This window comes from Bos indicus x Bos taurus, chromosome 15 (genome assembly GCF_003369695.1).
Source record: "Bos indicus x Bos taurus breed Angus x Brahman F1 hybrid chromosome 15, Bos_hybrid_MaternalHap_v2.0, whole genome shotgun sequence".
Classification (NCBI taxonomy): domain Eukaryota; kingdom Metazoa; phylum Chordata; class Mammalia; order Artiodactyla; family Bovidae; genus Bos; species Bos indicus x Bos taurus.
In genome coordinates, this window is record NC_040090.1 from 45224255 (window position 1) to 45368433 (window position 144179).

Sequence of the window (144179 nt, forward strand, 5' to 3'; positions counted from 1 at the left end):
TAATTTTGGCAATATCATACAGAGATAGAAAAATATTACATATACACATAGACATATAGAGACAGATATGAAAAGAGATGTTACAGTTTTCATTTTAAATCTTAGCCATGTGTTAGGTATAAATACAGAAAAGCAAAATTTACAAACTTAAACAAGAGTTACCTTTGTCTTATTTTTTCCTTTCAATTTGACCTTCCCATAGGTACCAAGGGACTTCCCTGGTGGCTCAGATGGTAAAGCGTCTGTCTACAATGCGTGAGACCTGGGTTCAATCCCTGGGTTGGGAAGATCCCCTGGAGAAGGAAATGGCAATCCACTCCAGTACTATTGCCTGGAAAATCCCATGGACAGAGGAGCCTGGTAGGCTATAGTCCATGGGTTCGCAAAGAGTCAGACACGACTGAGCGACTTCACTTTCACTTTCATAGGTAGCAAATGGCACCCCACTCCGGTAATCTTGCCTGGAAAATCCCATGGACAGAGGAGCCTTGTGGGCTGCAGTTCATGGGGTCACTAAGAGTCAGACACAACTGAGCGACTTGACTTTCACTTTTCACTTTCATGCATTGGAGAAGGAAATGGCAACCCACTCCAGTGTTCTTGCCTGGAGAATCCCAGGGACGGGGGAGCCTGATGGGCTGCCATCTATGGGGTCGAACAGAGTCGGACACGACTGAAGCAACTTAGCAGTAGCAGCTGTCTAAAAAAATTGAGATATAAAAGTCTAAATATTCAAGAATATACCTAAGGGTTTCCCAGGTGGCTCAGAGTTAAAAAATCTGCCTGCCAATGCAAGAGATGTGGGTTTGATCCCTGGGTCAGGAAGAGCCCCTGGAGGAGGAAATGGCATCTGCTCCTGTATGGACAGAGGAGTCTGGTGAGCTACAGTCCATGGAGTCGCAAAAGAGTCAGACACGACATACTATTTTAATTATGACTCAAAACCAACAAGCCTTTTTATGGCTTAAAATTCAATAAACCTTTTATGTCTTAACCACAGACATGACAGGTATCCCCAGAGAGTAGAAAAAATGCAGCCCTCCGAAGACCCACAAAGTTCACTCACAGATTTAGCCTAAGAATGCAAGAGCTTCACTGTTATAAGCAGTAAGAACAGGGTTTGTGAATTGTTGTCTCTTGCTTCCTACAGGGATTCGAAATGCTCCCAGCATTAACTAGATAATATGTGGCATCCAGTGGGCAATACTAAGATAAGGGCTTCTTAGCTCTAGGAATGGAGAAGGCGATGGCACCTCACTCCAGTACTCTTGCCTGGAAAACCCCATGGACAGAGGGGCCTGGTTGGCTGCAGTCCATGGGGACGAGAAGAGTCGGACACCACTGAGCGACTTCACTTTCCCTTTTCACTTTCATGCATTGGAGAAGGAAATGGCAACCCACTCCAGTGTTCTTGCCTGGAGAATCCCAGGGACGGGGGAGCCTGGTGGGCTGCGGTCTATGGGGTCGCACAGAGTCGGACACGACTGAAGCGACTTAGCAGCAGCAGCTCTAGGAAGACAATGAAGGTAAAACAAAGGCTCCCTAGGAGTTGGAATCTCTAATTAAGACAAAGCTGGCAAGGTTGGACAATAAGAGTGCTGCTTGTCGTTTTGTGTCTTGATTTCTAGCATGTTTGGCTGGTTACCTGACTCAACCCAACACTTGTACCGTCCAGTCCAGCTGGTGGAGACCAGATAGAATATTTTCACTGGTCACAAAGCCAAGCTCTGATGACAAGAAATAAGACGAATGGGGCATCTCATTTTATGATTTTTCTCCTTATGACAAATACTACTAAAGAAACAGAAAAAAAAAAACAAAGACAAGGAGCCTGTGGATTATTGCCAATAGGTACTGGGAACCAAATTTACAAGAGCCACAATTCAAAGAACTAATTTTCACATGTATTTTTCTCCTGACAATCTACATTTAGAAAGGGAAAAGATAAGGAGAGACTTATTTTTCTTGTTTTGGTTGGGGCATGCAGGCAGAGATTTAAAGGACCACTATGTAAGAATTGTTACCTTCTGCTAGTTTTTTGTCAGAGGTCCTAGGATATCTGAGTGTCCCAACTGTTAAGCTCCCAACCTTATCACCAAGAAATTGTAGGGGAGGCAAAATTTTGCCTCCTAAGGCTTTTTGGCTAGGTCTGAGAATTCAACTGTTGGAAGGGCAGGGCTGTGTTCCCTCCCTGTTGTTTGGCCTGAGGCCACACTGTTGACGCACTTCTGAACACTCACAGGCAAGTCTGACTCAAGTCTCTCACTGGCCTCCAAAGTCAAACTCCCTGGGGGTTCTCAGTCCCTTTGCCAGATCCCTAGGTTGGGAAATCAGTTGTGACTCCTAGAACTTCCTTAACAGGGTGAGAGTTTCTTTGGTATAAATTTTTCTGCAGTTTGTGGGTCATCTGCTTGGCAGCTGTATGGTGAGGGTAAGGGTGACCTCCTTCAAGAGAGCTTATGCCACACTCTGGGTGTCCCAGGTCTGCTGCAGCCAGAGCCTCTGTCCCAGGGGCAGGTCACTGCTGACCCACGCCTCCACAGGAGACAACACTCAAAGCCAAGTCTGGCTCAGTGTCTGTGGGGCCTCTAGGTCCTGGTGCATACAAGGTTTTGTTTGAGCCATCTGAGCATCACTAGTGGGTATGACGTTTGATTCTAAATGCGATTTCACCCCTCCTACCATCTTGTTGGGGCTTCTCCTTTGCCCCTGGACGTGGGGTATCTTTTTTTGATTGGATCCAACATTCTGCTGTCAATGGTTGTTCAGCAGTGAGTTGCACTTTTGGAGTTCTCACAGGAGAAGATGAGTACACATCCTTCTACTCTGTCATCTTGTTTCTTGGCTGTATATTGTTACCCTGCTTATTTAACTTATATGCAGAGTACATCATGTGAAATGCCAGGCTGGATGAAACACAAGCTGGAATTAAGATTGCCAAGAGAAATATCAATAACCTCAGGTATGCAGATGACACCACCCTTTCAGCAGAAAGCAAACAGGAACTCAAGAGCCTCTTAATGAAAGTGAAAAATGAGAGTGAAGTAGCTGGCTTAAAACTCAACATTCAAAAAACTAAGATCATGGCATCTGGTCCCATCACTTCATGGCAAATAGATAGGGAAACAATGGAAACAGTGACAGACTTTATTTTGGGGGCTCCAAAATCACTGCAGATGGTGACTGCAGCCATGAAATTAAAAGATGATTGCTCCTTGGAAGAAAAGCTATGACCAGCCTAGAGAGCACATTAAAAAGCAGAGACATTACTTTGCTGACAAGGTCCGTCTAGTCAAAGCTATGGTTTTTTCCAGTAGTCATGTATGGATGTGAGAGTTGGACTATAAAGAAAGCTGAGCACCAAAGAATTGATGCTTTTGAACTGTGGTGTTGGAGAAGACTCTTGAGAGTCCCTTAGACAACAAGGAGATCCAACCAGTCAATCCTAAAGGAAATCAGTCCTGAATATTCATTAGAAGGACTGATGCTGAAGCTGAAGCTCCAATACTTTGTCCACCTGACTCGAAGAACTGACTCACTGGAAAAGACTCTGATGCTGGGAAAGATTGAAGGCAGGAGAAGGGAACGACAGAGGATGAGATGTTTGGATGGCATCACCGACTCAATGGACGTGAGTTTGAGCAGGCTCCGGGAGTTGGTGATGGACAGGGGAGCCTGGCGTGCTGCAGTTCATGGGGTTGCAAAGAGTTGGACATGACTGAATAACTGAACTGAATGACTAACTGATGTTAGGTAAAGTTGTCTCCAGACCAGATAAAAAACAATCATTTATTCATGTGGTTGAAAGAGTGAGTTAAATGAATTATAATTTTTAAGTGTTTGAAAACAGTATGGGGAGAGAAAACTTATGCAGTGCTCAAACTGTACTTTTAAAAAATACTATTTCATTTATACTCATATATGAAAAAAAGGGCTATACTACTATGTTTACATACATACTAACAGTGGAAACAGAATTCAATAATGAATCACATCTAAATGTTATAAAAAACACACAAACATTAAAAAATACTGATTGGTTATAGAAAGCAGAGTGGAATAAAAAAACATTTGGTATCATTTTCATTTCCATTAAAGAGCAGCACTCTCTGGCAAGAATCAAATCAGTTAGTAAGACTCCTTACACCCCAAAAAAAGTATGTACAAAGGAAAGCCAGTGATATATTGGTTTTATTACTTTTGTTAAGCCATTAAAAAAAGACCACAAAATAGGTTGAGCACCAAAGAATTGATTATTTCAAATTGTGGTGCTGGAGAAGACTCTTGAGAGTCCTTTGGACTGCAAGGAGATAAAACTAATAAATCCTAAAGAAAATCAACCCTGAATATTCATTGGAAGGACTGATGCTAAAGCTGAAGCTCCAGTACTTTGGCCATCTGTTACGAAAAGCCAACACACTGGAAAAGACCTTAATGCTGGGAAAGATTGAAGGCAGGAGGAGAAGGGGATGACAGAGGATGAGATGGTTAGGTAGCATCACTGACTCAATACTCATGAACTTGAGCAAACCCTGGGAAATAGAGGGTTAAAGGAAAGCCTGGCATGCTACAGTCCATTGGGTCAGAAAGAGTTGGACACAACTTAGCGACTGAAAAATGCCCACAAGCCATTTTTTCTTCCTAATACTCAATGCAAAGAAAGTAATATAAAGAAAAATATGCCCTCATTATTCATAATAAAGAGTCTGCTTCATTCTGCGGGCATGGCATATTGTACAATATTGTACATACTGAACAGTTCATTGCTCAAGTGGATCAAAGTATCATTTTGATTCTGAGCCACTAAATAGGATCTCATACATATTTGGTGACTGGACTAACTGCATAGGAGCTGTGATAGATTGAACCTTCTGTGATCTCACTAAATAAGAAAAAGCCCTACACAAGAAAAGATAACAATCAATCTGTTCATAAATTCTATCTATAGGCTCTTTCACCAGTGTAAGGTGGAAAAGGGGCCCTTCCTTGTGGCCTAAAGACTGACGGATTCGTAGTGTGTTTGATACGATGAAGGTAAGAAACTGCCAGATTAAGAAATCCACAATTTGTCTCAATTCTTCAAATAATGGAGCAATTTCCTTTTCTAAGCTGACAATTAGTACTGTATTAGCATTGCTGCTGGCTATGAAACTCACCACCTAAGGTAAAGGACTGAATTCAACCACCTGGTAAGTATTATAGTAACAGATGATACACCTTTCTTTTTTGAAGGTCTGAGTTTTCCCCCTTGGTCTTTTTAAGGGCAAAGAAAGTGAAAAGTGAAGTAGCTCAGTCGTGTCCGACTCTTTGCAACCCTGTGGACTGTAGCCTACCAGGCTCCTCTGTCCATGGGATTCTCCAGGCAAGGATACTGGAGTGGATTGCCGTTTCCTTCTCCAAGGGATCTTCCCGATCCAGGGATCAAACCTGGGTCTCCCGCATTGCAGGCAGACGCTTTACCGTCTGAGCCACCAGGGAAGCCCCTGTAAGGGCAAAAGTAGACAAGAAACCAGGTCTCAAAGCATGCTTTGGAGTGTTATCACTGGTCACTTTAATGATAAGCTCTCTACCTCTGACACAACAGTAGCATGGAGCCTTTCAACACTTGGTAATTATACAGGAAGCGTTTCAGTTCATCCACCATAATGAACCCCTTTCTCCAACAGGATTAATCTCCATGCCTGGGTTTCTGGGCTGCCTGGTTCTCTGAGCTGTCTCTTCAGGATAGCTTCTGGGATAGGTTCCTCTAAATGCTGCCATCACATGATTTGTCTGTTTTTTTAATAACAAACTTTATGTTTAAAGCGGAACAATTCTGAATGTTATAATTGTATGCAGCCAAGGTTCAGTTCAGTCGCTCAGTCATGTCCAACTCTTTGTGACCCCATGAATCGCAGCACGCCAGGCCTCCCTGTCCATCACCATCTCCTGGAGTTCACTCAAACTCACGTCCATTGAGTCGGTGATGCCATCCAGCCATCTCATCCTCTGTTGTCCCCTTCTCCTCCTGCCCCCAATCCCTCCCAGCATCAGAGTCTTTTCCAATGAGTCAACTTTTCGCTTGAGGTGGCTAAAATATTGGAGTTTCAGCTTTAGCATCAGTCCCTCCAATGAACACCCAGCACTGATCTCCTTTAGAATGGACTGGTTGGATCTCCTTGCAGTCCAAGGGACTCTCAAGAGTCTTCTCCAACACCACAGTTCAAAAGCATCAATTCTTCGACACTCAGCTTTCTTCACAGTCCAACTCTCACATCCATACACGACCACTGGAAAAACTATAGCCTTGACTAGATGGACCTTTGTTGGCAAAGTAATATCTCTGCTTTTGAATATGCTGTCTAGGTTGGTCATAACTTTCCTTCCAAGGAGTAAGCGTCTTTTAATTTCTTGGCTGCATTCTCCACCTGCAGTGATTTTGGAGCCCAAGAAAATAAAGTCTGACACTGTTTCCACTGTTTCCCCATCTATTTCCCCTGTTTCTGCATCTATTTCCCATGAAGTGATGGGACCAGATGCCATGATCTTAGTTTTCTGAATGTTGAGCTTTAGGCCAACTTTTTCACCCTCCTCTTTCACTTTCATCAAGATGCCCTTTAGTTCTTCTTCACTTTCTGCCATAAGGGTGGTGTCATCTGCATATCTGAGGTTGATATTTCTCCTGGCAATCTTGATTCCAGCTTGTGCTTCTTCCAGCCCAGCATTTCTCATGATGTACTCCGCATATAAGTTAAATAAGCAGGCTGACAATATACAGCCTTGACGTACTCCTTTTCCTATTTGGAACCAGTCTGTTGTTCCATGTCCAGTTCTAACTGTTGCTTCCTGACCTGCATATAGGTTTCTCAAGAGGCAGGTCAGGTGGTCTGGTATTCCCATCTCTTTCAGAATTTTCCACAGTTTCTTGTGATCCACACTGTCAAAGGCTTTGGCATAGTCAATAAAGCAGAAATAGATGTTTTTCTGGAACTCTCTTGCCTTTTCGATGATCCAGCGGATGTTGGTAATTTGATCTCTGGTTCCTCTGCCCTTTCTAAAACCAGCTTGACCATCTGGAAGTTCACGGTTCACGTATTGCTGAAGCCTGGCTTGGAGAATTTTGAGCATTACTTTACTAGTGTGTGAGATGAGTGCAATTGTGCGGTAGTTTGAGCATTCTTTGGCTTTGCCTTTCTTTGCAGCCAAGGTAGAGAACACAAAAGAATTGCAGAGAATAACTGTGCTCACTAGAAATTTGACTCTCTTCACAAAAGCTGCCTAAAACTCTTTCTATGCTGTGCTCAGTCTATACTACGAAAGCGCATTTATGATGCATTCTAGATAGTTGTAATGGGTTGTTTACTGCAGCTACAAAATTGTGTTCCCTTTCCTTTGATCAAAAAAAGTTACTTTTAAGTAGTTCACACTTTGTTATGAAATCTATAAAAATAAAGCATGGTGATAATCACTTATTAACCCCATGAGTTCCATCAGAGACATAGGCAAGATTCTGTGCTACTCATTGTGGGGAGTACAAAGATGAATAAGAACAAAGCAAAATGACCTGATTTTGTTTTGGAGGAGGCAAATGTGGCACTGTAGAAAGATTATGGAATTTTGCATCAAATAGACCTAGATTTCAACCCCACTTCTGCCACCTAACAAATATATGATTTGGGGCAAATTACTTGTCTCATCGAGCCCCAATTTTCTCTTCTACAAAATTCAGATTAATAAATGAATAGTTGCATAGAGTTGTTGTAAAGATGGAGTGAAGAACCTCAAAAGAACTGTTTAATGAAACCCTGACAGAACACTATATGAGTTAGAAAATGTTATTAATACATATCATAAGAAAAGTATTTCCTCACAGCAGGAAGAGGTACTATTTGAATAAAAAAATTAAAGCTTGATCTTGTCTCCTGTTTTTAAAGAAGTTATGAAAGTCTGAGGGAATTTATAAACAGCTATAACAACTTCCTCAGTAGCATATGTGTTTTTGGTGTCTATTCCTATGTATATTCTCAGCAATATATAATAACCTTAGGCTGTAAACTATGATAATAAATTTTTGACTTGGTGCAATTTACTTTTATTTACAGAACTATAAAGTTTCCTGGGTTTATAACTTAGGGAGACCACAAAGTAGGCAGCTCAGTACACTTATGTAGTTTTCAATTAGGTGCAGCACCCTGGGTGCTTTTGTTCTGAATGTCAGGCACTGAAACAGGCTGTAAATCTTCTGAACCATCTTAGCCCACCCTTAAAGCACCAATGGCCATCTCATGCGAAGAGTTGACTCACTGGAAAAGCCCCTGAGGGACTGGGGGCAGGAGAAGGGGGCGACAGAGAATGAGATGGCTGGATGGCATCATCGACTCGATGTACATGAGTTTATGTGAACTCCGGGAGTTGGTGATGGACAGGGAGGCCTGGCGTGCTGCGATTCATGTGGTCGCAGAGAGTCGGATACGACTGAGCGACTGAACTGAACTGAAAGCACCAATCTGTGAGTTTTATTCAGCGTGCCAGGAACTTCACTCGTTTTAAATTCTCAGTCCTTTTTTTTTTCCTTCCTATAGTTTCTACTTTTTGAATTATAGTTAAATCCCAGTGGATTGTTTATACCGTGGGTGTCCCATGGAGCCTAAGGTTATAAAAATTGAGATATTTATACATAAAGTGCGTTGGGTGCCCAACATCTTAATTGTACGACTCGGAGAATTTTTACCGAGGCATACAACCACCTCAGTAACTACCACCCGGATCAAGAGGCAAACGCTCCCAGTTACCCTGCGGGTGCCCTGGGCCCCTTCCATTTCCCCCTCTTCCCTCCTTGAGGTAAACTTTACTCTAATTTTTCTCACCATGGATAAGTTTTATATGAAATTATTCTGGAAGAAGTGCTAAGTGGAAATATTTGGCCCACAGTCCCGCGGGGCTGGACAAGACGTATGCTCGGCTCCCTCTCTCTAGAGCACCTCGCGGAGGCTCCAGGGGACCACAGATCCGCAGCTCGGCTTTCACCGACCCGAACCAGCCTCGCCAAGGCGAGCGCTGGGCCTCACGTAGACAGTGCTGGAGCACGCCACAATGGCTACCCGCGGTCCCTCGGACCCGCTTCGCCGCATCTTCCCAGCCTTTCCACCCGGTGCCGCTTCCAGGCGACGGGCAGCCCGGGCGTGGCCGCGGGCGAGACCCGCCGGAACGCTAGCGGCCAGCGGGGGCGCTCCTGAGCCCGGGATGTGGGGGGCGCGCCCATTGGCTGAACTTGTCCCGCGGGCTGGTCGGCTGCAGAGCCCACCTCCCGACCCTCTCTCCGCCCTCCCATTGGCCCTTCGCGTCCCCCTCCCGCCCGGATGGAAACGGGGTTGAGCGGGTGGGAGGCCAGAACCCGGAGGAGGGTGAGCGGTCCTCTGGTACGGGGCGCGGGAGAGCCAATCAGGACAAGACTTGGAGAAAAGGCGCCGCGCCAGCCAGTCACATTCCGAGGTCCGGGTCGGGGCCGGCTGACGCGAATACGGGCCACAGCCAATGGGCTTGCCACTACCCGTCCGCTCTTCAGCAGCCTGTCGGGGGCGGTGGAAGAGCGAGTGAGGAGAGCGCGACGGCGACGGCGGCTGAGCCCTCGCTGGACGGCCGGGAGGAAAGCGAGGCCAGAGCCTCTGCGACTAGGTGAGAGGCGGGAACCCCAGCCAGGAGAAGCGGGCTGCGGGCCCCTCCTCGCCTGGCCCGGGCCGCGGCTCTGGGAGCTGTGGAGGCAGGCCCGGTTGAGGCGGGGGCAGTACCCGCCGCCCAGCCCCCGCCCCACCCCCAACCCCCACCTCCTGCTGCCCCGAGCCGGGGGTGCAAGCTTCTGCCGGATGGTCTCCGCGCGGCTTGGCGGGGCCACCGCCCTCTGGAGGGCCAGGACCCAGAGCGGAGCCGTAGGGAGGGGCCTGGTTTGCAGACGCGGAGCCTGGGGGCGCCGCCTGGGGCGGGGAAACTGCGTAGAGGTGGCGAAGGTGGGGCAAAATAGTTAACGGAGGAGCAGGTTTGTGTGCTCGAGTGTGGCAGTGAAAGGAGGCCTGTGATGGAAGGATTCTGGATCTGGGGACGAAGAAAGTAATGGGAATAGGGTGATGCTCAGAAAAAGGAGTCCTCGGAGAAGGTGCGGAGCCAGGGCGCGTGTTTGGCCTCTCGGAAGTCGGCATTGACAGAAACTGGGAGGAAATCAACGGGGAGTGAAGGGAGGAGAGGCTTGGGACACGTGGGTCTGGAGTACGAGGCACTTCCTAAAACCGGAAGATGACTGAGAGGCGAAGGTTTTAGGTGAGGTGTGGGTGCACGCTGTTTGACTAGAAGGCATCAGGAGGCCAGTTAGGAGAAAGTATACAGGCAGCAAAGGAGATAGGTTTATGTGTGGTAGCTGAAGGGTGTAGGTTTATGTGTGGTAGCTGAAGGGTGTAGGTTTATGTGTGGTAGCTGAAGGGTGTGGATCTTTTATGAGTAAGTCAGCAAGAGTAACTGTCCATTTCGTCAGGTAGGAGTCCAAAAGCCAGGGCAATAGGTTCATTCACTACTCAGTTCAGTTCAGTCTTTCGTCATTCAGTTATTGACGTGTCCGACTCTTTGCGACCCCATGGGCTGCAGCATGCCAGACTTTCCTGTCCATCACCAACTCCTGGAGCTTATTCAAACTCATGTCCATCGAGTCAGTGATACAATCCAGCCATCTCATCCTCTGTCGTCCCCTTCTCTTGCCCCCAATCTCTCCCAGCATCAGAGTCTTTTCCAGTGAGTCAACTCTTCACATGAGGTGGCCAGAGTATTGGAGTTTCAGCTTCAGCATCAGTCCTTCCAATGAACACCCAGCACTGATCTCCTTTAGAATGGGCTGGTTGGATCTCCTTGCAGTCCAAGGGACTCTCAAGAGTCTTCTCCAACACCGCAGTTCAAAAGCATCAACTCTTTGGCGCTCAGCCTTCTTTATAGTCCAACTCTCACGTCCATACATGACTACTGGAAAAACCATAGTTTTGACTAGACGGACCTTTGTTGGCAAAGTAATGTCTCTGCTTTTGAATATGCTGTCTAGGTTGGTCATAGCTTTTCTTCCAAGGAGCAAGTGTCTTTTAATTTCATGGCTGCAGTCACCATCTGCAGTGATTTTGGAGCCCAAGAAAATAAAGTCTCTCACTCTTTCCATTGTTTCCCCATCTGTTTGCCATCGATGGCCAAACGCTCAGTCTTGTTAACTCTCACCTCTGAGGGTGATTGTCCTCCTCCCCAACCCTCCTCCAACCCCTGTGACACTAATTGTTGTTGATGAACTCTCATTGTTTTGCCTCAGCAGGAACTCATCCTCCCAGAAGCAATGGCACAATTATTGGTTGCTTTTGATTGGATGACAGTGAGGACTCATTTAATCCAATGTGTTGGTTTAAAGAGAACATGAGAGGATACTTAAGAAATTGTGCCGTGTAAGGGAGTATCTCAACTGTCTGTGTAATATAAAAGTAATATAAGATTTCTTACAGTAACCCAATAAGAATGAACACAGGTCATCCTGTTGCTGTATAAGAGTCAAGCATTTTGATGTAGAATTTGATTGTGTATCATGCTTGTTGGGAAATTGTTTAGCCTTGGGAAGAGTTTTGTGGTTAGATAGGTTCAAAGTTCCTTTCACTTAGAGGGAAGATTAACTTGGTGTCATTGATACTGCCTTACTGTTTAAAGCTTTCGAATTTTTATTTGGGGGTGTGAGAAGAGAAAAGGCAGTAGAAAATGAAATGGTCCATTAATGCATTTCTATTGGATTTAAGCAGGAGAAGGTGATTACCACTAAGGTGTAATTTCTGCTTGAGCGTAGGGCAAAAGGATTATGAAGAATTAAGTACTTCTTTACCAACATAGGGTTTCCCTTGTCCTCAGCTGGTAAAGAATCCGCCTGCAATATGGGAGACCTGGGTTTGATCCCTGGGTTGAGAAGATCCCCTGGAGAAGGGAAAGGCTACCCACTCCAGTATTCTGGCCTGGAGAATTCCATGGACTGTATATGTATAATTCATGGGGTTGCAAAGAGTCAGACACAACTCAGCAACTTTCACTCACTCACTTACCAACATAAAATAATACAGTGTTAAGGACGAAAACCAAAGAGGGCATTTGTTGTATGTTTCTTTATTAACCACATCAACAAAGCATTGTAGGTAATGGACCATTCTTTAGGATGTAGAAATACTTTTGTGGAAGTACTTTCTTGGTAATGCTATTTAGTGATCACATTTTACTCTTAGTATAACAGAATACCTAAGTGCTGAGGTGGTGAGGCGACTGGGAGCAGAGGAGTAATCTGAGTGGTGTGGAATTAATCAGGGAAAGTTTCCTGAAAGAGGTGAGTGTTGAGCCATCTTTTGAACTAGGAGTTGGGGTGTTGGTTATTGCAAGACAGGATGATATGCCAGTAGTATGGACATGTTATAAGCACCTGTGGGCAAGAGTGACAAATTAAAAATTGTTTTGAGGAATTAGATTTGATTGAAGATTTAAGGGTGTGGAAATCAACTAAGTCTTGTTATAGCCTAATTGATAAATGATGGTTTTGTATGGTGGCTACAGAGAGAGAACTTAGAATACTTAATGATGGCTTGGAGATGGTAATAAAGAAATGAGTACAAGAATATTTTTTGATAGTTATGGTAAGAAGAATATAGTGAAAGTAAGTTGGATTGTTCACAGATTTAGTGTTCAAGCTTATATAATAATAAATATTTTTGATTCCTGTGCTAGATTATGTTGATATTAATAGCAAAATTTATTGGGTACTACTATGTGCCAGAAGCTATTTTGAATTTTCCAAGCCTCATCTTTCTTTGATTATCCCTACTTTATAGATGAGAGAACTGAGGTTCAGGGATATTTAATTTAACCAGAGTCATACAGCTAGTAAGTGGCAGGTCAGGGTTGGCAAAGGCAATAAGTGAATGTGAATTGAACACCTACTTTGTGCCGGGCATTGTGGTAAGTGCTGGAGATTCAAAGTTGGCAAGCAAATTCAAGGTCAGGCCTGGACCATTTTTAGAGATTGTCAGCAGTTAACAGAAGACAGCCAGTGAAGAAATAGAAAAAGATTAGTTGGAGAGACTTTTGTAGACACTGAGGAATATACTGTTTAGGGAAACTTAAGATAGAGTTACGCTAAAGAGGAAGTTATCAGTAGCAAAATATGTAGCTGAGAGACTCAGAAGAACAAAGATTGAGAAGAAACCATTGAGTTGAGTAAGGAAAAAACTAGTGTGAATTTAATCTCAAGAAAGCCAAAATAAAGACATTTAGATACAGGCTGGTAGTTAATTGTGTTTAGTGGCAAGTGCTCTGTACAAATTTAAAGTTTGGTATGATCACAATTATGGTCAAATTCATAGGAAAGATGTTGGTATGTCCCTTTGTAATAATTTAATTATTGGCTGGTAAGGTGATGGGTAATTTAAAAATGCTGGTGCTCTTTGTATTTTTCCAAGTTTATAAAAACAAGCATTGTTATTTTTGTAATTAGTGGGGGGAACTGTTCAACTAAAATGAACTAATAGCGAGGGAATATGTGGATGGCCTAGTCTATGTTTGGAGAAGACAATGGCACCCCACTCCGGTACTCTTGCCTGGAAAATCCATGGACAGAGGAGCCTGGTAGGCTGCAGTCCATGGGGTCACTAAGAGTCAGACACCACTGAGCAACTTCACTTTCACTTTTCTCTTTCATGCATTGGAGAAGGAAATGGCAACCCACTCCAGTATTCTTGCCTGGAGAATCCCAGGGACGGGGAGCCTGGTGGGCTGCCGTCTATGGGGTCGCACAGAGTCGTACACGACTGAAGCGACTTAGCAATCTATGTTTGGGATAGGAAGGAAGATAGTCTTGTCTCAGTGTCTACTGCATATGAGCCACTTTGGTGGGCACAGTTCCATCTTGAAAATGAATTATTATTGGAAACAACCTGAAACTGTACATTTGCCTAATCTGAAGGATCTGGTTACTAAAGCACTCCGAATCATAGATATATGATCTTGGCTTTTCTGAACATTGTCTAATGAATGAACTTAAAGTTAAAAAAACCAGACCTTACAGATCACACACTGAGTCATTTTATCTATCTTTTTGGCCTTCCCTAAACCTACATGTAGCCCTTCCTTGCTCCCACTTGTGGATTTATAGTTCCTCTCTTCAGTGGGTTTGTAATGGGTCAGTTCAGTATAGCTACATGAAAGTGCTGAGTTTACATATTTTACAAATTTAACCTAAACACTTAAAATTTGTCATGTTTTCTGTTCCCAATTTGAAGAAGAAATGAGATACATTTCAAGATTATCTTTGCTTATCAAATAATCATTCCAAAGCAAATTAGAAATGTTTGTCCTAGTATAGATTTATTCCAACCTTGTAAGTCAAGAATGGGATGTACTTTTTAGTTTCATTTCATTTGGTGCATAGGAATTGTGGGAGGAAACTATTTCATCTAGCCACTGTACTATGCTCCTTAAATAAATTATTAATATCACATTTCATTCTCATGCTGTTCTCTAAGGTGGATATCTCATTTTATGAAGAGAATGAGATTCGGAGAATTTAGTAATATTCCAAATTCCAGAGAGCTAAGTGGCAGGGCTGAGATTCAAATTTTGCTTTTCCTGGTCCCATAGCTCATGCATATGAGATGTATGGCTATAAGGACTTGTTTATTAGTACATATGACTGAAAAGAATGCCACGTAGTTTTAGGTATTTAGTAACTTTTCCTTACCTTTGAAGATGGGACTCTTGCTCTGTGTGTTTGTGCCTTGTGACACAGGGTTTTAAATAACAGTGATTTGTGTGTCTTAGAGGGTACATTATATTTTATTGCTTTAGAGGTATATGGTTTCACATTTTAGTATTTTTTGAAATGAATATTTTACAGTGTCTATATTTCTTAAAAAATGTTTGTGAAATGGATACTATGTCTTAAAGCCAAATATGTCTCAGAATTAAGGAAGTGTGGTATGTGCATGTAGTCTTTGTGTATAACTGTTTTAGCAGTTTCTTTGCATTTTCTTCCCAGTCTTCCACCTTTACCTAGTCTATTACTTTTTTTTTAGTATGGTATAATACGAAATTGAAGTGTATATTAATAATAAAATAGTCATTCTCTTCAGGTAGTGAATATTATAGTGTAGAAGAAAAAATTTTGATACAGAAAATTTACATTGCGCTGTGAATCAGCAGATCTGAATTTTAGTGTTCGTTTTGTTAGCAACTTGACGTGTAACTTGAGGCAAGTCACTTCCTCTCTCTGAGCTTTAGCTTCCTCATCTGTAGAACAGAATGAGGAGGGGAACTTAAAAGACCTGTCTAGCTTGAAGAAACTGTATGCCTTTTTTCTTATTAAAAAATATGAAAGCCTTAAAGCCCTTTCTTAAACAACTGTATTTGTTGCTTTTTACTTTTTTTTTCTCTTCATCCACTGTATTCCTTCCCTGCCCATTTTCCCCTGGATCCTTGAGGGTATTTTCAGATTCTTGGTTCATTAGAGAATATGAATTACTTTTTATATCTTCTTCAAGACAGACTATCTGAGAAAGTAGGTAAACAGTAAGTAGTTAATGAATATGTTTTATCTGGGTTAATAAAAGAATTGTTTAAATAAAATATCATCAACGAGTTGTTGAGGTTTCATTGAGAAGTAATACTGCTCTCTTTCACATAATGAAATATGTTTATAAAAGTAAGTATTTGCTCTTTACTGGGCAGATGTACAAAGAAGAAAGTTCCTAAATCTGTTTTTAAAAAGCTGTCTGTTCTAATAGGCAAGGCAGACTTCTTTAAACTTTATATTATGGAAAATTGCAAACATAAAAACACAAAGTTTAAAGAAGTCTGCCTTGTGTGATAGAACAGAGAGCTTCTTTTTTTTAAAATTATTTAATTGGAGGCTAATTACAATATTGTGGTGGTTTTTGCCATGCATTGACATGAATCAGCCACAGGTGTACAGGTTTCCCCCCATCCTGAACCACCTCCTACCTCTCCCCACCCCATCCCTCTGGGTTATCTCAGAGCACCAGCTTTGAGTGCCCTGTTTCATGCATCAAACTTGCACTGGTCATCTGTTTTACATATGATAATATACATGTTTTAGTGCTGTTCTCTCATTTTGTCCCATCCTTGCCTTCTCCCACATAGTCACAAAGTCTGTTCTTTACATCTGTGTCTCTTTTGCTGTCTTGCATATAATGTCATCATTACTGTCTTTCTAAATTCCATATATGTGTGTTAATACACTGCATTGGTGTTTCTCTTTTTGACTTCCTTCACTTGTGTAATAGGCTCCAGTTTCATTAGAACTGACTCAAACGCTTTCTTTTTTTTTTTATAGCTGAGGAATATTCCATTGTATATACATACCACAGCTTCCTTATTCATCCGTCTGCTGATGGACACCTAGGTTGCTTCCATGTCCTAGCTATTGTAATCAGTGCTGCAGTGAACATTGGGGTACATGTGTCTCTTTCAATTCTGGTTTCTTCCATGTGTATGCCCCGCAATGGGATTGCTGAGTCACATGGCAGTTCTGTTTCCAGTTTCTTAAGGAATCTCCACACTGTTCTCCATAGTGGCTGTATTAGTTTGCATTCCCACCAACAGTGTAAGAGGGTTCCCTTTTCTCCACACCCTCTCCAGCATTTATTGTTTGTAGACTTTTTGATGGCAGCCATTCTGACCAGCATGAGATGGTACCTTATTGCAGTTTTGATTTGCATTTCTCTGATAATGAGTGATGTTGAGCATCTTTTCATGTGTTTGTTAGCCATTTGTATGTCTTCTTTGGAGAAATGTCTGTTTATTTCTTTGGCCCATGTTTTGATTGGGTCGTTTATTTTTCTGGTATTGAGCTGCAGGAGTTGCTTGTATGTTTTTGAGATTAATTCTTTGTCAGTTGTTTTGTTTACTATTATTTTTTCCCATTCTGAAGGCTGCCTTTTCACCTTGCTTATAGTTTCCTTCCTTGTGCAAAAGCTTTGAAGTTTAATTAGGTCCTGTTTGTTTATTTTTGTTTTTATTTCCATTACTCTGGGAGGTGGGTCATAGAGGATCTTGCTGTGATTTGTGTCAGAGAGTGTTCTGCCTATGTTTTCCTCTAAGAGTTTTATAGTTTCTGGTCTTACATTTAGATCTTTAATCCAGTTTGAGTTGGTAAATCATATGCCTGCAATGCAGGAGACCTGGGTTCGATTCCTGTGTCGGGAAGATCCCCTGGAGAAGGAAATGGCAACCTACTCCAGTATTCTTGTCTGGAGAATCCCATGGAGAGAGGAGCCTGGCGGGCACAGTCCATGGGATTGCAAGAGTTGGACAAGACTTAGTGACTAAACCACCACTACCACCATGGTGTTAGAAAGTGTTCTAGTTTTCTTCTTTTACAGGTGGTTGACCAGTTTTCCCAGCACCACTTGTTAAAGAGATTTTCTTTTCTCCATTGTATTTTGTTGCCTCCTTTGTCAAAGATAAGGTGTCCATAGGTATGTGGATTTATCTCTGGGCTTTCTGCTTTTTTCCATTGATCTGTACTTCTGTCTTTGTGACAGTACCATACTGTCTTGATGACTGTAGCTTTGTAGTATAGTCTGAAGTCAGGCAGGTTGATTCCTCCAGTTCCATTCTTCTTTCTCAAGATTGCTTTGGCTATTCAAGGTTTTTTGTGTTTCCATTCAAATTGTGAAATTATTGGTTCTAGTAGAACAGAGAGCTTCTTAAAGACAGATTCAAGAGCTTTCTTCTTTGTATATATTTTTATACATACATATCACCAGCTTTAACAATTTTCAGCTTGTGGACAATCTTTTTTATCTGTATCCTCACTCACTCCCCCCCACCCCCCTGCCTTTTAAATTTTGAAGCAAGTCCTAGACATTTTTACCAGTTGTTACCCTACAGCTTGATAAGTGTAACAGTGGACATGCTAATCTAACCGAAGTGGAAATTTTTTCATGTAAATATATTTGAGACTTGTATGTTACAGTGTTTTGAGCAAGAGAAATTAGATATAATTTACTATATGACAGGGATAAGTAGTTGAAGAGACTTGACTATTCGTATGTAAAACAGAATATAGGAACATCAGATCATGTGCCTGGATTAGAGATTCTAAATGGGAAATGACATTGGTGAGGTGTGTGATATGTATGTATGTAAATTTTAACCATTTGACAGTTTTAAGATTACTTTGAAATATCTCCTCTAGGTCATTCTTGTCATTACGGAATTTTTGCCAAAAAATGTTGGCATGGCAGTCACTTGAAAACTCCTTCTTGAATGTAAGGAATTCATACCACTGTATCTTATTATTTTGGAGTATTGACTTAAAAACTTTGAACTATTAACTGAAAATTAACATTTTAAAATATCTCCCATAATGTAGAGTTTTAGTCAAAGGTCATAAACCCCTTTGAGCATCTCCTCATAGCTTTGTGCTATCTCTTTTCCTCAGAAAAAATACACATATGCACAGTTTTTCATATAATTTCAAGGGGCTGATGAGCCTTTTAAAACACATTCAGATATCTTTGAGTGTTTGTATAATAGAGATTCTGGTTTAATAATTCATTCTTTAATGTTTAGGCAGAAAGCATACTGGTAAAATTCAATTTAAATTTATTTCTATGTGCTCCTGACCTCTTACAAACAAGTGTTTTTCATTATTGAGTGAAATTATAAATTTCATTATGCAAATGCCTAATTTTTTAAAAGACCCATTCTTAATTGGATTCTTGGGGAAGAACAACCTGTAGCCAATTTAATGAGTATGTAGAAATGATTTTACCAAAGATTTTGGAATAAATGTATGGAACTTTATATAATGGCTGCTGTCCATCCTGAATTAACATGAGGTAGAATATGACTTAAGAATGAATAAATACATAAATACTGCTTTTTCAGAGGTAAAGGAAAAACTTCTTTGACTTTTGTTGCTCTTAAATAGTTCAGGTCTGTGGAGGAAATGATCTGTTAAAGTATTTTGAGGTTCACATTTGTGTTAAAAAAAACTCCTAGATGTGATACACAGGGGCTTAGAAAGATGTATTGATCTGACAAAGGATTAATTTTCAGTAGAGCCCTGAGATCATAAGTGTTTATCATGCATCTAGTTTGAAGGATGGTCCTAAATACATTTCTGAGAAGTACAGGGTTTTAAAAACTTGTGAATTGTAGCTCACAATATTGGGTTGGCCGAAAAGTTCATTCCAGTTTTTCTGTACTACCTTATGGGAAAATCTGAGTGAACTTTTTGGCTAACCCAATATAATCATGCTGCTAAGTTGCTTCAGTCGTGTCCGACTCTGTGCGACCCCATAGATGGCAGCCCACCAGGTTCCCCCGTTCCTGGGATTCTCCAGGCAAGAATACTGCAGTGGGTTGCCATTTTCTTGTCCCATGCGTGAAAGTGAAAAGTGAAAGTGAAGTCACTCAGTCGTGTCTGACTCTTAGCAACCTCATGGACTGCAGCCTACCAGGCTCTTCTGTCCGTGGGATTTTCCAGGCAAGAGTACTGGAGTGGGGTGCCATTGCCTTCTCCAAACATAATCATAATTGTGGGTATTAGCATGAGCAGAATCCTTAGGAGATAGGAACAGATCAGTTAGCTGCTAAATGGGACATTTGACTCTGCAGAGCAGAGCATAGATTGTTTGAAGATCAATGAATATTGGGTGTATGGCTTTAAAGTGATAACCCTTGTGACCCATTTGAGTTAATAATTTTCTGAGTATCTAATGTATTACTGGGAAATAGCATCTTCCAATACATGGTAATATCTAGACTTTGAGAACAAGAGGAGGATTTATCCATCAGTGGTTTAGCCTCCTCTTCAGTAAATTCTGTGGATTATCAGAGCAGTTAATTGACTTGCCCAAGGTCAGGTGCAGTGTTGCTCTTATTATCTTGACTCTCTTCATTCTGGATCTCAGTTTCTAGAGAAGGAAATATCTTAACACTAGAGTTTTTAGCATTGTGACTTTGATTAATTGATAAATTGACCAAGAATTCTCTGAATTTTTAAACTCTGATATTTTTACTTTGTTGTATGTGTTCTAATCCCATCTTTAGCACAATAATCTATGGTTACAAGGCTTAATAGGGTAGGCTTCTTCCCTCCTTTTTTCTGTATCTTTCTGTGCTTGACAGCGTTTTGTTGCAAGCTGTACATATGAACCTGGCAAAGTTTTTTTTTTTCCCCAAAATTGGAGGATAGTTGCTTTCCAATGTTGTTTTGGTTTCTGCCATGCAGCAACGTTAATCAGCCATAATGATACATATATCCCCTCCCTCTTGAACCCCAACCCCTCCCCTGCCCCCATCTTTCCTCACCCCCACCCCCCCAGTCATCAGAGAGCAGAACCTGGAAAGTTTTAAAGATAGACCAGAAAATATTTTTGAGAAGAGACTTCATTATGGGATTAAGTTGTTTTAAGACCTTCCTGGAAGCTTCCTACCCAATACTTGAGACTGGAGGGATCATTGACATTCAAGATGAGAGAAGTTATTATTACTTCCACGAAGGGCCCTAATTCGAAGTCCTTGTGCCGTATTTGGTTGGTGTGGACATGGTGACCAGGGAGAAGACCTGTCCGTACATTAGTGGCTCCATAGGTAAGGTGAGGACTTTTAGAACAGTGACTGTCCAGTTCTTTTAATCCAAGCCCTTTAGCTGGGTCATTCTGTAGCTCAGTAATTCCTTCTTTTTAGTGGAGTAATAGCAACTAAATTGTCAAGGTAGAAGCATTTTGGGGGAGAGGAACTTTCTTCAGCAGTTAGGAATATGGATGGTTCCTAATTGAATGACAAAAAAGTATACTTATCTTAAAGTTTAGACTAGTTAGAAAATGGTAGGTCTCAAATACTGGTGATGGAATTGTATAACACATTCCACAGGTTTATTGAGTGAGTGAAGTCACTCAGTCGTGTCTGACTCTTTGCGACCCTGTGGACTGTAGCCTGCCAGGCTCCTCTGTCCATGGGATTCTCCAGGCAAGAATACTAGAGTGGGTTGCCATTTCCTTCTCCAGGGGATCTACCCAACCCAGGGATCTAACCTGAGTCTCCCGCATTGCAGGCAGGTGCTTTATCCTCTGAGCCACCAGGGAAGCATGAAGTTCAACTAACGGTAATTTTTAATTAGGAATAAGAATAATTATAATTAAAAACCATAACCAGCTAAAGACAACACAGTTTCACTAATGATGATTGATTGTTCCTCTTGAAAATTACAGAATTCCATGTTTTGAGTGTGTGTATTTGGTAGAAGTTTTGCTGCATCTTGAGTTGCAGCATCCAGAGTTAGTAATTGTGTACAAACTGAAGTCTTTGGTACATTCTAATATATACTCATTTTTGCAACTCTTAATAACTGGCTTTATAGTTTATTCAGAAGTAGTCTTGAGGATCAATGGAAGGTCATGCTTTCTAAATCATTTGTAGTTCGTGGGAGGTTTGGCTCATGTTTGTACAGTCATTACCTCAGAAGGCTGATGTGGTAATCAGTGAGCTTCTCAGGCACTTTGCTTACTTAGCCGTGTTTGGAAATTTGTGAAAGGCCAGGCTTTCTCTTACCCTACTGCTCTCCACCCAGGTGCCTTTTCCCAATAAAATCTCTTGCTTTGTCAGCACCTATTTCCTCGGACAGTTCATTTCCGAGTGTTAGACAAGAGCCCAGTTTCGGGCCCTAGAAGGGGTTCCCTTTCCTGCAACAAATGGCGACTCTGGTGGAGACTCTTCTTAACTGAGACTGACATCCTGACTACTCAGGGTACTCAGGGGCCAGCTTGCCTGCCAATGGACCAGACCCAACGGCCGCAACTGAGACCCTTTTGTCCCTGGTCTCCTGACACGGACAACTGGCCAGAGTGCCCCGACTGGTATATTGACCTCTCTCTCCTTCCCTCTCTTTTTCCTCTCCTTAATCCTTCCTATCCTTCCCTGTTTTTCTAGTCCCCCGGTCCTGGACGCAGGAATCTGGTCGAAGGGCCTCAGCCTGAGCTGAGGATTGGAGACTGATCACCTCTTCTTGGCAGAGAACTCGAATTCTGGTTCTGATTTCTGGTAGGGCCGAGTTCCAGTCCTCCCTTCTCTGGAGGCCCAGGGTAAAGTCCCATAATGCCTGGGTATCTGCAGGTGGCAGGAGACGTCTGTAAGACCACCCTTTTGCCCCCCTCTCCCACCTCCTCCCCCTTCTTCTTTCAACCTGGCTTCCTTTCCTCCCTTTGAAAATCTTTGAAGACCTGAGATATTTTCCTACTTGGATCTGAAGTTCTGTGTCTCTGTAGGAGGTTTTCTGAGAGACTGTATTCTTGTATTTAAGGGAGAAGGAAATGGCAACCCACTCCAGTGTTCTTGCCGGGAGAATCCCAGGGATGGGGGAGCCTGGTGGGCTGCTGTCTGTGGGGTCGCACAGAGTTGGACACGACTGAAACGACTTAGCGACTTAGCGGTAGGCTTTCAAAGAGGTCTACTGAGTTTCTTTATCTCAGGACATTTTGTAGGTCTTTGATGTGCTAATGTATTTTGTAACTCTCCTGGTTAGGGCTAAAGTGTACAGTTTGCCAGTCCCATTTGCCACGATTTGGAAAATGCTGCTTTGGCTGGGTAGAGCCTGTTTTTAAGTTCAGCCTTGGGAACAGATTGAGAAGGATTCATAAGAAAGTGACAAAAGAGAAACAGGAAATACAGGATATAGCAGGAGCTTCAAAGCACTTTTATATCGTTAAAGACATTTGCTGTTGTAATCAGACTAAATAAAACTCTTTTAAACAAAATCTTACTACTTCTATAAAAACAGTGAAATATCTGATTCTGTCAACTTGTTCTTAAAATTACTAAGCTTCATGAATAGGCTTCGATAGCTTTAAATTAGACCACATAGGGCACATGATTAGTAATCTGCCTGAGTCAGTTCTTTGGATAAACTTGTGTGTAGTCTACATGTAATGATCAGGGTATACCTGGAACATTTTCCTGTTAAAGTTAATTTTACTGAATAATTTAAAGTATATATATATATTTTTATTTCACATAAACATTCTTAGTTTATTAATCATCTTATGAAAAATTTGCATAGTCACTGCAGAATCTTTACTCCTTCTGTTGTCCGGTCTCCAGCTCACTTTTTGCCAGCACCAAGGTTGGCCTTTGCAGTCCTCTTGACTTCCTGCATTCTGTTCTTCGTTCCTTTTGCTGTTTTCTTGAGGTTTTTTCTTATACAGGCCATATCTTGCATGTCAGTGTTTGAGTTCGTTTTTCTTTCTGTAATCTAAGGAATAGTAAAACCTGCCAAAGCTAGTTGTCTTGCCACTACCAAAATGGATTCTGAATCCAAATTCTAAGATGACATCTGGTGTGGTCTTGTACATTTTGGCTAGTTTTACCTAAATTTCTATCTTAGCTACTTTTGCCTTCCCAGGGTGAAGGATATTGATGACAATTTGTTTTTGGTTGGTCATGAACTTCCTGGTCTGGAGAATTACTGTTTCATTCATGATGGTTGCTGATCTTAAAGCAGCCAGAGAGGAAACGAGTGAAATATTTTTATATTAATTTTAGGTATATTGTGAAGTCAGATGGAAACTTTCATGAATTTTTAAGCAAAATAGGATATTTTGATTTCTCTGTTTTGTAGATGTTTAAGAAATCTTATCTTTGGTAATACACTTGAAATATTAGGATACCTTTGTATACGGTATTTCACTTTTCTGAGTTTGAAAGTATTAGGATAGAAATTACATGTCTTTATATGAAAATATTTTTATTAGGTAAGGAGAGCCTGTAGCACAATTATTTATCTAAAGAAAAATCATGTGTGACTTTGGAGATTATTTTTTAAGAATTGTTTTCTCCCAGAATGGAATTGAATGCATGTTTTTGCAAGGAGTGGAATTGCTTTTGACCAAACGTGTTAACAAGAGCACAGTCCTTCTTCTGTAGGCTTTATGGTAGAAACGTTACCCTACTGATACAGAAAGGAAGGGACAGAAAGGACAGAAAGGAAAATGGGCGTTGCTGAAAAATTTAAGTTTTCTTGTCAGCTGATAATTTTAATGCTGTAGAATTAACATTTCCTCTCTGATGAAGTAAAACTTGATATTTAAAGATGTTTTTGTGTTTGATTTTTATGTCACTTAAAGGAATTATGAGTCTGATTTTTCTTAATGTGTAATTTTCCAGGATAATGAGCCATTTTAACTTGCTAAAGTGCCCTGCTTACACAGCAATGTCAGTATTCAAAATAGTTGTGTAGTGCCCTAAGGACTGATGAACCTACTGAGATTCCTTACTGAGAAGTATCCTAGACATTGGGGAAAATTGGATATAGAGAGTTAAATATTGGCATCAGTATCTGTGTAGGCAAACAGAGTGGCCATTATATTTACTTCAATGGTGCTTACAACAGGGTTAGACACTAGCATCTTTTATTGAAAACCAAGATGCTAGAGCTATTCTTTTGTTTGTGGGAAAAATGCTTTGTAAGCCTTAATTTTTGAAAGGAAAAAGGAACCCACTATTCTTATCAACTTGTACATTTTGAGTTTGGATTTTAGCCCTTTTTTTGTTGTTTACAGCTCACTTGCAGAGGAGGTTTTCATTTATGTTGAGTCTTAAGCAAAAGACTTAAGACTCTCAAGTTATTTTTTTAAAGTTTTTTTGAGTTAATCTTTATATAAATAAAGATTCTAGAGTTATTAAAATATAGTAAAAAGATGTTGCTGCTGCTGCTAAGTCGCTTCAGTTGTGTCCGACTCTGTGCGACCCCATAGACGGCAGCCCACCAGGCTCCCCCATCCCTGGGATTCTCCCGGCAAGAACACTGGAGTGGGTTGCCATTTCCTTCTCCAGTGCATGAAAGTGAAAAGTGGAAGTGAAGTCGCTCAGTCGTGTCCGACTCTTCAAGACCCCATGGACTGCAGCCTACCAGGCTCCTCCGTCCATGGGATTTTCCAAGCAAGAGTACTGGAGTGGGTTGCTGCTGCCTCTAGATGAGAGTCTATCAAAAATTTTAAAAGAAAATATATGCTCACTTATAATATGAGGCCTCTTAATAGTCTAACTAGAATGAATTGGGTTGTTTTTGGCTACAAGTATGTCAACTCCAAGTAGAAATCTACTGGTTAGAAATTCGCAGTTAAGTGAATATGGAAAAATGAAAATTTTATTAAGTGAATGAGATTATTTGTTAGGCAAAATCAGTTGACCCTGGAGCAACAGTGGGGGTGCCAGTCCTCATGGATGTAAAAAAAAAATCTATGTGTTAATTTTACAGTTGGCCCTCTGTATCTATGGGCTTGCTTTCCTGGTGTCTCAGATGGTAAAGAATCTGCCTGCAGTGTGGGAGACTTGGGTTCGATCCCTGGGTTGAAAAGATTGCCTGGAAGAGGTCATGGCAATCCACTCCAGTATTCTTGCCTAGAGAATCCCTATGGACAGAGGAGCCTAGTGGGCTACAGTCTTTGTGGGGTTGCCAAGAGTCAGACACGATTGAGTGACTAAGAAACAGCACTCTATGGTTCTGCATCCTCGGATTCAACTGACTGTGTTACACAGTACTGTAGTATGCATTTATTGAAAAAAATCTGTGCATAATTGCACCCATGTAGTTTGACCTGTGTTGTTCAAGAATCATCTGTACTTTAAAATATGAGACCCATGGGCCATGTTTTTAAAAGGCATTTTAGGTGGCTTAAGTATTTCCTATGAAATAGGTCAGACATGGATTAAACGTACTGTTAAACCAGGTTCATTTGCCCTATGTGCAGTAGGCCAAAATGCTTGCAACAGACCCAAAGGTTTGCAGTAGAGAAGGAGTTTATTCAGGAAGCAGCCAAGTGAGGAGGTAGGAGAACAGGTCTCAGATTCGCTTCCCTGAAGGCAAGGGGTTTGCAGTCTTTATGGAATAAAGAAGCAGGGTGGTATTAGGCATGGGGAAAGGTGAATGCTGATAGGGAAAAGCTGAGGTAATCAGTATTCTTTGCAGGTGTATCTAAGTTACATGCTGCTTCTTGAGGTGCATGTTCAAAACTGGGCACACTTAGCATGATCTAAGGGTGGATTTTTGAGCCCTCTGACATTATTTGTTGGACACTTGCATAGGCCCAGTTTTAGTGTCAGTAGTTCCAACCAAAAATCTTAGCCAGCTTAAACTGGATAAGAGCTGACTCCAAGTTTCTGAAAAGCAGCATAAGCCCCTGGTACAGTAGGGACCCATTCAACAGAGGTATATCTGTAGGGGGTGTTTAAAGAGTCAGAAGAAATAATTAAGATGAGTTTGATCGATGGAAGCAGATTCCAAGCAGAAGGGTTTTTAATAAGGTGTTCCCTTAGTTGCTGTTCTGTAAGACAAGCTCAAGAATTTCTTTTAGTCATCAGTTTGTTAACCTGAGGGACAGTTTCAAATGGTTGACCATTTCAAGAGTCACTTTACCATATTTTCTGTGGCAGATTGTATTTTCTGAAGGTAGTTGTAACAATATCTTCCTTCTCATATGTTCTTTTAGTGTGCCCTTGATTATTCTTTCATCCTAAGGTGGCATTTTATGCCCCCTTCCCTTGAATTTGGGTGATCATGTGATTCACTTGTGCACAATAAGGTGTGGTCAGAAAAGGTGAGCTCCCTATCCAACTCAACAAAATACTGGTTTTGAAGTCTTCAGCAGCCTTTAAGCTGTATAGCCTGGGATTGCCATGCTATCCCAGACTGCCTCATGTGGACAGACTACATGACTCTAACAGCAGGAGCTGGAACTGTTCAGCTAAAACTGCTTATTAGAGCTCTTCCCAAATTCCTAACTTTGAGATACAGTGAGAGAAAATAAAAATGATTATTGTTGTTTTAAGACATTAAGTTTTAGTGTGATTTTGTTATATAGCAGTAGGTAATCAGAACACTGCTTTCCTTGAATCTGCTACTGTATACTGAAATTTATCAATATACACTATTTATCTGTATGCAGTATTTAGATGAACAGTCAGTGATATATCCCATTGATTTGTTCTGGGATCTGATCTTTAACTTTATTTTGGTCTTTTACCTCTGATACATAAAACTTTTTTCTTCTGTTCTTGCCTGTACCCATTTAGAAAAGCCATTCCATCTCTTAATTAACTATTTAATAGAGTGTGTTTTGGTAATTGACACTGTCATGTTTGTTGGAAAGTGCCCATGATGTGTTTATTAGGTCATAAGGACACATGATCATCTTTAGAAAGCCTTTTGTTCTGTACTTTAATTTTAGTTACTATGATATTTGACCTTCTGTTAGTTTCCCAGGGTTGCTGTAACAAAGTACTACAAATTGGGTGGCTTAAAATGACAGAAATTTATTGTCTAGCAGTTCTGGAGGTTATAAGTCCAAAATCCATGGTCTGTCTGAAACCTGTAAGGAGTCCTTCCTTGCCTCTTACTAATTTTTTCTTAGCAGTTTTGGTATTCCTTCGCTTGTAGCTCTAATGTGTAACTCCAATTTTGCTTTTGTTATCAGGTGGAGTTCTCCCTGTGTATCTCTGTCTTCAAATGCCTCTCCTCTTATAAGGACACCAGTGATGTTGAATTAGAGACCCATTTTGCTCCAGTGTTATATCAATTACCTTAACTAATTATACTTGAACGACCCTCTTTCCAAATAAGTCACATTCCGAAATCCTAGGGATTAGGATTTCAACATGTCTTTTTAGGAGGATCACAATTCGCTCCATAACAGGCTTCGAGAGAGATCGGTATAATTATGTTTTAAACCGTTTACACATTTTTACTCCAGCCTCCCTGGTAGCTCAGATGATAAAGAATCTGCCTGCAATACAGGAGACACAGGTTTGATCCCTGGGTCAGGAAGATCCCTGGCGAAGGGAATGGCAACCCACTCCAGTATCCTTGCTGGGAGAATTCCATGGACAGACCATGGAGTCACAAAGAGTTGGCCATGACTGAGTGACTAACACTTTCACTTTTCACTCCAGATTATATGTGAATGGGGTTTTTAATCAGTGACCTTGAGGAAGCTCTGTTCTCTGCATTTTAGGTCCTCCTCCCTCTGGCATACACACATAGTATACCTAAAATTTGATAGTATTTTTTTACTGTTAGACTTATTGACCCTTTTGAGAATCTGATAAAAGCAGTGGATTTTTTCCTCTAGAATAATGTAGAGATATAAGCATAGGATTGCACACTTTAACACACACACATATAAACAAACTCAGAAAAGTATTTTTCATGAAACTAAGTGTTCTTGGATACCCACCTCCATGCAATCCTGTTCATGAACTTCTGGATTAGAAAGATATTAATTCCTAGCAGTTATAGATACCTAATCTCAATTTCCCTTTTAGTGGAAAAGCAAATGAAATGGAAAAACAATAAGGAAGAAGCAGAAGTTATGTATATGGGATATCCTCATGGTCATCATTGTAACTCAGTGTAGCTTTTGGGGGAATTTTCATACTTAGGTAATATTTACTTTGTGCTTAGTCTCTTTTCTGCTTCCAATCCCATTCCTTTAGCCATGTAATACTTTTATGTAGAAAAGAATAGGTACTTTTAGACCTATTACTTAAAGCCCGTGTGCCACAACTGTTGAGCCTGTGCTGTACACAGAATATAAACAGACTTTGTATCTTCCGCAGTGTTGGGGTTAGCTCTTGACCTCTTTACCTTCTGTGTTATTTTTTGATTATTGTATCAAGATTTTGATTTTTGTATCAACATGGTAGTGGTCTAGGGTTTCTGAGTCTATGACTGGATTGTATACTCGGTGCTCTTCTTCATTTGTAGCCTTTTCTCCAAAACAGTCTTGCCCAGGCTTCAGCCCTGAACAACTTAATGGACTTACCTTTTAAAAATAAAGATATTTTTAGTCTATCTTAAAAAAGGCTATCGGTCATGTCTTTGTTTTGCATTTAGTTTGTGGCATATCTGTATAAATGAAGCCTGGCATTCATTTATTGATTTTTTTAAAAGATGTAACAGTCGAGTATTTACTGTCCATTTTAATGATATGCACATTAACTCTAGTAATAGTGGAATCATAGGCAATGAATATTTAGACTGTGCTGGTTTCCCATTGATAACCTTTCTTAGTTCATTTTTCTGAATGTGAAATATTCAGAATCTTTATTTAGAAATAACAGGAGTGGGCAGACTATAACCTACGAACTGTCTTCCTGTTTTTGTGAATAAAGTTTTATTGGAACACAACCATGTCTATTTGCTTACTGGTCATGGCTGATTTTGTGCCCCAAATGGCAGAATTGAGTAGTTGCTGCTAAGATTGTATGGCCCACACGCCGAAAATATTTATTACTTGACCCTTTACTGAAAACCTTTGCTGACTCTTGGTTCAAAATATTTTGGAATTCATTCCTCCCTTTTAAGAATATTTGAAGTTTTTTTTGTTGTGGTTTTGTTTTTCAGTCATAGAATCTAAGGGATATTATAAGGCCATTTAGTTCAGCATTCTCTCTACTGCTGCTTGAGTTTCCTTGAGTACTCCTGCCAAGTTGTCCTCCAGCTTAGAGGTGTAGGATGATGTGACAAAACAGCATTGGATGTGACTGTGCTAAGCACAGAATTGTCCCTAACTGGGAGTCAATCAGTGACTCCCCATGGAAGGATAGATGAAGTAGATTATTCTTTGTTTTCCCCACTGTCTCCATTGGTAGGTTAATGTTTTCCCCACTGTCTCCATTGGTAGACATGTTAGAGGCACAGAGGAGTCAGTTTTTAAGAGGAAGACAGCTAAACAGATCCTTCTTTAACTGAGGTGGAAATTTATAGGAAGCTGGAATGAATGTCTGGACATTGTCTAGAGACTTTCATATTCAGTGCTTAGTTTTTCTAAACAAATTTGTAGCAGCTAAAACTTAGAACTACAACTATCTTTTGTCAGCTTTTACTGTTTGTGTTCAGTAAATACTGGTACAGAAAAAAAACCTACAGGTAGAGCCAATCTCACTGCAGACCTTCACTGCAGTATTTGGTACTTTTGTGTACTTGATTCCTTGGTGAGCATGATGAATGTAGAGGTCCTCTCAAGAGATGGGAGAAAGGGGTATCTGATCCAAAGATCAACGTTATCCTGATGGGGGAAGAATTTCTCACATTCCATTTAGGAAATCCAGCCTGTTAAAATCTTGTTAAACAGCAGTTTCGCAGTTAAAGCACCTTCTTGTTTTTAATCTAGTAGGTTTTCCATCTAATAAAGAAATGGAGGGCTTCCCTGTTAGTTCAGTGGTAGAGTCTGCCCACCATTGCAGGAGACATAGGTTCAATCCTTGGTCTGGGAAGATCCCACATGCGGGGCAGCTAAGCCCTGTGCACCACAACTGTTGAGCCTGTGCTGAATAGTCCAGGAGCCCTAGAGCCTGTGCTTCGCAACAAGAGAAGCCATTGCAGTGAGAAGCCTACACACCACAACTCAAGAGCCGCCCCTGCTTGCTGCAACTAGAGAAAGACTCACGTAGCGGCAAAGACCAAAATAAATGAAAATGTGCATAGCCAAAAATAAATGAAAAGAAAAAGGAAAAGCTCAGGTAATAAAGATTACCAGAAGAAAGGTAAATACTGTGTATCTTTACACAATGATACTCTTCTATTTTCACTTTAAAAAGATTTTTCAAACTTTTTTTTCCCTCTTAGATAAAAGGGAGTTTGTAAATTGTTAGAGGACAAAAGGTAATGGAGACTGGCTAATTGATGGGAAAATACACTCTTTAAAATTTTTTTGGTACCTTCTCATTTTTCTGTTTTACAAAAATAGTGGTTTTTAAAAATATATAACACATGCACTGGATATATAATGAAAAACAAATGTCTATAATTTCTCTTCTTGAGTTATCCAGTTCTCCCTCCCAGAGGCAACCTTTATTACCAAGTTTTTGGCTTTTTTTGCTAGAAAAATCTTATTTATTTGTAAGCATATGCATTCAGTTTTTCATTCTTTTCCCATAAAAGGTGGTATATCATACAGTATATTACATCTTGGCCTTTAATATAAGTCATGAATCTGTGTTTCATGTCAATATAAGCTGAACCACCTCTTCCCTCTTTTGGTCCTCAGAGGTTTAGTTTAAACCTTCTAAAATCATTAATTTCCTTCTCAGAATTACAAAATGAGTTTATGTGCATGTGACTGTAATAGTATATAATCCAGAGATAAATTAGCTATGAATTGGGCTGCCCCGATAGCTCAGAGGGTGAAGCGTCTGCCTGCAATGCACGAGACCTGGGTTCGATCCCTGGGCTGGGAAGATCCCCTGGAGAAGGAAATGGCAACCCACTCCAGTATTCTTGCTTGGAGAATCCCACGGATGGAGGAGCATGGTAGGCTACAGTCCACCAGGTCGCAAAGAGTCGGACATGACTGAGCAACTTCACTTGGACTTTTACTTTGGTAATACAATTTTCTTCCTAGTCTAAAAATTATGCCCATAAGTAAATGATTATTTGCAGGAAAAAAAGATAAATTAATGATTTTTAGACTGAAATATTATATAATAGATCAGACTGATTGTTGAGGGACTATACTGAGAAATCATTGACAAAGAAGTAGAGGAAAGATGAATACAGAAGTGTAATTATGTGCCCAGCCTTAATCTTACACAAATGCTATGAAGTGAAGGGTGGGAGGTATATATGCTGTCTATATGTTTTTAGAGATGAGGAAACTGCAGAAACAAACAGATAAGTAAGCTCACCCCCAAGATAAATGAGTGCACCTGGATTCTAGCCCAACCCTGCCAGACTCAGGTCCCTGCTGCATTATGGCACTGGGTTGTCTGAAAGGATTGTTCGACAAAGTGAGCCTAATTTACTTATCAGGAAACAGTTTATAACAGGACCAGATTCAATAGAATACTGAAAATGGCCTCACTAGAGACTTGGTTTTTTAATAGCTTATGTAGGGGAGGAAAAACTTTTCTTCTATCCCTTTATGCTCTATGACTGAGGCTTGCAAATCAAAATGACAAAAGACAGATTAATAGAAAAGGCATACATATGTTTTTTAATTTGCATAAGAAAGGCGATGGCACCCCACTCCAGTACTCTTGCCTGGAAAATCCCATGGACAGAGGAGCCTGGTAGGCTGCAGTCCATGGGGTCGCTAAGAGTCGGGCACGACTGAGCGACTTCATTTGCACTTTTCACTTTCATGCATTGGAGAAGGAAATGGCAGCCCACTCCAGTGTTCTTGCCTGGAGAATCCCAGGGACCAGGGAGCCTGGTGGGCTGCTGTCTATGGGGTCGCACAGAGTCAAACACAACTGAAGCGACTTAGCAGCAAGGGCATCACAGAAAAGTGAAGACCCGAAAGGGTAGTTTTCACTTTGAGACTTGGGAGCTTATATACCATATTAAAAAGGGTTATAAATTATGGAGACGTGACTAGACACAAAGGAGTTTGGACTTTAGGGGCAATATATCGTGGGAAGGTAAATATGTGGGAAAACCAATAGAAGATATGGGTTATTTTAGTAAAGTTTTTGCATCTTGGTGCTAACTTTCCATCTTATTTATCACCATAGAACTCACTCAGAGAGTCCTCATTATGGCAGCCCTCATTTCTTGGAAGTTTCTGCTTTTTTTTTTTTCATGTAAAAATGTTCTTTTCTTTTTTTTTTTTTTTTAATTTTTATTTCCTTTATTATTTTTTTTTAATTAAAAAAAAATTATACATGTGTTCCCCATCCTGAACCCTCCTCCCTCCTCCCTCCCCATACCATCCCACTGGGTCGTCCCAGTGCACCAGCCCCAAGCATCCAGCATCGTGCATTGAACCTGGACTGGCATCTCGTTTCATACATGACATTTCACATGTTTCAATGCCATTCTCCCAAATCTTGCCACCCTCTCCCTCTCCCACAGAGTCCATAAGCCTGTTCTATACATCAGTGTCTCTTTTGCTGTCTCGTATACAGGGTTATCGTTACCATCTTTCTAAATTCCATATATATGCGTTAGTATGCTGTATTGGTGTTTGTCCTGGCTTACTTCACTCTGTATAATAGGCTCCAGTTTCATCCACCTCATTAGAACTGATTCAAATGTATTCTTTTTAATGGCTGAGTAATACTCCATTGTGTATATGTACCACAGCTTTCTTATCCATTCATCTGCTGATGGACATCTAGGTTGCTTCCATGTCCTGGCTATTATAAACAGTGCTGCGATGAACATTGGGGTACACGTGTCTCTTTCCCTTCTGGTTTCCTCAGTGTGTATGCCCAGCAGTGGGATTGCTGGATCATAAGGCAGTTCTATTTCCAGTTTTTTAAGGAATCTCCACACTGTTCTCCATAGTGGCTGTACTAGTTTGCATTCCCACCAACAGTGTAAGAGGGTTCCCTTTTCTCCACACCCTCTCCAGCATTTATTATTTGTAGACTTTTGGATCGCAGCCATTCTGACTGGTGTGAAATGGTATCTCATAGTGGTTTTGATTTGCATTTCTCTGATAATGAGTGATGTTGAGCATCTTTTCATGTGTTTGTTAGCCATCTGTATGTCTTCTTTGGAGAAATGTCTATTTAGATCTTTGGCCCATTTTTTGATTGGGTCATTTATTTTTCTGGAGTTTAGCTGGAGGAGTTGCTTGTATATTTTTGAGATTAGTTGTTTGTCAGTTGCTTCATTTGCTATTATTTTCTCCCATTCTGAAGGCTGTCTTTTCACCTTGCTAATAGTTTCCTTTGATGTGCAGAAGCTTTTAATGAGCTTCAAATGAGGGAAGGTCTGAGAAGAATTCTTTCTGCGTATGTTAGATCTCACTTCCTTCAGCTCAAAGTAATCCATGTGCCATTAGTGACAATTTGGGAGTACAAATTTCTGAGCCCATGCCCCATTACACAAAACTCACTGTTTTTCAAAGGTAGTTAAGTGTAGTATGTAGTATTTATATATATTTATATATAGGTATAGATATTTGTATATATTGTTACAGGTGTTTGTAGAAACATGTTTGAATTTTGTTATCAATCTTAAGCAAGACCTTATGCTCTCAGAGCTTCTTGTCTGCCTTATCTTATTACCTGTACTACCCTGAGTTTTTTTTTTTTAATTTATTCCAATAAATAATTATATTTAGGAAAAGTCTTTCAGTGGATCGGGTAGAGTAGACTTGGAAATAAATCCACTAACCTTTGATAAGTGTTTACTTCTTAACCCAAGAATGTTGTCTTTTTATTTAAACTGATAATGGTAATAATTAAGTCTACCTTGGTGGCCTTGTGAGTCAAATTCTGAGTTTGACAGTAGACCTTTTCCTTTCTCATTCTCTTTGTTGGGTACCTCTGGAAATGGCCTTCAGGGAAATACTGGTAAAGTCTACAGCCTTTGAGTTTTAACTGTTAAAGAGTCTACCTGCATTAAGGAAGAAAAATTATTAAGAAGACTTGTAGGAAATTGTATCTGAAAGCATGAGAGATACAGTTTTTAGTGCTTAAACTTCTCCTTTTCCTGCTTGCCTTAATTATTTATTTTTCTTATCACTGGTGAGTCTTCTATAAAGCTTTACTTCAAGCCCATGGATCCGCCTTGTTCCTTCCTCGCACCATATCCTAATCTCCAAGTACTGTTCACATTTGTCTTTCTGCTTAGCAAGTGTCTGAAACAACTACTTGAAATGTGTTAAAAGTTTAATTTGAGTTGTTCTTAGCTTTAATATAGGCAAGAAAATGAAGTCGCTTAGTAGCATCCAACTCTTTGCAACCCCATGGACTGCAGCCTCCCAGGCTCTTCCATCCATGGGATTTTCCAGGCAAGAGTAGTGAAGTGGGTTGCCATTTTCTTCTCCAGGGGATCTTCCCGACTCAGGGATTGAACCCGGGTCTCCCGCATTGCAGGCGGACGCTTTACCCTCTAAGCCACCAGGGAAGCCCAATATCGGCAAAGGAACTCCCATTTCTTGGCACTAAAGAGCTACTTTTTGGGGGCAGATTTTTACGGTTTTCTTGGTTTTGTAATACCCCAATCTCTCACTTTGATTGCTTTGTTTGTTTAAATAACTTTTTACAAGTTGAAAATGAGAGAAAACTTACCTAATTATTTTATCTTAACTAGGTTTCTAAAAGTAATGAGACAACATGATTGGCTTTTCATTAATATTGGGACTTTTATTAAGAGAATAGTTATTTTTCAAAGGTGCAGTTTATGTTGATTGGTGGGTGCTGTCTTAGAATTATCTGTGGTTTCTCTGTTTGTTTCCCTTTCAGTCTCTTTTTGCCCATGAGGCCTGCGTGTTCTCCTTTTATGAATAAGGGAACAGGTTTGGAGTAGTAGTTTTATCTTAGGATCTCATGGCTTCAAAGTGGCAGAGCCTGGACTTGAGCTTCTAGCAAGTGAATGTATCTTAGTTTCAGTAGCTTTGTAATATGTTCTCTTAATGTAAGTTTACATGCATAATATAAAACCCACAAGCAAAACCCACTTTAGCAAGAAAGCCTTGAAAGTAATTGTGATATTTGGTACCCATCATTTTGCTGGTCTTCCAAAAGATTTCTGCCTCTTTAACTTTTGAACCATAGGATAAGGTACTTTTTGAAGAAGATACCCAGCTGCCACTGCTCGGTGGTTTTCCTAAGACAGTTCAAGAACAGTGAAAATAAATATGAGTCATGTTTCACTGCTTCTCTGCCCTGGCACATGGAAATAATACTGCTGCTTTTCTCATTCTTGCAGTGCTTCAGATACTTTTCAGCGGATCATAGGAGCATTAGATATCTTTTCATTTCAGTAAAATCACATAGTAAGAATCTAAACTGCATGTTCTGGAAGGATTGGCAGCATTTCTCTCCTGGCTTTTGCTTTTCCAGTAGTTTTTGGCCATACTGACAGGACTCTGGAAAATGTGATCAGTCTAAGACTTTGCTTAAAAAAATTCTCATTTGTACTGGCTTTGCCAGTAAGTTTAAATAGGGTAAAGTGTATTGGTGGGTGGAGGATCAAGAATACCTGGAAACAGAGTGTAAAAATACTTGGTGCTTGTAAAGTTTGTGGTTGCATTGTGATAAAGTTGGGGAATTGTGGAAGTCTGTTCGTTCTTCCATGAAGAAAACCCTAAAGATAAAATCACGTGCAGATAGTTTTAAGCTAAATACCTGAAACTAATAAGCAGTTTCATTTTATAGCTCTTTTAGTCTTTATACTCTTAAGGAGAGAGTATTAAGATTGGTAAAAATTTTTGTTATTTGATGTTAACAAACTGGCTGTTTAGGCTTTATAGGGAGGGTGTTCTCCCTGATAGATAAGGAAGAAAGTACTTAGATGTGATTTTTTTAGGGTTGAGCCAAGCATGTATTCAGGCTATAAGTCCTCAGTGATTAAAGAGAAAATTTGCTTAGTATCTTTTTCTGTCTTAAATGCAAGTGTACACCTCTGGAAAACTTTCTGGTGCCTGGTATCTGGTAGGTGCTTAATAAATATTTGTTGAACAAATTTTTACAAAGGAAGGAAATGAAGCTCAGAGAATTAGATAACTTGCTCTAGGTCATGTGCTCAGGACACTGTGTTTAACATATATTTAGTATGTAGTTGTTATTAGTATTTACCAGATTTGTTAGGTGTATTGATGCAGAATTATTCTTCATTTCTCCCCTATGACAACTTTAATGCTCTATAGTTTTAATTAGATTTGGGGTTGGCAAAGTCTTGAAATAGTCTTTTTATTTATTTAATTTTGATCTTTTTTTATTTTTTAAATTATGAAAGTGTGATAACACATTTGCAGGAGACTTGGAAAATACAGAAAACAGTTACATATAGCTTCACTATATATTACAGTTATTTTTAAAGTAGATATTAAGAGTTTTAGTTGGAGTTTCAATATCAGACTCTCAAAAATTAATAGAACAAATAGACAGAAAAGTAGAAGGATATAGTAGACTTGAAAAGCACTGTGAACTAATTCAACATGATTAAGATTTATACAATTTTCACACAACAGGATACACATTCTGTTCAAGTTCCCATAGACTATAAACCAGGAAACACTGAAACTAAAACAAGGGATCTAAAACAAGGTGCAGAAATTTCACAGTCTACAGGTACTGAAATCATACAGAGTTTGTTCTCTTATCACTGTGGAATTATGTTAGAAATCAATATCAAAAGATAGTTGGAAATAACCTACATGTTTTCAAGTGCAGTTTGACATTTACCCAGAGGAATCTTTGATTTAACCATTGAAAACTTTGATAAAATTAAAAGACTGGAAAAAACAGAGGATGATTGCAGAGAAGAAGAAAGCATTTAAATGAGAAATTAATAACAAGGACATTAAAAAACCCCATTGTATTTGGAAATTTAATGTCTTCTTTTAAATGATGGATGTATCTAAGAAACCATTACAAGGAAAAGTAGAAAATATTTGTAATAGAGTAAAAATGAAAAGAGAATTTATCAGTATTTGTTGCATGCAGCTGAAGCTGTTCGTTGCAACTAAATACAATGTAGAATCTTGAAAGTATGAAGACAAATAGTGGACACTAGCATAAAATTTTGTGAAATTTGAACAAAATCTGTACCTTAGTTAATACTGTATCATGTTTCCTATTTTGTTTTTTACAACACAATATTTCTTTATGTTTTCAGAATTGGATTAGAGATTTCAAGCCTCATTCAAATTAAAAAAAAAATCTCTAAAATAATAACTGGACTAGAGACTTCTAGCAGTAATGCTGGATGCCAGAATGAATCCACCATATCAAAAGTTTTGAGTGAATATAAATTAGAAATCTGGCATTCTATTCCTACTTAGACAGGTGGAACCAAAATGTCATTAATTTTTTAGGTAAGCAAAAGTTTAAAGTTTTCTATAATATGTACATTTGTACATACACTCTCTTTTTATATGTATCAGAAGCTTTTCTACACTTGATAAAAACTTGAGAAAGAGCAACAAAAAAGAGATAGGGAAATTGGAAAACATAAACTAAATGAAATGGGAGTACTTAATACGAAATAGGAAAAGTGAAACCAACTAGATAAAAGTAAAAGATCATCATATAGTCCAGTTGTTTTTAAACATGGCAGCTCATTAGAATCACATCTGGAGCTTTGGAGAAAAAAAAATACCTGTGGCATTTGTATTAAAAAAAAAAAAAAATTCCAAGGTGATTCTAATGTGCATCTGGGTTTTAAAAAGTAATTACAGGTTTTTCTATTAAATGGTAGTTTTAGTGATATAGAATCCTATTATTTTCTGTTAACCAGTCAGGGATACAGTGTTAGTAAAATGAATAATAGTGACATAATCTCAGAAGTAAAAGATGTTTATCAGTTTTCACAATCAATAGCCAGACAAAAAAGATCATTACAATTGCAAGCCATAATGGAAACATGATTAACCTAACAATGTAAAATAATTACATACAGTTTGGGGAGTTAAATAGAGTGATGTGGTAAGTGGAAGTGAATGCATGCAAGTTTTTCATCCACCCAGTCTGTGTCTTTTGGTTGATGCATTTAATCCATTTGCATTTAAGGTAATTATCACTGTTTATGATCCTATTACCGTTTTCATTTGTTTGGGGTTTATTTTTTGTAGGTCTTTTCCTTCTCTTGTGTTTCCTGCCTTAAGAAGTTCCTTTAGTATTTGTTTTATAGGTGGTTTGGTGGTACTTTGGCTTGTCTGTAAAGCTTTTGATTTCTCCACCAAATCTGAACTAGAGTCTGGCTGAGTGTTCTTATTTGTAGGTTGTTCCCTTTCAACACTTAAAATATATTGTGCCATTCCTTTCTGGCTTGTAGAGTTCCTATTGAGAAATCAGCTGATAACCTTGTAGGCCTTTCCTTGTATGTTATTTGTTGTTTTCTCTTGTTGATTTTAATAGTTTATCTTTGTCTTTAATGTTTGTCAGTTTTGTTACTGTGTGTCTCAGTGTGTTCCTCCTTGGGTTTATCCTGCCTGGGGCTCTCTGTGCTTCCTGGACTTGTGCTTCCTGGACTTGTTGACTAATGTCTGAAGCAAGTGAAGATCTCCTTTATGCTTCATTATCTTTTCAGGCCTTTCCCATTTTTCTTTTCTTTTTACTGAATTTGTAGCTCTTCATATATTCTGGGTAGTAATTGCATTATGCATGCTACTACAAATATCTTTTACCTGGTTTGCCTTTTCTCTCTATTAATAGTGGTGTGAGATGAACTCAGTTTTAGTGGTTTCCAGTTTGTCAACATTTTTCCTTTTTGATTAGTACTAGTTGTGTCCACCAACCTAGATAGCATATTCAAAAGCAGAGACATTACTTTGCCAACAAAGGTTCATCTAGTCAAGGCTATGGTTTTTCCTGTGGTCATGTATGGATGTGAGAGTTGGACTGTGAAGAAGGCTGAGCGCCGAAGAATTGATGCTTTTGAACTGTGCTGTTGGAGAAGACTCTTGAGAGTCCCTTGGACTGCAAGGAGATCCAACCAGTCCATTCTGAAGGAGATCAGCCCTGGGATTTCTTTGGAAGGAATGATGCTAAAGCTGAAACGCCAGTACTTTGGCCACCTCATGTGAAGAGTTGACTCACTGGAAAAGACTCTGATGCTGGGAGGGATTGGGGGCAAGAGGAGAAGGGGATGACAGAGGATGAGATGGCTGGATGGCATCACTGACTCGATGGACGTGAGTGTCAGTGAACTCCAGGAGTTGGTGATAGACAGGGAGGCCTGGCGTGCTGCGATTCATGGGGTCGCAAAGAGTCGGACACGACTGAGTGACTGATCTGATCTGATCTGATGATATATTGTAGTCTTTTCTTCTTGTCTCAATACCATGTTTCTGTAGCTTAATAATACATCTTAATACATGATAATGTAAGTTCTTTAGCTTTGTTGTTCTCATTGCTTGTCTTGGCTACTCTTGGCCCTTTGCATTTCTGTATCATTTTAGAGGCTTAGTTTCTATACCTAAAGAAGAACAGCTTAAACTTTGGTTAATGTGTTGAATCTGAGGAATATAGTATACACATCTTTCTAGTTATTTAAGTATTGTTTAACTTCTCTCAATATTTTTTAGTTTTCAGTTAGTATCTTTTACATTTACTTCTAATTTTTGGTATTTTCAAAAATAATTCATTAAAGTATAATTCAAATAATATAAAATTGATCATTTTAAAATGAAAAATTCACTAACATTTATTCCATTCAATGTTGTGCAGCTACTGCCTTTGTCTAGTTCCTAAACATTTCTGTCTCTCCAGAGTAAAGCTCCTTAAGTAGTTTTCCTCCATTGCCCACTCTCTTCACCCTTTAGTTCAGTTCAGTCGCTTAGTCGTGTCCAACTCTTTGCGACCCCATGAATCGCAGCACGCCAGGCCTCCCTGTCCATCACCAACTCCTGGAGTTTACCCAAACTCATGTCCATCGAGTCGGTGATGCCATCCAGCCATCTCATCCTCTGTTGCCCCCTTCTCCTCCTGCCCCCAATCCCTCCCAGCATCAGGGTCTTTTCCAGTGAGTCAACTCTTCGCATGAGGTGGCCAAAGTATTGGAGTTTCAGCTTCAGCATCAGTCCTTCCAATGAACACCCAGGACTGATCTCTAGGATGGACTGGTTGGATCTCCTTGCAGTCCAAGGGACTCTCAAGAGTCTTCTCCAACACCATGGTTCAAAAGCATCAATTCTTCGGCACTCAGCTTTCTTCACAGTCCAACTCTCACATCCATACATGACCACTGGAAAAACTTGAGTAGACGGACCTTTGTTGGCAAAGTAACATCTCTGCTTTTCAATATGCTATCTAGGTTGATCATAACTTTCTTTCCAAGGAGTAAGCATCTTTTAATTTCATGGCTGCAGTCACCATCTGCAGTGATTTTGGAGCCCCCAAAAATAAAGGCTGCCACTGTTTCCACTGTTTCCCCATCTATCTGCCGTAAAGTGATGGGACCAGATGCCATGATCTTAAGTTTTCTGAGTGTTGAGCTTTAAGTCAACTTTTTCACTCTCCTCTTTTACTCTCATCAAGAGCCTTTTTAGTTCCTCTTCACTTTCTGCCATAAGGGTGGTGTCATCTGTATATCTGAGGTTATTGATATTTCTCCCGGCAGTCTTGATTCCAGTTTGTGCTTCTTCTAGCCCAGCGTTTCTCATGATGTACTCTGCATATAAGTTAAATAAGCAGGGTGACAATATACAGCCTTGACGTACTCCTTTTCCTATTTGGAACCAGTCTGTTGTTCCATGTCCAGTTCTAACTGTTGCTTCCTGACTTGCATATAGGTTTCTCACCCTTCAGCCCCTGCCAACTGCTAGTGTGCATTCTGTCTCTATGGATTATCTATTCTGGTTATTTCGTGTAAATGAAATCCTGTAGTATGTGATCTTCTATATCTGGCCTTTTAAAGTTAGCATGTTTTTGAGATTCATCCTCATTGTGTAGTACATGTCAGTATACTTCATTCCTTTTTGTGAATGAGTAGACTCTGTGTATATACCATGATCTGTTGATCCATTCATTTGTTGCTTTTTGGGCTGTTGTGAACACTGCTACTGTAAACAGATGTATACATGTACTTTTTTGAGTACCTATTTGCAGTTCTTTTGGGGTATATATCTAGGAGTGCCATCACTTCATGGCAAATAGATGAGGAACAATGGAAACAGTGACAGACTATTTTCTTGGGCTCCAAAACCACTGAACGGTGACTGCAGCTATGAAATTAAAAGACACTTGCTCCTTGGAAGAAAAACAACAACAAACCTAGACAGCATATTAAAAAGCAGAGATATTATTTTGCCTACAATGGTCCATGTAGTGAAAGCTCTGGTTTTTCCACTAGTCATGTACAGATGTGAGAGCTGGACAATAAAAATGGCTGAGAGCAGAATTGATGCCTTCAAACTGTGGTGCTGGAGAAGACTCTTGAGAGTCCCCTGGACAGCGAGTAGATCTAACCTGTCAATCCCAAAGGAAATCAGTCCTAAATATTCATTGGAAGGACTGATGTTGAAGCTGAAACTCCAATACTTTGGCCACCTGATGTGAAGAACATTTCATTGGAAAAGACCCTGGTGCTGGGAAAGATTGAAGGCAGGAGGAGAAGGGGACGACGGAGGATGAGATGGTTGGGTGGCATCACCGATGCGATGGACATGAGTTTGAGTAGGCTCCAGGAGTTGGTGATGGACAGGGATGCCTGGTGTGCTGCAGTCCATTAGGTCAAAAGAGTTGAACATGACTGAGGGACTAAACAACCACCTCCTAGGAGTGGAATTGCAGAGTCATGATAAGTATGTGTTTAACTTTTTGAGAAACTGCCAAACTTTTCCTATCATCAGCTGAATCATTTTTCATTCTCTTCATCAGTGTACAGGAGTTCTAGTTTCTCTATATCCTTATCAATTGCTAGTTGTTATTGTCCATAATTTTCAGGGCTTTTGTATGGTATTATAAGTGGTATAGTTTTTTTTTAACTTTGTTTCCTGTGTTTTGCTGGTGTATAGAGATGCACTTTTATATATATATATATATATAAACTTTATAACTGGTGACCTTTTTAAATTCACTTGGTAATTCTGATAGTTACTTACGTATTGATTGAATTTTCTACACACATTTGCATTTATGATTTCCAGTGCTTTCTTATTCTGTATTCCTTTTTCATAGTAGTTTATTATTTGATGGATGGGCAGTATTCTTGTTGAATGACTTAGAGGGTATTTATTAGAATTCAAATTTTCTTTTAATTTTTTACTTCTTTAGTGTTCTTTGTGATTGATTCTGTTGCTTTTCATGTTGGTCCTTCTTAATTTTCTTAAATATTTGATGATCCTTAGTTATCCATATTTATGAAGGACTAGAATGGTTGATTTTGGTAGCTGATACTGGCTTCCTCTCAGTTTTCTGAAGTCTGTTTTTCCAAGAGAGCTTTCTCTCCAAGTGGAATTACTGAGAGCTCTGTATGAATTTGTTTTAAGGGCCAGCAGCATTCAGATAGCCTGGGGACCTAAAATTTATTTCTGGGGATCCAGTGCTCTGAAGACTTCTTTTGTTTTGGTTGTTTTTGTTTCTCTCAATGCCCCGTCTTCCCTGCCTGCATTTGTGGATGTTAAGAGTGGCTTCAAGCTCAGCCTTCCTTCTCTTTCATCCCTGGTGCCCGTGCTGGGTGTTCTCAGCAGTTCTGGGTACTAAGTCAGGAGCCAAAGTTTATAGAGGAAGTAAGACTGTTGGGAGTGGCTCTGCTTTTCTCTGAGCAACCTTTAGTTACCTTGATTACTCTATGCTTTAATTTAGCTTCTTGATCCTGAACTTGGGTTTTTCTCTTTAGAGGATTGAGATAGTTCTTACCTCATTTTGGTCCTTTCCTATGTTTGTTTTGCTTAGGTTTTATTTCTTCTGCTGTGACTTTTCTATCATTTTAGTCTCATTTATTTATTTTTTCCTATCTTCCTTCTTTTCTTACTGCTTGTTAATCAGTTTTCAGAATGTAATTAATTTTTTTATAATTGTGAGAAATTTAGGGGTAAAATACATGTATCTACTTCTTAGCTTAAATAAAACACAAATACAGTTGAAGCTCCTCATTCTCTTGTCTGATTGTGTTACTCTCTCTAAGGCACCCATAAAGATTATCATGTGTGTGCATTTCTAAACAATAAATGGCATTCTTTTAAATATGTTTGAACCTTAAATAGTGACATACTGCATGAATCTTTCTGCATCTTGGTTTTTCCACTTAACTCTGGTTCTTTTATTTGTTTGTTCTCTTAGCATACTCACTCTGTTTTCTCCTGTTTCAGTGGAATTTGGGTAAGGAAGATAACTCAGCCTATATATTTCTTACTAGGACTTTTTTTAAAAGGAGACTTAAGTACCTTTTGGATATGTTATCACTACAGACATATAAAAGAAAGGACTTGGTGTTACCTCTTGTTTCAACTGGTGATGATAGGTGAATATGACACCTCACCATGTTATACAAGCTAAGGAATTGAGTCTTGCTGCTGACCTCTATTTGGTGTTATAAATACTTTTGGAGACAGAGAAATACCATTCATTTGTGTTTGGAGTTTAACTGAGGTTTAAGTGAAGATTTTGGTTCCTATTGCTGAAGGAATTCTTATAGGTCACTTGGTTCAAGCTGTGTTAAAGAAACCCAGGCCCAGAGAAGGTGAGTGACTTGACTGAGGTGATCCAGGGGAAGAAGGTTTAGAAGCTAGTGTTGCAGTTTGTTGTACTTTCTACCTTACTACAATGAACCAAAAGTTAATAGTGTTCTGTTTTGTTAACATTCATCTTGGATTTTTGCCTGTCCTTTAAAATACTTGAATACCAAGAGATTTTTAGTAGATAACAATTAGCATAAATCTTTGAACTGATACTTATTTGTCATGTTTTTTTTAGGATCAGAATGGTTTCCATCCCAGAATACTATGAAGGCAAGAATGTCCTCCTCACTGGAGCTACTGGTTTCCTAGGGAAGGTACTTCTGGAAAAGTTGCTGAGGTCTTGTCCTAAAGTGAATTCAGTGTATGTTTTGGTGAGGCAGAAAGCTGGACAGACACCCCAGGAGCGAGTAGAAGAAGTCATTAGTGGCAAGGTAAGTATGGAAAATAATCACTAAGAAGAGAGAAAAGAGTGTGTTTTTGTGTATATTATTGTAATCATCAACAGCCTAGTATCCTGAAAAAAATTAGCAGAAAGTCCTATAAGAATGGCAGTAAACTGAATATGAGTCCTGATCAGTAGGAGGGAGATAAAAGCTTTCCTCCATGATAAAACTGTATAACAAGTACCTTCTAAAGTACCTTTACGTTATATGTTTAATGTGTTTTTAGAATACTTGAGGCAAGTTATCTGTAATTACTAGATGCTTTAAATAGTTTTCAGAATAATAATACTTAAAAGTTACTTTCTAATTCTTACTGTGCTGTGAGACACAATACTTTGACAAGAGTTAAAATTTTGTAAGCACTAATTGCTCCCCACGAAAGCATTAGGAAGTGGCAAAATCACATACTCCTATTTGACTAATAACATGACAGAAGGGTCATATAGAATACAGACTATGTCATACATTTAAACCTTTAGAAAAACATTGCTGAGGAAAAAATGGAGATGAGCTGGAGTAAAATTATTTCATGGTCATAAGCTTTTGAATTTTCTCAAAATGAATGGATTTATCTGACATTTGTTGTTAATAACTTTGGTATAGTAGCTATGTACTTTTTTAGTTACTAGGTAAGTATTTGGTACCTTTTAACCTTCTAGGGCAGCTGTGACTTATATTAAAAAAAAAAAAAAAAAAAGACCAAAACCAGAAACATCTGAGTTACTCTGAAGCAGAATTGCTAAGAAGTATCAAAAGATATGATGATTAATTCTAGATTAACAGCTCTCTTAGAGTTGATACATAAATAATTTATTAGAAATAATTTATATTCCATTCTGGTTTGATCTTTCAGTAGAAATCCATAGTTAATAGTGGCTGACCTTTATTGAGTGCTTACCTTGTGCCAGGCACTATGTGCAAAACACTTTGTATATGTATTTAATTATTACAGCAACTCTTTAAGGTAAGTGTTGGTGTTACTCCCATTCTACAAGGTCATATAGTTAGTGTTAGAGCCAGTGTTTGTGAACTTTTAATGATTGGACCTTAGAGCTCATGCTCTGGTAGGGACAAATGTTGATATATCCCATTTTGCAGATATGGACAGTGAGTCTCAGAAGTTGTGTAGCTAATAGATACTGCATATAACATAGATGACTTGACAATAAATTCCTTTCTACTTCATAGTATTATTTCCTCAGTAGATAAGAAAGTAAGGCAAAGATGATGGAAGGCTTTGTGATTCAGTGGGAAAAGTAATCTTGAGAGTTGGATAGTTTACTGGTAAATGTAGCTGGTACACGCTGAGTGAAAATAGCTTAATTTCCCAAAGGCGATGGCAAAAAGCTTGGTACCTTTTTCACAAAAATTAAAAGAGAAGATGGCAAAAGCAAGAAAGAAGTCGATGAAGACCAGAGAAAAACAGAGTTAACAACAGCAGGAATGAGTCAGTTTATGGATTAGGGCAGTAATGGGAAGCTTATCTCCTAGGACAGATAAAGTATGATAAAGGGAAAGTCTCTCAGTCATGTCTGCTCAGTCATGTCCGACTCTTGGCAATCCCATGAACTATACAGCCCATGGAATTCTCCAGGCCAGAATACTGGAGTGAGTGGCCTTTTCCGTCTTCAGGGGATCTTTCCAACCCAGGGATCGAACCCAGGTTTCCCACATTGCAGGCAGATTCTTTACCAGCTGAGCCTCAAGGAAGTCCAAGAATACTAGAGTGGGTAGCCTAGCCCTTCTCCAAGGGATCTTTCTGATCCAGGAATTGAAGTGGGGTTGTTGCATTGCATGCGGATTCTTTACCAATTGAGCTATCAGGGAAGCCCAAAGTATGATAACAGAAGATCAATTAAAAGAAAAGATAACACCATACAGAGTAAGACCTGTACAGAAGTGTGGAAGTGTTTAAATACAACTTTTAATTTTCTTAAAATTATAGCATTATAATAAAATATAATCACCAATGTTCAGTACAATGATTTAGGATAAATTAAGAAAAGGTTAAATTATTGATATATTTAGAATTTTTTCTTTACCAAGGTGTTATATTGTTTGGAAATGATTTCCGTTCAAATATAATTTTGATTCAGAAGGATAAACTTTTTTCTTTTGTGAAGCATTCATGTTTTTCTTGTTTGTATTTTCCTCTTATTCATTAAGAGGTAGTTCTAGACCCACAGGGTTTTAATAGTAAGATGTAAATTAATACTAGTTTTTCCTTTTAAAAATAAATTATTTGAAACTATTAGTAAGACATTAAAGAATAAAAATAATACTTACTTTTATCCCAGTGTTTAAGTTTGTCTCCACATGAAAACTTTAAATAGTCCTTACTTCAACTAGAAAAAATTCTTTTCCCTGAATTAGTTTTAAAAAACAAATCTAGCTCTTTGAGGGCTACTCAGTGACTATATAGCTCACAAGGGTAGTTATACTCTACTAATATTCTCCCCGTTGCCACAGACTCCCAGGCACTTGTGTTCTTCCCCTTTGCCCTTCCTTTCATTAAGATATATGAGTCCTACTCTATATTAGAGGTGGTGTTCAGTCTCTGAGTTGTGTCCAACTCTTTGTGACCCCATGGACTGGAGCACACCAGGCTGCTCTGTTCTCCACTATCTCTTGGAGTTTGCTCAAATCCACGTCCATAGAGTTGGTGATGATATCTAACCATCTCATCCTTTGCTGCCCCCTTCCCCTTTTGCCTTTAGTCTTTCTCAGCATAGTGTTTTCCAAAGGTCAGCTTTTCACATCAAGCGGACAGATATTGGAACTTCAGCTTCAGCATCAGTGTCCTTCCAATGAATATTCAGGATTGATTTCCTTTAGGATTGACTGGTTTGATCTCCTTACAGTCCAAGGGACTCTCAAGAGTCTTCTCCATTACCACAATTTGAAAGCATTGGTTCTTTGGCACTCAGCCTTCTTTATGGTCCAACTCTCACATCCATACATAACTATTGAAAAAACCATAGCTTTGACTATATGGACATTTTTTGGGTGAAATGATGTCTCTATTTTTTAACACACTGTCTAGGTTTGTCATAGCTTTTCTTCCAGGGAGCAAGCGTCTTAATTTCATGGCTAGATTCTGTACAGACAATAAAAAAGATGTGAGTTAATACTTAAGTATTTACCACCACAAAACCTAGCTATATAATAGCTATGATTGAAGAATCTGCCTTCTTAAAGTGTGGTAGGTGCAAAGTTCATTTTCAGTTTTTTTGTGAGAGCTGAGATTGACTCAGCCGTATTCAATGTCATTTTAAAATTAAAACTATTTGGTAGCCTAGTATAAGGATGTTTTTAAAAAACATGGTATAATTTATAGCTTTTTTTCCAAGTGACTTTTAATTGTAACTCTTGAGCAAATTATTTGATAATGTACATTGACTGCAGTGTGTAGCAGATAGTATTATTACCTCATCGCTGTATTTTTTCATATCCTCCAAATAGGTTGAAAGATTCTTCAATGATTTAAAGCAATGATTCTTAAACTTTTGGTCTCTATACCCCTTTATACTCTTAAAAATTATTGAGAACTTCAAAAAGGTTTTGTTCTTGTGAGGTTTTGTTTCAAATATCTTACTGACATTTATCATAGTAGATTCTAAACCAGAGACATTTTTAAAGGAAGAAAATATATGTACAAGCACACATTCCATTAGCCATCAAGAGTGATGATATCATCACAAATGTAGCTTTGGAAAATTCTTCTATACTTGTGAGAGAACGAAAGTGAAAAATAAATAATGTTTTAGTTTTGTTATGAAAATAGTTTTGACTTTGTGAAATACCTAAAATAGTCTGAGAGACGCCTAGGAACTTAACACACTTTGAGAACTGCTGCAGATTAAGAGGGTGCAGTGTTGCTTAGACCATTTAGGGACAGCCTTCTGGCACATTCTTAGGGATATACCAATAGGGGCAAAAATCTTTATGCTTTAAGGAGAGAGCTGACTTTTGCAGGTATCCAAAATTAATTTGAACCCAAGATTGGCAGTAAAAATTCCCTTAAAACTTTCGAACAGGGAGGCATCAAGGGGGCTTTAAGACCACAAGGCCTATTTTATGTAATAATGCCTGCTTGTGTGTTTTGTTGCCGTCTCTGCCATTTGTTTACTCATGTTTTATTATGAACCACTTATAATTGGTAATAATTATAATTGGTATGATGGTTTAGTCGCTAAGTCATGTCTGACTCTTGTGACCCCATGGACTGTAGCCTGCCAGGCTCCTCTGTCCATGGGATTCTCCAGGCAGGAATACTGGAGTGGGTTGCTGTTTCCGTCTCCAGGGGATCCTCCCAACCCGGGGATTGAACCCAGGTCTCCTGTGCTGCAGGTAGACTCTTTACTGATTGAGCCACCAGGGAACCCCTATAATTGGTATAACCACTAATAATTGTTTCCCAACACACTTTTTTCCTCTATTGAGAGGTTATTTATTCTTACTCATTTTTTATTTTTCAGAAAACATTTTTTGTGCCTGCTGAGTGCTGGGCATTTGACTTGATATAAAGGGTTGAATTCAGGAATAAGTAAGAGTCGTTCCTTTAATGGAACCTACAGTCTACAGTGTTTTTAAGAAGTGGGTTGAGGAAGAGAGAGTGTAGAGGTGTTAGGAGAGATTGGATAGGAGCAATTATTGAAGCTGATGTCTTAGTTGGAATTGAGGGCCTAAGTAAAATGTGAAAGAGTTGGGCATCTTCTCTGGAGTCTCCAGGGTAATGCTTCTAAAATTTTTCCTCATCAGTAAGCCTTATTTGTAAAGGAAATGATTATTTTCTACTCAAAGCCTGAAATTTCATTTAACTTTTTTAGTTTAAACATATGGCCATTATTTTACTCTAATCTGCTAAAGAGGACTACAATACAACCAAAAAAAAAAAGTGATAAGGTTTGGATTTTAGAAATCTGATCATTTTAAACATATATATACTGCTTACGTCTGTGCTGAGGGATCATACAGTCCTCAAGTATTTGTTTAAATATTTGACTACAATACTGTATAAAATTATGTCATTTTATTTTATGCCTTAAAATATTATATCATGTTTTTTAATTCCCCCTGGCACATCCTACTGATTATTCCTAGGGTCATTCATTCTCACGTATATATAGCGTAGCTGCTAAATCAATAAAATGAGTTCTTTTTATATCAAGCAGCAATTAATATGTACACTTAAAGTTGTTAAACATTTAAATAGAGTCTACTATGATTTTGAAACAGGAATAAAAGAGCATAAGCGTAGGGCATTTACTGTAGTATGACATTGTCTTCTAGCAGAATTTCTCAACTTCAGCACTCTTCACATTTTAGGAGAGTTAATTCTTTATTGTGGGGAGCTGTCCTATGCATTGTAGGGTGGTCAGCATTCTTGGCCTGTGCCCACTAAATGCCAGCAGCTCCCTTTCCTCACCATCCCAGTTGTGACAAGGCAAAATTGTCTTTTAGACATCACCAAATGTTCCCCCGGGGCTAAAATTGCCCTGGCTTGAGAAGTGATATGCAGCAATGTCCCGTGGAAAATAAACCTCATTGCTGGCAAGGATTGAATTAAAATAGCTGACCATGAAATAAATTCTGGAAAGAGAAGAAAGTACATTAAAGAGAGCATTCGTGGACTTAGTAAAGTAGGAACTAATTGGGGTACCAGTGGGTTAAAAATATTGGAAAAAATGGCTTTGAATAACAACATGGTGGCTAAAGAAGGGAGGAGCATCAAGTTTGAGATGTAACTTGTGAAGCAGCATGATCAATTCTTGGTGGTAGTGGAGATATCTAATATGAAGAGGAATTAAAGGTCATTGGCAGTCTGGGAGAATGAAAAAGTGAATTCAATGTGTTAAAAGTACTTTTCTGGTTATATCTCAGGCTCCTTTTTCTCTGCTAGCCCCTTAAATAGTCTTCAGAATTTGTCCCAGGCCTAGATCTCTTCTTACTAGGTCCAGTTAGGTGATTACTCAGCACCTTCTGTTGTATGTGAGATGAACGATTGTATTTTAAAATAGATTTGGAAAAAGCTTCATGTAGTCTGGACCTTGGGTGCTCATCACTGTTGCTACTGAGGGATATTCTCCTAGGGCTACATGTGTGGTTTATAGAATCAGTAATCTGATTCTCTCTTCCCTGAACTCAGGACCCACAGAGCCAGTTACCTCTATGGCATTGATCTTCTGTGGAGTCTCATTGACACTTTACAGTCAACATGAACAAAACTGAACTCCTCTCCATAGGTATTCTTCCAGTGTTTTCCACCTAATGAGTTTATTCACATAACAAATGTTTATCAGCACTCTGTTATCTGGGGCCTGTGTGCTGAGCACAATAGATGTGGTCCCTGTCTACATGGAGTTTGTATTCTTTATTCCTTCTCCTGTCATTGGCCAAGTCTTACTGAGTTATTTTTAATTTCCCAAACATAAACGCTCTATTACTCTTATGTGGTTATATGTAACACTTTCTCTGCCCGAAACACTGTTCTTCTACTTTATAATCTCAAGTCCTTCCCCATCAGGGCAAGTTATTGCTCCCGTACAGACTCATAACACCGTTGTGTTAGCCCTGTTTTATTACTTATAACACTATATTTTAACTGTTTCCTTGTTTAATTTTTCCTATAAGATTCTAAATAACTTGAGACAAAGGTCATTTTCTTGTTTTCTCAGTGTATGGAAAGTACTCATTTTATCTGAAACGCTTAGTAAGTATTTTAACAATTACTATAAGAACAGTAATATTGAAGTCATTAGCTAAAGGTGGAGAAGACTATTACTTACTAAAAATCATATAGGAAGGTAAAAGTGAGTGCCATGTGTGTTTTATAGACTTTTTTTTTTGCCCCAGATTTAAGACTCTCTGCTTAAACTACAAGTATGGATTTTAAATGGATTGGAGAGTCAGGGTGTAATAGAACAATGATCTGGAGGTCTCATCTATAAAATCTGGGGTAAAAAATTAAATTTGACTCACAGTTGAATGTATGTTTGTACTGTAACCATCTTGGGATCTGACTGATTCTCTAGTTAAATTTATTCCTTTGAATATATCTAAGGAATATTGAATTTTCTATTTTCAAATTAGAATCCTATATATATGATATTTCACAGGTTTTTCCAGCTTCTGATCTTAATATTTCCTTAAAAACTTTTTTTCCTTTAATATACTTCTTTTTTTTCCACTTTAAAATTTTTCTAAGATTTGAGGTAGAGTGTAGTTAATGGCATTTTACTCTAATCTGCTAAAGAGGACTACAGCCAAAAAAAAAAAGTGATAAGGTTTGGATTTTAGAAATCTGATCATTTTAAACATTGATCTGATAAATATACTGCTTATGTCTGTGCTGAGGGATCATACAGCCTGATGAAAAAAGGCATAAACAGTTAAAATTTAACTTTGCAAACTGCTACCTCTGTGTCCTTGGTGAGTTACTTGACCTCTCTGTTTCTCAGATTCCTCATCTGTAAAATGGGGATAGTAGTTTCCATACAGAATGATAGCAATTTAAGCAACCTTAGGATTTGCATAGTTGAAATCTAAAATATACTGATCCTTGGGGGAGAAGATGGTGATGATGGATTTTAGAAAGTTGAAAAATACTGCCCTAAAATGTTTTTCTCCTTTGATAGCTTTTTGACAGATTGAGAGATGAAAATCCAGATTTTAGGGAGAAAATTATAGCAATCAACAGTGAACTCACCCAACCTAAACTGGCTCTTAGTGAAGAAGATAAAGAGATCATCATAGATTCTACTAATATTATATTCCACTGTGCAGCTACAGTAAGATTTAATGAAAATTTGAGGTAAGTAAAGGTATTTGTATGATATTTGAACTGCAGCATAGTTAAAAGATCTAATTTGAATTCTACTTGTTAGTCATTTTGAAAATGTTTTGAAAATGTTTGCTCTCTATTGTAGCTTTCAGTATCCTACAGCATGTTAAAAGAATTTTCCTTCTCTTAACAGTTAAAAACATGGGATTGCTAGTGTATGTTTCTTAGAAGTAGTTGCTGTGAATTTAAATATGGGGCAGGGAGAAAGCAAATGGGAGGTGTGGATTAGAAGAAAGAACTTTACCTTGGGTAGGAGTATTAGTCTTAACAACTAATAGTGTTTATTTCCTTTTCCCTCCATTCTTTCAGAAGTGTATTCTCCAGCAGCCTTATTTTTCTACTTCACACATATTGATCTGATATTAAGTATTAAGTAGTTGGGCTCAGGTTTTGCAGAGAAAGAAAAAATGGCTTATACATTGAAGTCATACCTTGTTTTTGTTTTAAAATGTTGGTATCACTGTAAATAGGGTACATTGGATATAGGTTTACTTTAAAAACAGTTTGGACTTCCTTCAAGATACCTATTTCAAGAAAAAACATAGCTTTCCAAATGGTCACTATGTTTTAAAAAGTCTCACGTATATGCAATTCAAATAATGATGCTTAATTCAGGGCACTTTTGATGTTATATACAGTTTTATAATATAAATCTAATTATATGGTCTTAGATCGGTTAGAATGGTGTATATTTTTTAGGTTTCATGATTTCTTGAAGGGCTTCTTAAAAAGTTTTTAAGTTCAGTTCTGATTATAAAGGACTTTGAGATTATCCCCCATATTGTCTGTAGAAGTGCAAACCTTAATTGACACTGTGTGACATGACAGTTCAGCACCAAAACATTACAGTGAGTTCTGCTTATATTTCAGGTGAGGGAAATGATTAATAGTCCCTTATGTTTCTGTAACAATGTTTTATAGTTTCAAGGTGTTTTCTCACTCATTATTTCATTCCGTGCTTACATTACCCACCTTTATATAACGGGCAAATCCATTTTATACTTGAGGAAGCTGAGACAGCACTATGTAGTGGAAAAGGCATGAACTTTGGAATTACATACCTTGGTTCTAATCTTGGCTTTATCCTTTATGATCTGGTGATAATTACTTATTTACTTTTTAGTTCTTTTTATGCAGCAGTTATGTGTTCAAGATTCAGAAGTGACAAAAGAATCTTATTAGAACTTAGTATAATCTCATTTTCATAAAATATGTGTGTATACATACATGTTTTACATACATATCTTTTAATATTGGCCAGGTATTATATTTGGATAGTGTGATTATAGGTGGGTTTTTATTATGAAATAGTCAATCTATTGGGTATTTTCCCTTATTCTAGCTTTCATGTTTTTCATAACCAAAAAAAAGTTCACATAACATTAGGAAAGTGTTTTGAGGAAAAAGGTATATTCATACTTGATAATTGTGGTATAATCCTCAAAGGGAAAACTAGATGTTTTCAAAAGGGATATTGTTTTGCAAACAGGCAAAATTCATTCAGGTGAAACTCATCTAAATAGCCTTATGAAAAGGACCCAAGTGTAATACTTTTGGGGCAAACATTTTCTTTCCTCTTTGTCTTCCCCTTAGGATAAGCAACATTACCATTAACAAAAGGGAAAATTTATCATTATTATTTGTTCTTTCACTAGAGATTGATGAACATTTATTGTTCTTTCCTTCCTTGCCAAGGCATGTATGTTTATTCACCTAATCCCAGTTGTTACATTGAAATTACTGTTTTCTATGAAGCAGTTTTAATGGATATTGACGTCTAAGTGGTGATATTACAACATTCTAAAATACTGTAGGTTGACATAACTACTTTTTACAGAGCAGTTATTCTTTTTTTTAATGGTTAGCATTTTTATGTATTTTTTTCTTAATATATATTTTATTGAAATCTAGTTGCCTTACCATGTTTCAAGTGCACAGCAAGGTGATTCAGTTATTCATATACACATATATTATTTTTAAGATTATTTTCCATTATAGGTTGTTACAAGATATTAACTGTATGTGGTTCCCTGTGCTATACAGTAAACCTTTGTTGCTTCAGAGCAACTATTCTTTATAGCCACTTTTTATGTTAGCTCACAAAAAAAAAAATGGTTCAAAGTCTTTACTTTCAGGGCAAAAAAATCTAGATTTTACTCCCCAAACTATATTTTTGGATAAATCAGAATAAATTGCGCACAAATCCTATTTGCAAAGTCCATACAGGCTAATAGAATATGCTTAAATAAGCATAAAATAGAAAATGTGGAGTTACTGAAGAGCATATGTTAAAGTGCTATGCTAATTGAGAGGTAGCAGAGCTCATTTATTTTTCACATATGGTGGTCTATAAATCTTGAAGTGGGGAGAAATGGAATCAAGATTAGGAATTATAAAGAAATACTGACAAAAGGAGAGAGTGATATTGAGGATAAAAAAGGGAGTTACTTAAATAGTTGATCATAGTCTGGTATCCCTTAAGTATTAAGGAAAGTGAGGGTAGGCAGGGCCAATGGAGTTGGGAGTAAAGAAGTATCAAGAGACTAGAGACCATGATGAGAATGTAAAACAGGATTAAGTGCAGAAATGGAAGGACAGATAATGTGGTGTGGGGAAAATTGACAGTATGAGGTTTTAGAGATGGAACAGTTTGGGGTAAGAAGGCCCAGGGTAGGAATATGAGAGTAGGTGTTCCGAAAGGAGTGGAAGTAAAGATCCATAATTAGAAAAGATTAAGAAACTGTTGAGTTTAAGGGCATTGATACTCAAACTTTAGAGTGTGTTATGCAGTTTAAGAATTACTGGAGAATGTGTTAAAAATGCAGAATCTTGGACTGTGTTTGCCAAATTCAAATCCTGTAGTTTTGAGATAATAACCGGGAATCCTCATTTTTAGGAAGAACCTAGGATGTGACTTATTTTATTTTTTTTAATATAAATTTATTTACTTTAATTGGAGGCTAATTACTTTACAGTATTGAATTGGTTTTGCCATACATTGACTTGAATATGCCACAGGTGTACATGTGTTCCCCATCCTGAACCTCTGTCCCACTTCCCTCCCCATCCCATCCCTCTGGGTCATTCATCCCAGTGCACTAGCCCCCAAGTACCCTGTCTCATATATCGAACCTGGACTGGTGATTCGTTTCACATATAATAATATTATGTTTCAGTGCCATTTTCCCAAATCATCCCACCCTCGCCCTCTCCCACAGAGTCCAAACGACTGTTCTATACATATGTCTCTTTTGCTGTCTCACATTCAGGGTTATCATTACCATCTTTCTAAATTCCATATATATGCGTTATTATACTGTATTGGTGTTTTTCTTTCTGGCTTACTTCACTCTGTATAATAGGCTCCAGTTTCATCCACCTCATTAGAACTGATTCAAATGTTTTCTTTTTAATGGCTGAGTAATACTCCATTGTGTGTATGTACCATAGCTTGCTTATTCATTCATCTGCTGATGGACATCTAGGTTGCTTCCATGTCCTGGCTATTATAAACAGTGCTGCAATGAACATTGGGGTACATCTGTCTCTTTCAATTTTGGTTTCCTCGGTGTGTATGCACAGCAGTGGGATTGCTAGGTCCTATGGCAGTTCTGTTTCCAGTTTTTTAAGGAATCTCCACATTGTTCTCCATAGTAGCTGTACTAGTTTGCATTCCCACCAACAGTGTAAGAGGGTTCCCTTTTCTCCACACCCTCCCCAGCATTTGTTGCTTGTAAACTTTTGGATAGCAGCCATTCTGACTGGCATGAAATGGTACCTCATAGTGGTTTTGATGTGCATTTCTCTGATAATGAGTGATGTTGAGCATCTTTTCATGTGTTTGTTAGCCATTTGTATGTCTTCTTTGGAGAATTGTCTGTTTAGTTCTTTGGCCCATTTTTTGATTGGGTCGTTTATTTTTCTGGAATTGAGCTGCAGGAGCTGCCTGTATATTTTTGAGATTAATTATTTGTCAGTTGCTTCATTTGCTATTATTTTCTCCCATTCTGAAGGCTGCCTTTTCACCTTGCTCATAGTTTCCTTTGTTGTGCTGCTGCTGTTACTGCTAAGTCACTTCAGTCGTGTCTGACTCTGTGCGACCCCATAGATGGCAGCCCACCAGGCTCCCCCGTCCCTGGGATTCTCCAGGCAAGAGCACTGGAGTGGGTTGCCATTTCCTTCTCCAATGCATGAAAGTGAAAAGTGAAAGTGAAGTCGCTCAGTCGTGTCCGACTCTTCGTGACCCCATGGACTGCAGCCCACCAGGCTCCTCCATCCATGGGATTTTCCAGGCAAGAGTACCAGAGTGGGGTGCCATCGCCTTCTCCACCTTTGTTGTGCAGAAGCTTTAAATTTTAATTAGGTCCCATTTGTTTATTTTTGCTTTTATTTCCAATATTCTTGATGGTGGGTCATAGAGGATCCTGCTGTGATTTATGTCAGAGAGTGTTTTGCCTATGTTCTCCTCTAGGAGTTTTATAGTTTCTGGTCTTACGTTTAGATCTTTAATCCATTTGAGTTTATTTTTGTGTATGGTGTTAGAAAGTGTTCTAGTTTCATTCTTTTACAAGTGGTTGACCAGTTTTTCCAGCACCACTTGTTAAAGAGATTGTCTTTTCTCCATTGTATATTCTTGCCTCCTTTGTCAAAGATGAGGTGTCCATAGGTGCATGGATTTATCTCTGGGCTTTGTATTTTGTTCCATTGGTCTATATTTCTGTCTTTGTGCCAGTACCATACTGTCTTGATGACTGTGGCTTTGTAGTAGAGCCTGAAGTCAGGCAGGTTGATTCCTCCAGTTTCCTTCTTTCTCAAGATAGCTTTGGCTATCAAGGTTTTTTGTCTTTCCATACAAATTGTGAAATTATTTGTTCTAGCTCTGTGAAAAATACTGTTGGTAGCTTGATAGGGATTGCATTGAATCTATAGATTGCTTTGGGTAGTATACTCATTTTCACTATATTGATTCTTCTGATCCATGAACATGGTATATTTCTCCATCTATTTGTGTCCTCTTTGATTTCTTTCACCAGTGTTTTATAGTTTTCTATATATAGGTCTTTAGTTTCTTTAGGTAGATATATTCCTAAGTATTTTATTCTTTTCGTTGCAATGGTGAATGGAATTGTTTCCTTAATTTCTCTTTCTATTTTCTCATTATTAGTGTATAGGAATGCAAGGGATTTCTGTGTGTTGATTTTATATTCTGCAACTTTACTATATTCATTAATTAGCTCTAGTACTTTTCTGGTGGAGTCTTTAGGGTTTTCTGGGTAGAGAATCATGTCATCTGCAAACAGTGGGAGTTTTACTTCTTCTTTTCCAATTTGGGTTCCTTTTATTTCTTTTTCTGCTCTGATTGCTCTGGCCAAAACTTCCAAAACTATGTTGAAAATAGTGGTGAGAGTGGGCACCCTTGTCTTGTTCCTGACTTTAGGGGAAATGCTTTCAATTTTTCACCATTGAGGATAATGTTTGCTGTGGGTTTATCATGTATGGCTTTTATTATGTTGAGGTATGTTCCTTCTATTCCTGCTTTCTGGAGGGTTTTTATCATAAATGGATGCTGAATTTTGTCACAGGCTTTCTCTGCATCTATTGAGATAATCATATGGTTTTTATTTTTCAATTTGTTAATGTGGTGTATTACATTGATTGATTTGCAGATATTCAAGAATCCTTGCATCCCTGGGATAAAGCCCACTTGGTCATGATGCATGATCTTTTTAATATATTGTTGGATATTGTTTGCTAGAATTTTGTTAAGGATTTTTGCATCTATGTTCATCAGTGATATTGGCCTGTAGTTTTCTTTTTGTGTCATCTTTGTCAGGTTTTGGTATTAGGGTGATAGGTGGCCTCATAAAATGAGTTTGGAAGTTTACCTTCCTCTGCAGTTTTCTGGAAGAGTTTGAGTAGGATAGGTGTTAGCTCTTCTCTAAATTTTTGGTAGAATTCAGCTGTGAAGCCGTCTGGTCCTTGGCTTTTGTTTGTTGGAAGATTTCTGATTAGAGTTTCCATTTCCATGCTTGTGATGGTTCTGTTAAGATTTTCTATTTCTTCCTGTTTCAGTTTTGGAAAGTTGTACCTTTCTAAGAATTTGTCCATTTCTTCCAAGTTGTCCACTTTATTGGCATATATTTGCTGATAGTAGTCTCTTATGATCCTTTGTATTTCTATAATGTCTGTTGTTATCTCCATTTTCATTTCTAATTATATTGATTTGATTTTTCTCCCTTTGTTTCTTGATGAGCCTGGTTAATGGTTTGTCAATTTTATTTATCTTCTCAAAGAACCAGCTTTTGGCTTATTAATTTTTGCTGTGGTCTCTTTTGTTACCAACAAGTCACAAAAGAAATCAAAAAGGAAATCAAAATATGCATAGAAACAAATGAATATGAAAACAGAACAACCCAAAACCTGTGAGAAACTGTAAAAGCAGTGCTAAGGGGAAGGTTCATAGCAATACACGCATACCTCAAGAAATAAGAAAAACGTCAAATAAATAAACTAACTCTACACCTAAAGCAACCAGAAAAGGAAGAAATGAAAAACCCCCGGGTTAGTAGAAGGAAAGAAATCTTTAAAATTAGGGCAGAAAATAGGATGTGATTTGGAGAAGGCAGTGGCACCCCACTCCAGTACTTCTGCCTGGAAAACCCCATGGACGGAGGAGCCTGGTAGGCTGCAGTCCATGTGTTCACTCAGAGTCGGACAGAACTGAGCGACTTCACTTTCACTTTTCACTTTCGTGCATTGGAGAAGGAAATGGCAACCCTTCCCAGTGTTTTTGCCTGGAGAATCCCGGCAAAGCTAATTAGAATCCCGACTGAAGCTAATTAGCAGCAGCAGGATGTGATTTAAATGACAGATGTCTGGGTCCCCTGCCTTGGTCGATTAATTGGCCCCTCGACATCTGTTTCTGTATCTTCACTAAGTTAAAAAGAAAAATCAGCAGCATTGGTGATGAAATCAGTAATGTAGGTAGTATTTTTGTAATCAGTGATGTAGGTAGTATTTTATCAGACATAGGAGAGTGGTGAGGGAGAGATCACAATGGCCTGGGTAATTTATTGAAAATGTAGTTTCCCAGGACTCAGTTTAGACATTGGAGAGTGTCTAAGGATGAGGTCGAACAGTCTGCATTTTTAATAACTCAACCAGTGTCAGTCATTCCAAGGATGAGTCCCTGGTCTATGTCTTAGAGGTGTTATCAACACAGATTTTGAACAACCCAATATAGAAGACAGGTGAATAAGAAAATTTATTAGCTGTTCAAGTTGAGGTTTCTCCTTTATTGAAATGATTTCTGTGTCTGCATTTATGATGGACCATTATTACAAAGATTTGTTCATTTTGCTCTCCCCACCAAAAGCCAGTGTTACATAAAATGCATTTAAGAATTCATATAACCAAAACCTAGTGAGAACTTTTATTTTTGTTTAGCACTACTGAATGCTTTCAGATCTAACATGTCAGGATCTCAATGGTAAAACAAGAGTGAGGATACTAGCCTGGCAGGGATATTAAGAGTTATTTATGTGGGCACAAAATGCCTTCAGGTTTGGGCTCTCAGTTGCAGATGAATGGTAAGAGGTGAGCAGACAGAGCACAGAACTTTTCCTTTGTAAAGTTATTCCTTATTTTCAGTGACCCAGAAATTCTGTCACCATCCTCAGGAGCCTGTAACAAAATATCCTTTGTGTCTTGCTTCCAAAACATTACTCTCCCTACCACGATTGTTTTGCAAATGGGAAAGTAGATAGCACATTGCCTTACAGTCTAGTGGACAGTATCCTCTCTGTGAAATGTCTTTTTTGCTGGATATCTGTTCAAACAGATTTTCCTCCTTCAGTTGAGATAAGGAAAGAAAAAGATAAACTCATGATTGTAAGACCCCAACCCGATTATTTCATTGAAAAAAATTTTTTCTTCTGTTTCCATAGGTTCTCAGATACTATTAAGAGAAAAAATAAGACCCAAGAGTTTTTTCTCATAAATTATTTCTTGTTCCTAGTGACCCAGAACTTGTTGTCCTGTCCTCAGAAACCTGTAATAGGATATTCTCTGTATACCTTTTCCAAAACAGCACCCTCCCCATTCTGACTGTTTTGCAAATGTGATATGCATCAAAGCACTACTTTACAGTTAAGTGGACCAGATTCTATCTGTGACATATTCTGGCCTTTTAAAAGAATGGTTGATGTTTTTTTCTTCTTAAATATTGAAAATGTAACTCAAAACTATTTTTATTTTTTAAAAAAACTTTCTTGTGGTTTCTCTTTGAAAATATAGTGTTCCATGAAATGTAAGCATAAAATTTATAATTTTCCTATTGAAACAATTTCTATATTTCTGACTTTTTCATATATAATTTTCATGATGTGATATTTCATGTTATTACTTAGTATAGCAAATTTAGGGAATTTTTCTGAGGGTGTGGGAATAAAGGGAACCCTTCTACTCTGTTGGTGGGAATGTAAATTGGTGCAGCTAATTTCTTTGTAGAACAGTATGCAGGTTCCTCAAAAAACTAAAAATAGATTTGCCATATGGTGTAGCAGTTCCACTCCTGGGTGCATATATCTGCACAAAACTATAATCCAAAGAGATATATGCAACCCTGTGTCCATAGCAGCACTATTTATAATAGCCAAGACATGGAAACAACCTAAATGTTCATTGACAGATGAATAAAGAAGGTGGGTATATATACATACAATGGAATGTTATTCAACCATAAAAAAAGAATGAAATAATGCCTTTTGCAGCTACATGGATGGACCTAGAGATTATCATATTAAGTGGAGTAAGTCAGAAAGAGAAAGATGAATACCATATGATATCACTTATATGTGGAATCTAAAGTATGACAGAAATGAACTTACCTATGAAACAAACTCACAGACATAGAGAACAGACTGGTGGTTGCCAAAGGGTGGGGGGCGGTTGAAATGAAAGTTTGGGACTAGCAGATGCAAACTCTCATATGCAGAATGGATAAACAACAACAGCCTAATATATAGCACAGGCAGCTGTATTCAATATCCTGTAATAAACCATAATGGAAAAGAATATGAAGTATATTTATATTAATATATATATAACTGAATCACTTAGCTGTACACCAGAAACTAACACAACATTGTAAATCAAGTATACTTGAATTAAAAAACAAAAGCAAAAATGCAACCAAAAATCCCCTGAAACAACAAATTTAGGAAATTTTAATTTCTTTTTGAAAAATTAGGGTTAGAATAAGTTTTTCCTCTCAGTTAAAATTTCAGTAGTTTAACTATATTAGTAACTGTTATTTCTGTAATTCCTGGTGCTTTATCGTAATCTCTTTCAGATCAGTTGTATCAGCTTATAGTGTCACCAACACTGTATTAACTTTGCCAGTTTTTTTCACAGTATACTGGTTTTGAGTATTTCAACATTTTTCCCCCTCAAATAAGTTATAAACGGAAGTATAATATAAAGTGGGCTTCCCAGGTGATGCTAGTGGTAAAGAATCCACTAGCCAATGCAGGACACATAAAAGACATGGGTTTGATCCCTGGGTCTGGAAGATCCCCCGGAAGGAGGAAATGGCAACCCACTCCAGTATTCTTGCCTGGAGAATCCGATGGACAGAAGACCTTGTCAGGTTACAGTCCATAGGGTTGCAAAGAGACACAACTGAAGTGACTTAGCATGCAAATAATAGATTGCGAAAACTACTCACCCTTTAAGTAATATTTTTTAAATGCCTATTTTGGAACTACGTTAGGAATAATGCTAAGTACTTGCAAGCTTTTTTTTTTTTTTCCATTTAATTTTAGATAAAATCTTAGTAGGTAGTCTCTTACCTGTTCTCCTTTACTGATGAGTACACAGGTCGGAGTGCCTGAGTGACTTTTCAGTTCAGTTCAGTCGCTCAGTTGTGTCCAACTCTTTGCAACCCCATGAATCACGGCACGCCAGGCCTCCCTGTCCCTCATCAACTCCCGGAGTTCACTCAAACTCATGTCCATCTAGTCGGTGATGCCATCCAGCCATCTCATCCTCTGTCGCCCCCTTCTCCTCCTGCCCCCAATCCCTCCCAGCATCAGAGTCTTTTCCAATGAGTCAACTCTTCGCATGAGGTGGCCAAAGTATTGGAGTTTCAGCTTTAGCATCAGTCCCTCCAATGAACACCCAGGACTCATCTCCTTTAGAATGGACTGGTTGGATCTCTATGAAGTCCAAGGGACTCTCAAGAGTCTTCTCCAATACCACAGTTCAAAAGTATCAATTCTTTGATGCTCAGCTTTCTTGACAGTCCAACTCTCACATCCATACATGACCACTGGAAAAACCATAACCTTGACTAGATGGACCTTTGTTGGCAAAGTAATATCTCTGCTTTTCAATATGCTATCTAGGTTGGTCATAACTTTCCTTCCAAGGAGTAAGCATCTTTTAATTGCATGGCTGCAATCACCATCTGCAGTGATTTTGGAGCCCCCCAAAATAAAGCCTGCCACTGTTTCCCCATGTATTTGCCATGAAGTGATGGGACCAGATGCCATGATCTTTGTTTTCTGAATGTTGAGCTTTAAGCCAACTTTTTCACTCTCCTCTTTCACTTTCATCAAGAGCTTTTTAGTTCCCCTTCACTTTCTGCCATAAGGCTGGTGTCATCTGCATATCTGAGGTTATTCATATTTCTCCCGGCAATCTTGATTCCAGCTTGTGCTTCTTCTAGCCCAGCGTTTCTCATGATGTACTCTGCACATAAGTTAAATAAGCAGGGTGACAATATACAACTTTGACGTACTCCTTTTCCTATTTGGAACCAATCTGTTGTTCCATGTCCAGTTCTAACTGTTGCTTCCAGACCTGCATATAGGTTTCTCAAGAGGCAGGTTAGGTGGTCTGGTATTCCCATCTCTTGAAGAATTTTCCACAGTTTCTTGTGATCCACACAGTCAGAGGCTTTGGCATAGTCAATAAAGCAGAAATATATGTTTTTCTGGAACTCTCTTGCTTTTTCGATGATCCAGCGGATGTTGGCAATTTGATCTCTGGTTCCTCTGCCTTTTCTAAAACCGGGTTGAACATCTGGAAGTTCACGGTTCACGTACTGCAGAAGCCTGGCTTGCAGAATTTTGAGCATTACTTGACTAGCGTGTGAGATGAGTGCAATTGTGTGGTAGTTTGAGCATTCTTTGGTTTTGCCTTTCTTTGGGACTGGAATGAAAACTGACCTTTTCCAGTCCTGTGGCCACAAATTTCCTGGCGTATTGAGTGCAGCACTTTCACAGCATCATCTTTTAGGATTTGAAATAGCTCAACTGGAATTCCATCACCTCCAGTAGCTTTGTTTGTAGTGATGCTTTTTAAGGCCCACTTGACTTCACATTTCAGGATGTCTGGCTGTAGGTGAGTGATCATACCATCGTGATTATCTGGGTCGTGAAGATCTTTTTTGTACAGTTCTTATGTGTATTCTTGCCACCTTTTCTTAATATCTTCTTCTTCTGTTAGGTCCATACCATTTCTGTCCTTTATTGAGCCCATCTTTGCATGAAATGTTCCCTTGGTATCTCTGATTTTCTTGAAGAGATCTCTGGTGTTTCCCATTCTGTTGTTTTCCTCTATTTCTTTGCATTGATCACTGAGGAAGGCTTTCTTATCTCCCCTTGCTAGTCTTTGGAACTCTGCATTCAGATGCGTATATCTTTCCTTTTCTCCTTTGCTTTTGGCTTCTCTTCTTTTCACAGCTATTTGTAAGGCCTCCCCAGACAGCCATTTTGCTTTTTTGCATTTCTTTTCCATGGGGATGGTCTTGATCCCTGTCTCCTGTACAATGTCACGAACCTCTGTCCATAGTTCATCAGGCACTCTATCAGATCTAGTCCCTTAAATCTATTTCTCACTTCCACTGTATAATCGTAAGGGATTTGATTTAGGTCATACCTGAATGTTCTAGTGTTTTTCCCCACTTTCTTCAATTTAAGTCTGAATTTGGCAATAGGGAGTTCATGATCTGAGCCACACTCAGCTCCCGGTCTTGTTTTTGCTGACTGTATAGAGCTTCTCCATCTTTGGCTGCAAAGAATATAATCAATCAGATTTTGGTGTTGACCATCTCGTGATGCTGATAGGTATGCTAAGCCAGATTTGAACCCAGGTCTTATTCCAGAGTCTTGTTTTTAATCCCACTTCACTTCAGGATGTATGAATTTAAAAAATATTATTCACACATATTTTTCCATGCTTTTATAGTTCTCATAATTTTTTTAATGGCTGTATTCTTTCATTGTGTTAAAAATACCTACTTTATTAAATCATATCATAGTGAATATTTGAGCTCTAGCCTTTTGCTATTTCTAGGTAGTGCCTTATCAGTTATTATTCTGCGTATATACTTTTGCATTTGTGAAATTTTTGCCTCAAAATAAATTTCAAGAAGGGAATATATAGACCTTGGGATCTTGCATGTCACTCTTGTAACAAATGTACCAGTTTTGTTCTTAACACCCCTTTGCATTGTGTAGCCTTAAAAAGGCGGTTAGGTTAATTGCTACTAAAAGAGAGATAAACATTTTTATTTGATTTTATGTTAATAAATTTTAAGGTTTTTGCGTTTTCTTTGACTGTTTTGTCCTGATTGATTACTCTACCATAGCATTTTAAAATTACTTATTCTTTTCTTTGTATGTGGTATAGTCAGTTCATAAAACAGTATGCTTTCAAAAATCAAGATGCAAAAAAAGTGTAAAATGACTTTGAAATGTATGCATAAAAGCCAAAGACTGAAATTATCTGTGTCTATTTCTGGGAAATTTCAAATAATCAGAAAAATTTTAAATACAACTGATAGAATGGCTGTACTTCATGTTAAAATAACAAACAAAATCTGAGCTAAGGGATTAGTTGTAAAGAAACAAATACCTCTTTGTCCCTTTCTATCTTTGATACTCTAAAATGGAAATAAGTTTTTTTTTAGTGGGTGAAAGAAAGACATAGCTTCCCAATTTTTTATTGTGACTTTTTGTTTTACAGAGATGCTGTTCAGTTAAATGTGATTGCTACACGACAGCTTATTCTGCTTGCACAACAGATGAAGAATCTGGAAGTGTTCATGCATGTATCAACGGCATATGCCTACTGCAATCGAAAGCATATTGATGAAGTAGTCTATCCACCCCCTGTGGATCCCAAGAAGCTGATTGATTCTTTAGAGTATGTTTGTTTGAAATTTATTCAAATTTGCTTTGACCCCAAACTTTGGATCCAGATTTATCTATTTACATGTATCTCTTTGTCTGTTTAGTTTCTCTCTCTCTCCATCCACACATATGTATGCATTGCTCTCTTCCTTACTCAGCAAATTATTATATATCTACTGTGTTCTGTTTATTGTATTGATTTGTACCTAATGACTCTAGGTGAAGTCATTGTGAAGCTTTCATTTTTGAACAGGTGTGATGGTTGGAGGAAAGCCTTTAAAACAGCTTATTCATGGTATTAGAGTCTCAGTTTTTTCAAGGAATCAATCTTAGCCATCAAGAAGTTCCTGATATCCATGGAGAGAAATGACTGCCTATTCAATAGCAAGGTCTAATTTATTAAAAGATTATGCTTTTATTTTGCCCAGTGGAATATGGTTGACTCTTGAATAACATGGGTTTGAACTATGTGAGTCTACTTATATGCAGATTTTTTCAGTAAATAAGTACTCTAGTACTACACAGTCTGTGGTTGATTGAATGTGTTGATACACAACCATGATACAGAGCGCTGACTGTAAAGTTACATGGGGATTTTTTACTGCACGTAGAGTCAGTGCCCCAGCCCTGTGTTTTTCCAAGTGTCAACTGTATATCCTCAGAGGAGCCTTGAATTTTTAGGAAATCAGAGGAGTCATGATCCTTTAATTGATATTCCTAGTGTTATTGTTTATTATCTTTCTAAGGACTAGGCTGGATGGCATCACTGACTCGATGGACGTGAGTCTGGGTGAACTCCAGGAGTTGGTGACGGACAGGGAGGCCTGGCGTGCTGCGATTCATGGGGTTTCGAAGAGTCGGACACGACTGAACGACTGAACTGAACTAAACTGAAGGACTAGAATCCTACTATCAATTATTGCTTGAGAAGTGTTTGTGATTTGGTGGATACAACTAGGCATGGCCAAGATTTCATTTGCTTTAGCCTGTACATTCTCATTGAGTGAAACGAACAGGATCAAAGCAAGAATAAATAGCAGCGTCTTTTCTTCTTTTATAGACTATAATTATAGAAAATTTCAGTATCCATATATCTTCACGTGTTTTTTTATTCTCATATAATATTCCTGCAAGCTTTTTCTTCCTTTATTCTCTATTTGCCCTTAGGTCTCTCTTCTTCCAAGAGATCCTGTTCACGTTCAGCTCCTTAGTTACCACCCCCTGTTTCTCAGTTGAATTCTTTACTTCCCAGGGGTGCTACAGAATGTTCATAGCTCCTTCTCCAAGTTTTCTTCTAAAATAAGCATAGAAGTCCATTTCTTTAAAGTTTTCCTAGAAATATGAGAAAATAGATTTGTAAGAAAGTTATTATTGGGAGCTTTCTGGGACATTCTTATGGTAATTCCCTGGTTTCTGTTTTCTAACTCCATTTCTTGCTGCTGCTGCTGCTGCTAAGTCGCTTCAGTCGTGTCCGACTCTGTGCGACCCCAGAGACGGCAGCCCAACAGGCTCCCCCGTCCCTGGGATTCTCCAAGCAAGAACACTGGAGTGGGTTGCCATTTCCTTCTCCAATGCATGAAAGTGAAAAGTGAAAGTTAAGTTGCTCAGTCGTGTCCGACTCCTAGCGACTCCATGGACTGCAGCCTACCAGGCTCCTCCATCCATGGGATTTTCCAGGCAAGAGTACTGGAGTGGGTTGCCATTGCCTTTTCCGATGGTTCCAAATATCTGCCTCATTTTCCTCAGATCATTAGGCAGAAGTGTTTAATATCTCTGGGAGAAGTTGAACATGTAAGTTAATTTATCTGTTTATTTTTTCTCTATCCAAACATCTGAGTTGCTGAGAAAGAACCTATAAGCCTACTCTATTATTTCCTTCCTTTGTTTACAAAAAAATCTGGCCAGCAGATAATTTTAGGATAACTCATAGATTGACTATGTAATCTCCCTCCAGTGATAAGTCTTACTGGCTCTACAGTCTCTCCTAGTTAAGCCTGTTTTATTTTATTTTTTAATGTAATGACTCTTTGATCCATTTTTTGAAGTTCATCTCCATTATGGAATTTTTCCTATGTTGAATAGTAACCTACCTTCAATTTTATAAATATTCCTTTCCTTCCACACAAAAAAGTAACTTTAACATACAGAAGAAAGTTTATCTTGATAGTCCCATTTTATACATCCTCATTAGTTAGTATGGGTATCACTGTATACAACAGTAACAAATATGCATAGTATTATAGACAAAAAGGAAAACTAATTGAAAACAAGTACATAACATTGAAATTAGAAATTTAGACTGAAAAAGACTATAGAGATCACCTAGTATATCACCCTCCTCTTATAGGTTATTATAGTAGACATTTTCTTCAAAGATACTGAGAGAACTGAAGGAATTTTATGACTTGACAGTAGATTACTAGACCTTTTATATTGTAAATGTATGTTCATTTAAAATGTATATAATTAATATGTTATGCTGTTATGGTGATTATATACAAATCTTTAATTCCTTGGGGCCAGATGTATTTTGGAATTTATTTAGACTTTAGAAAAAAATATAATCTATTTTGTAATATGAAACAACTTCAGCTATTTAGATTTGGGGTAGTGCTCCTTGTCAAACACATAGGAAGTATATGAATACTTAACAACTAGAAGATGTTTTTTTAAAAAAAGACCATAAACCAGTTCTAATTCACTTTTGCTACCTACCATATGGTATATGAAAAAACTCTTGGTTTTTAGCTATAGAAACTGGATATACATCTGGATTTGTGGTTGATGTTTAATGAAAGTAAAGCTGATTTCCATTTTTTTTTTTTTTTTTAGTAGAAGTTGTCAAACACTTGAGTTGGAGCCATAGATATATTTGAAATATGCAAAGTGGTTTTTCATTTTTTAAATGAAAATATATCTGAAAATATTTTATTGAAGTGAAAAAATATCTGAAAATATTTTTGCATGTAATTTCTTTGTTTACCAGGTGGATGGATGATGGCTTAGTAAATGATATCACACCCAAATTGATAGGAGACAGACCTAATACATACATATACACAAAAGCATTGGCAGAATATGTTGTACAGCAAGAAGGAGCAAAGCTAAATGTGGTGATTGTAAGGCCATCAATTGTTGGTGCCAGTTGGAAAGAACCTTTTCCAGTAAGTTGCTAGAGATCTTTGTAAATAATTGGAATTGAGAATTTTAAGTCATAATTTTGTACAAAAAGAGTTGGCAATTTTTTAAGAGCAGGTTTTGTTTACTGAACATGGCTTACTGTGGCAAAGTTGTTTCCAATTGTAGAGAGAGACACTCTAATTGGTACTTTTATGTAAGGTGCATGTATTATAATGTTGCATGTATAGAAATGCAGATAAACTTTTAAAATGTTAACTGAAAATTAAAGGTTATGGTATTGTCTGGAGTCAGAGGAGACCATGCCTTTCAAGGGTCTTTGTCATTGATAAGAGATTAGACACTGACACATCACCATTTGTTGGCTTTTAAAATTATTTGTGGATTAGTTTCCCTTGTGGAGGTGAAGGGAATAGAAGTGAGAATACTCAAGATCTTATTTTATTTCATTTGCTTTTTAGTACCTAAAAGAGGCAGGTCTTCTAAGAAGTTCATTAGTTTTCTTAACATTAACTATACAAGGCCATCAATTGTTGTATAGTATAGTTCACATGCTAAGGAAGATAAAAATTTTCTGTGATTTGCTGTAGAAAAGGAAGATAAATTTCTGTGATTTACTGTAGAAAAGCAAGGCATTACAGTATTTGTGAATCGCTGAAATAAGAGAAAACAGATATAAAATGAGATAAATTGATTTAGGAAAGACTTAAGTCTCTGTAGTAGTAGTAAATGATACTATCTTGTTTGATACTTTGACATTACTCTGTTTTATTCAGTAATCTTGAGAATTTACCATTTCCTTCAACCTAAGGATACTGCCTTAGTAACTAGCACAAAATCAAACTTGAGCAATCTTAATTTAGCTTAAATATTTGACAGATATAAACTCCTTTTTGCAAAATTCTCTTTGCAGAGTTAATGAAAGAGTAGGTAACCCTTTGAAAATTATTTTATTTAGTCATTTGCAATCTCAGAAAAGACTATTTAAGGTGGGGAGAAATATTCTGGCCTGAATATAGTCAGATTTTTAGTTCTTAGAAGAAGACTACCAAGTATGTTTGTGGAGTTACAGAGTTCAAATTGTAAATCTTTAATTTTATAGTATTTCTAAGCTCCCTTCTTTTTTTTTAATTTTTGGTATTAGGGATGGATTGATAACTTTAATGGACCAAGTGGTCTTTTTATTGCGGTAAGTAATAAGCCTTTTATTGTATTGAATATTCTGTTGTTTTTTTTCCTGTGTATCTTTGTATTGTGTATATGCACTATGGGTTCTGTATCTTAAGGTTTTGTTTTTAATTTCAACAAAGGCAGGGAAAGGAATTCTTCGAACAATGCGTGCCTCCAACAATGCCCTTGCAGATCTTGTTCCTGTAGATGTAGTTGTCAACATGAGTCTTGCGGCAGCCTGGTATTCCGGAGTAAATAGGTATATGAGATGGCAATGTCGTTTATTAGATGTATAGTAACCGAGAAGAGAACTAATGTTAAAATATCCTCTATAATGGATATTTATCAGTTTATTAACCCATACCAATATTATATAGATATTATTACTTTCAACTGCAAGAGTTGACTTACCACAGCCAATGAAGTGGTTCCATCAGCAGTAATAAGAATTAACATAAATTCTTGTGTACTGGCACAGGATAGACAAGGTCATTAGAAAATTTTTTTTAATGTATTTTTTTTTAATACAGACTAAAACTTGGTATAAACTTGTTATATATAAGAGGTGAAATTCACAGAGAACAACTTACATGTATTAAACATGCACACTAGTACACTTTAATCAACTCATGGGGCTTCCATGGTGGCTCAGAGGTTAAAGTGTCTGCCTGCAATGTGGGAGACCTGGGTTCGATCCCTGGGTTGGGAAGATCCCCTGGAGAAGGAAATGGCAACCCACTCCAGTACTCTTGCCTGGAGAATCTCATGGAGGGAGGAGCCTGGTAGGCTACAGTCCATGGGGTCGAAAAGAGTTGGACACGACTGAGCGACTTCACTATACTATATAATATTTATAGGTCTAACACTTAAACCTAAACACCTACTCAGTGACATTTTTCTAAATAATAATCTTCCCTTATTTTTCAAGTCACTGTTTTATATTTTACAAAAAGGAGGGATATGATTATATGAATATATTGTTTCTGGTAAAAGCGAATTCTGTTCACAATTTCTTTTTAACTAGAGCCTCTGAAAATGGGAGGGAGATAGGAAGAGCTGAGGTGGTTCTTTTTCCTGTATGAAAAAAAGACTTGTGCTAATACAAGAAGAAAAATATGAAGTCTGTGTTATTTTTTTATAAATATTTTTTGGGTAGGATTGGAAAAAAGGGTAGTGTAAATAGTTGTTCAGACATAAAAATTAATCCTTTAAAGATAGTATTTTAAATATTTATGGTAGAAAAGTCCTCATTTCTTCCTACTTAAGTATCATACAAGATTTAGATTGGTTAAGTTTAGCTTTTTAAAATTTTTCATTGCTTTGATCTTTGTCTTTGCAGACCAAGAAACATCATGGTGTATAACTGTACAACAGGAAGCACTAATCCCTTCCACTGGGGTGAAGTTGGTATGATTTTACCTGTAGTTTTGAATGTTAGAATAAATTTTTATAAACTTAAAATGTTCACCAATTACATTAGAATAATCCATGAGGCATTAAAGCCACCCAGTTACAAGTTTATTCTTATTTTAGTTGCCGTGTTAGAACATCGACTAATACTGCCTTTTGGTCCTTAATAATGTTTCATAAATTTAAAAATACCCAGCTGTGTATTCCCTCCTCATCCCACCCTTGCCTGACCCTTATTGTTTCTCTGCTGCCATCTGCAGCAATGCCCATAGATACCCATGGTATGGAAATAAACCTTTTTTCCTCCCTCATGGGCATTCTTAATCCTGATGTTCCTTATTCACAGGCAGTATCACTCGTAGCTACAAGAGTTGATATATCATAGGAAATAGCTAGTTGTCCTAAGAGGAAGGAGTAAGCAAGTAGGATACATTTTGCCAGAATATTTTCTGTTGGGTTTATTAATCTGTTAAATTCACAAATTCACAGCAATAGTGTGTATGCTGTTACTTGTTTCAAAACAGGAATAGTATAACTTAGAACGTACTGAAACTTAATCATTTTTAAGTCAAATATAAAGTAAAATATATTTACAGTGTTGATTTAGTGTACTAGGTCTTATTCTATCTCTAATTAAACAGTTTTTGTTACCCTTGTGGAATAATTTTGATTTTAAAGTAAATCTTTGTCTTTTATCCTAGAGGTTATTCTATGACATTTTTATTTCTATTTAATGATTGACTGTTAGAGAATATAAGGGAAAAAAATCTAGGGTGCTTTTAATCTTATGATAATTAGTGGTGTTCTTTTAAGAATTTTAAAACACTTCAAATGAGTTAGGTTTTTTTGTAGTCTTTCATTGTGTTACAAAGTTTAGCAAAAATCAAATTGAGCTTTATTTTCTAGTGAATATCTCAGTAAACATTTCCATTGAAGTATTAACGGAGACGATAATAGAGTTGATTGTTTTGATATTGTATAACCTAGATAAATTACAGCAGAAGTTAATTTGGGGTTGTTTTAAGCTTGTTGATAATGTTAATTTGAGCAACTTAATTATTCATAAGCAAAGGATGATGATTTCCCTTTTCTTTTTTAAGTAAGTACAGTAATAAGAATCTGGAAAGAGGAACAGAAAGAAAGAAGCTATCGTGAGAGGTGAAATATAGAAAGTGACATTGTAAACTGATATAGGTAAAACATTAAAAAGATTTTTAAGAGTGAATTTTAGCAAAAATTCATTCATCTAATTAAAATTCATAAATAGTGGGAGTTCTAAAACTACTTGAGTTCAGCAGTTTAATACCCATATTCCCTTAGTTACTATAGAAAGTAGAAATGTTTGTTTTTTAAATGAGCACACTCTGACATCTTTGGTAAAATATTTTGCTTTGTAAAAACATGATTTTTTTTACAAAACTTCACTACATGGTTATTATCAAAGCTGTTACACAACTTTTCTTCCTCAGAATACCATGTAATTTCCACTTTCAAGAGGAATCCTCTCGAACAGGCCTTCAGACGGCCCAATGTAAATCTAACCTCCAATCACCTTTTATATTATTACTGGATTGCTGTAAGCCATAAGGCCCCAGCATTCCTGTATGATATCTACCTCAGGATGACTGGAAGAAGCCCAAGGTAATGGTGACTAGCTCTGTCTTATCTGTTCCTCTGACTGTTAAACAACCCATGCTTACACTAAACTGCGTATTAACTCTGTATTTGTTTATGCTTATGATAAGGCTTAATGGCCTTTTGTGACTGAGAAGACTCTAGAATTTAAGAATTTGTCAGAAAAGCAAAGGTATTGTTATAATTCATTCTGTTCTAAATTTTGGATGATAAATTATTGTCATATGCTGAATTCTAGGTCTAACTTTAAGTATTTTTTTCTGAATAACAAAATAACATTCAAAATGCTTTGATGCTTATTTTTCCTGCAGGATATTATCTAAGTCATTTCTTCAAGATGAATCCTTTAAACCAAGTATTCAGGCGCCCCAGTATTAAGTTTTGTTCCAACAACTTATTGCTTCATTATTGGAAGGGTGTCAGACATACAGTACCTGCATTATTGCTTGATCTTGCACTCAGGTTGACAGGTCAGAAACCGTGGTAAGAAGAATAGCAGTAAATACACTGTATTGGTAAGGTGGTGGAGGCTTGCTGGAGAGACAAAAAGTCGCTAGCATGAGCTTTACCTTTAGTTACTAACCTAATTAATTACAATCACAATCCGGATGCTAGAACATTTCTTAGAAATTGAGGATATTGGGGAGACTGTGGATCTCATCTTATTGGGCCATTGATCCTCCAAAATCCCATATTACAGGAAATGTCCAGCGTCAAGGTTGTCATTGTTATTATAAGCTGAAATTGAGCCCTTCTCTCCCCATTAATAACTTGGAGGTGAGTTTTATAGGGGATTAAGGGTTAAATGTTTTGTTTTAAGTGGATTGTACAGTTTTATATGAAAAAAACCTAGGATGCTTCTAGGAAATTAATTGCTTGAGCTGTCTCAGCTTCCCATTCAGCTTATAATATTGTAATTACAGTTTTTGACTAATTTTTCAGGTTGATAATGTCATAGTTTAAAACAAAAGTTAACAAATTGAAAACTTGATTTCTTGTAGTTGTTATAAAAAGGCCTTTTTTTATTGAAAGCTCACAAACTTAAGTAATCCTACTGTCTTTACCACAATTATAGTGAAATATACTATAAAAATATTTATTTTTTTAACTACATTGGCATTTGTAGTGGAGCCTTTGATTGGAGAGTTCAGGATTTGAGTATTTAAGTGTAAAGAAGAGGCTGATTCCAGAACTTTCGTCAGCTGCTCAAAAAATAAAAGCGAGATATCTGCTAGTTATAGTGTATCAGGATTTGAGTTACATGTAGGGAATTTTCTGTGGATTCAGTTGTCTTGTTATGTTTCTCATCGTGTATGTTAAATATTGAAATATATGAGTGGTGTTGAACAGTGCATGCTATCTTGATATTAATAGATTTTATGTAGATTAGGACAGAAAAGTCAAAACTAGGTTCAAAAAGTAAAATAAGTTAAATATATCACAATGCTTTACACAGAAAAGGGGGCTTAGTAAACTTAAATGAAGACCAGAGTTGATTAAATAATTTATAATAGATATATCAATATCTATTATAACAAATTATCTCAAACTTAGTGGCTTAAAACAGCAGCGGTCATTTTATTATTTCTTTTGGTTTATTGCTTCTCTCAGCATCTGGAATTTAGGAAGGAATCCACTGGGCAGCTTTGGCTTAGAGGTCTTTCATGTGACTGAGGTCAGATGGAACTGAAAGGGGGACGTGTAGTGGAACAGCTGGTATCATTGTCTCTTCATGTGGTATCCGGATCTTTTCATAGAGTGTCTTTGCAAGGACCAGTGGTCGCCTTAGGGGAGTTGGACTGCTTACATGACAACTGGAGGCTTCAAGGAAAAGTGCTTCAGCAGGCAAGGTGGAAGCAATGTGCATTTTCTGACCTACCTTAGAAAATCATGCAGCACTACTTCCATCTTATTCATTTAGTCCCAGGCGAGTCACAGATCTTTTTTTTTGCTCCAAGATTCCAGGAGCAGGGATATAGAGAATAGTCAAGATCATCTTGTAAATGAGCTGGTGAGATATCTGAAAGGTATTGTCGCAACTGTTTTTGGAAAGTGCAGTTTGCTATAGTCAGTCTTCTAGTCCCAACAGTTTATATTCCTCCTACATGGAAAACACTCTTGCTTTTTCCCCACAAAACCTCTCTGACAAAAGCTTGAAGCCAGTGTGGTTAGTGAAATCTGTTTTAATTGTGGATGACGCTTTTTCAGATACAGTTCCTCAAATATTGATCTGAAAACCTGTGAACTAAAGTGTCAGGTTACCTCCTGCCCGTGCGACGTATAATAGTGAGACAAGCATAGGAAATAATTTAGACAGTCTAGTTCAAAAGAGAAAAAGTAAGAGGCACACAGCAATCACTGGTCCATAATAATTCTGCATTCCAGCAGGGTATGTTTGATGGTTTCTTAGTTAGGGTTTCATTCCCCCTCTCTGGTTGTTCTTTGAGGTTTTGGTTCTCTCCTGAGTCATCCTTCTTTTCCCGTTTAAAAAAAAAAAAAAAAAGGCCTGTGTTTGCCTTCTTATTCTACTTCCTGCCCACAAAAAGTTGGGAGTCTTTAGAGCAGAGATCCAAAAGCTTTCTGTAAAGCACCATATAGTAAATATTTCAGTCTTTGTGAGCCATATGGATTCTGTTGCAGCTTTTCACCTCTGCTGTTAAATGTAGCTTCCACCTTATAACCACTCAGTTCTGCAGCCTCAGACAATATGTAAATGAACAAGCATGACTGTGTTCCAGTCAGACTTTATTTTAAAAATAGATGTATTTGGCCCTAAGCTCTGGTTTGCTGAACCTTAATGCAGAGGTCTCTTTGCATTTAGTACTGTCTCTGTCCTTTTAAGTATAAACTCATAATTCCTTTAAAATTTTGTGTGTTTCCCATGTATTTGTTTTAAAATAATCCAGTCCATTAGACCAAAGCCATACCCACAGATCTTTTTGAGACATACCTTTCTCTGTCTTGGCTTCCTTATGAAGTTGCTGTGGAACAGCACCCTTGAGTCTTAAATCTTTGCCTCTTATATCCTTAGACTCTTAAATCCTGCCTCTTAGAGCCTCTGTAAGACATATCTTTAACATCTGGAATGAAACTTTTGTCTGAAAGTTTCTATGAAGTATACTACTTTAATCTTTTTGAGGTCCTAACAGAATCTTACATCTGCATTCTCGATTTGATCTTTGATCAGAAGTTGTTTCTAAATGAATTCCTGGCTAGAATTTTACATTCCTTCCAAATTCTACTAAAACCAGATAGTTCATTTTTTAAGATCATCTTTGTCCTCTTTGAGGAAATCTTGGCTTAGATCATCAAGTTTATTTGATACATTTTCTATTTTCCATGTGACCATAGGCAATAGTTTTGTTCTTCTAACTTCCAACATTATTTTCCTCACTTACCTTTAAACTCTGACCAACAGCTTCCGTATAGCCCTTTTATTTTTTCCACTAACATCCTTGGTCCTTCCATGTTTTATCAGTGGTCTCAAGGGCCTCACAGTTTCTGTCTACTACCTAATCCTAAAGCCAGTACTGCATGTTTTAGATTTTTATTACAGCAGTCCCTCACTCCCAGTACTGATATATTTGTTCCCATTATTTGTGCTGCATGACAAATCTTTCAAATTTTAGAATCTTTTTTTTTTTTTAATTTAGATAAAATTGATATCAGACTTAGTATCTTAAAACAGTAATCATTTCATTCTGTGGGTCAGAAGTTCTAGAAGGCTTTGATGGGATGGTTCTCTCTTAGAAGTGATTGCAGTCACAGGGACTAGAGCCAGGTACACTGTAGGGAATGGTAAAGGAAAGGAAGGGTGCCGAGCAGCTGGGTGGCCAGGCATCTGTCTCTGTTCATATAGTCTCAGAACCTTTCAGTGTGGTCTCTGCACATGGACTAATTTGGGCTTCCTCACAGTGTGGCAGCCTCAGGGGGAGTTGAACAGCATACATGACCTCTGAAGGCTTCAAGGGTGAGTATTCCACTGAGCAAGGCAGAAAGCTACCTTACTTTTTCTTAACTCCCCACAGAAGTCACAGTATCACTTCCACCTCATTCTGTTGGTATGTTACCTTCACCTCTTAATGGAACCTCTTAATAGTTAAGGTGATACTGTAGGTGAACGTATAAGATGGGAGATAATATTTGCAGCCACCTTTGGGAATTAAAATTTGCTACAAATAGGAAGCATCAAATAAAGAGTCTTCTTAACTGAGGTTTGTCCTGTACAAGGCTTTCTAAATATCAAACCAGGAATGCTTTGGGAGCTTTCACTCTAAAAGCAACAAGAGACATAATGGTTTTTTATTTAGGCAATTTTATAAATGTTAAATACATGGTGGTAGTTGCTCAGTCATGTCTGACTCTTTGAGACCCCATGGACTGTAGCCTCCCAGACTTCTCTGTCCATGGAATTTTCCAGGCAGAGAAAACTGGAGTGGGTTTCTATTCCCTTTTCCAGGGGATCTTCCCCACCCAGGTGTCTTGCATTGAGGGCAGCTTCTTTACCATTTGAGCCACCAGGGAAGCCTCAAGTGTTAAATATAAAGTCTTACAATTTATATTATTAAATTTGTTCAGATTATTTGCTGAGCAAAGTAGTGGCCTCTACACCTTACATTGCTGCTGCTAAGTCGCTTCAGTCGCGTCCGACTCTGTGCGACCCCAAAGACGGCAGCCCACCAGGCTCCCCCATCCCTGGGATTCTCCAGGCAAGAACACTGAGTGGGTTGCCATTTCTTTCTCCAATGCATGAAAGTGAAAAGTGAAAGTGAAGTCGCTCTGTCATGCCCGACTCTTAGCAACCCCATGGACTGCAGCCTTCCAGGCTCCTCCGTCCATGAGATTTTCCAGGCAAGAGTACTGGAGTGGGGTGCCATTGCCTTCTCCGACACCTTACATTAGGACCTTAATATAATGCCTGCTTCTGCATTAAACTAATGTCAGTCATGTCATTCATGGTGTCCATTTTACTCATTTGCCTTGTTCCGAGTGTCATTCGGCTTGATAAAAATATGACTTACTGTATATCTGGGTATAATTTAAAAAATACAACTCAGATATGCATCATATGGATTCTGGTGACTAGTCTCTTGGGACTAGAATGCATGATATTATCACATATAGAAGTAGTATAAGTTATCTGCTTTAGCTCCTGAAATGTAGTAGTTATTTTCTCTTAAAAATGGTATTTTAGAAAAATGGTTCTGTGGCCTCCTTTTTTTTGTTATTGTTTTATTATTTAGCTTCACTTTCTCTAGTTTAACTTCTCTGAATCTTAAATTTTTTATTTTTGTGATTCTCCGTGGAGGGCAGTTTTGCCTCCCTCAAGGGACATTGGACAGTTTTCGGAGATGTTTTTAGTTATCGCAGCTGGGTAGATGCTCCTGGCATCTAGTGGGTAGAGACCAGAGATACTGCCAAGTGTCTTACAGTGCACACGGCAGCCCCCTCCCACAAAGAATTATCTGGCCTAAAATGTCTATAATGCTGAGATTGAGAAACCCTGGACTAGATGATCGTTAGGCTCTTGCCCTTCTCTAAAGTTTTTAAGAATTTGTTTCAGGTTGCTGTAATAAAGAATGAATATTCAGAACATACATGGCAATGTGGTCCCAGGCATCTGCTCTTACAGCATGTTTAACCAAAGACTAGTGGGGCAGAGTTTTAAGTTTCTATTTATATTTCCCATAGTATTCAGTCCAGACTTTTATTACTTGATAAATGTTCTGTGAATTTAACATATATATATATATGACCTTTCGAATTTCCTTCTCCCTCTCCAGTTTTTTATTGTAATTATTGTGGAATCACTGATTGACTCTTAGGGTAATTCTGTCACTTGAATGAATCTGAAAATAAGACTAAGTGAGAATTGTCAGTGAAAATGGAGTTAGGAAGAAAAACTTTTTAAATAAGGTGTATGTTAGAAAGCCACATTAACCAAATATGTGTATATGTGTGATTCATGTATACTATACTGGCTGTGATAGTGAGTATTAATTACCAATCTTGTACATCTTCTCCTCCCTTCAAATTCTTTCTGTTTGAACTATTCCTGTCTAGATTTAGCCTTTGATGCTCACTAATTCTTTCTGTGTTTAATGGAGGTTTTATTTTGTAATTACTTTCTTTAATGAAGTACAGTTCTTCTTTACATACATTGTCCACGTTGTCTCATTGTGTTTCAGTATTCTGTATTCCGGATTTCTTTCTAAATGTGTTGAAAATGTCAGAATTGCTTAGCTAATGTTACTCTTTTGGTTTCCTCCTCATTTCTAATGTTCTCATTTTCTTCTATTTCTCGCATTTCTTAAGCCCTGATTTGGAGATCTCTAAACTGCATAATGCTAATCCTAATTGTGGGACTATAAATAGAATTCTTTTAAAGTATTTCTTCACATATAATTTTTCTTTTTATCAGAGATTAGGAATTTTTGGTGTGTGTGTTTCAAAAAGTTCTGCCTTCTATTTCTCTCCCTATCATTGATAATTATTATTGTGTAGATGTTACTGTTCTGGTTAGTGTTATGATATTAATGACTTACAGTGAACCATGATATATAAAATGCCAAATTTAAAGATTAAAGCCCCTCACCCTTTTAAAAAGAAACAAAGTATCAAATTTTCTTATTTTTATAAAGATGGATATTGGGGATTTGGGAAGTTTAGGGAATATATTGAATATCTATTTGAGAAAGTTGTCACCATGAGTCATTGATTTCATGGCACATCCAGGCGCCTGTTGGTGTTCAAGAGCAAGTTGTTTAAAATATATAGAGAGAGTTAACTAAATGGCAAATGAATATTTCTGTATACTTTGCTTCCATGATGCTGAAGAGTTGAGATTAAAATGTAACAGTATGTTATGAATTCACAGAAAATCTTACTAAAACGAAGCTGAACTAAAATGTGATTTAAGGAACAAAAAAGGAAAAGAATGCTAATTGAATTCATTTATTTGCTTAGTATTATATGTAGAAAATTTGGCCTTGAAATATTCCATTTCATATATCAGCAGAACTCTCCTTAGGCAATATTAAATTCATTTACTGCTGCTTAATTTTTTTTCTTTGTTTTGCATTTATATAATGTTCCAAGATGCAGAAATATTCTTATTTCCTGGTGATTTGGTACACTTATTGAACTACGTGTTACAATTTTACTGTCAGTGTCTCAAAATAGAAACTGGTTCCCTGGGTGGTGGTGAGATTTTTCCTTATCTATGCAAATTATGAATCTCAATTTTTCTTAAAATACAGGATGATGAAAACAATAACTCGTCTTCACAAAGCTATGGTGTTTCTTGAATATTTCACAAGTAATTCTTGGGTTTGGAGTACTGACAATGTCAATATGTTAATGAATCAACTAAACCCTGAAGATAAAAAGGCAAGTATTTTTTTATATTAGAAAATAAGAAGCATACTAATTAGAGTATGCTAATTAGCAACCTGAGAAATAGTTGGATATTTTCTACAACCATTATGCAATAAGAAAGTTGATCTATTTATAGTGTCCCATTTTCAATCATAATTGGTAATAAAATAAAGTTGCTTTATTTTAGAATTTTTTAATTAAGTATGAGAGTAGCAGAAATATTTTCAAAGCATGATTGAAATGTTGATTCTCTTTTTCTCTTTTAATGTCAGGTTCAAAGAGAATTTTTATGCATTTCCCCCCCCAAATACTGTTTTAAGTTTTAAGGAAAACGTCTCAGAAATTGTTTTTCAAATAGTCTCTTCTACTTTTTGCCATTCTACATTTTGCTTTCTGTTAGTTTGAAACTTAAACTCTTATGAATTTTCTTTTTAAGGTTACCTTAGATATTTGAACATGCATACTTAACAAAAAATTGAGTGATTTGTATAGATAGCCTCTTCCTTAATGATACTTAGGACCATAAAATGTTTTAGCTCTGATTACTACCCCCACTAACTTATGTGGTTGTATGTTACTTTAGTGTTCTACTTAAATCTCATAATTAGAAATGATTATTTTGTTCAGCTTTGTTGTTGTTGTTGCTAAGTAGTGTCCAACTCTTTTCTACTGCATGGACTGTAGCTCACCAGGCTCCTCTGTCCATGGGATTTCCCAGGCAAAATATTGGAGTGGTTGCCATTTCCTTCTCCAGGGGATCTTCCTGACCCAGGGACTGAACCTGCATCTCCTGCACTGGCAGGTGGATTCTTTACCACTGAGCCATCAGGGAAGCCTGGGGGCTAATTTGCTCCTGCTTTACAGTATCATTTCTTAATTTAGCAAGGCCTAATAAAATATTGGTACTTCCACCTTTTCTTGGATAATGCAAAGGCTAAAACGTGTACTCTAGTCAATTAGTATTCATATAGATTTACCAGTATAGTTGTCTTTTTACTGCTCTGATTTCTTCCTCCATCCTCCTCTAATGATTTCAGACTTCAGTCTGGAATCATTTTCATTCTGCCTAAAGAGTACCCATTAGTGTACTTTCTCTAGTGTTTGTCTTCTATTGATGTTAGATTATCTCAGTTTTTATTCTTGGAATATTTTTATTCTTCAATGATATTCATACTGCTATAGAATTCTGTTAGCAAGCTTTCTTTGAGCATTTGGAAGACATTGTCTCATAATCTTACAGCTTCCATTGCTTCCTTTGAGATGTCAGTGGTCAGACTAATGGTTGTTTCTTTGGAGGTAATCTACAGTGCCTTTTCTGGTTTAAAAAAATTTTCTTTCTTTGACTTTCAGCAGTTTTACTCTAATATGTATAGATACATGTGTGTATATATAGTATGTGTGTGTTTTAAATCTGTGGCTTGATGTCTCACAATTTTGGGAAAATTTCCAGCCATTGTCTTTTCAGATACTGCTTTTTTTCTATTATTTTTCATTTTTCCTATGGGAATCCAATTATACAAATGTATGACCTTCTCATATTATCTCATATCTTAAGTCTCCATTTCAGTGCTGTGGTACTTTAATGATTTGTTTATGGTAGCTTTTTTATTTTTAGTCTAGAGCTTGCTATTTTCAGAGAAGTGTGATGGTAAATTAAATTATGAATAATCTGTTTATCACACCAAAAAAATTACCTGATTGTGTGTGGAAGAGCTCTGAGCAGATTATATCCCTCTTATTTTGTCATGAAGTAGCATTTTTGTAAGGCTTTCTTTTCTGTATTTATCTACTATTTTCATCAAATGGCCTACTTACTGTTACGTAAACTCCTAAGCCGGCTTTCATTCTTCTTAAAGAAAGCCACATTCTTTCTCTTAATGTCAATACTATTCTCTAGGAAAATTAATCTGTATAGTATGCAAGATGTTCAAAAAGAAGAGATACTGTGGATAGAAGGAAACTGGAAATAAGTGTATTGTTTCTGTGTTTAATGGAAGATAATGAAATAGGAGTAAGAACTTTTTTTGTGAGTAGCAGTAAGATTTTAAAATTAATATGGTAAACATTTTGTAAGCATGTCCTGTGGAATTAGCCTTTGGAAAAAGTGAATTTTTGACTTATATGAAATAATTATGAGAAAATTATTCAAGAAAATAACCAGTAATTTTTTTGTTTATGTAGACTTTTAATATTGATGTACGGCAGTTACATTGGGCAGAATATATAGAGAACTACTGTATGGGAACTAAGAAATATGTACTGAATGAAGAAATGTCTGGTCTTCCTGCAGCTAGAAAACATCTGAACAAGTAAGTTTTATATGGGTTTGATTTCATCTTGTCTTCTTTATGAAATACTAGTTTTTTCCTAAGCTGTTAACTTGAGATATTGCTAATAATATTGTATTTAGGAAAGTGGTTGCCTTTGGACTGTAACTCTGGTAGTGTTGATTTAACCTATGACTATTGAAGCTTACTGTTTTCATCAGTTTATACTATTCATTAGTAAGAAAGTCAAGTGGAATTTAGTTTTAAATATCACTTTGATCTTCCCTTATTGCTACTGAAGAAGTGAAGATATCAGGAGATAATAAAAATGTATTTTAAACTGGAGATAATGTAAAGTTTCTTCTACCTTATTGAAATACATCTTTAGAAGAGGAAAAGAGATCTAATAATACATTATTCAGTATAGAGCTTTTTCTTTGTTTATAAAATAGTTATTCCTTTTCCCTTAGTCTCTTATAAAACTAATATGTACTAATTGTTAAAAAACACTTAGAAAACAAGAGAAAAAATTACTATTAGTCCATTATTCAGAGATGCAATTAGTTTTAATAGTAATCTCTTTTATTCATAGTAATTTTTAATACAATTTTTATAACAGTTTTCAAAACTTTCACATTATTCTTGCTCTTTCAACTCTTTGAGACTTTATAGGGCAGATAGTTGTGTAGATGAAGAAATAGAGACTTAGGGAAGTTGTATTTGAAAGGTCACATTGAGTGGCAGAGCAAAGTTCTTTTGTCTACACCCATTGTTTATATATTGTACAGTTAAGCATTGAATAACATGGATTTGAACTGTGTGGGTCCATTTATATGTGGTGTTTTTTCAATAAATATATACTATAGTACCACACTGTGTGAAGTTGGTTGAATTCACTGGTGCAGAAATACAGGTAAGAAGGGCTGACCCTAAAGTTATATTTAGATTTTCAATTGTGTGCGGGATTGATGCCCCAACCCCCACATTGTTGAAGAATCAACTGTAGTCCTGTATCTTTCACTGCCTGTTTAAGTTAGTGGAATTTATGTAATGTTATGGCATACCTAAACAATTTAGATTCCTTTCTAACACCATTAAAAAAACATCAAAAATGTTTTGAAACATAAGCAAGATAATATGCATTTTGCTCTTTGAGAATGGGAGTGTCTTCCTCGGTAGAGCAAGTACCATGTTTCATTCATGGTATGAGGACTTGTCCAGTTGATTTTTGATCTTAACGGACAGCTATAACTGAAGGAGTAAGTTCTTTTGTCTGACAACTTGTAAGCAGCTAAAGATGTCCAAAAATATTTATTTTGTCTGTAGGATGATGTATGTAATGAATCTCCCTTTTTAGATGAGATAACTCTGGAATTACAAGAGATATTTCTATTTTACCTAACATACTTGTTGCCTAGCACAGTTTAGGGCATACAGAAGGCTGCTTAATTGTACTTGTTAAGAAGTAAATTTACATCCCAAATGTTACAAAAAACTTTGTGTTATTGTTAATAGAAATAATACATTGTTTGATGGACTGCTGTCCAGAATGTGCACAGTCAGGTGTTTTTGATGTTTGCTAACTTTCTAATTTCTAGTTAATTTTTAAGTAAGTTTCAAATTAATATGGATTTGAACTTTGATTAGATTAAGATTTGAATATGAATTATCTGCTATCCAACAATATTCTTTTCTAGAAGATAGTATCCAATATATCTCTTGATCTGCTTTCCAGGTTGAGAAACATACGTTATGGTTTCAATACTATCCTTGTGATCCTGATTTGGCGCATTTTTATTGCAAGATCACAAATGGCAAGAAACATCTGGTACTTTGTGGTTAGTCTGTGTTACAAGTTTCTGTCTTACTTCCGAGCATCCAGCACTATGAGATACTGAAGACAAGAATTTAGCATTAGAACGTCTATGCATATGGTGGTCTAAATGCATAAAATGTAAAATGTACTTAAGTCATTTCACCTTTTGTCAAGACATTAAACCATCTTAGCTCAGAATGTGGAGTAAATTATGGTACATTTTATGTAACATTTTAATGTATGCTCATAAAAGCCTAGTGAATACACTGTGGTATGCCAATTCAAATCTGTAATAGCCACCAAAACCATGACTTAACATTTTGATCCCTGGGGGAAAATGGTTGGGTAAGGGTAGGAGGGGGAGATAGGAACACTGACCAGTATAACTGTGCAATTCTGGAACATACTAATTAAAATATGCCTTAACATAGAGTGATTTTCTAATTATAATATTTAGTGCAGTGGAAAGCATTTATTTGAATGGGAATACTAGCTAAGTTGGTAGATATTTGATTCTACAGTGTTTGATTTTTATCATCAGTTTTAAGTGATTTTTAGTTTTGTTAAAATTACAGCCAAACTATTTTCACATCATCCTATAAGTTACTGAATGGTCTCAAATGTGAAAAACATTTTCAGTTTCCTTCCTTCTCTGATTTGAGGTCTGACACATATCATTTTCTATAAGCAATCAGTTACTTTCATAATCAGAAGGCTGTATATTGTTATAGAGACCCTACTGGATCTAAATGAGTTTGAGAATCCGTATCAGCATATGCCATGTGTTTTTAGAAGGAAAATGAAAATTCACTAAACCTATTACTATTAAGAAGAATAGGAGTACATTTTTATTGACCACATTATGACCAAATAAAAACCAATTCTGTGACATTTTGTTCATGTTTTGAAGCTGGATGATTACTTGAGACTTTGACAAGCAGGTGTGGGTACAGGGAGGAATTCATCATACTTGTGCTCTACTCCCTTAATAAATTTTATTAATAGGACTTTAAAAGGCTTATACTGTCCAATTAAAACTAAAAGTACATTACTATGGAAGAATGTATTTGCAGGTAGTCATAACATTAAGAAAATGTTTTCATATGTGTGTAAACACATACTAACTTTTGACCTTGAGAGCTGAATTCCTTCAAGAAAAATAATGCATAAAATAATGTGTATAAGATTAAATAAAGAACTTTATTTACATACCACATAAAGTACCAAACTGTTGAATGAGTTTTAAGATAACTTTTATTTTTTGTGCATGTGGTTTTAGCTTTTAGAAAGAAATGAGTTATAGAAACAAGTAATAGCAAGAACATTGATGTATATTTTAATGATACATTATAATTCCCTTTAAATCTTAATAGTAGTTAATTCTCCTTACTGTTGTAACACACATTTGCTTTAACAGATCAGCATAACATGTTCTAATTTAGCTGATCAAGTTGTACTATATTTAAATCATTAACAGTGTATCTTGAATATGTTTAATGAAGTCAGTTTACAATACAAAAAGTTACATAGAACTTTAATCTTAATTTTCTTCATCAATTCAGATGCAATGTATAAGAAGTTTATTTTATTATTGTGAAAAAATTAAATGTAAAGGAAATCACCTTCTTCCATGCAGGTGTATAATCTTGAAAAGGAAAATGCTTCCATGTTGAAGCCAGATTTTCTGTAGTAAAACTTTTAAAACATTATTTTAAAAGAAATATGTATATAAATATAAATATATATATATTCTTTGCAGTGATACTGAAGTCTCTGGTCTAGGACCATACCTTTTATAAGGTGTGAGAGACCATGGCAGTGTCTAAGAATGGAATAAATGATGATGCCTTTGATTTAAAGTGGCCCACATAATTAACTGTAGATGCTCTATCCTTTGAATGCTCCATCTCTCCAATACATTTCCATAATGTGTTGAAAATAAGCTAACATTTGTATGATTTTTATACATCTGCCAAATATACTTAGATGACTTATCTTTGTATCTTGCAAAAGAATCAGGCACAACTGTAGCAGGCATGTGAAGTACATGGGAGGTGTGTGTCTTTGAACTCTGTCATTATTATTGTAATCTAACTCGAGGAAATGATAATTGGGAGGGTGCTAAGGCCACTGCATTAATTTTGTGTGTTTAGAATTCTTTTGTCAAAAGAAAGCTATTGAATAAATTAATATGTCATTCTGGAACTTAAAAGTTTTAAAATTAGTATAAAACATACATAGGTTGTTAATCCTTGCCAACTTGACTTTGAGCTTAACGCAAACATAAAGATTTTAGAAATCCTTTGTATTGATGTCATTTGCTAGGCCTGGTTTTTTTAGTTCTTTCTGATTATATTTTTACACACAGACTCAAATTTTAACAGGATAGCCTGTTGAATAAATCTAATAAATCATTTAACTCATTTGATAAAGCTATATTTTAAACATTGTTTTTTTCCCCTATTCACTCTTGATTCTTATAATTCTGGCATATGCATTTGTCACTTGTGAAGTCATTGTAACTGTAAGTAAACTTGACTTGGCAACATTAATATGTTTAATAACTCATCACCGAGAAGCATGGCAATACATTCTTTGACTTGGGGATGGCATAAAATAAACATTTTCTGAATCTGTGTAATAAAGTTTGGAAGCAGGAAGGGAAAATCTTATTTCTCTTCCTTTTCTATGCTTGTCTGTAGGGACTGGTTCAGGGTTTTTTGCTTTTTTGTTTTAAATGTAAATCGATAGTCTTTTATAAGAAATACAAGCATTATTGGGTGCCTTTGTTTGTAAACCAAAAAGTAATAAATGAATCCCTATATTTCCATTATAGTATTTATTGTTTTTTACAATAATTGTCCTGAAAGTTACTCATGAGGTAATGTGGTTAGAATTATAGGAAACAGTTCTCACTTCTTACCTTTCTTAAGGTGTATTCATTATTTTTTTGTATCCTAATTTTATTGAATTCTAAGTCTCTTACACAGCATTTTAGAGGAAGCACATAGGCAGGATGAATACTTTTTGTTAAAATATTATTTTTACTTATTAGCTGGAATAAGGTGGTTTTTCTGAAAACAGTGCCAGGGTGTCACTTAGGTTCTAGGTACTCTCCTCCCCATTGAATGATATCATATTAATTTATAAATATATTTGTTGTAACTTGTCTGTTGAGTAAGTATAAAGAACCATTCATTAGTAATAGAGTGTAACCATAAAAAAGGAGAGAGCTGATATCAGGCCAGGGTACAGATGAATATAAATGGCCTTCCAGGTCAAGCTCTTCTAGGCTTGACTCTAAGTCATGACTTGAAACTGTTGGCACTGACTTGTTCTATTTGAGAAAAACTCTATTCTTTTGCATGAGCAACTAGAGAAAGGAATGTATACTGCATAACTTAATATAGAAATGAGTTAATTAAATCTACAGTCTCTGTGATAAAGAAATATGAAATATTTTCTTATTGAATTAATATTTTTATCTTGAGGTATTTTCTACTCATAGAATGAATGTCTTTTTTTTTTAATGGTGATACTCTTAGCATACATCTTTATCACTAAGATTCCTAAACAAATCATCTTTGTCATTTGAGCATATTTGTTAATTCCTTTGATTTTTCTTTATTAAAACAAATTTTATTAACATTAAGTTTGACATGCTCTTTTACAAGTTGATGGCTATAAACTATATTTATATAGATAAATGTTAAGTGATAAGTATGAGTTTAGTATCTTTATGGTTGGCTAATAAGCCTATAATTGTCTTTTTATTTCTTTCTCCCTTCCTTTTCCTTCTTCCCTCCCCACTCCCTCTCTCCTTCCTTCCCTTTCTTCCTTCATCACAGATCACATACAATACCTGTATTTTTATACAAGATGAAGAGACAGTGGAGATTTTTCTGAATTCATTAAAAAATAATAAGCATTCCTAATATTCTCTTCAAAATATTTACCTTAAGATTCTCTCCTAGACATCTGACTTAGTTGTATGTTACAGCTTTATGGGGTTGAATTAGGGATCCTCCAGAGGTGCTTTGGAAGCAGAATTCCTTTATTTTCTGCTGTTATACAGAATATTATACAGAATATCTAATTCTCTTTCTTCTCTTTCTTTCTCTCTCACTTTTTCCACATTTATCTGTGAAGAGCTTATCTTCAGTTTTTGAGAGCAAAGTATAACTAGAAAGTTGAGGCTGAAACACGAATTATTAATGCCAATACTTGATGGTCTTTGAACTACAAAGATAATCTCATATGACTCAACCTAGTATTAGAGTGGCTTTCTTTATTTTTTAACAAACACACCTGAACGTAAACATATGGGTGAATGCAATTTTATTTAAAATAGTCATCCCAGGAGAATGTGTTTTTATTTCATTAGTCCTTAATTTTTTGACATCTAATACCTACTTTTCTGTTTTATGTTACATCTTTCACAATTTTCTGTCATTTTCCCCAACTAGGTTGTTTTTCTTGAGAAGAAAACCAGCTTGAACCTTTTGCAGTGTAGAAATAACACTAGTGAACACTTGTTGAGCAAGTGTGCCAGGCACAACCCTAAGCATTTTACATGCATTAACCCATTTTTGCCTAGCAGCCCTTTGAGGAGGGCACCTCTGTTTACCCATGTTTTATAGGTGTGATAACTAAGGTGTGTGACGTTAGTAATTTATCCACATTACACTGCTAGTGGCAGAGCCAAGGTTTGAACTCAGGTAGTTTAGCGTCAAAGTCTGCTACACATGTCCAGTATGCTATACTGTCTTTTATTACAGGAAAACGTGTACATGTGTTAGGCACTATGTTTTATCTGTTGCAATTATCTGTTTATCTGTATCACTCAGCACACTGTAAACTTGTCAGTGGTTTGAATTGGAATATGACACACTACCTACCATGTAGGATCATGTGACTTAATTAACATAGGTAGGTAAACACAGTTTTAATTAACATATAAAGAACAAAATACTAAAAGCACAAAGGAGTGATATACTGCTTAGTATTTTAAGGGAAGAGCTCATACAAATTGTGGTTTTAAGTCTGATTGGAAGAATGCTGGGAAAGGGAAGCATTCCAGGTACAGAGAAGGGCATCTGTAAAGGGAAGTGTGGGGAGCCATGAGTAAATATTTTGGTGCTAGAGTCAAGGATGACTAATGGAAGATGAGGTTGGGGGGACATTTGGGCGCCAGTAGGGCCTCTGTGTGCTCAGAATTCACTATGGAATGTGGAGTGGCTATGGTCAAAACCACTTAGAAGGTTCTCCTAGTCAAAGCACACCCAGTTACTGTTAAATATGAATACATTTTGGAGTTTCAATGAACTGACCTATTACACTCATTTTCTAAATGAAATCAATTTAAGAGAAAAAAAATTCTACTCAAATAGTGTCACTAAGTGTTAATGGTGCCAGTGGTGAAACAACTTGTCTCTGTGTTTTTCAGTTTTCTGTGATTCTCAAAGTGTGACCCTAAACCAGCAGCATGAGTGAGCATCTGGCATTACCTGAGAACTCAATAGAAATGCGGCTTTCAGGTCCCACCCATACTTAATCAGAAACTGGGGTGGGCCAGCAGCCTATTCTGACACACCCTCTAAGTGATTGTGAAGCACACTAAGGAGAACTGCTGGTGTGGATAGTCAGTCATCGTGAGATACCAGCAAGGTCCTAAGGACCTGGGAGAACGTCTTAAAGCTAAAGATCAACACATAAAACATGATACAAAACATGTAGTGATACATAGGAAAAGATGTGACCTCCTAGGAATAAAGTCACAATGTTCAAGAAGTTAGCTTTATGTGATAACTATGGGTTATCTAGCTTTTTGTCCCTTATTCTTTGACTTTCCCCCCGTTTTCTGCAAGGAGCCTGAGTTTGTTATAAACAAAAGCAAAAGTTTTATTTTAAAGTATCTTACAGATAGGGGTGCAAGGACACTGAGGGGGAATAAAGCTTAAAAAAAAAAAAAAAAAGGTCCATTCATTCTGGACCTAAAAAAGGTCTGTTTTGAAACTCCAGATCTTGAGATGGCGTTTTTGTCTCATGATTAGAGAGCAACAACTTACTATGTTGTGATCACCCTTGAAATTGTCCAAGTCTTTGTTATGTTTTTGATGAACTTGGTAATTATATTCATTTCTATGCTTACTAGTTTCTTACTTGGTCTTTATGTGGTACCAACCATGAGTGTATGTCCTTTCTGTGCAGCCAAGTAACCACAGTCCTCTAACTAGCTTAATTCCCTGTTGTAATTCCCATTATAATGCTCACATTACACATCAGTGAAGTGTGAGTTTATGGAGAGGCAACTCCCACGGAGGATTCTCAACTCTTGATAGATGGAGAAGGTGTTTCTGTCCTTAAAGGTGAGTTCTAGAGCCTGTGCCATGGGAACCTCTCATAATTACCATAGCATGCAGGTAGTTGAAAGTATTGCTAATTTTAGAATGTTTTACTTGAGAAAATCTGAAATGATTCGGGAGTTTGCCTTAAGCTGTATGAAAACAGAACCTACCCCCATTAGATTGAAAATATATTTACTGTGTTTCCTTCGTACTATTGTGAGCTCTCCTGTAGGGCAGGGCCCGTTTTTTTAAGCAACCTGGCACATGGAAGTTACTCAATAAATGTCTCAACTTAACTCAGAACATGAAGTTTGTCCTTCCTTCTATCAGCCCCAGAAGTGTTAAGCTTCCTTTTAATATACAAAATTTTGCAATCAAGAAGAACTTGCCAAAAAGAATATGAAAGCTGACACCAGTAACCTCTTTTTTCTCCCCTCACCTAGAGATGCTTACAGAAGATGATACAAATGCCCCAAGTTAGAAGCTTCACAAATGACAAATATTACTTTTAACCAATAAACATTGATTGGCTGCTTGTTATCCACTGATATAAAGTCATGCTAAACACAATCTTCTGAAATCTTAGTAGATCTTAAAGTACTAGTTCTGATGCCTGTAATACTTCTAGAGTTTTTCTTTATAAAGACAGTTATCCAAAGAAATCTATTACAGTTGTCTAGATTGAAAGGCAACTTGATTCCTGGTGTGTGCTGGTTCAAGCGGTGTGTTCTTTAGATAACAGAAACTCCTGATAAGCTTTATGAATCTTCTCAGCTCAGTGATGCTGAAACCATTGGGAAGGTGGACTATGCGTGTAACATCTGGCAGCACAGCAGAATGGCCTAATGCACATTTTGACCTGGCTATATCATCTGTCTGCCTTCTTTCCCAGTATACCAGAATGATCTTGTAGGCCTAGGCCAACTTTTGAACTTTTCCCCTCTGACAAGAGGTAACGTTCAATAGAGTATATGGAATGCCTGCCCTGCTGTGACATTCACTTCAGCCCTCAGTTTCCTCATTGTATAATTTCAGTGTTGTTGTAACTTATACCATGTTAGGAGCACCCTCCTATCTCTCATATTGTCAGATGCATCTTACCTGCAAGCATATTGTATATATCCATACTCTGCTTAACAGACAATAAAATTCTAGGTCATCACAGAGCATAAGAACAGATTCTTCAAGAATTGTCGATACTAAGGTCCTGGTGTATCCGGAGATCCTCCTTATTACTGGGCACATGTATTAGCATAATCTTAATGCAGAAAAAATTTAAAAATAATAAATGGAAGGGGAAAATGTTTTTCCCCGAAAAGAAAATTCTCATGTGGAATGTTCTTCTTTGCCCCTGTAGACACACACTTTTCTCCATGCAGTTCTTTGCCACATCAAGCTGACCTTTGTGGATGACACATTTGGGTTCCTTTGCCTTCTGGCTTCCAGTTGGATTGAGCCCATGAGAGGCACCAGCAAGAGTAAATGACAGGAGAGAAAGCATGGGGCAGTTTGTTCCTCAGCCACTCCCTCTGGGCTGTGGTTTGGCAGTTGTTGAACTGCTTTACCAAATGCTGCTGCTCCCTCCTACAGCTCCACATTTCTCAGAATTCTAGTTACCACCTCCTCCCCTTGCCTGCAATTTCACTGTCATTGTTGCTTTAACCTTGCTCATACTTTTGGAGGCCCTTCCTTGACCTCTGTTACTTGTCTCAGCGTGCCGTCTCCTGTCTGGCTTGGAAACACAGTCATCTACATTATGCAATGCTGATCCCTTCTGCTAACACAGTTCAGAACACTAATGTGGTGGAATAACGCCTACTGATTGATCCTGAAAAAATGTTTACAACCTTTCTTAATTTTTCAAGTTGGCTACCACTCTGTCAGTACCTGATACGGGCGCACCGTCATCACATGGAACTCATCCTTGCTCATCCATATAAATCACTATGGAACCAGTTGCTTATTCACAGATTTGGTCAGCCCATCAACATACAGAAGGTAAATTCTTTGCCTGAGGGGGAAAAAAAATAGTTTCACCCTTTTAACCTAGTCTTGTTTTCCCTTATATATACATCCCATTTCCAACACACAAGTGTACACACACACACATGTTGTTCTATTATATGTCAGACAATGGAGTTAAAGTTGTAATACTTCAATACAGAGCCCTTCATCCATTCCTTAAGATGAATTCAGCTCTGGAAGAGACTGTTCAAGGCCGTCCAAAAATAGATTTCAGGATCTTTGAAATTTCTCCCTGTCCCCCAAATTTCCCTCCTCTGTTCCATCTGACGGACCCCATCAGCTACCTGGGTAAACTAGAAATGGGAATCATTCTTTGCTCTTCCCTTTCTTTAGACTAATTTTTATACCAATCACCAGATCTTTGCCATTTTATTCCCTTAACAATGGGGGTATATTAACTACCTTCTATTTTCATTGCTACCAGTGTGGTCCAGAGACCGCATTTTTCTTACCTGTATCATGATGACATTTTTTAAACTGATTTCCATGCCTCTGGCCTGGTTCCTCTCCAAAGCATGCTCTCTTCAGCTAGTGAATGATCTTTCTAAATCACAATTCTGATATGTTAGTTTTCATACTTCAGACCCTTAAAACCCCTAAGTGACTTCCCATTTATACACTGCCCCTAGGATCAAGTTCACATAACACAATTTCTAAAACTCCTTTCTCGACATTCTCATCACATTTTTTCCTATTCCTCTTTCCCCAACCACTTGCTTGTCACCAAAGTTCTCATCTGTCTCGTCTTGATCATGATGTGCCTCTCTGCAAAATTTTGTCTGTTTTCACCCATCTTTCAGATATAAGTTTAGGCTTCAAGTCTGTATCAAGAGTGCTTTCAATGGCAAATATCCAAAAACAGATTGCTACTAAGCAATAAGGAATTTTTCTCATACAAAATATCTGGAGGTAGGCAGTTGATAGCATTGATTCATTACTTGTCATCATAATCATTACTGTTACTATAATAGTATTAGTCTTCTAACCTATTGTTCCTAAGTGGTCTCAGAGTTCTGATGAAATTCCATTCCACATTCTCGTTCTGATCCAAACCAGGGATCACAAACAGACTCTAGGTATTATTGCCATTCATTTGATAACTGATACCTGTATTGAGAAAAAGTTTGAGACCCAAGAGGCTTAGCAGAAGAGAATGTGAAGAATGATCATTTAGTGATACCTGCCATCTTTTGTCAACGATAAGCATCTCTAAGTGGCCTGGTTAAAAGTTTCACAGAAGTTTCGTAGTTAGCTTGTCAGGATAGAAAAGGACAATTCTAGAACAGGAAAAACAATAAGATTATTTGTTTTTTTCTCCTTTAATTTGCAAACAGAGTGAATTACTCCACTTAAAATGAAAAAACCACCTCACTTTTCTAGGATTAAACCCAATGTAGTTCTGGTATAGTGTCTTTTGTATACATTACAGAATTCAGCTTGCTCATATTTATTTCTGCTTAACACTATTTACTTGGAATTCATGTTATACCACTTAACACATAAGAACCTAACAACAGAATATTTCCATTTACCCCTTCCCATTCTTCATGATAAAGTTGTTAAGCTTTTTTCTTGTTTTGCTTTTCTAAATGTTATAAGCTGTAATAAATTGTTAATGTCTTTGCTTTGAACAGTCGACTGTTTTTCTTCTAATAAAAACAAGACTTTGTATTGTCTTAAAATACTTTTAAGAATAAGTATTTAACATTTCTGGAGTTCTTCATTTCTTCATGTAGATTCGTATTTCCAGCTGGTGCCATTTCCCTTTGAAGTAGCTCAGATAGTAAAGAATCTGCCTGCAGTGTGGGAGACTCTGGTTTGATCCCTGGATCAGGAAGATCCCCTGGAGAAGGAAATGGCAACTCACTCCAGAATTCTTGCCTGGAGAATTCCATGGACAGAGGAGCCTGCTGGGCTACAGTCCATGGGTTGCAAAGAATCAGACACAACCGAGCATACATTAATACACGCATTGAAAGCATTAACTTATCTTGTAGTGTAGGTCTGCTGGTAATAAATTCTTTAGACTTTGTTTATCTGAAAAGTCTATATTTTATCTTCATTTTATAGGATATTTTCTCTGGAAAAAGAATTCTAGGTTGACTTTTTTTTTTTTTTTTTAACATTTTAAATATGTCATTCTATGGTCTTTTGATCTCTAGCTTCTCATGAGAAGTCAATGATTATTATCATTGGTCCCTATAGGTAATGTGCCTTTTTTCCTCTGGCTGCCTTATTTTGTTGTAGCAGTTTGGATATGATGGATGTTTAGGTATTGTTGGGTTTTTTTCCCATGTTTATACTGCTAGTGTTTTACTGAACTTCTGGGTTCTGTGGGTTTATAGGTTTTATCAAATTTAGAATATGTTGGCCATATTCAGAATCATTTCTGTGCCAGTTTTTCTCTTTTCCTCTGAGACCCCAAATATAAATATATTAGGCTGCTTAATATTATCTCATAAATCACCAAGGCTATGTTTAAATTTTCAGTCCTTTTTCTTTCTGTTTTTCAGTTTGGATAGCTTCTATTGACCTGTTCTCAAACACTGAATTTTTTTTTTTTTTTTTGTATTGTCCAATTTGCTGTTAAGCCCATCCAGTAAAATTTTATTTTAAATATTATAGTTTTTAGTTCTAGAATTTTCATTGTGTTCTCTTCTTTCATTGTAGTTTCCATTTCTCTGATGAGATTCCTTATATCTGTCTTTTTCTTTAAATCTTGCATATATTTTTTTAAAGATTTTTTTTTCTTAATGTGGACCATTTTTAAAAGCAGTTATTGAATTTGTCACAGTATTTCTCCGGTTTATATTTTTTTATTTTGGGGGTATGAAGCATGTGGGATTTTATCTCTGCAACCAGGGACCAAACCTACACCTCCTTCACTGGAAGGCACAGTCTTAACCACTGGGCCGCCAGGGAACTCCCTTTTGGATGTGTTTATAATAGCTGTTTTAAAGTCCTTGGCTATTAATGCCAGTGTCTGTGTCCTCTCAAAATCTGTTTCTTTGGACTGTTTTGTTTTTGTTGTTGCTACTCCTGCTTATGGGTCATATTCCCCTGGTCCTTTCCATGTCTGGTTATTGTTATTGCTTGTGGAACATGTGGGTGAATATTACATTATTGGAGAGTCTGGATTTTGTGTTCTTCCTCAAAGAGTATTGTTTTTCTTCTTTTAGGCAGTTTAATGTATTGACTCATTGGTGTGATCCAACTGGGACTCACTTTTAGGCTTTATTAGGGTGGGACTAGAGTAGCCCTTATTCTAAGGCTAGAGCAGACTTATACTTCTAAGATGGCCCTTCTGAACTCTCCACTGAATGCCTGAGGTGTCACTTTATTCTGGCTAGTCAGAACACCAGAACTGTTCAACCTTCAGAATCTTCACTTAGCTTACACAAAACCCCATGGGTAATTCTTTTTTGACAGATCTATGGTATCTTGCTCTGTGTATCTACAGACGAGTACATGGCCAAAGAGCCAAGGGGTTTCTCATACAGGTTTCAGGAGCTCCTTCTCTGCACAACTTCCTCCTCTCTGATATCTTAAATTTCCAGGCACCTCAGCAGCTCCAGACTGTGCTTTCTGTTTCCTCCACCTAGCAAGATCACCCTCAATCCTGAGCTCCTCAAGGCTCTGATAGTCCCTCCTGAGAGAGAAGGAGGTGACGGTGGCACTGTTTCTGGCCATCTGATTAGGGAGGTGCCTGATATCCAGGGAGAAATCTGCAGCTCCCTTTCTCCCCCTTCATCCATTTGGGCCACCCAGCTCCCTTTCTCTGATGTACCCCTTGCTAAATTTCTCTGTAACCGCAAGGCTTCCAAATCCAAGAACTCTACCAGGTATTAGTGGGGTGGAAACGGAGGGCTGGAGGGGCTTTAGCCATCATCTAACTCCCCCAAGTCACCTATTGGTATTCCTCAGTAGGGATGACTGTTCTCAAATGTATGAAAAGCTTGAATTACAAGAATTTTAGAAAATACTGATATTTGTGTTTATCTTTAAATTTTTTTTAAATGTGGCAGTTTGGGTTTTGGAGAACAGACTGAGGGTTGGGGTTTTGGGATCAAGCTGTTTGTTGGGGATTAATACCTGTGATATTAATAGTCTTGCCTTACTCAATGAAACTATGAGCCATACCGTGTAGGACCACCCAAGACAGATGGGTCATGGTGGAGAGCTCTAACAAAATGTGGTCCACTGGAGAAGACAGAAGGGAATGGCAAGCCACTTCAGTATTCTTGCCTTGAGAACCCTATGAACAGTATGAAAAGGCAAAAAGATATGACACTGAAAGATGAACTCCTCAGGTTGATGGGTGCCTAATATGTTAGTGGAGAAGAGCGGAGAAATAGCTCCAGAAATAATGAAGAGGCTGAGCCAAAGTGAAAACAAGGCCTGGTAGTGGATGTGACTATTGATGGAAGTAAAGTCTGAATAGAACTGTAGAGGACAGTACTGCATTGGAACCTGGAATGTTAGATCCATGAATCAAGGTAAATTGGAAGTGGTCAAACAAGAGCTGGCAAGAATGAACATCACACTTTAAGAATCAGTGAACGAAAATGGACTGGAATGGGTGAATTTAATTCAGATGATCATTATATCTACTACTGTGGGCAAGAGTTCCTTAGAACAAATAGAGTAGCTCTCATAGTCAATGGGAAAGTCTGAAATGCAGTCCTTGGGTGCAATCTCAAAAACAACAAATGATACCTGTTTGTTTCCAAGGCAAACCATTCAGTAATCCAAGCCTATGCCCCAGCCACTAAGGCCGAAGAAGATGAACGGTTCTATGAAGACCTACAAGACCTTCTAGAACTAACACCCAAAAAAGATGTCCTTTTTATCATAGGGGACTGGATTGCAAAAGTAGGAAGTCAAGAGATACCTGGCGTAACAGACAAGTTTGGCCTTGGAGTACATAATGAAGCAGGGCAAAGTTTTGTCAAGAGAACACACTGGTCATAGCAAACACCCTTTTTCAACAACACAAAAGACAACTTTACACATGGACATCACCAAAATCATCAATCAGACTGATGATGTTCTTTGCAGCCAAAGATGGAGAAACACTATACAGTCAGCAAAAACAAGACCAGGAGCTGATTGTGGCTCAGATCATGAACTCCTTATTGCCAAATTCAGACGTAAATTGAAGAAAGTAGGGAAAACCACTACACCATTCAGGTATGACCTAAATCAAATCCCTTACGATTATACAGTAGAAGTGACAAATAGATTCAAGGGATTAGATCTGATAGAGTGCCTGAAGAACTATGGACGGAGATTCGTGACATTATATAGGAGGTGGTGATCAAAATCATCCCCAAGAAGAAGAAATGCAAGCAGGCAAAATGGTTGTCTGAGGAGACCTTACAAATAGCTGAGAAAAGAAGAGAAGAAAAAGGCAAAGGAGAAAAGGAAAAATATACCCATCTGAATGCAGAGTTCCAAAGAATAGCAAGGAGAGATAAGAAAGCCTTCCTCAATGATCAATGCAAAGAAATAGAGGAAAACAATAGAATGGGAAAGACTAGAGATTTCTTTAAGAAAATCAGAGATACCAAGGGAACATCCATGCAAAGATGGGCACAATAGAGGAAAGAAATGGTATGGACCTAACAGAAGCAAAAGATATTAAAAAGAGGTGGCAAGAATACACAGAAGAACTGTACAAAAAATATCTTCATGACCCAGATAACCACAATGATGTGATCACTCACCTAGAGCCAGACATCCTGGAGTGTGAAGTCAAGTGGGCCTTAGGAAGTATCATTATGAACAAAGCTAATTGAGGTGATGGAATGGAATTCCAGCTGAGCTTTTTCAGATCCTAAAAGATGATGCTTTTAAAGTGCTGTACTCAATATGCCAGGAAATTTGGAAGCCTCAGCAATGGCCACAGAACTGGAAAAACTCAGTTTTCATTCCAGTTCCAAAGAAAGGCAATGCCAAAGAATGTTCAAACTACTGCACAATTGCACTCATCTCACACACTAGCAAACAAAATTCTCCAAGCAAGGCTTCAACAGTACATGAACTGAGAACTTGCAGATGTTCAGTCTGAATTTAGAAAAGAGAGAGGAACCAGAGTTAAAATTGCCAACATCTGTTGGATCATAGAAAAAGCAAGAGAGTTACAGAAAAACATCGTATTCCACTTCATTGACTATGCTAAAGCCTTTGACTGTGTGGATCACAACAATTTGTGGAAAACTCTTAAAGAGATGGGATACCAGACCACCTTACCTGCCTCCTGAAAAATCTTAATGCAGGTCAAGAAGCAACAATTAGAACTGGACATGGAACAATGGTCTGGCTCCAAATTGGTAAAGGAATATGTCAAGACTGTATATTGTGACCGTGCTTATTTAACTTATTTGCAGAGTACATCATGCAAAATGCCAGGCTGGATGAAGCACATCCTGGAATCAAGGTTGCAGGGAGAAATATCAGTAACCTCAGATATGTCGATGATACCATCCTTATGCCAGAAAGTGAAGAGGAAATAAAGAACCTCTTGATGCAAGTGAAAGAGGAGAGTGAAAAAGCTGGCCTAAAATTAAATGAATGATCATGGCATCTGGTCCTATCACTTCATGGCAAATAGATGGGGAAACAATGGAAACAGTGACAGACTTTTATTTTCTTGGGCTCCAAAATCAACTGCAGATGGTGACTGCAGCTACAAAATTAAAAGATGCTTGCTCCATGGAAGAAAAGCTATGACAAACCTAGACAGGATATTAAAAAACAGAGACATTACTTTATGACACAGGTCCATATAGTCAAAGTTATGGTTTTTCCAGTAGTCATGTATGAATGTGAGAGTTGGACCTCAAAGAAAGTTGAGTGCCAAAGAATTGATGCTTTTGAACTGTGGTGTTGGAGAAGGCTCATAATAATCCTTTGGACAGCAAGGAGATCAAACCAGGCAATCCTAAACGATATTAGTCCTGAACATTCATTGGAAGGACTGATGCTGAAGCTCAAGCTACAATACTTTGGCTACCTGATGCGAAGAACTAACTCATTAGAAAAGACTCTGATGCTGGGAAAGATTGAAGGCAGAAGGAGAAGGGGATGACAGAGGATGAGATGGTTGGATGGCATCACCGACTCAATGAACCCGAGTTTGTAATGGACAGGGAAGCCTGGCATGCTGCATTCCATGGAGTCGCAAAGAGTCGGACATGACTGAGCAACTGAACTCTGAATACCTGTGAAAAGGAGTGGAGGCAGGATTGGCAGGGGTAGAAGTCAAACTGTGTTGGAGGCTGCTATGAGGTCACACAGAGTCGGACACGACTGAAGTGACTTCGCATAGTATAGCATGGCATAGAGCCTCAACCCATGGGCAGGGAGCCCAGGAGTCAGCATTGCCTGTCAGATGTCTCCTACCAAGCCAAAATGGCAGGGCCTAGATACCCTACCTCCCTCAATCACCAGGTAGGGCCCACCCTGGTGAGGGCATGATTTCGGACATGCAGCTCTTCAGCTGAGGCAGCCCCTGTAGAAACTAGCACCAAAGGCTGTCTGCTGACCACACTCCCTGCAGCTGAGTGGTAAGCCCGCCCTCTAAGGAGAATGTGGTAGTAAACTTGTCTACCACACAAGAAAAGTGCCTGCTAAGAAAATGGAACTGTAGGACCAGTCCCCTTGTCAATCTTCCCAACCTGATTGCTACTCCTTAGCTCCTTCTAAATAGAAAATTCTGGAACCAACTGGACTCATCATTTGAAATACCAGGAAGCAGAACTGCCATGGAGCCCCACTGGGATGAAGTTACGGTAATTGTGGCTACGACACCTTGTCTGTCCTCAAGGAACTTAGAGTCAGTGTGGTGTCACAGAGCATGGAAGGCCTCAGTGTGACCCTGGGTGGATGACTGGACCCACAACAGGAGGGCCTCAGCTAGTCAGCCTTTCCCCTACTTCTGAGCCCAGAAGCCAGTGTCAAGCAAGTGGGAGGCACTGAGAAGTCAGCCCATGGGGGAAAGTACCAGCCATGAGGCCATGGCAAGGCTGGGTTGGCAATAGCTGCCAAAAAAAGTCAGGCCTGGGCCTGTGGTGCCTGGGGTTGCATGAGAGAGCTAGGTCCTAGAGTCTGCAGGAGTCCATTTGAGCCAGAGCCCTGAGGTGTCTGGGCACAGAATACAGCTGACCTTTGAGTGACTGAAGAAAGTATAGTGGATCCAGAAATGAGAGATGAGGAAACAGATTGGAGTGAGCTGAAGGGCACTAACAGCGACTGTGACAGGTGGGAGGGCCACAGAGTCAGACAGTGGAGACAGAAGGTCAAATACCTCCTGGAGTTGAGGGTCCTGTTTCTCACATGGGCTTACTTGTCAGTTCCTTACTCTCCTTTATGCTCCTGCTGCCTTCTCCCTGACCCAGGGCTGACTTAGGAGGAGCCTGGCTTAAGGGGTTGACTGGAGCCTCGCCCATCAGGATCTTCAAAGAGAGAAAGTCACAGCGAATGAGAAAGAGGAAGATCAGCCTCACCTGACTGGTGGTGACCCTGTGCTGAAGGAAGAAGATGCCCTTGGTGTACCTGGGGCTGCAGCCATTGTTTCTCAGGCCTCTGCTGTTTGGGGAGCTTGGGACAAGCCCAAAACTCCTCTACAGTAGTCTTTAACCTGGAACTGTTTTCCAAGTTGAGACAGCTTCCATATCCAAAACAAACCTGCTTACACCACCCAGGCAGATTGAGTCAGGTTGTGAGGAAAAATGGCCTTCAGAAGGACTGGCACCCTGCAGCCAATATTCCAGTAGACCCTGTCTAAGGGAGACCTTTTAGAAACTTCAGCAGTAATATTATTTCTGGGCAATTGTAGGCCTTCCCGCAAAGCCCTGGCACATGCTGCATATGTGGCAATAAAAAGGCAGGTTAAGGTTTTGTAAGATAACGTGACTTTTGGAGAAAAGCCAAAGGAGAAAGAAAGGATTAGCATGAATGCTCAAGCTGTAATTTTCTGCTGGGGCAAATTCTCTTGCACCTAGGCTACAGGGGAAAAGAAAAAGCACAATTCTTCTAAGCATCCTTGGTGGGCTGCTTTGCCCACTTCCTGTTGTTGCCACTTAGTGCCCTTCTCCACACTCCACAAGTTCCTGCAGCATCCCCGACTCCTGACCCCGAGGCAATGAACCTCTTTGCTTACAGACCCACCTCAGCACTGCCCACTTCCCTGGGCCTCAGCAGCTGCATCCCTCCACCTGGTCAAGGCCAGGCCCATCCGTCAGGCCTCAGGTGCCCTACCTGCCTTGACTGTTTCAGGACACTTACCTCTCTGATTCCTTCTAACCTGTCACTCCCCCTGCTTCCTTCCCTCTTCAACCACCTTCTCATGCATATCCATGGAGAGGCAGAAACTCCCTCCACTGGCTCCGTTCCACATGAATACCTTCTTGTTTCTCTCGTGTCACCTCCAGTCTTCAAAGAGCAGTTCTTTCTTGCTTTTTTCTATCTTAGCTCCCTCCCTGCCACCCACACTTCAATACATTGCACTCTGGCTAGTCACATCCAACGGGTGCTTGTCAGCAAGTCCTTATCTCCTTCAATCTTGCTGCACCAGTTGGCACAGTTGACTGCTCCATTCTCCTTGATCTGTCCCCTCCCTGGGCTTTGCCTAACACAGTGATACCCTGGATGTCCCCAATCTGCTCTGTTGACACTACTGTCCTTTTCCACCTTCTCTTCACACAAGCGTTCTCCTCAGCACTCTTCTCTCTTTCAGATGCTCCTTGGCAGGGACCCGTGCACAAGCATGAGTTCCCCTCTAGTGACTCCAAGTCTGTATCCTCAGCTCAGATACCTCTCCTGAGCTTCAGATCCACATTTCCAGAGTCCACCTGTCACCCCTTGAAGATGTACATTGTTGTTCAGTCACTCAGTTGTGTCTGACTTTGTGACCCCATGAAGTAACCAGGATTCCCTGTCCTTCACCTGGAGCTTGCTCAAACTCACGTCCATTGAGTTGGTGATGCCATCTAACATCTCATCCTCTGTCGTCCCCTTTGCTGCCTGCCTTCAATCTTTCCCAGCATCAGGGTCTTTTCCAATGAGTCAGTTCTTTGCATCAGGTGGACAAAAATTATTGGAGCTTCAGTTTTAGCATCAGTCCTTCCAATGAATATTCAAGACTGATTTCCTTTAGGATTGACTAGTTTGATCTCTTTGCAGTCCAAGGGACTCTGAAAAGTCTCCAACACCACCAATTCTTTGGCGCTCAGCTTTCTTTATGGTCCAACTCTGACATCCAAACATCCAAACTGGAAAAACCATAGCTTTGACTATACGAACCTGTGTCATAAACTAATGTCTCTGCTTTTTAATACCCTGTCTAGGTTTGCCATAGCTTTTTTTCCATAGAGCAAGTGTCTTAATTTCGTGGCTGCAGTTACATCTGCAGTGATTCTGGAGCATCCAACCTGGGTCTCCTGCATTACAGGTGGATTCTTTACCATCTGAGCCACCAGGGAAGCAAAGGTATACATAAGACATTTTCAAAAAGAAACTGATCATCTTCCCACCTTTCAATTCTCCCTTCTCCTGTATATCTTAAGACATGTTCCTATGTTATTCTATCCTAGTCACTCCATACTTGTGGTTGCCCAAACCAGAAACCTGAGAAGCAGCCTTGCTTCACTATTTATAAAGTTGCTTCAATCCCCTCCCTCGTCTCCTTTCTCCTCCTCCTCCAGCTCTTCTTCCCTCTCTTCACTACTGCTCTACTCTGGTCCTTATCATCTTTTATCTCAGTCTCTCCAGCAGCCCCCTAGTAGAGTCACTCCTCTCTGGCACTCCTCAAACTCATTCTATGTAACCAGAACAATCTTTGCAAAGCACACAACTGATCATCTCACTCCTCTGCTGCTGCTGCTGCTGCTAAGTCGCTTCAGTCGTGTCTGACTCTGTGCGACCCCATAGACGGCAGCCCATGAGGCTCCCCCGTCCCTGGGATTCGCCAGGCAAGAACACTGGAGTGGGTTGCCATTTCCTTCTCCAATGCATCAAAGTGAAAAGTGAAAGTGAAGTCGCTCAGTCGTGTCTGACTCTTAGCGACCCCATGGACTGCAGCCCACCAGGCTCCTCCATCCATGGGATTTTCCAGGCAAGAGTACTGGAGTGGGGTGCCATTGCACTCCTCTGCTAGACACCTTCAATGGCTCCTTTAAAGTACAATCTCCTCAATACAATCTATAAAGCCATCTTTGATCTGGCTCCTGTTAATCCCTCCAGCTTCCTTTCTTCTTCCCTGCCTTGCATTTTACACTCCAGCAACACCAAGACATTTGCAACTTTGTTCACGCTGTTATTTCTGTCTGGAATTTGTTACCCTTTACATGCATGCTAAATCGCTTCAGTCGTGTCCAACTCTTTGCGACCCTATGCACTGTAGCCAGCCAGACTCCTCTGTCCATGGGATTCTCCAGGCAAGAATACTGGAGTGGGTTGCTGTGCCCTCCTGCAGGGGATCTTCCTGACCCAGGGATTGAACCTGTGTCTCTCACATTTCCTGCATTGGCAGGCAGGTTCTTCACACTAGTGCCACTTGGGAAGCCTTTGTTATCCTTTATTTCCCCTTTAACTTTTCCTACTCCTTATTTAATACTCAATTCTGATGTTCCTTCTCCAAGACACGGGTCTGATTTACATGCTCCTCCTCTGTGCTTGCACCTATGATAGCTTGTGTTACCCCTGCATTGTAATTACTTATGCAAAAGAGCATTCTAACTGAGCCTAGAATGGGAGTCGGAATTGGTGGACTGGGCTGCCCTTGGAGTCTATTGGCAAGAGCTGATGTGCATGAGGGTAGTTTGGGGGGAAGCACTGAGTGAGATTGGACAACTGAGAAAGATGGGAGACAGGAGGACATTTGAGCTGTACAGAAGAGGTGTTTATTCTTTGCCAAGCCCCTTGAAATGTTTGAGTCCTTGGTGAGTCAGACCTTGTGAGGCTCTGGCAGCACTAGCTGGCCCCCAGGTAACAAAGTGCAAATATTTGTAAGGAGAAGCTGTTCTCTCCTCAGCATAGACCTGGGCCTGTATCATTTTGTCACCCTGAGACCTTGAGGTCTGGGGAGCATTCTTGGCACCCAGCCCTACCTTGAATGGTTGCACAGGTTGTGACTCACACATGGACACCTGGACAAAGGGTTGGGAGAGGGGCTCAAGTTCACCCAAAGTAAGGAAGACCTTTGTTGGAGTAGCCATGACTTCCCCAGAAAGGGCACTGTCATCTCTGGATGTGTAAAGGGTCCCTTGTGCAGCTGTGAGAACATAGGACATGGACTAGAGAGAAGCAGGGCAGGCTATAGGGTTGGGGTTGAGTGTTGGTGGTTCATGATTGTAGGTCAAACACTCTTTGGAACCTTCAAGAAATTATTTGAGGGACACTCTGCAGGGAATTGAAGTCTCTGAGTGAGTTACTTGAATGAATGAGCCACCATTTGTATTCATAAGCTGCTAAGAACTGGGGACGTTGAGTTTATATTTTCAGTCTCCCTCTATTGCAACCCCCAAATCTAAGGATTGAACTATTCCTATTCCTTTCTAATTTCCTGAGGCCAAGCACAGTGCTTGAAAATAGGAGATGATAAATGGATGGATGGATGAAAAGACTATTCTGTTGATTCCTTGCCCCAAATCCAAGGAATTTAAGGCCATAGCAGCTGTTCACAGGCCAATCTCAATAGCTATAAATTTCTTTTGTTTCTTCAGGCAGGATAATAGCCCTCAGACTTGGCCCTCACCCAGGAGGAGGCAAAGAAAAACACCCAGTGGTGGTTCTGGCTTGTGTAATGGCTCTGGTGACTGAGCTATGGGCCTTTATGGTGCCCTGGGGGAGAGGTGCTTCTGTGAGGTGCTGCCTCCGCAGGCTCTGACTCCTCTTTTCCCTATGGAACAGCTGCAAAATCAACACATTCCCGTGCAGCCAAGGCCCCAGACCAAAGCAAGGAATTGGCCAAGGCAACTTTGAGGGGTAACACCCTGCCCAAACTCTGCTCTCCTTCCTGTTTCCATACTGCAGCTCTCCTGGCCCAGTTCTGAACCGAGTGAGGGTCTGGAGAGTAATGGGCATGAAGCGCTCCCACCATCGTGCAGGGAACAACCCATTGCAGTCCTCTTCAGACCTGTCCTATCAGGCAGCTGAGAGCATGCCTGTCTTCACTGCCTGGGACTTATCTGGCCATGGGTCCCTTTCCCCCCTTTCAAGAAACCACCATTTCTTTGTGACTGAGATAAACAGGCTGGTATAAGGGAAAGGGCAAAGGCCTTTAGAATCAGATAGATCTGGATTCAAGGCCTGGTTCTCCACTTGGGCACTTTAGGAAACTCATTTACCCCTCCTAGCCTCAGTTTTCTGGAGAAGGCAATGGCACCCCACTCCAGTACTCTTGCCTGGAAAATCCCATGGATGGAGGAGCCTGGTGGGCTGCAGTCCATGGGGTCGATAAGAGTCAGACACGACTGAGCGACTTCACTTTGATGCATTGGAGAAGGAAATGGCAACCCACTCCAGTGTTCTTGCCTGGAGAATCCCAGGGATGGGGGAGCCTGGTGGGCTGCCGTCTGTGGGGTCGAACAGAGTTGGACATGACTGAAGCGATGCAGCAGCAGCAGCCTCAAGTTTTCTTACCTGCAAATTGAGACACCATGACGATGAAATGTGATCATGTATGTAATATATTGGGACAATGCCTGGCTCAGAGTAGCTTGCTTAATAATTACTATCTCCTATCATGATTAACAGGCAAGCTGATAGGTAAGCTGGCAGACAAGTTCTTTGACCTGCTCCTGGGATGAAAACCCTTGTCACAGACTCGGAGCAAATATTCTGACAGTCTAGTTGTGCCCTCTTTTACCCAATCTAAAAATACATGAGCAACATGGAATGAGGGTTTAGTTTCACTAAGTTGGTGTACCCCATCTGGAAGTGAATTCAATTTGGCAGGTGTTTTTTAATTGCCTATTTCTATCCACTCTTAGTCCAGAGTTTCAAAGGGAGAATGGCATCATTCTGGGGCCAGGGGCAGGATGACTGGGAGTATGAGCGAGAGCCATGGGGAACAGGGTGAGCCTGGGGAGCACACCTGAGCACCATGTGGGCACATCTACCACATCACCTCCCCACAGAGCTCTGCGGGGATGCCTGCTGGCTTTTAGAAATGGTGGGAACCATTCCCTGTAGCCGAGAAGGAATTCAATGGCTCTGTGTAACCTGCAAGAAGGCCAAAGCCCAGCACCTAGCCTTTACTGTTTGGCCCTAATCTCTCTCCGCATGCTTATATCTAACATTGAAGTTTTCCTTCCCCACCCAGACTCTCAGTTTCTCAATGGGGCTGCTGCTGCCATTTCAGGCAGGACGTGTCCTCATAATACAGAACTATCCTGCACGTTTGGAGACATTCAACCTCACTGGCCACCGCTCACTAAATGCCCATAGCTGCTGCTGCTGCGCTGCTGCTAAGTCGCTTCAGTCATGTCCGACTCTGTGCAACCCCATAGACCGCAGCCCACCAGGCACCCTCCCCCCCGTCCCTGGGATTCTCCAGGCAAGAACACTGGAGTGGGTTGCCATTTCCTTCTCCAATGCATCAAAGTGAAAGTGAAGTCGCTCAGTCGTGTCCGACTCCTAGCGACCCCATGGACTGCAGCCTTCCAGGCTCCTCCGTCCATGGGATTTTCCAGGCAAGAGTACTGGAGTGGGGTGCCATTGCCTTCTCCGAAATGCCCATAGCACCCACCCCTTTACCAATAATTTCCAAATGCCCTCCCCCTTTTCCAAATACACCAGATTCTCTTGCACTTGCTTAGTCCTTTGCCTAGAACGTCCCTCCCAACCCTCCGCTTCTCCACGGAAAGAAGCCCTCCTTCGTGAGAACCCAGCTCAAAAGTCACACCTCTTGAAGCTCCTCCCCCCGCCCCCTCCCACGCAGGTCAAGCCACAACTGCAGTCAGCCCCTCCCTCTCTGACCCTGCTGGGACCTCCACTATTGGACGGGTCGTTTAGGGCTCGATTTATTTCTTTTGTTAACTAGCAGCTCCTAAAAGCTGGACCACATCTTAGAAGCTTTTTTTGGGTAAATCAAAGTGCCTAGCATCAAGCCCTAGATGCAAAAGGTGCTTGATGCTGGGTGCCTCGGAGAAGAAGCGCAGCGTCTTACCCCGCAGGGCGGGGCCCGCTCCCGGGTCCCCGCGGGACAGCAGCGGGGCTTCCACTGCCACCTGGCGGCGACCCAGAGGTCGGTTTGATGCAATGGAAAGAGCGGCTGGGCTCGCAGCCAGCCCGCAGCAGCCTGGGCTCCTGAGGCCTAGTTACGGAGGCGCTCCTGGCATAAGCCAGGATATTACAGCAGCCATCAGGATTATTATCACTGTGGCAACCACTGTTTATGCAAATATTTACAGCCTGAAGAGCTTTTATTTCATACACGCTATTTCACGCAAACCATATTGTAACCGTGTGAAGTAGGCAGAGCTTAAATTATTATTATTTTACAGGTGAGTAAAGGGTGATAAATATTAAGAACATCAACTACCACTACTAAAATAACATTTCTTCCACCTCCATTCTCTTCCCTTCCCTAATAACTGAATACTGAGTATGTGCCAGGCAGCTGTCTAAGAGATTTGCAAACATGTAACAGCCTCTTAAGTGGGACTTTTCCTGTCTTGGCGTTTGGGCTAGGCCCTAAAGGCGTATGTCCAGTGCATTTCATTTTTATTCGTTTATTTTTAAATAAAAAATTATTGACTGTGCCCTGAGGCATGCGGGATCTTAGTTCCTGACCAGGGATTGAACCATGCCCCCTACACTGGGAATGCGGAGTCTTAATCACTGGACTGCCAGGGAAGTCCCCATGCATTTAAATAGCACTATTCAATGAATATAAACTGTGTGCTGTGTACCTCACTCAAGACTAGGCACGTCATGTATATTCAATTTTCCCTGTAACCCTCAGCTGGATTTCTTCTATTTGCCCCTCCAGATCTGCTCTCCACCCTTCTCTGGTCTGCTCTGTGCCCAGGAGGCTGACTTCTCTGGACTACATCAATGGTCCCCCTGTCCTCTGGTTGGATTTCCAGTTGGGGTTGGCCAGTGGAGACAAGAATGTGAAGGAAAAGAGAAGGACGAGTTGGGTTATGTATTCAAGTCCCTTATTTCAAGATTACTTGAGCTGGCCAGGTCATGTGGCTTTGCAGACAGTCACTCTGCTCCAGGTTTACCCTCTCACCCTCACTCCTTCAGGCTCGGGTGGTTACATCCCCACTGTCCTAGCCCAGGGTACTATACTATTCCTTGTGGTCTTCCTATATCTGCTCATCTTTGTGTATAGTCTCTTTATAAGACTGTCTTTAAAGCCATCCTAATATGAGGACACAATTACCTGCCAAAACCTGGACTGACATTAAATCTGTCTTCAAAGGAAATTAAAATTAGTTGGTTGTGATTGTCTTTAAACCACATTGACTCTTTATGGTCTCTGCTTTTTTTTCTAAGTGCTCACAGATCATTCTGTCTCTCTTTAAATATTTATTTATTTATTTGACTGTGCTGGGTCTTAGTTGCAACATGTGGGATCTAGTTCTCTAACCAGGGATTGAATCCAGGCCCCTGTCTTGGGAGTGTGGAGTCTTAGCCATTGGGCCACCAGGGAAATCCCCCCACAGACCCTTCTCTTTACAGTACTTAATCCTTCCAGACTTGTAGAGAGTGAACATCAAGTTTTGTAGCCTGTAGTTTGGCGTGCATACATGCTAAATCGCTTCAGTAGTGTTTGACTCTGTGCGACCCTATGGACTGCAGCCTGCCAGGCTCCTCTGTCCATGGGATTCTCCAGGCAAGAACACTGGAGTGGGTTGCCGTGCCCTCCTCCAGGGGATTTTCCCAACCCAGGGATCAAACCTGAGTCTTAAGTCTACCTGCATGGACAGTCAGGTTCTTTACCACTAGCGCCACCTGGGAAGGGAACTCTTAAAAAAAAAAAAAAAAAAACTGCATTTGAGAGTCTCAGTTCTTTAATATTCTTCTCTATGCTGTAAAATGCAGTGGTCCCCAAACTTTTTGGCACCAGAGACTGGTTTCTTGGAAGGCAATTTTCCCACGGACTGGGGCAGGTGAAAGGGATGTTTTTGGAGGTGATTCAACCACATTACACTTATTCTGCACTTTACTTCTATTATTATTATATCAGCTCCACCTGAGATCATGAGTCATTAGATCCCAGAGGATGGGGACCCCTGCTCTAGAGGTTAGACCATTTTGTCTCTTTGCTGTTTCAGTCAGAATAACCAAAATTATGCTGTGGTAACAAACAGCCTCCAACATTTGATGACTTCAAGCAAAAACAGGTTTATTTCTCGTTCCTGCAACATGTTCATCACAGGTGGGCAGGGGGTTCTGTTCATGACAGACAGGAACCCACAGTAATGGAGTTGCTGTAACACAAATGGTGGCTGGTTATTGTACCAGAGGAAAAGAGAATTCTGAAAGTCTTGCAAGGACAATTAAGTGTTTGGCTCAAAAGTGACACTAAACTTGTCACAAGATCCCATCCCTGCACAAAATAATCCTATTGAGTGTCCCAACTCTAAAGTGTCTGTCACTTTTGAAGACATGTAGCTACTTCACGCGGAGAAGGCAATGGCACCCCACTCCAGTACTCTTACCTGGAAAATCCCATGGACGGAGGAGCCTGGAAGGCTGCAGTCCATGGGGTCGCTGAGGGTCGGACATGACTGAGCAACTTCACTTTCACTTTTCACTTTGATGCATTGGAGAAGGAAATGGCAACCCACTTCAGTGTTCTTGCATGGAGAATCCCAGGGATGGGGGAGCCTGGTGGGCTGCCGTCTCGGGTCCCACAGAGTCGGACATGACTGAAGTGACTTAGCAGCAGCAGCAGCAGCAGCTACTTCAGGTGTATCTCTTATCTTTCCAACTAGGGTATAAGCTCTCTTGAGACAGAATTATTTTTGCAATGCTTCTTTTCTGCTTATGTCTGGACCCAGGTCATTCTCAGTATGGAGGGACAGCTTGTCCAACCATGATTTTAAGAGTGAATGACATTTGAAAACAGGAGATTGTGCTGGGTGTTACGATGTTTAGCCAGACCTTGTTAAGGCTTTGGTGTGTGTTGTGTGTGTGTGTGTGTGTGCATGTATTAATGTCAGTAACAAGTACTAGTTCTCTCAGTAGTAAAATCACAGAAGGAAAAATGCATCATCTGGATGTATCAGGTCTACTATTAGGTTTGTTTTTAAATAAATGGTTTTCCCTGTTGGCTCAGATGGTAAAAAATTTGCCTGCAATGCAGGAGACCTGGTTTTGATCCTTGGGCTGGGAAGATCCCCTGGGGAAAGGAATGGCTACCTACTCCAGTATTCTTGCCTGGAATTCCATGGACAGAGGAGACTGGTGGGCTATAGTTCATGGGGTCACAAAGAGTTGGACATGACTGAGTGATTAACATATAGAACACATACAATTTGGTTTGGAACCAGTACAGTGCCTGGCACATATTAGACTAAATATTTGTTGAATGAGTGAATGAGTATCATCATCTTTGCTTATTCACTTAGCCTCATATATCAGCCTTTTCTCATGTTGCCAGGCAATGGAGAACATATGTTCACTTTATACACAGTATGACATGGAAGAGCTGGACTACAATGACAATAAGGTAAAATGCTAAGAGTTCTGACCGAAACACAAAAACAACAGAATTTGGGCTAGAGGGGCTTTTATTGTCAAGGGGTGGATGGGGGACCACAGAGGCCATACCTAGTGTTTACTGGCCACTGATAACATTACCCATGTAACCTTAAATCCCCCTGGCTTACCTGCCTGAGAGTGTAAAATACACTGAATTAATGTAGAATCTCACATCTTGATTGTTGTGAGTCCCATCTGCTCACACAGGAGTTCCCCATGGTCCCAAATTACAACCCACCCCTCCCTGCAACCTCCATTTTTCTGCATACCTGTGCTTGGGCTGAGTCCATTCATGTTTTTCTACTCCTTGATGTGGGTTGATGCCTGCAAACCGTGCTGCCCCTGCTAGGGGTGCTGATGATTTAATATATAGTTCTGTCAACTGTCTCCTCTGGCCAAGTCTTTCTAATGTAAATGAAGAAGCATTTTGAAGGGATATAAGTGTCTCCTTCGACTGTGTAGTTTAGGATTAGTTTGTAGATTAGCCAGGACTGCACACAGAACAAAGACAAGTGTGAGAGTGAAATATGGCACCAGGTGGTGAAAGAGTCCTGGAAAGAGTTGACTTACAAATGATGAAAGAAGTAAGAGGAGAGTAGAGTGGAATACAGTTGTAATTGCTCAGAGACCACAGGAAAGAGACCGTAGATTGGAGACAAAGTTTATATGGTGAAAATGAATCCACTGGAGTTATTTAAGTGTTAGAAACATCACAGCCCAGAACAAATAGCTTTTGGCTTAGTCCTTTATCTGCCAGAATGAATGAGAAAAGTGAAGTCTGTCATTGCCTGTGTGTGTGCACACATGTGCATGCCTAGGTGCACATGTTTCCTGCCCAGTGATTATGCAAGACCCCTGAGGGTTTATGTATAAGTATCCCTCAAAGAAGGCTCTTTGCAGGTGGGTACAGCTCTTGGTTCTCCTGGCTCATGTTCTATTGAATCCATTCAGAAGCAGCAGATTCTGGGCACATTAAAACAAGCTCAGGCACAGAGGTCTTTGCCAAGATTCCTACCTAAGCCTTGGTTCCTTCTGCCCAGTGTTTAGAGCCTCTAGTAGTTTCTTGTTGGTCAGCATCTGTACCTGACTTCTTCCAGTTATAGTACCCAGTTCTCACAGTTTCAGGGAAGAGGCATGTGACTGGCCAATTAGAGTATTATGTCCTATGGTTTTAGTGACTAGCTCAGTAATTGACATATATTTAGACTTCCCTGGTGGTTCAGATGGTAAAGAATCTGCCTGCAATGCAGGAGACTTGGGTTTGATCCCTGGTCAGGAAGATACCCGGGGAAGGAAATGGTTACCCACTCCAGTATTCTTGCCTGCAGAATTCCATGGACAGAGGAGCCTGGTGGACTCTAGTCCATAGGGTCGTAAAGTCAGACACGACTGGGCGACTAATACAAAACACACATGTTGAGAAGCCAGGGTGAGTGTTTGTGTTTGTTTGAGATAGCTGCTGGGGGAACATTACATGAATTCTGACAATGAAGTCAATGGAGAGAGGGAAATGCAATGTTGAGAGATGAACAGAAACAGTCCTCATGATATATTTTAGATCCCTGGATCAACCCATACCTGAAGTTAGTTACCCATGCACTTTTTAGTAATAAACAAGTTACCCAACCTCATCATTTTTCTCCTCTTTAGGTGTGTTTGGCTGTGTGTTCTGTCATTTGCAATAAAAAGAATCCTAACAGTTATTGAGTCTATCTCCTCCTAGGGATATTAAGTGAGGTGAAGGTCATGGTCATTTATGAACCCAGGTTCTCCCTTCTAGGCTGAGCCTCAGAGAATGTAATTCTCTTTTGGTTTGGGGGTTTTCCCTCTCTTCAGTCCTTGGGATACTTCCTCTCTGGAACAATCCAGCTCTAGGTTCTAGGTGGCTAGGTCCTAGAAAATAATACCCTGTTAATTCTCTCACGAGGCGAAGATCACTTAGGACACAAATGCTTGTCTGTGCTTCCAGAGATAGGGAAATTTACCTTTTCATTTGCCTTCAGCTTGGTGGGGTGGGGCGTAAACTAGAATAAATATCTCAGTCAGTTGCCTGCTAGTTCGCTTTGTAGGCACAGCTGAGACAGCAGTCCTAGCACTGGAGCGCCTGACCACTGACTCAGGTCCAGGTGTGTCTGGGACACCGTGAGGACAGGACGGCCAAGAAAAACAGCACCTGAGCCAGGCCTTCCTGACTAGAGAGCTCTTGCCAACTGCCCCCGAACTTGTCCCTCCTTTAGGAACTGCTCCCTCTCTAAGTACATGTGGTTTGGCTGGCGCTGACTCAACCCCTGCATCCAAGGGTCAGCCCTTCATCTGACCTGGCCAGTCAGAGGCTTCATTCTCTGGTCATCCCTGGTGGACTAGGGCAAGGCTGGGGAGCACTGCGTCAAGCCATGTCTGTGAGACCCTTTCTGTTTGCTTGCTGCTGTTGTTTTGCAAAAATTATCGGGAAAGATATTTCTCTTTCCTCTGGTGGTGGTAGCTAGGAGGATTATGGATCTGAAAAATCCAGGTGCCATCAGTGGAAGAGGGCCTAGAAAAGAACAACACTATCACCAAGGGAAGTAGAAGATGGGTAGAGTGAAGGTGAGAAAGAGAGACAGGGACCAGATTTGAGCACCTGACTCCAGCTGAGCCTGAGGCCATATCTACACCTGGATTTTGGATTAGGTTAGCAAAGCGTTATCCTTTTCTTAAGATAGTTTGAGTCTAGATTCCTTCACTAGTAACCAAAGTAAAATTGTCGACTATATACTGTATTGCTAACTACCTGTTAGCACCTCAGACATAATTGAAGCCTCGGAGCCCAGAACTTTGATGGCGCCCCCATAGCAGGAGGTGAGGACACCTGGGAATCCAACATTGAGTCTGTAGGGAGAGAGCCAGAGGAGGAAGCGGGGCTGACAGGTCCATCCTTTCAGCAGGGGTTATTGTCAGATGTGTGCCAGGGAGGCAGCCCACATTCAGTCTGTCTTGTTGTAACACTTGTGTGTTTGTGAGTGATTTTAACAGAAATTAGTTCAAATATGGTTGATAAATGGAATGATGGCAGTGAAATGTGGAAATTGTGCTGGTTCATAGGTGATATTTGCAGCCTGTCAGAAGATGATAGCAAAGTTTAGGACCATGGCTGGTGGCAGTAAACTGAGAAGGGAGGTGGGTGTGGTGCATGGTTTTCCCTGTCTCCTGGACGCCTTCACTAAATCGTCATCGAGGAATACTTCCCGCTCAGTGCCACACCCATCCCACCCCCCAATCCTGCATTTCCTTACTTCCAAGACTCAGAAGACCACAGCTTCTCTCATACTGCCTGCTATCAAATTGCTTTCTCTCTCTCTTTTTTTCTTTTTAAGGCAAAGTCTTTTGTTTCCTGCAAAATATTTTATTTATTAGGCACTGAGCATTCTTTTGAAACTGCTGATATTGTAAAATAATGATTGTTACTGCTTTTGTTAGTGCTCTAGTTGCAAAATTGTGTAAGTTTTAAACTGTCTGCCTCAATCCTCTTTTCCCCATAAGTCTTATTATTTTTAGTTTGCAATTTTGCAGAAACTGTCTTTTTTTTTCTCTTCTCTCCAAAGAACACATATATCTTATTACTGCAGAAACACTTGTATTTTTTAAAAGAGCAAAATGATAGATAGCTGTGGATGTGCTGACCCTGGACCACATTGCTTCTGTTCTCATTGATTTTCCTTGCTTTTACACAATGTCATCAAATTTCAACCTATCTCCTTATCATTTTTTTTTTTTTTGAGTCTAGTATTGAAATATAAATAGACTTGAATCTTATTCCTGGGTCCTTATAGGCTGAACCCAGAAAATTTCCTGAATCTAATATTCAAACTTAGGAAACCTAGCTCATGCTCTGCCTCTCAGCATCCAGGAGGGGCCATTAAGCAAAACTATATACACCAATGACGCAGCTTAAGCAGATGCTACACCCGGTAAAAGACTCCGGATTCAGGCAGCTGGAAAATTGTGCTACAAAAATAAACGCCCGGTTTCTGCAAATTGGGCACTTCTCATTAGCCTGGGGAAGCTCATTTTCATGGTTAAGTAGTTAAGCTGCTGATTAAAGGCACAAGACCATCTAGGCACCTGCTTATTCTTTCACTTTCTTTTTATTTTAAACTTTGGCCAGGCGATGGCGCTCTTGAATGTAATTTGTCAAAGGACCACTCGGAGCTCCAAGAACAAATTCAGCAGCTGCAAATACTCTTTCTTAAACTGAGAAAATAACTTGGATTTTCCAAGGTTGTGTGCATGCTTAGTTACTCAGTCGTGTTCAACTCTTGGCAACACCATGGACTGTATAGTCCAGCAGGCTCCTCTGGGATTGCCCATGGGATTCTCCAGGCAAGAATACTAGAGTGGGTAACCATTTCCTTCCCCAGGGTATCTTCCTGACCCAGGGGTCAAACCCGTGTCTACTGTGTCTCCAGCATTGGCAGGCAGATTCTTTACCACAAGCGCCACCGGGGAAGGCCAGTGAGTATCATAATTATCTATAACTTGGTAAGCCTGGAAATAGAACTAAGGGACATATAGGGACTTAATGCTGCTTGTGTCTGGCAGTCCAGGATGTTACTGGCCAAGGCATTGTCTCCCATAAACTGTGCCTGGATAAAGTGTCAGTTTGCTGGAACTGCCGTAACAAAGTGTCATACCCTGGGTGACTTAGACAACAAAAATGTATTCTTTCACAGTTCTGGAATCTAGAAGTCTGAAACCACAGTGTTGACAGGGTTGATTCCTTCGGAGGGTGTGAGAAAGAATCCCATTTTAGACCTCTTCTTCAATGTTCCCTGGCTTGTAGATGCAACACTCCAATAACTGTCTTCATTTTCACATGGTGCTCTTTTCATGCTGCTGCTGCTAAGTCGCTTAAGTCGTGTCCGACTCTGTGGGACCCCATAGACGGCAGCCCACCAGGCTCCCCTGTCCCTGGGATTCTCCAGGCAAGAACACTGGAGTGGGTTGCCATTTCCTTCTCCAATGCATGAAAGTGAAAAGTGAAAGTGAAGTCGCTCAGTCATGTCCGACTCTTCACGACCCCATGGACTGCAGCCAACCAGGCTCCTCCATCCATGGGATTTTCCAGGCAAGAGTACTGGAGTAGGGTGCCATTGCTTTCTCTGGCTCTTTTCATGAGGATGCCACTAATGCTGGGTCAAGGGATCTGCTCTACCCCAGTATGATCTCATCTTTTAAAAAAAAAATTTATTTTTAACTGGAGGATAATTGCTTCACAATATTGTGTTGGTTTCTGCCATACATCAACATGAATCAGCCATAGGTATACATATGTCCCCTCCCTTTTGAACCTCCCTTCCACCCCATCCTATTCCTCTAGGTAGTCAGAGAGCCCTGGTTTGCGCTCCCTGTGAGTATGATTTCATCTTAACTAATTACATCTGCTGCTGCTGCTGCTAAGTCGCTTCAGTCGTGTCCGACTCTGTTCGACCCCATAGATGGCAGCCCACCAGGCCCCGCCGTCCCTGGGATTCTCCAGGCAAGAACACTGGAGTGGGTTGCCATTTCCTCCTCCAATGCATGAAAGTGAAAAGTGAAAGTGAAGTTGCTCAGTCGTGTCCTACTCTTAGCGACCCCATGGACTGCAGCCTACCAGGCTCCTCCGTCCATGGGATTTTTCAGGCAAGAGTACTGGAGTGGGATGCCATTGCCTTCTCCCATCTACAATGACTCTATTTCCAAGATTGTTTTCTGAAGTCTTGGGGATAGGATTTCAATGTATCTTTTTGTTAATTGGCTGCTGCTGCTGCTAAGTCGCTTCAGTCCTGTCGGACTCTGTGCAACCCCATAGACGGCAGCCCACCAGACTCCCCATCCCTGGGATTCTCCAGGCAAGAACACTGGAGTGGGTTGCCATTTCCTTCTCCAATGCATGAAAGTGAAAAGTGAAAGTGAAGTCGCTCAGTCGTGTCGGACTCAGTCGTGTCGGACTCTTGTTAATTGGGGAACATTATTCAACCTATAGTTTCTGCTGTAGTTGGCTTCTGTGGGTCTCCCTGTTCTAAGCTTATCTCTAGCTGATCATTGCCCTATGAGCAATGTTTACTTGCTTTAGATCAGAATTTCCAAAGTTATTGGCACCATTGACATTTGGACCAGATAACTCTTTGTTGCTGGGTGGCCGTCCTGAGCCTTGTCACTACATGCTAGTAGCACTCTACCCACCCTGAGTTGTGACAATAAAAAATGTCTCCAGGAATTGCTAAATGTTGGGGAACAAATTCATTCCCTTGGAGCAGTGGTCCCCAACTGTTTTGGCACCAGGGACCAGTTTCCTAAAAGACAGTTTTTCCACAAACAGGGAGTGGGGTAGGGGTAGGGGTGGGGATGGGAGGGAATGGCTCAAGTGGTAATGCCAGCTATGGGGAGTGATGGGGAGCAGCAGGTGAAGTTTTGCTGCCCACCACTCACTTCCTCTTGTGCAGCCCGGTTCCTAACAGACTGCAGACTATACTGGTCCACATACTGGGTGGTTGGGGACTGCTGCCTTAGAGCACTGCCGTGTTCTTGCCTGGAGAATCCCAGGGACGGGGGAGCCTGGTGGGCTGCCATCTGTGGGGTTGCACAGAGTCGGACACGACTGAAGTGACTTAGCAGCAGCAGCAGCAGCTGTAGGTATGGCGATACCCTGCAATGAGTTCCAGGTGAGCCTTGAGGTCAGGGACTCACCCTGTTCCTCAAGACTGCATCTCTTTGCTCTCATACTGGGTACCCTCTATTTCAGTTTCATTCCCTGAAGGTGACCTCACACCCCTTGCTCCTTATTTTCTGGGGGAGGTATGCCCCTCCCAGGAGCTCGTAGGGCTCACGCACCCTGTGCCCCACAAATGCTGATGTTCTCACGACTGTCTGAACTCGCCTTGCATCTGGAAAGACTGGCCAAGCTGAGAACAGAAGCTGCACCCGATTCACTCTGCATCACCACTCACCCAGCACCACACTGGCACCCTAGCACTTCTTGCCCAGTGCAGTCATTCCCAGCTGATTGCTTCCTTCTGTTTGTTAACCAGAGTGTCTTTTTTTTTTTAATGTTGATTGAAGTATAATTCACATACCATATGATTCACCCATTTAAGATATGTAATTCAGTGGTTTTTTAGTATATCCACAGAGCTATGCAATCATCACTACAATTAATTTGAGAGCATTTTTATCTCCCCCAGAGGAAACGCTGTACAATTCTCAGTCACTCTGCATTTCCTCCGACTGTCTCTAACTTTAGCAATCACTATTCTCCTTTCTGTCTTTATGGATTTGCCTCTTATGGATATGGATGTAAATGGAATAATACAATACGTATAATAACATTTCATCCTTGTTGTAGCATATATCAGTACTTCCTTTCTTTTTATTGCCAAATAATATTCTATTCTATTTTATCCAATATTTGATGGACATTTTCACTGTTTTCACCTTTTGGCTACATAAATACTAGCATATGAATAGGAATGCTTATATGTTATGAATATTCACGTACAAGTTTTTGTGTATCCAAAAACTGAATCAGGTGGTAACTCTGTTTAACCTTTTGAGAAATTGTCAAACTGTTTTTCTAAAGCAGCTGCACCATTTTTCACCTAATAGTGTATAAGGGCTCTGTTTTTTCCACATCCTCACCATCACTTGTTATGTCATTTTTTAGGTTCTCATTAGTTATTTATTTTATACGTGGTACCATATATATGCCAATCCCAATCTCCCCATTTATCCCACTCCCTTTTCCCCCCTTGGTGTTCATATGTTTGTTCTTTATATCTGTGTCTATTTCTCTTTGCATATGGGTTCATCTGTATCATTTTTCTAGATTCCACATATTTGTGTTAATATATGATATTTGTTTTTCTCTTCCTGACTTACTTAATTCTATATGACAATCCCTAGGTCCATCTGCTGTTGCTAAGTCGCTTCAGTCGTGTCCGACTCTGTGCGACCCCATAGATGGCAGCCCACCAGGCTCCCCCATCCCTGGGATTCTCCAGGCAAGAACACTGGAGTGGGTTGCCATTTCCTTCTCCAATGCATGAAAGTGAAAGTGAAGTCGCTCAGTCGTGTCCGACTCTTCGAGACCCCATGGACTGCAGCCCACCAGGCTCCTCCATCCATGGGATTCTCCAGGCAAGAGTACTGGAGTGGGGTGCCATTGCCTTCTCCATCTACCTCTCTACAAATGACCCAGTGTCATTCCTTTTTTATAACTGAACAATATTCCATTGAATATATGTACCACAACTTCATCTTTTCCTCTGTTGATGGACATTTATGTTGCTTCCATGTCCTGGCTATTGTAAATAATTCAGTGAACATTGGGGTGCGTGTATCTTTTTAAATTATTATTTTCTCTGTGTAAATGCTCAGAAGTGGAGTCACAGGGTCATATGATATTCCATTTTTAGCTTTTTTTAAAGAACTTCTATAGTCTTCTCCATAGTGGCTATATCAATTTACATTTCCATCAATGTATAAGAGTGTTCCCTTTTTTCCACAGCCTCTCCAGCATTTATTGTTTGTAGATTTTTTTTGATGATGGCCCTTCTGACCAGTGTGAGGTTATTGTAGCCATCCTAGTAGGTATGAAGTTGTATTTCATTGCAGTTTTGACTTACACTTCCTTGATGGGTAGTGATGCTGAGCATCATTTCATGTACTTATTCAGCCATTCCCTTTAGTGAGATGTCTATTCAGTTCCTTTGCTCACTTTTTGATTGGGTTATTTGTCTTTTTATCCTTTGATATATCACTTTTAACATTAACTTACTTTAATTCTTTATATAAAATCATCTATATATTCTAGATATGTTACAGATATATAATTTGCAAAAATATTTTCTCATTCTGTGGATTGTTTTTTAACTTTCTAGCACAAAAGTTTTAATTTTGATGAAGTCCAGTTGGTTGCTTTTTTTCTTTTGTTACTTGTGTATTTGGTGTCACCTGCGTATCTTGAACAGCATATGACAATAGCTCTTACCAGAGAATATTGAAATATTATTGCTTTCACTCTTCGGGACTTTGAGCTCCTTGACAGGGCACAGGGAGAATGGGGAACAATCATGTTTTAGTATATTTGAATCCTTAATAGTTCCAAGTGGTGGTTCTCATTCTGGCAAAATGGTTAAGGACATGGACTCTCCAGCTGGGTGCCTGGATTCAAATCCTCTCTCTACCACTATTACTATGACCTTGAGCAAATGACATAGACTCACCAGGCTTCAGGGACTTCAACTGTAAAATGGGGAAAATGGCAACTGATCAGCATTATCCTGAGGATTAACTGGGTAATGCATTTAAGGCAGTTGCTACAGGGCCTTGCACTTAATAAACATGTTAGCTAGGCCAGTTTTGTCTCAGTACTTGGCAGAGAGTAGACATCCAATAAGTACTTGTTGAATCAATGACTGATAAAAAGAGTCATTTAGGAGAGCAACCCAGTCTCTACATAGAATCACAGTCCTGGTGCCCAGAGGGGAAAAACAGGAACTTCTACTCTCTTGCAGAGAAATGTCTAAACCAGCCCAGACCCACTGGGAGTGGGGACCCATTTGGCATAAATTCCCCGGGCATTTTTCCCACCTTAAAATCTGTTTTTACACAGCTCACCCTTTGAGGGTCCTGGGGAAAGCATCTTCCTCTGTTCTTGCTTAATTGTCTCCTAAACATACAAAGAAAGTAGATAATTGTTCCAGGAGGAAATACTGCTAGGCTTTGACTCCTAAACTGGCATTACAGGATGTCAGCATTTCTTACGACGTCCCCAAGCACTCGCTTTGCACAAGTGCTCTATCCCTTGGGTCATTATTTTGTGACATTTGTTAAGAAATGTGCTTTCTTTTTCACAGTCAGAAGCACCTTATCCTAAGTGTTTCTTTGGTCTTGGTGGGATTGAAGCTGAGTTCACTGGCTGCTGAGCTCAAGTCAGTTTTTAATTAATTGCTGTTCCTGAGTGGAGGCAAATTCCAGTCGTGGGGATGCTACCCATGGGAAAGAGTAAACCATTTGAAAATCTAAGATGAGTTCAAGGATCACCACAAGTACAAATATAAGTGAACTTAGTTATTTTACCCAAAAAGTTGATTGAGATTATTTTTTCTTTGACCATGGCAGGCAGCATGCGGGATCTTAGTTCTCTGACCAGGTTATCAAACCTGGGCCCTTAGCAGTATGAGTGAGGAGTCCTAATTACTGGATCATGTAGGGAATTTCATAGATTACTTTAAATTCAGTTTTTCTTATTCTTTGGGAAGTTCAAAAGTTATTATCCATCATTACCATAATGAGCAAAATAGGATGGCTGTTTATTGTTTGGAACTGAGCTTATTGGGTTCATAACAAGCCTGATCTTTTCACTGAAGTAGGTCCCTTCAGACTTGTGCTGGGAAATGCGTTCAGCTTTATTATAGTTGGTGACTGATATTTGTTCAGTCTTTCTTTGATTTTACCTAAATTGTGTGTGTGTGTGTTTGTAGAACTGGGATGGGGAAGGATGAGAATACAGGTGAGTAGAGGTTAGAGGAGGCTTCAGGCCCTTCACCCATGGGAAGGATGGTGTCCCTCTTGGTGTGTAGGATAGTCCCTGTCACCACCTCTTCACTCCCCAATACCAATTCTGTGAGCACAAAACATCTCCATTCTCCCCTCAAAGGTCTTCTTAAAACAAGTTGACTGTTCTATCCCTCAACCCCCAAGTCTGCTTCAGTATCAGAGACAGAAAACATGCCGTAATAGAAGAACAAGAACTAGGAGTCAGAAGTCGTGGGTTTGAATTTAGCTCTGCCACTCATCTCTGGGAAGTTGCTTAATTAAACCTGGGTCTCACTGACTTTAACACCAGAGCGCAAAAGAAAGGCTTAGCCTCTTTCATGAAGCACCTTGGATGATGTGCTAAGATGTTTAGATGCTATTTGTGGGCATATCAACATCCATTGCGATATGAGGGTGAGCCAGGGCTCCCAGGCCACTACGGAGGGGAGCTGAAACTGGCACAAGGACAATATCACAAGTCACCTGCATTAGCCACGAGAGCCCTCTCGCTACTTGTACACTCACAGGCCCTGTGTGGTGATGCAGGTGCCTTGCTGCTCCGTATGCCGTGGGAGGGCATGTAGGGTATTGCAGTTTTTATTTCTCTTACATTACAGCTCCTTTGCCTTAGGATTCAGCATGAGTCTGGTAGTAGTAGTGAAAGTTGCTCAGCCGTGTCTGCCTCTTTGTGATCCTATGGATTGTAGCCTGCCAAGCTCCTCTGTCCATGGAATTCTCCAGGCAAGAATACTGGAGTTAGCCGTTCCCTTCTCCAGGGGATCTTCCCAACCCAGGGATCAAACCCAGGTCTCCCACATTGCAGGCAGATTCTTTACTGACTGAGCCACCAGGGAACCCATTAGTCCTTGGGTTAAAGAGCAGTCTATAGACAGACTCCACACTGGGCTCAGGCCTCTGCTCACCTCCCCCACTGGCTCGCTGTCTCTAAACCAAACTTGTGTTCCTTCCCAGAAGACTCTCGGCCTCCTCATGCAGATGAGTTCTCAGTAGACAGTTCCCTCCAAGGCTAGTCATATGTAGTTCCTGGGGTAACTACAGCTTGGCCTTCAAACCAGGCCTTCGGCTATGTTTGCCTTTTTTATGTCCAGGTATGCCTTCTGCAAAACAGGTTCACGTCTCACACTGAATGCATTTTCTATCAGATTTATTGTGAAGACCAATTAGATGCTTCAATGTATGAATCTTCTTAAGGTCATTCATTCTTGACAGGGGCAATTATCACGCTAAGGGAAATTGGTTCTTGTTTATATTCTTTGTGTATAAAGCACAGACATATATCTAAGCAGTATATATACTGTATGTATGTATGTGTGTGTACATATATATATACATACAGTATATTGGTGGCATTAAAATTTCACTGGGGATATTAGGGAGAAAGATGTCTACCAGGCTCCTTAAGGGCAGTGATAAAAATGGTTGAGAAACTCTCTTAAAATCCTAAGATAAAAGGAATATTCATATAAGTTGTAATACAAATATATTTTCTATGTGAATATCTTTTTGTCCATGCTTATTATTAGAAGATTTCTATGTAACAGAAATACTAGTAAAAACAAAATGAATGTTGAAGACTCCTGTTTCAGCATATGTCTAAAGATGTTAAGCATTTCAAAGAAATCTCTTATATGGGCTGTATTTGGAGTACTTCATATATTTGGAATTCTGTGGGCTTTTTTTTTTTAATGAAAACATAGAAATTCCCCAAATGGTTTTATTGGCATTGGTTACCATCCTTGAATTTGAAAGGCAAACCTTTATACATCTGTGATCAATTAGTTTTTGATTATTGGTTAATTATACATATATATTTAAAATATATCCAAGAGACAGATATTATGGTTAGTACAATAATTAAATTGATGCAATGATTGAAAATATCTTGATCTTTTATTAATCCAGGGCACTCATGGAAGGAATATTTATTATTTTACTTTAATTCACAGGTTACAAAGAGCTTTCAAATAAACTCCATTTGCTAATTGTATAGCTCATTCCACCCTCATGAGTCCTGTAAAATAAGAATTACCATTAGTTTACCATTTTCATTTTAGAGATAAGGGAGCTGAGACTCAGTCAGCTTAAACAATTTGTTCAAGAGACCTAGCTGCAAAAAGTGTGTATTAGTCACCTCAGGCTGCCATAACAACATATCAGAGACTGGGTGGTAAGGGGAAGGATAATTCTCTTTCGAACAACCCTCTTAACTTCTGTGCCTGAGGACTGATTGACTTGGGCTGGCAAAAGACAGATTAACAAGAGAAAAGCAGAAATTTATTCACTAGAGTGTCACATTTACATATGGGAGAACTCAGAGATCAGTAACTCAAAGGATTGGTTAGAATTTAGGCTTAAACAGCATTTTAGCAAAGGAACAATACATTTTTAGAGCTATCACAAGACAAAGGAAAATAACCTTGAGTCTTTAAGAGCAACAAACTGTGGGAAGGCAAATATATAGGAAAACATGGCTTCCCAGGTGGCTCAGCGGTCAAGAATCTGCCTGCAATTCAGGAGCCATAGGAGACATGGGTTTGATCCTGGGTAGGGAAGATCCCCTAGAGGAGATAATGGCAACCCACTCCAGTATTCTTGCCTGGAGAATCCCATCAGAGGAGGCTGGCAGGCTACAGTCCATAGCATTGCAAAGACTCAGACATGACTGAAGCAACTTGGCATGCACACAATTGTAGATAAAGGCCAGTTAGTGAAGTTTGTAGATTCCTCTGTTTAAGGGGTTAAAGTTGTCTCCAGGTTGATAAAGGGTTAAAATTGTCTCTGGTGATTACCTTTGTCCTTCCTGGTAGAATATGGAGAAATTTTATATCCTCAGTTCAGTTCAGTCACTCAGTCATGTCCGACTCTTTGCGACCCCATGAATCGCAGCACACCAAGCCTCCCTGTCCATCACCAACTCCCGGAGTTTACCCAAACTCATGTCCATCGAGTGCTGACGGTGATGCCATCCAGCCATCTCATCCTCCATCATCCCCTTCTCCTCCTGCCCCCAATCCCTCCCAGCATCAGGGTCTTTTCCAATGAGTCAACTCTTCGCATGAGGTGGCCAAAGTACTGGAGTTTCAGCTTAAGCATCAGTCCTTCCAATGAACACCCAGGACTGATCTCTTTTAGGATGGACTGGTTGGGTCTCCTTGCAGTCCAAGGGACTCTCAAGAGTCTTCTCCAACACCACAGTTCAAAAGCATCAATTCTTCGGCGCTGAGCTTTCTTCACAGTCCAACTCTCACATCCATACATGACCACTGGAAAAGCAATAGCCTTGACTAGATGGACCTTTGTTGGCAAAGTAATGTCTCTGCTTTTGAATGTGCTATCTAGGTTGGTCATAACTTTCCTTCCAAGGAGTAAGCGTCTTTTAATTTCATAGCTGCAGTTGCCATCTGCAGTGATTTTGGAGCCCCCAAAAATAAAGTCTGACACTGTTTCCACTGTTTTCCCATGAAGTGATGGGGCCAGATGCCATGATCTTAGTTTTCTGAATGTTGAGCTTTAAGCCAACTTTTTCACTCTCCTCTTTCACTTTCATCAAGAGGCTTTTTAGTTCCTCTTCACTTTCTGCCATAAAGGTGGTGTCATCTGCATACCTGAGGTTATTGATATTTCTCCCGGCAATCTTGATTCCAGCTTGTGCTTCTTCCAGTCCAGCGTTTCTCATGATGTACTCTGCATAGAAGTTAAATAAGCAGGGTGACAATATACAACCTTGACGTACTCCTTTTCCTATTTGGAAGCAGTCTGTTGTTCCATGTCCAGTTCTAACTGTTGCTTCCTGACCTGCATTTTACACAAATAGATCTTTTCATTCCTTTAAAAATGAATTTTATTTATTTATTTATTTTTGACTGTGCTGGGTCTCACTGCTGCATGAGGGCTTTCTCTAGTTGCAGTGAGTGGGGCTACTCTCTCGCTGCAGTGCACCAGCCTCTTGTTGTGGTGACTTCTTCCACTGTGGAGCACAAGCTCCAGGGTGCGGGTACTTTGGTAGTGGTGGTTCCCAGGCTCTCTGGGCACAAGCTCACTAGTGGTAGTGCTCCTGCTTAGTTGCTCCGAGCCATGTGGGATCTTCCTGGACCAGGGATTGAACCCATGTCTCCTGCATTGGCAGGCAGATTCTTTACCACTGAGCCATCAGGGAAGCCCCAGATCTTTTCTTGTATCTGCTTATTTTCAATGGCCTTCAGCTCAAAATAATCCTTATGCCTGAGTACAAGACTCCCAGAGTGCTCCATATGCTCATTCCTATGGTAACAAAGAGTAACATAACTGAACCTTCTTTCTGGGACTCTTTTCTATAATCACCTCTATGTTTTATATCCTGATTTTATTTCAATTGCTGTCACACCATGAAAATCCCCCCCCCACTTTTTAACAGTATCTTCACAATTTTTAAAACTTAATACTTCCTCAAGTGAATATAAATACATTTAAAATTATTCCTTTTTAATTTATTAATTACATGATATTAAATTTTACTCATACATAACACTTAAATGAATATCTTCACAAAAACAGATTTTAAAAAATTCTATTGACTAGCCTCCTTAGGATTAATTTTTGGTGATGGATGACTGGGTCACAGGAGTTGAATATCACTATGACTCTTTCTAGCTATTATTATCTGGTCTTACATGCGTGGCACCAACAAGATCACTCACACCGAGGGCTATGACTTCCCATTTATCTTTACTAATTAAGTAGACACAAAATACTATTTTAAGTTTCAGTCCAAGTTCTGTATGTCATGGCCAGCACCTTCAAAGTACTTCTTATTAAGGCATGGTCAACTCGGACTTTTTCAGCATTTCTCACTTAACTCAGACTTTTTTCAAGTACCATTATCTAAACTGCCGTTTCCAAGTTGTTTTGAATCCCTTTCATCTCAACTTTGGTTCAAGACGTTTCACTACTAGACATGTGACAGCCTGCACCTGGTTCATGGGACTCTTCCCTGTTTCCACCACCTCCTCCCTGTCCTTGTCTACACTGGTGTCTACACAGGTGGCATCTCTCTAGATTGTGCATCGGCTCTGCCATGGGAGCTATGTCTAACTCTACATTTCTTTCCCTAGAGACATGTTTTGACTCTTTGTTCCAAATGCTCTGGATTATTCCAAGAGGGCTGTCAGAGCCTAAAATAGCTTGGAAAAATTTCTTTGGAAATATTTTCAAAAGCCATAGGCATATCCTTTTGCGTCTTTTTATTGGTGGTAAAACCTGGTATTTAGATGATAGATTTCATTTTAGTTTTTTTGGAAGGAAGCTAATATCATTTACATATTTCTCATATTGGATAGGACCCTGTCAGAAGCCAGAAACCATGCCATCATTTCAGAGGGGAGGATTTAATATGAAGAGAACTGCTTCCCAGATGCAAGACAACTAAGCAGGCAAGAAGGGAAACTGAGGTATCATAAAGGTCACAGCCACAGGAGGCAGCTGCCACCCCTAAGGATGGGGGAAGAAAGGGAAGGTGTTGGGGATTACTAAATCTTAGAAGTTTGCAGAAGGGGCATGCAGATCTGGGACTCAGGTCTTCAGGGAATGGTTATGCTCCAGTGGAACTGGGCCTCTGAACTTAGAGCCCAGAGAAGAGGCTCCTCAGAGCTGGGACTCGGACTCCGGAGCAGGAGCACCGGTGGCTGGTGCTGTCTTTCTGAGCAGATGCAATGAGGTTGGTTCTAACAAATGAAGAAGGGCAGCAAACTAGAACAACCTGCGCTGCTGAGACCAGTGGCTGCTGGGAAGGGAAGAGTGTTGCTGGGGCAACGCTGTACAAACAGGAAGCAAACAAAAGAGAAAGTCTCCATTCTGTCTTCCCACCCTCAAGTTCCTTGTGACATCCCTGATAGGCAGAGCCTAACCAGGAGCCAGCTGACAAAAGAGAAATGTCGTTTGCAGAGGTTCAGCCCCAGTATCAGAAAGTAGAGTGAGGAGAAGGGGGAACTGGACCCAAGAAACCATGGCTTAATAACCAGCAACCTACCATATACTCGATAAGTACCTTGAAATATGAGATCTTTAGTTCTTGTGCACCCCTGTGATTGAGAAATTTTTGCACTGTTTCATGGATGAGAAATGGAGACCCAGAGAGCGTAAATGATGTTAGTGGCACTGGAATCAGAACACACATCTCACTTCATGTTCCACTGCATCCGGTGAAATGAAGCTTCCTTCTGGATGACAAGGGAAGGAATTTTCTTATTTCTGAGGGGCGTTGTCATGAGAGAAGGTAAGAAAAAAGAAAGAGCGAGGGAGTTGACATAAGTTTCTGCCATATGTAATAATGATTCTTCCTTGTGACCTGCTCTCCAAATCTTCAGAAAATTCTACCCAACTCATGAAGGCTTCCCAGGTGGCTCAGTGGTAAAGAATCTACCTGCAAATGCAGGAGATGCAGGAGACATGGATTCGATCCCTGGGCCAGGAAGATACCCTGGAGTAGGAAATGGCAACCCACTCCAGTATTCTTGCCTGAAGAATCCCAGGGACAGAGGAGTCTGGCGGGCTATATAGCCCATGGGGTTGCAAAGAGATAGACACAACTGAGCAACTGAACTCACACATCCAACTCAGGAAACACCTGGAATAAACAGATTTATTATGGAAATTGTTAAAATGTCTGAACTTCACACCAGAAAAGACTTGGAGAGGAATAAGAACAGCATCTGGAAATGTAGCCCAAGAGTCAGAGAGGGTCAACTGTTTGGTGGCAGAAATCTTGGGAAGTTTTATGACCTGTCTACGCTGTGTAATTGGTCTCTATCTTGACTTGGGTGGCTATAGATGATATTTAAATTATATGCATTTTACAGGCGAAAAATTTGAGGCTCAGAAAGGGGTTAGGTAACATAACCAAGATCACATGGTTATTAAGTTGTAAAACTTGTATTTCAATTCAGTTAAATATACTTCCTCTCCAAACTGGAATGCACAGGAGAAGCCACAATAATACTATTACCTACCATTTATTCATCGCAGATTGCATGCCTGGAAAAATGCTAACTGCTTCCTTAGTCTAAGCTTCATAATTTCATGAGGTAGATACTAGTGTGCCTATTTTGCAGATGAAAAACTGAGGCTAATACAGTGTAAATAATATGCACTACTTACAGCCAGCTGTTAAGTTGAACTAGAATTCCTACCTAAGTTCATTGGACTCCCAAATCTTGTGTTTCCAATCAGTCCTTCATAAACTCTAATGTGCCTCAGAATCGCCTGGGGATCCTGGCGATCTGTTAAAAGCAGATTTCTATTCAGTGGATCTGGGGTGAGGCTTGACATGCTGCATTTCTAGCAAGCTTCCCAGTGATGCTGGCTCCTGAATCTCACTTTGAGTAGCAAGGCTCCTGTGATGATATCCTTATCCTGCCAAGCCCACCTTACCATCTCTAAGTTGGCTTACCACTGAGACCCCAGAAGGACTCTTGGTCAAGCTGTGTTGTGATACGACACTCAGAGCTCATCCTTTTTTCTCTTTCCTTCCTTTGAAAATGTTCATAATAAAGTAACCAAAGAAATCCATCACCTGACAGGTCATTAAGGAAAACATGATTTTGCCCCCATGTGACTTCATTCAATTAATGAAGCTGTCATTAAAGCTCATGATGATTTCAAGAAAATTAGTTTCAGGTGTTGGGTTGTTTTGGTTTCAGATTCATTCCTATCTTTTTAATGAGGAATATTTGAAATATTATCACCCTTATTCCCCATCAGAGGCTTACAGCTCAGGATGCTGAAGAAGTCTGACATATTGGGGGTCAGTGGGATGTTTACAGGAAGCAATTAACAACAGCCTTGTTGTCTCTTTCTATTAACACAAAGCTGCCCATTGAGAATGTTTCCAGAGCCATAGTCCTCCTTGGGAGAAAGAGAAGCAAATGTAGCTTATGAAAAGTGCTGACAACTTCATAAAGGGACTCAGGGGGTGCTAACTAGGGATCTCCCACTCATATTGTCTGCCCATAGAATGGAAAGCCTTAAGGAAGATTAATTTTCCCTCTCTAACATAGAACATTTATTTTGTAAACTCTGGTTAAAAGAAACATTCTATTTCAAGAAGTGTATAGCGTGGGTTAATATTTTAAAACAATAACCGACATGTCTTTTCCGCTGCAGTCCCACCTCCTTTTATTTCCAAACTTATCTCAAGCTAAACCTTACAGTCCCAGATCTGACTGTTGTAGCAGAAATGCAAAGAGAATCAAAATAAAACTTCTTTCTTTTTTTTTTTGCTTAGGAGCTTTAGAGCTGTGTTTGGACTTCAACAATAAGTTTGGGGGGAAATGCTTATTAGAGTAAGCTTGCTTCCCCTTCACACAGGGGAACTAAGAGTGTCTAGGCTGGAGCACTGCAGAAGCAATTCAGGAAGGAGACAAAGTTCATTGCTGGTGGGGGTGTCAGAGAAGGCCCTTGTTTTGCACCCTAATCCATGGGTTGACTCCCTAGGACTGGAGAGGAAATGACAGAAACTGAGATAATGGTCCTGCTTGGCATTCAGTATCTTCCCTCCTATGAGAAGCCATTTAGTGTCTTCCTTCCTTTATATGTTTTTTCAGATATCACTTTCTACTAACCGTGTTTTGTGTGTGAGTAGTTTGGTCATTTTTGTTGTTGTATAGCGTATGCTAAGTCGCTCAAATATGTCCGACTCTTTGTGACCCTGTGGACCATAGCCCACCAGGCTCCTCTGTCCATGGGATCTCCCAGGCAAGAATTCTGGTGTGCTTTGTCATTTCCTCCTCCAGGGGATCTTCCTGACCGAGGGATCGAACCCACGTCTCCTACATTGGCAGGAGGGTTCTTTACCACTCGCGCCACCTGGGAAGCCCCATTGTTATATAACATGCTCTCAAATGAATATGTCATAATTTGTTTATCCATTCACTTGTTGATGGACCTTTGGGCTGTTTCCAGTTTACACTATTATGAATAAAGCCTATGTCAATGTTCATGTATTTCTCTATTTTAAATAAACTTTTAAATTTTAGAATAGTTTCAGATATATAGAAAAACTGCACAGGTAATACAGAGAGTTTTAAAATATCACACAAACAGTTTCTCATGTTAGGGTCATGCATTAGTCACAGTTAATGAACCGATTGACACACTGTCACCTAAAACCCACTCTGTATTCAGATTCCCTTCATTTTTGCCCAGTGTCCTTATACTGTGCCAGCATCCCAGCAGAATACCATACTCTGTGACAGTTTCTTGGAGTTGCCCTGTTTTTTATGAGTTGGACAGTTTTGAGGAGTTGCTGGTTGGATATTTTGTGGAATGTACTGGGTTGGGTAAAAAATTCATTTGAGTTTTTTCATAGCATCTAATGGAAAAATGGGAACAAAACTTTTGCCCAACCCAATACCTCAGTTGGAATGTGTTTGATGTTTCTCTAATGATTAGGCTAGGGTTATGGGTTTTGGAGAGGAATAACAGAGGTAAATGCTACTCTCATCACATCATATCAAATGTACATACTGCCAACATATGTTGGATTTTTTTCAGTATTTTTTCTGCATCTTTTGAAATTTCTCCCATACATTCTATTACTGTTGTGGGTAATATTAATTCATTTTCTTTTTTTTTTAATTTATTTTTAGTTGGAGGATAATTGCTTTACAATGTTGTGTTGGGTTCTGCCATAGGACAGCATGAATCAGCTTCCCTTTTGAGACTTCCCACCCCCATCCCACCCTTCTAGGTCACCACCAGGCTGGGCTCCCTGTGTTATGTAGCAGCTTCCCACTAGCTATCTATTTTACCCACGGTACTGCATATTTTCAAATATTGACTCAACCTTGAATTCTTGGGATAAACTTCACTTAGTCATAATGTTTTATCCTTCTTATGTATTCCTCAGTGTAGTTTGCTAAAATTTAGTTAAGGACTTTGTTTCTATATTTATGAATTATATTGTTCTTTTATTTTCTTATGATATCTTTGTTGATTGTGTTAGGAGAGCAATGCTATCCTCATAAAGTGAGTTGAGGAGTGTTCTCTTCTATTTTCTGGAAGAATTTTTGTTAGATTGATTATCATATCTTCCTTAAACGTTTGGCAAGCTTCACCAGTTAAGATGTTGGGCTTGGGATCATCTATGTTAAAAGATTTTTTAGGAAAATCTATTTCCTTAATAGATACATGGCTATTCAAATTTTTTATCTCTTCTTGAGTCACTTTTAGCATGTTGTTTGCAAATAATTTGTCCATTTCATCTAAGCTGTCAAGTTTATTGCTGTAAATGTGTTCATATTTCCTTATTAAATTTTGAGTGTCTATAGAATATCTCCTGACTTTCATTTTTTTAATATTGGTAATTTGAATTTTCTTTCTCTTTCCATTCTTTCCTACCAGAGATTTATCAATTTTAATAATATTTCAAAGAATCAACTTTGACTTTTTAATTTTTCCTAATGTTTGTCTGTTTTCTATTTCATTTATTTCTACTTCTATCTTTATTTTTATTTCCCTCCTCTTCCTTTGGTTTTACTTTAACTTCTTAGGTGAAAATTCTGATTTTTTTACTTTAAGCCTCTTTTCTACTTTAATTTTTAAATTTATAATTTCACACTAAGCACTGTTTTTGTAGCATTCCACAACTCTAATACTTTGGTTACTTAATGCAAAGAACTGACTCTTTGGAAAAGACCCTGATGCTAGGAAAGATTGAAGGCGGGAGGAGAAGGGGACAACAGAGGAAGAGATAGTTGGACGGCATCACTGACTCAATGGACACGAGTTTGAGTAAACTCCGGGAGTTGGTGATGGACAAGGAGGCCTGGTGTGCTGCAGTCTATGGGGTCGCAAAGAGTTGGACATGACTGAGCAATGTTGGACACAACATATTTTAATATGTTGTGTTTTCATCACCTTTCATTTAAAACATTTCCTAGTTTCTCTTGTGGTTTCTTCGGTGACCAATGGATTATTTAGAAGTATGATATTTTATTTCAAAATATTTGGGGGAATTTTCTAGATGTTTCACTGTTACTGATTTCTATTCAGTTTTTGTTGTCTGTTGTGGCTAGAGACTATACTCTGTAAGCTTTTAATCTTTTGAAATTTATTTTTGGCCTTGCCATGTGGCTTTGCCATGTGGCTTTGCCATTTCTTTTGCAAGAGAGGTAGAATATATATTCCCACTTTTGACTTTCAAGTTCTTATGTGACTTGGCCCATAGAAGGAGATGGAAGAGGTGGCATGCTAATTTCGAGCCTAGCATGCCTAGAGGCTGTGCATATTTCCAATAGCTTTCTGGAGGTTTTTTCAACCCTGCAATAAACACATGCCAGAGCTACCTTGCTGGCTCAGGAGGAGGGTGTGAAACATAAGGAGTAGAGCCTACACTTAATCAGCCAATGTCTAGCCAATGTCCAGATCTGTGATCAAAAATGAATCAGTTCAGTTCAGTTGCTCAGTTGTGTCTGACTCTTTGCAACTCCATGAATTGCAGCATGCCAGGCCTCCCTGTCCATCACCAACTCCCGGAGTTTACCCAAACTCATGTCCATCGAGTCGGTGATGCCATCCAGCCATCTCATCCTCTGTCGTCCGCTTCTCCTTCTGCTCCCAATCCCTCCCAGCATCAGAGTCTTTTCCAATGAGTCAACTTTTCGCATAAGGTGGCCAAAGTACTGGAGTTTCAGCTTTAGAATCAGTCCTTCCAAAGAACACCCAGGGCTGATCTCCTTCAGAATGGACTGGTTGGATCTCCTTGCAGTCCAAGGGACTCTCAAGAGTCTTCTCCAACACCACAGTTCAAAAGCATCAATTCTTCGGTGCTCAGCTTTCTTCACAGTCCAACTCTCACATCCATACATGACCACTGGAAAAACCATAGCCTTGACTAGATGGACCTTTGTTGGCAAAGTAATGTCTCTACTTTTGAATATGCTATCTAGGTTGGTCATAACTTTCCTTCCAAGGAGTAAGCGTCTTTTAATTTCATGATTGCAATCACCATCTGCAGTGATTTTAAGCCACTGAGAATTTTGAATGATTTGTTATACAAGAGCTGATACAGCCACTTTCCATGACAGGTGATTGAGTAGATGCCTAAGGCATAGCCAGCTGATCTGTACCCATTCCAGTAGGCACTCCTACTCTTTTGGGTTGAAGCACTACCTGGCCTTTGTCTTCATCCTTCCATTACTTTTCTTCCCTTGGAACAGTGACAGTGGACATCAATTAGGGTGTCAGCCTGATGAATGTGCTCCTGGAGTCGTCCTGACACAATCCCTATGCAAAAAGCTCAGGCTTCCTGGCTATCGCATCTGGACAGAAAGTACACATGTGTTGGGGGAGGGGCATAATAATCAGGACCATGGGGCAGAACCTGATCAGTCTCAGTCTGTGGCAAGGGTGACCCAGGGCAGTATTTAATAGAGTGTGCATGTAGCCACTTTATATTGGCCCCTAACATTCGCTCATAAATTTAGACTCCATTAGCTTCAGGATGTCACTGCCTTCATGTAGTAAAACTTGATAACCTCCAATCTGCCGGGGGTGAGAATTTTGGGCCTGCCTCTGCATTTGGTTATTCTCCCTATATCTGTCCTGGCATTTCCAGGTTAGTAGGGAGAAAGAAGGGGGACAGTAGCACTTTATAGTGTTCTATCTAGTCTGAACCTGGAAGTTCCCACTTTTCCATGTCTCTGTTGATGTGTGTGTCTGTGTGAATGCAATGTGTAAAGGTTTGTGAGTCTATTAGACAAGTATACATACACATTCTCACTGTGTGTCTCAAAAAAATAGAAGAATACACATACATATATACGTATGTGCTAGTGTGTGCTAAGTCACTTCAGTCATGTCCGACTCTTAGCGAACCCATGGACTGTAGTCCGCCAGGCTCCTCTGTCCATGGGATTCTCCAGGCAAGGATACTGGAGGGGGTTGCCATTTCCTTCTCCAGGAATATATATGTGTGCGTGTATATATATATATATACACGCACACATATATAGATATCTAAGCACATATGTGCCAAATATATATATCTACTTACATTTATTCGTCTGCTATTGTTTTTCTCCTGTGCCAAATCTAGAAGAGGTGGACTGGTTCCCTCTTAACTTTGTGGGGTTAGGGAAAGAGGAAAATTGAAGCCTTACTTACTATATAAATAAGTATTGAAAGGCAACAAATCAAGCTAATAAATGGTTAAGCAAAATATGTCCTCTTCTCCTACTTTGACAATTATATTTTCATGATAACCCAGAAGGCCAGGTTTAAATTCAGAACACTTGTATACCTCAGAATTCTTTTTTTTCTTTACCATGGGTGGGTTCATTATTTTGTTTTTTTAAAAACTTTTTATTTTGTATTGGGGTATACACAATTAAGGTCTTCCCTTGTAGCTCAGTCACTAAGGAGTCTACCTGTGATGCGGGAGACCTGGGTTCAGTTCCTGGGTTGGGAAGATCCACTGGAGATGCAGTGATTTTTGTCTCCAGGGAATGAAATGGCAACCCACTTCAGTGTTCTTGCCTGGAGAATCCCATGGACAGAGGAGCCTAGCAGGTTATAGTCTATGGGGTCACAAGAGTCAGACACAACTGAGCGACTAAGCACACAGCATACCCAATTAACAAACAATGTTGTGATAGTTTCAGAGGAACAGTGAAGGGACTCAAACATGCATATAAAGACTTAAGAGAACAAATTTATGGTTGCCAAGGGGAAGGATGGGGGGTGAAATACCTAGGGAGTTTGGGATGGACATGTACACACTGCTATATTTAAAATGGATAACCAACAAGGACCTACTGTATAGAACATAGAACCCTGCTCAATGTTATGTGGCAGCCTGGATGGGAGGGGAATCTGGGGAGAATGGGTACATGTATATGTATCTCTCAGAGTTCTGTGTCAGAAGTGGTGATATGGGAAAAGCTAGCCCTTGGCCCATGGCCTGCTCCTCTTTTTCAACCTAACTGATAAGCACACTAGCTCATGAATTCAAGCATCACTTATACCTTCTGCAAAGAGCCACTCTTGGTCACACTTTGGGCTTCAGCATGCCCAATTCTTTAGAATTTTTGTAAACATATTCATAAGCATGCTTGGTTTATTTTCTTTTGATGCTATTTAATTAGACTTTGGTATTAAGCTTATGTTAGATTTATAAGATGATTTGGGAAACTTTCCACTTATATATTATGGAACAATTTGAATAATTTATGTAGAATATATATTCCTTGATGGTTCAGTTCAGTTCAGTTCAGTCGCTCAGTCGTGTCTGACTCTTTGTGACCCCATGAATCGCAGCATGCCAGGACTCCCTGTCCATCACCATCTCCCAGAGTTCACTCAAACTCACGTCCATCGAATTGGTGATGCCGTCCATCCATCTTATCCTCTGTCATCCCCTTTTCTTCCTGCCCCCAATCCCTCCCAGCATCAGAGTCCTTTTCAATGAGTCAACTCTTTGCATGAGGTAGCCAAAGTATTGGAGTTTCAGCTTTAGCATCATTCCTTCCAAGGAACACCCAGGACTGATCTCCTTTAGAATGGACTGGTTGGATCTCCTTGCAGTCCGAGGGACTCTCAAGAGTCTTTCCAACCATCAGTTCTTCGGTGCTCAGCTTTCTTCACAGTCCAAATCTCGCACCCACACATGACCACTGGAAAAACCATAGCCTTGACTAGACAGACCTTTGTTGGCAAAGTAATGTCTCTGCTTTTGAATATGCCATCTAGGTTGGTCATAACTTTTCTTCCAAGGAGTAAGCGTCTTTTAATTTCATGGCTGCACTCACCATCCACAGTGATTTTGGAGCCCAGAAAAATAAAGTCTGACACTGTTTCTACTGTTTCTCTGCCATAAGGGTGGTGTCATCTGCGTACCTGAGGTTATTGATATTTTTCCCGGCAATCTTGATTCCAGTTTGTGCTTCTTCCAGCCCAGCGTTTCTCATGGTGTACTCTGCATATAAGTTAAATAAGCAGGGTGACAATATACAGCCTTGAAGTACTCCTTTTCCTATTTGGAACCAGTCTGTTGTTCCATGTCCAGTTCTAACTGTTGCTTCCTGACCTGCATATAGGTTTCTCAAGAGGCAGGTTAGGTGGTCTGGTATTCCCATCTCTTTCAGAATTTTCCACAGTTTATTGTGATCCACACAGTCAAAGGCTTTGGCATAGTCAATAAAGCAGAAATAGATGTTTTTCTGGAACTCTCTTGCTTTTTTTATGATCCAGCGGATGTTGGCAATTTGATCTCTGGTTCCTCTGCCTTTTCTAAAACCAGCTTGAACATCTGGAACTTCATGGTTCACGTATTGCTGAAGCCTGGCTTGGAGAATTTTGAGCATTACTTTACTAGCGTGTGAGATGAGTGCAATTGTGTGGTAGTTTGAGCATTCTTTGGCATTGCCTTTCTTTGGGATTGGAATGAAAACTGACCTTTTCCAGTCCTGTGGCCACTGCTGAGTTTTCCAAATTTGCTGGCATATTGAGTGCAGCACTTACACAGCATCATCTTTCAGGATTTGAAATAGCTCAACTGGAATTCCATTACCTCCACTGGCTGTGTTCATAGTAATGCTTTCTAAGGCCCACTTGACTTCACATACCAGGATGTCTGGCTCTAGGTAAGTGACCATACCATCATGATTATCTTGGTCATGAAGATCTTTTTTGTACAGTTCTTCTGTGTATTCCTGATGGTTAGGTAAGTTAAATCTTGTCTATAAAGCAACCAGGGTCTAATATTCTTTCTTATTTTTACGTTTTAAAGTGGTGGGTCTATGAAAAATCTTCCTAGTGTTTTGTGTGGTTGTTAATGTATTCAGATAGTCTACCTTTTCTTGAATTAATTTTGGTAATTTATATTGTGCTGGAAAATCATTTAATCTAGAGTTGACAATATATTGACAACATTTTATAAGATATTTTATAATTATTTTTACTGCTTTTTCACAGCTATGGTTTTATCTTTTTTTCCTCATTCCTGATATCTGTATTTGTCCTGCATTTTTTTCTTAGTCAAACTTCATAGAGTTTTGAGGTTAGCTATAATTTTTTGCTGGCATTTTGTTTGTGATTCATTATTTTTAGCATTTTATCTTTTATTAGTTCCATCACATTTCTTTTACTTTGTTTTGTTCTAATCTTTTAATTTGAATATTTAGCTCATTATGTTCCAATTTTTAAATGTGAATACCACCAAAAGAGCAGATGTAGGACGTAAATAGGAAGTGAAGCCAAGGCTCAGGAGAATGGGACATGAGGTGAAGGAGAGAGATTGGGAACCACTTGCAGAAGGACTTGGAGTGTTATTACAAGAAGCATAGAATGTGTGAGGTTTGGTTGTCAGGGTGACATGTTAGAAAACATGGCCATCAGGATGCCCTGCCTCTGCAGGCTATGTATCCAAATCCTGTCTCCATTTTGGCCATGAGCACTACATGAAGAGCTTGCCAAACACCCAACAGAAATCCAGACCCACAATGTCTACTATGTTTTTAATCCAAGACTTCTAGTTTCATAGCCCAGTAAAATACTAAAAATCAACAGGGACAGATATAGGGTTGCTGATTTTATTTTGCAAGTATGGATATTAAATATATATACACACAACTACTTATTAGCACAACAATTATATCAGAGTTTAACAGGCATAAGTGATAAGATAAAAAATCACAGAATAACTGTTTTATTCAATTTGCAATGTGGTTTGCAGAATTTTAGCCCTCACATCACAAAGCAGAGTACACAAGGGTGGATTTGAAGCTGAATAACAAAATCTTTCAATATCAATCAAAAGCATTCACTATCACAGTATTCCAAGTCTATGCCCCGACCAGTAATGCTGAAGAAGGTGAAGTTGAATGGTTCTAAGAAGACCTACAAAACCTTCTGGAATTAACACCTAAAAAAGATGTCCTTTTCATTATAGGGGACTGGGATGCAAAAGTAGGAAGTCAAGAGCTACCTGTAGTAACAGCAAATTTGGCCTTGGAGTACAAATCGAAGCAGGTCAAGGCTAACAGAGTTTTGCCAAGAGAACACACTGGTCATAGCAAACACCCTCTTCAAACAATACAAGAGAAGACTCTACACATGGACATCACCAGATGGTCAACACTGAAATCAGATTGATTATATTCTTTGCACCAAAGATGGAGAAGCTCTACATAGTGAGCAGAAATAAGACTGGGAGCTGACTGTGGCTCAGATCATGAACTCCTTATTGCCAAATTCAGACTTAAATTGAAGAAAGTAGGGAAAACCACTAGGTCATTCAGGTATGACCTAAATCAAATCCCATACAGTTATACAGTGGAAGTGACAAATAGATTCAAGGGATTAGATCTGATAGACAGAGTGCCTAAGGAACTATGGATAGAGGTTCATGACATTGTACAGGAGGCAGGGATCAAGACCATCCCCAAGAAAAAGAAAGGCAAAATGGTAAAACAGTTTTCTAAATAGACCTTACAAATAGCTGAGAAAAGAAGAGAAGCTAAAGGCAAAGAAGAAAAGGAAAGATATACCCATTTGAATGCAGAGTGCCAAAGAATAGCAAGGAGAGATAAGAAAGCCTTCCTCGTGATCAATGCAAAGAAATAGAGGAAAACAATAGAATGGGAAAGACTAGAGATCTCTTTAAGAAAATCAGAGATACCACGGGAAAATTTAATGCAAAGTTAAGCACAACAAAGAACAGAAATGGTATGGACCTAACAGAAGCAGAAGATATTAAGAAGAGGTGGCAAGAATACACAGATGCTAAGTCACTTCAGTCGTGTCCGACTCTGTGCAACCCCATAGACAGCAGCCCACCAGGCTCCCCCGTCCCTGGGATTCTCCAGGCAAGAACACTGGAGTTCGTTGCCATTTCCTTCTCCAATGCATGAAAGTGAAAAGTCAAAGTGAAGTCGCTCAGTCATAACCGACTCTTAGTGACCCATGGACTGCAGCCTACCAGGCTCCTCTGTCCATGGGATTTTCCAGGCAAGAGTACTGGAGTGGGTTGCCATTGCCTTCTCCGAAGAATACACAGAAGAACTATACAAATTAGATCTTCATGACCCAGAAAACACGATCATGTGATCACTTGATCGTGTGGTCATGTGATCACTTAAAGCAAGACATCCTGAAATGAGAAGTCAAGTGGGCCTTAGCAAGGATCACTATGAACAAAGCTAGTGGAGGTGATAGAATTCCAGTTGAGCTATTTCAAATCACAAAAGATGCTGCTGTGAAAGTGCTGCACTCAATATGCCAGGAAATCTGGAAAACTCAGCAGTGGCCACAGTACTGGAAAAGGTCAGTTTTCATTCCAATACCAAAGAAAGGCAATGCCAAAGAGTGTTCAAACTACAGTACAATTGCACTCATCTCACACACTAGCGAAGTAATGCTCAAAATTCTCCAAGCCAGGCTTCAACAATACGTGAACCGTGAACTTCCAGATGTTCAAGCTGGATTTAGAAAAGGCAGTGGAACCAGAGATCAAATTGCCAACATCTGCTGGATCATCAAGAAAGCAAGAGAGTTCCAGAAAAACATCTAGTTCTGCTTTATTGACTATGCCAAAGCCTTTGACTGTGTGGATCACAAGAAACTGTGGAAAATTCTTAAAAGAGATGGGAATACCAAACCATCTGACCTGCCTCCTGAGAAATCTGTATGCAGGTCAAGAAGCAACAGTTAGAACTGGACATGGGACAACGGACTGTTTCCAAATCAAGAAAGGAGTATGTCAAGGCTGTAAATTGTCTCCCTGCTTATTTAACTTATATGCAGAGTAATGCAAAATGCTGGGCTGGAAGAAGCACAAGCTGGAATCAAGTTTGCTGGGAGAAATATCAATAACCTCAGATACACAGGTGACATCACCCTTATGGCAGAAAGTGAAGAAGAACTAAGGAACTTCTTGATGAAAGTGAAATTGGAGAGTGAAAACGTTGGCTTAAAGCTTAACTTCAGAAAACAAAGATCATGGCATCCAGTCCCATCACTTCATGGCAAATAGATGAGGAAACAATGGAAACAGTGACAGACTTAATTTTTTTTTTGGAGGGGGGGCTCCAAAATCACTGCAGATGGTGACTGGAGCCATGAAATTAAAAGATGCTTGCTCCTTGGAAGAAAAGTTATGACCAACCTAGACAGCATATTAAAAAGCAGAGACATTACTTTGTCAACAAAGGTCTATCTAGTCAAGGCTATGGTTTTTCCAATAGTCATGTATGGATGTGAGTGTTGAACTATAAAGAAAACTGAGGGCCAAAGGATTGATGCTTTTGAACTGTGGTGTTAGAGAAGACTCTTGAGAGTCTCCTGGACTACAAGGAGATCCAACCAGTCAATCCTAAGGGAAATCAGTCCTGAGTATTCATTGGAAAGACTGATGCTGAAGCTAAAACTGCAATACTTTGGCCACTTGATGCAAACAACTGACTCATTGAAAAGACCCTGATGCTGGAAAAGATTGAGGGTGGGAGGAGAAGGGGACAACAGAGGATGAGATGATTGGATGGCATCACCGACTCATTGGAGATAGTTTGAGTAGGCTCTGGGAGTTGGTGATGGACAGGGAGGCTTGGTGTGCTGCCTTCCATGAGGTCACAGAGAGTCAGACATGACTGAGTGACTGAACTGAACTGAACAAAAGCTAAATAACCAGCTCAGTTCTTGGGCATGGGGGAAACTTGAGAAGCCCTCCGCCCTGTAGGTTTAGGCCCCTAAATTTTGGAATAAACATGAAAAGGAGTTTGAAAACCTGTCACAGAGACTATAACACAGGGCTTCCCTGGTGGCTCAGAGGTTTAAACGTCTGCCTCCAATGCAGGAGACCTGGGTTCGATCCCTGGGTTGGGAAGATCCCCTGGAGAAGGAAATGTTAACCCACTCCAGTATTCTTGCCTGGAGAATCCCATGGATGGAGGAGCCTGGTGGGCTACAGTCCATGGGGTCACAAAGAGTCGGACACGACTGAGTGACTTCACCTTCACCTTCACCTTCACAGAGACTATAACTCAATTTTGCTAACCCAATTCTTGAAGATAAAAGTGAATCCACAGTGCCAAGCTCCTGGAAACAGCAAATGACAGTTCTCTCAGGAAGAGGACATGATTATCTATATCACAAATTATTTTCACAGCAATTTTGTACAGACAGCATGATGGACTGGACCAAAACTAGCCAGGGACACAAGGAGACAAAATAATAAAAATAAAACCTATCATGGGCAGAGTGAATAGGGCTTCATATATTAGAATGATCAGACATACACTTTAAAATAATGGTGAATAAAATACAACATCTAGAGTTTTAACAGAAAATTGAAAGCTATTTGAAAAAGAACAAATGAATATCAAAGATATCAAAACCAAAATTAAGGAGTCAATGAATAGGTTTAAGAGTTCCTGAGAGCACAGAAGATAAAATGAAAGAAAGCCTCTAGATTAAAACAGAGAGGCAGAAGGAGGAAAAACAGGGTAGAAGACAAGAGACACAAGGGTATAAGGATATCCTGTATAGTTTCTAATATTTATATTATTGACATTCTAGGAGGCAGGAAGGAGAGAGTGAGGGACAGAATGAGAAGGAAGCAATATTTGAAGAGATAGTGGCTTAGTACTTTGAAAACTGAGATAAATCCAGTGTTTAAGAACTGATATGAGCAAAAAACAACAATTAAAAACATTTCAAGAGAAAAAATAAGAAAGATGATGTGGGACAAAGAGAAAACCAATAGTAAAATGGTAATTTAAACCCTCCAATATAGGTAATTATAATAAAAACAAATGTACTAAATACTGTGATTAAAAATCAAAGATTACTAGACTTGTAAAAATTTGGCATGTGCTTTAAAGGAATTGTATATAAAACAAAAGGATATGAAAAAAAGGATTGAAAAATTGTAAAAACATATATCATGGAGCTACTTATCAAAAGAAAGCTGGTGCATATTCTGAGTATGAGCCCCTTACTCATGTATGGTTTATATACTAGATATGGATTTATAATAATATAGATTATATATTTCTATTGATATATTATCTATTATAGATTATATATTTGTTATGGGACAAACTCAGATAGTTCAGTGGTAAAGAATCTGCCTGCTGATGCAGGAGACTCAGGTTCGATCCCTGAGTTGGGAAGATCCCCTGGAGGAGGAAATGGCAACCCACTCCAGTATTCTTGCCTGGAGAATCCTATGGACAGGAAAGCCTGACAGGTTATAGTCTATGGGGTCACAATAGAATGGGACATGACTGAGTACATACACACACACACACACACACACACACACATCATCAATAAGAAAAAGACAAACAACCCAGTAGAGAAAACCCAGGGATTGAACCCGGGTCTCCCACTTTGTAGGCAGATGCTTTACCATCTGAGCCACCAGGGAAGTCCAGAGAAAGAGAGTTTAACAAGCACCTCACAAGAGCTCATCCCAAATGACCAAAAAAAAAAAAAAAAAAGAAATGAAAAAGTACATAATCCCAGTAGTAATCAGGAAAATATAAAATAGAGGCACAGTTGGATGCCGCTATCCACTATCTGTTGTTTGGGAACAACAGACTGGTTCCAAATCAGGAAAGGAGTACGTCAAAGCTGTATATTGTCACCCTGCTTATTTAACTTATATGCAAAGTACATCATGAGAAATGCTGGGCTGGAGAAGGCACAGGCTGGAATCAAGATTGCCGGGAGAAATATCAGTAACCTCAGATATGCAGATGACACCACCCTTATGGCAGAAAGTGAAGAAGAACTAAAGAGCCTCTTGATGAAAGTGAAAGAGGAGAGTGGGAAAAATTGGCTTAAAGCTCAACATTCAGAAAACTAAGATCATGGCATCTGGTCCCATCACTTCATGGCAAATAGATGGTGAAACATTGGAAACAGTGGCTGACTTTATTTTTCTGGGCTCCAAAATCACTGCAGATGGTGACTGCAGCCATGAAATTAAAGATGCTTGCTCCTTGGAAGAAAAGTTATGACCAACCAAGACAACATATTAAAAAGCAGAGACATTACTTTGCCTACAAAGGTCCATCTAGTCAAAGCTGTGATTTTTCCAGTAGTCATGTGTGGATGTG

The 144179-nt window shown here is 39.3% G+C and overlaps 1 protein-coding gene and 2 pseudogenes across 3 annotated transcripts; 1 reads left to right on the forward strand and 2 right to left on the reverse strand.

Annotated features, from left to right (window-relative positions):
• Positions 1-4815: 4815 nt before the first annotated feature.
• On the reverse strand, positions 4816-5644 carry LOC113905043 (annotated as a pseudogene).
• Positions 5645-9520: 3876 nt separating this feature from the next.
• FAR1 (fatty acyl-CoA reductase 1) lies at positions 9521-87253 on the forward strand. 3 transcript variants are annotated; one of them, XM_027563340.1, is made up of 12 exons: positions 9521-9654; positions 44356-44551; positions 52201-52376; positions 65439-65618; positions 68592-68769; positions 69888-69932; positions 70054-70172; positions 71253-71320; positions 73270-73441; positions 80218-80347; positions 82517-82644; positions 84338-87253. In XM_027563340.1, exons 2-12 carry the CDS (start codon positions 44363-44365, stop codon positions 84498-84500), a joined length of 1548 nt encoding a protein of 515 aa, XP_027419141.1. In that variant the 5' UTR covers positions 9521-9654; positions 44356-44362; the 3' UTR covers positions 84501-87253. The 3 variants fall into 3 exon arrangements, with proteins under 3 accessions (XP_027419141.1, XP_027419139.1, XP_027419140.1); XM_027563338.1 differs by lacking the exon at positions 73270-73441 and adding an exon at positions 72793-72964 and having other exon boundaries at positions 84338-87251; XM_027563339.1 differs by lacking the exons at positions 9521-9654; positions 73270-73441 and adding exons at positions 12282-12355; positions 72793-72964.
• Positions 22427-24688, reverse strand: LOC113905693 (annotated as a pseudogene).
• Positions 87254-144179: the final 56926 nt, after the last annotated feature.

Bases quoted from the DNA above. Each gene is read 5' to 3' on its own strand.
- FAR1 (XM_027563340.1), top strand. From the start codon at position 44,363: ATGGTTTCCATCCCAGAATACTATGAAGGCAAGAATGTCCTCCTCACT. The intron at 65,619-68,591 runs GTATGTTTGTTT...TTTGTTTACCAG, and splicing joins AAGCTGATTGATTCTTTAGA to GTGGATGGATGATGGCTTAG. The intron at 80,348-82,516 runs GCAAGTATTTTT...TTGTTTATGTAG, and splicing joins TAAACCCTGAAGATAAAAAG to ACTTTTAATATTGATGTACG.